Source organism: Vipera ursinii (genome assembly GCF_947247035.1).
Source record: "Vipera ursinii genome assembly, chromosome: 1".
NCBI classification, from domain to species: domain Eukaryota; kingdom Metazoa; phylum Chordata; class Lepidosauria; order Squamata; family Viperidae; genus Vipera; species Vipera ursinii.
This window is the reverse complement of record NC_139512.1, coordinates 325766116-325910294: the sequence shown is the minus strand read 5'-3', so window position 1 is coordinate 325910294 and position 144179 is coordinate 325766116. Positions and strand designations below refer to the sequence as shown.

The 144179-nt window shown below is 39.9% G+C and overlaps 1 protein-coding gene across 1 annotated transcript; it reads left to right on the top strand.

The window, feature by feature from the left end:
• Window positions 1–79065: 79065 nt before the first annotated feature.
• EFEMP1 (EGF containing fibulin extracellular matrix protein 1) lies at window positions 79066–143818 on the top strand. The gene is made up of 11 exons (XM_083349266.1): window positions 79066–79273; window positions 95642–95729; window positions 97369–97417; window positions 98750–98998; window positions 130215–130337; window positions 133636–133755; window positions 139718–139837; window positions 140436–140555; window positions 141425–141548; window positions 141638–141833; window positions 143311–143818. The coding sequence occupies exons 2-11, from the start codon at window positions 95649–95651 to the stop codon at window positions 143467–143469; spliced, it is 1341 nt and encodes a 446-aa protein (XP_083205392.1). The 5' UTR covers window positions 79066–79273; window positions 95642–95648; the 3' UTR covers window positions 143470–143818.
• Window positions 143819–144179: the final 361 nt, after the last annotated feature.

Here is a 144179-nt window from a genome sequence, read left to right as displayed (position 1 = left end):
GCAAGAAAGCTCGTAAAATAGGGTGAAACTCACTTAACAAAAGTCTCACTTAACAACAGAAATTTTGGCCTCAGTTGTGGTCATGAGCCAAGGACCACCTGTACAGTGTTTCCATTTCTCAAGGTTTTGTATATAGGTGTGAAAACAATAAATAACTCAGCTTGGAAGAATCACCATTGTCATTCTTGAAATTTAGGCTTTACATAAACATAAATGGACAATTTCCAGGAACTGAACTCTCTACTCTTATTAATACCTCAAAACATACTTTCCCCTTTTCAGCAGTTGCTGAATACACTGTTGCCTCATGTTCATTGTATGATCTATTTTTAGAACACATACATACATTTCATATGTACTACTGCCAAATCTCTTCCAGTTGATGTGAATCCTTTGATGAATACTGGGTGCGGATATCCAACTTGTTATGAATCTGACCAATAGTTATACAGTTGTATCATCTAGACCATATTTTATCATTTTATTAATGGGAATATCATGAGACTTCATCAAATGATTTGCTAAGGTCAGAATAAACTATGTCCATGACATTTTCCCCAAACTAATAAGCTAATAACTCTGTCAAAAAAAGAGATAAATTTACTTGTCATGACCAATTTAAAATAACCTATGTTCTTGTTAATTGTTTCATTCCTATCCAGTTACTCAGAAATAAGTAGTTTAAAATTCTGCTTGTGGATCTTACCTGGTATAGACTTTAAACTGTTAAGAAGTTTGTAATTTCTTGGTCAGTTTATAATTTCATTGACATGGTTTAACCTCTCCTTCTGAATCTTGAGTTTCCATTTCCTTCTGCATCTAATTGTGGGACAACAGAGACCAGTTGGGACTTAATTTCTTTTCTGAGAGAAAATACCTTAGAAGGAAAATGCAAATTAAGATGTTCTGCCTTCTCTCCAACACATTTATCAATTCACTCATTTCTCCTTGCAACAGATCTATAGGCTCTTTGCCTTTTCTTTTGTTTCTGATAGATCTCCCAAAAACCTATTGGTTCTTTGTTCTTTTGAGCATTTCTTCCAAGCTTCAGATCCCTCTGCACTTTCATCTGACATAATTTTCACAATTTTTAATGACTGCATTCTACCTTTATTTAGTTTCTCCTTCCATTCCCTAAACCATGTTCCTCTTTTTTTCTGGCATTTTAGAAAACTCTGTACATATCCAGATTGGTCTTTCCAGATGTCTTCCTTTTTTTTCCTAGTAGGAATTACATGCAGTTGTACTTTCAATATCACAGGATTTCTTATCCATCTTGGAGAATTTTCTTCCTCGAGATGTAAAACCCTTGGATCCAGCCTAACTTTTATTTGAGTTCATCTTAATCTATTGTTCTGAAATCCAATATTCAAGTCTGACTCTCCTCAATTCTTTATTCTGCTGATACTATGAAACTGAAAGACAAAATTAACATGGCCATATTCTCTCAGGGTTCCAGTAACTTCGCTTCTTTGACCAATGTCTCCCTATTGGTTAGAATTAGTTCCAGCAGAGCCTCTTGCTCCAATGCCTTTCCTAATAAATGTAAAACATTCCCAGCATTGTTTTTGCCAAAGCCATGTATTTTTCAGACAAAGCCCTATTTCCTGGAATCTGTATTTAGGAAATTATTACCTGTAATATTTTTCCCCATTTTTGTTATAGGGTTAGAAATTGGTGGTAAAACACATTCTGTGCAGATGCTTTGTGGATCAATTGAAGTTCTTTCTTATTAAAAGGACCCTAAGTTAGGTAAAATGACAGGTTTCTCTGCCTAAGCTCCTGAGAAGAAACTGTCAGTCAAGGGTGAGCTCCTTGGAGCTTGTTGAATAAATAGTCTGATATCCTGTTAGGATGGTACTTATGCTGGGTACACTGTGGGTCTTTTGCATGGTCTTTTACTTTAAGTCTGACAGTTAGAACAATGTGGAACAACCTGCCTCCAGAAGCTGTGAATGCTCCAACACTGGAAGCTTTTAAGAAGAGACTGGAAAGCCATTTGTCTGAAATGCTATAGGGTTTCCTGCCTGAGCAAGGGCTTGGACTAGATGACCTCCAACTTTGTTGTTGTTGTTGTTGTTGTTGTTGTTGTTGTTGTTGTTATGTCTCATATCTGGTGCATAATTTAAACCTATGAAGAAGACAGCAGTAGCTTTCTGGTACTAATGTGTATGTGGAGATAAATACATCTATATCCCACACCTATGAAAAGTTTGCATGGGTATCTATATGGTCTGGTAAACAAAAATCAAGATGGCAGTCATGACTAAGTATTCAAAGCTCTGCCTTTTTTTATGTGCAACACCCATAAGAAAAGGGTAAACGTTTGGTGGCGAATAAGACCATTTGTGTCAGCTCTCTACAATACCTCCTACACAAGGCAGTTCTGGATAAATGAATACAATGGGAAACAATGTGATAATAAGGGAGGAAGACACCATGGTGTGCATGAGTCTTAGGTGATGTTTCAAGTACACAAATGTTCCTAATTTAATTTTGAAATGTCGGAAGGGGGAGAATTGATTTTCCCTCTTCATTAAGAAAATTATGACCACACACTATAATAGTGTGGTCCCTCAAAATCGATAGGGTGCAAATGAAAATTTAAGTGAAAGATGATTCATTAACTACACTGTACTGATTAAAAACTAGCCACAGCTTAGGAATATGTACCTTATTGCAGCTTTTACATTTTTCTTGTTCTTCTGGTGTCGCAGAGGGCCATGGTTGAAACATTGATAATACTGGGGAAAGGGCTGAATTTTTTTCTTTACATTTTAAAGGGCTTTTGGAGGGTCGAAGTTCCAAAAGAAATACCTTTGAGCTCCAACGAGTTTTAACATACATATTTTCCATATTTTTTAATTAAAATTGGTAGTTTTGCGAGGTAATATCAGCACTTGTGCCACTGAATTGCAGCAGCATGATCAGGAAATCACTGGGGGGGCTAAAGTGCTCCATTTGCTCTCTGTATAGTGAGATATATTATCCTATGTTATATGAAGTATGATCCTCTGACACAAGATATCAATATGGCAACTGAAATACAATGATGGTTGAACATTATTCAGAAAATTCAGTTCCAAATACTATGGTTTTTCTCACTTTCTTGGATAGTCTAGTTTTCATAGTTGTGCCTCTGGATATAAACATACAAAAAGAAATATAAGATTATGCTCTGTAATCACAACACCCACAAATTATCTGGCAGCACAAAATATAGTTTAGGGAGTTTTATGGGGCTTCCCTGGTGTTGGTACTGAGGTTAGAGAATTTACTCCTAAGAAAAGTAATCTAACTTCTCCATTATTAATTTTTAAGAATCAGAGGATGTATTTCTTCCAAAGAGAGTTAGGATCTTTTATTAACTATTCATATGTTTACACAGAAATCTTATTATAGCAATTGCCCTGTTTCAATAGTCTAACATAATTACTAGCAGGTTTTGAATTTGTTCCAGCTGTACATTATTTATGATTCTGATTCCAGACTTCCCTTGCTGAACATTCCTTTGTAGACCTTAATTGGGTCAAACTGTGGGATGAAAATAAAATAATTTGCAAAATACCAGTGTAAACAATGTACAGTTATAACTGTCAGTTATAGATGCCGTAAAATGTCATCTCTCTGTGGGCATAAGAGGTTTGCTAGACTTTAATAAAGCCAATCTTCTTATTTAAGCAGAAATGGTTACTCTGAATTGTACTGTTTGATTGGGGGAGAGTGGGTAGTTTCTTAATCAAAGGTGGATTCACAAATGATCTGATCCACAAATAATATGATGAGTTGCCAAAAAGAACTAGTTAGTTATTCTCGACTTGGGAGATTATGTGTCCTTTCAACAGACTGAAAATCCAGAGTGCAATCTTATATTTTTTGTCTCAAGATATACGGTAATTCCCATCTGACTCATTCGGGCATATTTATGATGAAAGTTCTGATTAAATCAAATATGATAATACCTAAAGCTACTCCTGTGTCAACATACTGTCATGGTATAATAAAAATATGTTAAATTGCCTTGCAATGTCTCATATTCTTTCTTCTCAATGAGAGGCTTCTATGCTTCTATATTGTTTATAGTTGGAGGTAAGAAAGGTGCTACGGCTGATGTCTTCTCTTTTTTTTTATTAAAGAGTTTTACAAAAACAAGATTTTACAATATATCCCCAAATCCCCCCCCACCCCAAACCCGCCCACTTCCCCCCCACTTCCCAGAGCTAAATACAGGATTATAGTTACAATAATCATATTCTAAATAAAAATTATGCATAATATACAATTAACCAAATTCATAATGTGCTTTAACTCCCCTTTAACATAACTACATACAAAGTACCAATAACAATATCCCTCTAAAATCTACTCATAAGCTAAATGGAACTTTTTAGTCCCATATTTATTCTGAATATAATCTATCCATCTCCTCCAAACTGAAATATATCTTTCCTGTGAATGATCTTTCAAGTAAGCAGAAATCTTAGACATTTCTGCAAGATTCGAAACTTTAAACACCCATTCTTCTATAGTAGGCAAACTATCCTTCTTCCAATATTGTCCCACCAGTAACCGTGCTGCTGTTATCATATTCAACATCAAATTAGTTTCTTTAACATCACAATCTACAACAATACCCAATAAAAACAATTGCGGAGAAAACTTTATCTTTCTCTTAAAAATCTTTTGAATGTTCCACCAAATTTTAATCCAAAAAGCTTTTATATTTCTACAAGTCCACCACATATGAAAATAGGTGGCTTCTAAACTACCACATCTCCAACATTTAGACTGTAAATTAGGATACATGTTAGACAACTTCTTGGGATCCAGATGCCATCTATAAAACATTTTATAAAAATTTTCTCTTAAGTTTTGAGCCTGAGTAAATTTAACATTTCTGACCCAAATGTCTTCTGATGTCTTCTCTTGAAATGGTTTCTAGCACTCTAAAGCCTTCCTGTCTGCCCATACATCCCAGCTCGGAACAGGCCTATGAGAAGAATTTGCTCAGATCAAATATCTTCATTTACAATAAAATGACACAGTAAAAAGAGAAATATTTGCTCTTTTTCTTTCTGCTGGTCAGTAACTGATGAGTGGGAAACTAGAGATGATTGTAGAATAAAAACAAGGGCATTGATACTGGAAGGAGGGAAGGAAGAAGGTATTAATTTATTCTCCATAGCTTCTGGGAGCAGGATAAGAACTAACGGGGAGAAGCTTTACAGAGGGAGGTACAGACTCTGAATAAGGAGGAATTTTCCAGCTGTGAGAGCTAGTAAGCTGTCTGAATAGTCTATATTGGTGGATAGATACTGTACCACTGGAGGTTTTCAAACAGAGGTTAGACAGCTATTTGTCTGGGGTAGTCTGTGAATACTTGCACTGGGAAGGGGGTTGGACTAGATTTTCAAGGTCCCATCCAGGTCTATAAGTTTATGAAATTCTGTCTGTACAGAGATCAACATGTACATGAACTAAAATGTTGGGCTTGGTACATCCAATCTCTATTCTTCTTATTTCAAGCTATAAACTGTAAATTAACATATAAGGCTAACAAGCGCAAATTCACTTAGGGCTAATTTCTCAGTAAAGCTCTATGAAAAATTGGCTCAACAAAGAAAAAAATAAATCACAAATATAAATTTTGGTTTAATTGAACAGAATTAAAATTAAGTACAGTGAATGTAGTAAAGCAATCTTAATACAATATTGCTTTAATACATTATCTATTATGTAGATAATACTTGGCAATATTTTAATAATTTTCTCCTCTCTTAAAATCTTTCAACTCAAGTCAATGTTTGGAGACTCTAGAAGCTAAACTCAGGATGCTGGGCTGGGCACTTAAGAGCCAAGGACTGGATGTTGTGCATCTCTGCTATATGGATCTATGCACATAGGTTCATATAACATAATGATCCTTAAGTGTTTGAAGGTGGAACAGGACTGCCAAGAGGACAGAGACAGCAGGAATGTTTCCATCCACCATTTGTGCAACCACTTCTGAACCATGCAATTCAGAACATTTGTGCATGCCTATAACATATCCTTATCCTCAGTCGCCTTCTGTCAGCTTTGTCTAAAAGTACATTACATCCCCTTTACAGCCCAAGAAACTAGGGAGGGTCCCTTCCCTAAGCTGCCTGTCCTACCCACATTTTTGCTGTGGGTTATCTGACTGTTCTCTTGACTATGTCTCTTCTTCCTGTCTCTCAAGGTTATTGGCATGTACTATTACAACTTCCCATAGTGTAATTAGTAATTAGTAATTCTGTCTGTTTAGCATTATTCCACTAAATGCTGCATGAATCAGAATGTAAGAGTATTTTTATATTGTGTCTAATTTACATATCCAAAGATTCTGACCTTTAAATACAGCTCTGAAGAGAACTAGAGAATAAGAATGTGTGCAGGCATGTATGAATGAGAGAAATAGACAAGTGGTATGAAAATGAACAGCTACCTATGACTCCAGCAATAACCTTGAACACTCTAGGCTTTCTTTGTTCCATTATAAGCCTTCTATAACTCTCCATGGGCCTCCCTGGCAGCCATTGCTAACAAATCCAGAACAGCAGGATTGTGGGAGGAACAGGTGCTCTAGTTGGTCACTGCTGGGTCTCCTGCTGTGTAAAGAGCATAAATGGCACTGCTGCTGCTTCCCAAACAATCTTTAATCAAGTCACCTACTTGTTGAGATTTAATTGTTAGATTATCTTATGATTGTGGACCTGGTTTTAAATTCTAGGAATACTGTACACCTTCAACTAAGGTAGAAAGGCCACTAATTTTGCTAGTGTTACTCAAGGAGCTGTGTCATGTTTCCCACCCATCCAGGAATCAGTGGTGCATGTCAGTTTTCATATATTAATCTTTGGCAAAGCTTCTCCTGAGATGACACACTTTTAGTTGCAAAGGCAAGCTGAGTTGTTGAATAATCCTTCATTCCAAAAGAAACTCCTTACATAAGAAAAGGTATTGTGAATAGAAGACTCCACCCCCATGGAAGGCAAGTTAAAGTCCTCCTAGGTGATAAGCCTGGAAATTTCACCACCAACCCAGCCATGGAGTCAAGGACCTCAGGCAAAAATATTGCTAGAGTAGCAACAGTCCCAACCTATCCTTTCAGCCCAGCTTAATAATTATAGGAGCCATGGTGGTGCAATGCTTAGAATGCAGTATTGCAGGCTAACTCTACCTACAGCCAGGAGTTCAGTGCAGTTCTTGAGAGCAGCCAATATCCTGTCTTATATCATATCAAACCCGCTCATCATTATAGAGATGCTATAGCCCACCCTCATCCCATCAGAGACTTTTCTTCTGCCCTGCTCCAATTGGTCCATATCCAAGCCCACACACAACCTATCTTACTCATACAAACAACAACCAAATAGAGGACCCCTTAAGACCTGAATCACTTCTGCAAAGCAGTCAGTGTTACAAGCCAACCAGAGGACCTCCCTCTAACTCAATCTTTCATACAACACCTTCAACCAATTCCCTCTCACTGGTAGATATCCAGTCAGGCTCAACTCCAGAGCATCTTAATTCTTAAAAGGATTGGACTTAAAAGTCATACTCTTCATAATGTACAGTGATTTGCAGTGACTAAGAACAAAGGTAAAAATAAAGTATAGGGACCATTGGCAATCTAATTCTATTTAGCCACATATTCATAGGAGAATATTTTTATATTCATGGAGGTACATATTCCATATTTGGCTATTATAATCAATAGTGTAGGAGGGAGGACAAAGAAACATTATTTTTGTGCTTTGAGTCTGAAAGATGACTATAATTTGTAAATAATCTCAAATCAAAAATCTTGGGTGGAATTTGAGAGGGCTGTCTTCCTTTTTTTGAGTTGTTGGGGGAAATATGACTTTGTGACAAAATTGCTGGTCAAAATAGCATAGATCTGAATGCATTCCAAAAAACGTTTTCTATCCAAGTTGTCATGATCTCCTTACAAGGGCACATTGTGGCTGTAGTCTTGATTACTCTGTCTTTGTTCATATGAACATACAGAAAACATGTTGCAGCAGCCTGTCAGAACCATTAAAGACATTTTCCCTTCTTTTGTCCACTCTGGGATGAGCCAGAGCTGGGTTTGTCTATTCCCATTACAATCACACATGTGCCTTTAGGCATTTGCAGAGGCCCTTCCGTGTCTCATTCAGGGTAACTTGGCAACCTATTCTGCCCTAGGCTCAAAAACATTTCTCAGTGTTCACTTCTTCTGAGAGGTTCCTGCATTTTCTGAGAAGAAGAGCTATCAGATCACTTTATACAGTACTATGCATTAGAGATTATTTGCTTGAGTCAATAACCACAATGTAGAGTAAAAAGATATAGTCTGTTTGATTACCTTCTAATGATTTCTTGCACATATTCATGTAGTTTTCTTAGCAGTGATCCAGAAATGGTTTCTATTCCCATATTTCTAGGATTTTTAATTATCCTTTGTAGCCTAAGTCCTGGAATGATCTTCCATTTAAGTACTAAGCAGGCTGGATTTTGCATTGCTTTTTAAGATTGATCAAGCTTGACTAAGCGATGCCATTTAGCTAGACTAGCTATAATGGAGCAAGTAAATATGGCTGCACCTTACTACTGCAGTGGTAGCAAGTGGCAAGGGAAGAGACCTTTCCTATGGAAAAGTTGATATTTTGTCTTCTAAGGGAAGTCTCCCCATTTGTACCAATTGTTACAATTTGGGAAGTTTTCCTGATAATGACTGGGTTCTCATACCACACTGAGGTATTTATTTATTTTATTTTATTTTATTGCATTTATATACCGCCCTTTCCCTGAGGACTCAGGGTGGTTTACAGGGAGTTAAAAATCAACCATACAAAAGTTAAAACCCAATTTAAAAATATTAAATCAACCCTGTACTATTAAAAACCCCAATTAAAATGAATGTCTCCTCAGCCTGGCCCCGAGAGCTCAAAGAGCCAGGTCTTCAGGCCCCAGCGGAATGATCGGAGGTCGGGAGCAGTCCTCAGCTCCACCGGCAGCTGGTTCCAGAGGGCAGGCGCCCCCACTGAGAAGGCCCTATCCCTGGGTGTCACCCGCCGGCAATCTCTTACCGGCGGGACCCTGAGCAGACCCTCCCTGTGGGAGCGCACTGGGCGAAGGGCGTTTGATGCCGGCAGCAGGTGTTCCCTCAAATACCCCGGACCCAGGCCATGTAGGGCTTTATAGGTGATAACCAGCACCTTGAATTTCACCCGGAGGGCAACCGGAAGCCAATGCAGCTCACGGAGTAGAGGTGTTACATGGGAGTATCGGGAGACCCCCATTACAACTCGCGCGGCCGCATTCTGCACCAGTTGAAGCCTCCGAGTGGTCTTCAAGGGCAGCCCCATGTAGAGAGCGTTACAGTAGTCCAAACGGGAGGTCACAAGCGCATGAGTAACTGTGCGTAGGGCGTCTCGGTCCAGATAGGGACGCAACTGGCGCACCAGGCGAACCTGTGCAAAAGCCCCCCTGGTCATGGCTCCTATGTGATCTTCAAAATTGAGCCGTGAATCCAGGAGGACGCCCAAGTTGCGAGCCCTATCAACGGGGGGTAACACCTCACCCCCCATCGTTAGAGGTGGAATAACTTGGTTAACCCGAGATGCTGATATGCACAGCCACTCAGTCTTGGCGGGATTGAGACGAAGCCTGTTTCTCCCCATCCAGACCTGAACCGCCTCCAGGCAACGGGACATCACGGAGAGGGCATCACTGGGTTGGTTCGGGGTGGAAAGAAAAAGTTGGGTATCATCAGCGTACTGGTGATACCCCACCCTGAAGCCACGAATGATCTCGCCCAGCGGCTTCATATAGATGTTGAACAGGAGAGGCAAGAGAACCGACCCCTGAGGGACTCCACAAATGAGAGGCCTCGGGGCGGATCTCTGCCCTCCCGTCAACACCGACTGCGAGCGGCCCTGGAGGTAGGAGGAGAACCACCGAAAAACGGTGCCTCCCACTCCCAACCCCATGGTCGATGGTATCGAAAGCCGCTGAGAGATCTAATAGGACCAGGACAGAGGAGCAACCCCTGTCCCTTGCCCTCCAGAGATCATTCACCAGCGCGACCAATGCCGCCTCCATGCTGTGTCCGGGCCTGAAACCCGATTGGTACGGGTCCAGATAATCAGTTTCCTCCAGGAACATTGGGAGCTGATGCGCCACCAAACTCTCAACAACCTTCGCCAGAAAGCGAAGGTTGGAGACTGGATGATAGTTGTCTAAATCAGCCGGGTCCAAAGCAGGCTTCTTGAGAAGGGGTCTCACCACCGCCTCCTTCAAGGCGGCAGGGAAGACACCCTCCTTCAAAGAAGCAGTTATTACTGCATGGAACCAGCCTCGTGTTCCCTCCCGAGCCGCATAAGCTAGCCAGGAGGGGCACGGATCCAACAGGTGGTGGTGCTCAGTCTCCCCATGATCCTGTCCACATCATCAGGGGAAACAGGGTCGAACTCAGTCCAGATAACGTGCTCAAGACCGCCTGATTCCTCCACATCAGACTCTGCCCAGTCAGAGTCCAGGCCGGTCCGGATCCGAGCGATTTTGTCCGCCAGATGATGACTAAACTCCTCGGCTCGTCCCTGCAAGGGATCCTCTCTCACCTCCTGGTTAAGGAGGGAGCGAGTCACCCTAAACAGGGCGGCCGGGCGAATATCTGCGGACGCGATAAGGGCGGCAAAGTAGTTAGACTTCGCCGTCCTTATCGCCGCAAGATAAGGTAAAATATGGTTATTTGGTTTTATTTATTACACTTACATGGCACATTTTATAGAAGAACGCAAGGAAACATCAAGCTCTCTTTTCCTATTTTTCCCCACAACAGCAACTTTGAGGGGTCCTTGGTGCTCTCTGACCTCAGTTGTTGTTGTTTTTCTTTTGCAAAGATTTCATTAACCAAACTAGGTAACATCCTCAGTGCTAGTGAGGAGTGGAGTTTGCTCTCAGTTTATATTCTAGTGGCATTGCCCTGTCATTGTTGGTGGAGTAGCGGTCTTAGAGTTTCTTTAGTTGGGCTGTTTACTGTTGGCTTGTTTGATAGTTCTTTGGTTGGGGTATTTTTTTTACTTGTTTACTAAACTGTGAGAAAACTCCACTCCTTACTAGCACTTATGAAGTTACCCAGTTTGGGTAATGAAACATCTGCAGGAAAATAACCAAGCTCAGAGAATACCAAGGACCCCTCATTTCAACACTGAGCTACATATATTATCTTTTATTGGTAACAGCAACCTTGTCAGAGAAGTTGGATTAAGAGATTGACTAATCCAAAAACACTCCAGTGAACTTCCATGGCTGAGGAGACTAAACCAGAGTCTCCTGCTCTTACTGTAAAACTTTTACCACTACACAGTACTAGCTTGCTAAGTTCTGGCTTACTATAATGAGTGAACTCAGACAATGAGGTTTGTAAACCAACATTCATAATTTAGTGCAGGCTTGAACACTGTGAATTTACTAATCAAAATGGCTTTTATACACACTCTAAGACCCATTTTATGAGAAAAACACCCTGGACTCCCAATTCTGCCAATTAGAAGCAGGACACTATGCCATTTTTATGAAGAACTTTCAAGAATTGCTTTACTTGAATGTTGGAAATCATGTTTTCTTCTAAGATCATAAGAAACTGTGAAAAAAAGTTTCTTCTAGACTGTTTGTTTATTTGCGGGATTCAACAGTGGAAGCAGATAAGTCCTTCACTTTCAACCCTCCATTTTTACAAAGTTTGATATCTTCTAAAACTACTAATTAACTTTCAGGAAAAAAATGGAATCAGGTTCTTTGCATATTTTTGAAGAATTTAAGAAATTAAGATTAAAATTGGTATTCACTCTGTAGTGGTGAGAGTGGGAAAGAAGGAGGGAAGATGTTATTGAAAAAGAAATCATTCAAATAGCAAGATTCTTTTCTTTAAATATTATAAATATATTGATTGAATACATGTTAATATTTTTAAAATAAGATATTGGGAGAATTACTTTTACCTTACACTTGGTTATTCTAAGCGAAAAGCCAAAGAAATACTGCCTTTTTATCCCACTTTCTTTCCAGTATTTTGGGAGTCAGGCACTTATTCCTGCTTAGAGTCAATCATTGAACTCCCTCTTGCAATGCAATAAAGTAACTTTCATTCACTCCCTTCTGTTTAGCAGATTGCAGAGTAGAACAAGGGGCAGGGGAGGATCCCAAAGCTTTGACAGATGGTCCTGAGCGCTTGAGTCCTGCTGAGCCCAGCAGGGCCAAGGCTTTAACACGGTCAGAAGGAGTTCTGCTTATGAGGTGAATAAAAAATGTGGTCTGCCAGATTTTTTCATATAGAAAGCCTAGCATTGGACATGTCACTTCTGGGGTTTCTTCAGTGTGCAGGGAGAGCTTCAGAAATTTCCAAAAGCATTTTGGCTGCCCTACGCAGTGGGCAGAGGCTTCGCTGCCAGAGAAATAAGTAGGCAATTGAAATCAAGAAAGCAAGAGGACCTCCAGTGAACATAGAAATAATAAAGTTTTGCTCTTTGGTAAGCACCAGTGAGTGAAGACTACAGAGGATTCCATTTCAGCGAAAATCTACAAGTAGAATAGATGTTTGCTAGTTTTTCTTTTTCTTTTTTTTCTTTTTTGGGGATGGCCTTACCAAAAGCTAGCAAAAATTTGACTATAAAATGTCACTTAGGTGATTTTTTGCTGTTTACTTCTCAGCTGGAAACCTGCTGATATTTTTCCCCTTCTCTATAAGCCATGTCCCCCACCTGTTAATCCATGGGTATGTTTGAATCCAGGAGCATTACAAACAAATCTTTTCGGGTAAGCGTAACACTTTTTATTATCTGTTAATAATTGTTTGTTAACCACTGGCAATCATTTTTGTAAGTCGGTGCTGATTACAATCTGCCTGATAGTAAGAGCTGTTGGTCCCAGACAAGACAAAATGTGTGTTGTATTGGGTGTCCAACATATAGGAAACATATGGATTTGAACATATTAGTGATCCCAGCTGACTTAATGGGGCTGCCTGCAAATTTGAAGGGGTGTGTGTGTGCGTGCACACACATGTGCATGCACGCTGAACTGGTGGGGGAATGCTAAGAGCTGTCACTAGTCTCAGATTTATGTAACATATTGGACATTCACAAGATTCATCAAGGATTGCTATTAAAGACCAAATTTTGTTTTAATTTAACAATTTCTTTAATCTTATAATAATCATAAGAGTCAGACAATGCACACAATGAATTGCTAATTATGTAATGTTATATCCTGATAAAAAGTACTTTGATTACACTCTTAATTTTTGTTCAGCTTTATTGGTGTTTCTTTGCTTCTGTGTCTACAAGTTTAGTATAAAAGATGGCAAACTGCTTAACACAAAAGTTTAAATATAGTTTTAGTCGTGCTGACAACTGTGTCATTGAAAACAAAGAGAAAGACTAATTTAAACGTGACATATAATCCCACTGGTTTCAATGGGACCATTTTAAGTAATTAAATTCCAGTCAACAATTCACAGCTTGTTTTAATAATTTCAACAAATGTAGTATTTAAGGGAGATACAATCTAGCATACATTATGGAGGCATGGAGGCAATGGAGAAATAAACACATTCTTTCTTGAATATTTCTTATTCAAGAGAGCTTTAAAACAGAATCAAAATAAAACAGTAGCAATGTAATTACACCTTAGATTCCTTATTATAAAAAAACCAAATAAGAAAATTCAGTGTCTAAAGTGCAAGAAAGAATGAAATCCTGTTTCTAAAACTACTCAATTTGTCATTTATTGAAATGATTTTTTTTAAAAGTTAAATTTAAAAAAGCAGAATCATTCAAATCTATACCAAATGTAGAATCCTGTAACAATTATATGCTCCAGAGAGGCCATCTGGTGGCAGCAGAGCGAGTTTAAAGGGGGGGGACTCCTTTATGCCCTTTGAGGGGTGTCAAACTCGCAAGTCACGTGACGTGTCACGACGTATTGCGACTTTTTTCCATTGCCGGCAATGGGGTGGGCATGTTTTTGTCATGACGCATCCGGCCCATGGGCCGGCAGTTTCACACCCCTGCATCTCAGTTTTGTGATGAAACGTTCCTCTTGGAGGTAGCAAGCTGCAAGTTTAATTTCCAGCTTTGTCTGATGAAAAAAGTCCCTGGCAGCCAGAGAGAAAACTACTTTTTTTTTTTTTGAGATTCTGCTGAAGACTGGAAAAGCCCTGCCGCATCATTTCTGATTCTGCTGGAATGAGCGTGGTGTCTAATAGTTGCATTGTTACTGCTTGAAGTTTTATTTTTTTAAAAAAAATGCATAAACCTTTTTATAAAATGATTGAACTGGGATATTTTAATTAACACAGAGTAATCAGAAAGTCTTTTACTTGTTCTATCAAAAGCCAGAGGTATGGTTGGCAGAAAGGTAGGAAAAGTTCTTTGGATGGCTATTCCCTAGGGCAGCAAATTCAGAAACAGCCAAATTGTCAATGTTTGCTTATTCCTTTTTAAATGAAGCCCCCTTAGCCTTCTTCTTCTTTCCATGTCTATGTTAATGGATGCATCATTCCCACCCAGCAAACTGTTCATAGTGCAGAACAGGAGAGGGATCACCTGGTGTCCCATTCTCCATCTCTGTTCTGCTGCTACTATGTATATAGAAGGATTAAGGCTGAAATAATTAAAATCTGATCTCTTTGGGGATTCTCCATGCTAATTTCTTAGAGGTACTGAAAGGATACAAAGAACAGAATTACAGATTTGGAAGAGACCTTAGAGGCTGTTCAATTTCTTCTTAAGAACCTCCAGTAATGGAGCACCCACAACTTCTGGAGGCAAGTCATTCCATCGATTAATTGTTCTCACAGTCACGAAATTACTCTTTAATTCTAGGTTGATTCTCTCCTTGATTAGTTTCCATCTACCACCGCTACCACTTCCTTCTTTTTATTAAAATAGACTTACCCAGTTCCTGTAATTGTTCTTCCTAATCATCTTTGGTGCTGTTTTTTACATTCTTTCTAGAGTCTCAACATCTTTTTATATCTGAATCACATTTCATAAACCTTATCACATTCTCTTGCTTCCTCTCTACATCATATCTCAACTCCTTGATTCCTTAGCCCCATTTTCTCCAATCATGTAAAGAGATATGAAATATATATCCTTCCTTATCACTTTTCCCCCATTTCGGCCTGTTATCTTTGTTTGATGTTTGCTGATGTTTCATAAATATCAAGCTACTGTATATTATCTGCAAGCTAAGCTGAGTAGCCTGTAAGCTTGCTCTGAGCTGAATGTGGGAGCTGCTTGGGAGTCTAGTGTGTGCTAACCAAATTGGAAATTACATATTTTCCAACACTTGTGATATCTTGTTATTCCCTCCATCTTCCCTGTGTTCTCCCTACTCTGTTTTCTTTGTCTGACTCTTCAGCCTTTGTCACACATCACCCGGGTCTCTCTCTTGTCCTCCCTCCAAGCCTGTCCCTTTTTTGTCAAACTGCTTGTGTTTATGCTCCCCTGATCCCAAGTCTAGGGTTCAGCCTTCCTCCTCCTCCTCCTCTTCTGCCTCTCACTCTGCTGTATGATCAAGCTCCTTCCAGTTCAGAAAGCAAGTGTTCCTTGGCCATTATCCCCACATCTAGCCTTGTTGTGATTATTCTGACTAGTCCAACCATGGATGAGTAACAAATATGGCAGGAGGAAAGCAAAGGGGCGTATATGACTACAGAGCTCCCTAAGTGCCTTTGAGGCAGGCATGTTTTCTCTCAGCCCAACATACCTCAAAGGGTATCTATTGTGATAGGAAAATGACAGGAACCCCACCACCACCACCTCATCCCCATTCCCAGAAAGCCACCTTGAGCCATTGAGGAAAAGTCAGATTACAAATGCAAAATAAATAAACTTTTTCCCAGTGCACTTAATATGGCATGGCCAAGTTTCCAATGGGGCCTGGTTTTAGAAAATTCCCAGATAGTAGTTTTGCTTCTCCCTGACCTTAGTATTCCCTGAAGAGGATATCAAAATAGCTTTATCTTTCCATTTCTGGTTGTTGTTTTTTATTCAGACAGTTTTTAAGTGTAATGTTGCAGAAGTTACTAGTGGGTGTTCTTTATTTTTATTTTTTATGGGCTTTACATATACGTGCATTTTATCTTACATTTTAATGCAAAAGCCAGTTTGGCCATTATGTTGCACATGGGTTGAAAGGATTAATCGGTGATGTCACTATTGCCTGGCAGGGTGGATGCCCAGTTATAGAAGCTGGAGCAAAGGTTGAGAGCTCACCCTCTCTCATAGCAGAACTTGGATCTCAAACACAGGCTTGCTAACCTCCAAACCAGTGTCCATGAGAGCCACTGTGCTCCTTTGACCATTAGTTGTAAGAGAATGGTAGATCATAAAGGTCTAAGAACAAAAGTAATATATCCTTAAACACAAATAGACCACTCCGAGGTGTGAGGGACAACATCTTCTCTCTACCCTTTTCTCTTAATGGGTTATTCCACATGCACAAACTGAATTCCTTACACACAGCTTGGTCTTTCCTTGAAAGCAAAAGTTGATGGCAGGTGTTGTTTGGTTCAAAAGCAGATCTCTGAGGTTACAACTGTAGTGCTTGCTTTTCCATCGCTCCAAGTTACTTATTCATGGATGGCAAGGAGAAACGAAGCACTTCGCCTTTCCTTCAGGATCTAAAGAGTGGTTGCAGAGAAGACATCAAAAACAAAGGTGTCTTCCCTTTCATAGCCACAGGGCAGATCATAAGAGGACAAATTCAAATCACCGTTGAATCACCTTCTCCACGGTGCATTCATATTGCTGTGCCAATGAAAGGGGAATGGGAAATTTCATGGGAAAATGAATGAACACGGATATAATCAAAGCCACAAATCCATATCTCCAAATGCATTATGTATTAACATGTATCTTAGCATGACTTCATTTTCCTATTCTTCTACCACACAATTTACTTTCTCACATTCTTCTATCACTCCATTCAACCATACCTTCCCCCTTTTTTCTCTGTTCCTATTTTTCCTTTTCTCCGATAACTCAATGATCAGATTCACATATCATGCAGAAGAAAAGTTATTTTAAACTTGATTTGAAAATTAACAAAATTGATGAGTTCACACAATATTAAGCCATAAGCCATGGTTTAGAAACTGCAGTGGCTGATTCAAAGACACTATACCAAAATGAATGCAACATAGTAATCCAATTTGTTTAGCCATAATTTATTAACTAAATCACTATAAATCAGATTATGTCCATACATTGTGGTACAAAATTATAATGGCTGGATTCATCCAATACATAAAACCAAACCCCTCAAAAACCCTAACTCACCATTTAACCATATTTCACCTGCAAATCATGTCTGAATTCTTATCTTTCTTCCATTTTTGCTGCTCAGCTGGCCTGGATGATACATTAGAGAAGAAGAGTCAAGAGTATCTGCAGGTTATCATTAAAATAAGTCAAAATAGTGGCTGCAGCCCTGTGATCCAAACTCTGCCTATTTCTTACATGCATCCTGTGTGGAACACATATATAAATGTGTGAAGCTTTGACTGCATTGTTGCAACCATCTCCTTATTTTTATCACACCCTGTGAACATCTTTGAGCAAGGAAAAACTTGAACTAGGAGCACAGACAGAAATTTCTAGGAAACTGTGAAGATTTGATTCAAAGGTTATTTAGTCTTCAAATCAGAGTGCCAGATTGATTTGATGCCCTGAGTCAAATTGGGGGCTTTTGAATTGATTCACCAGTCTAATGAGTTTGTGTATATTATGCTCTTCGTATATTTTGTCAAATCATCTATTAAATCAGTTATTGAAACTGGCAATAATTTAAGTCAGATTTTTCATGGTTCCCATAACCCTAGAAAATAAACTCTTCCTACATTATTAACCCTGCATTGGGTTCCTTCCTGCTCAATAGGTGCCAGTCTTTGACACCAGCCTATCTTGTACATAGGCTTTAAAAAGAGTTGATGCAGTTTGGAATTAGGACAGTTTGGAATCACAGCACTGTCTGCTAATCATTGAAGCTTTTCTCTCTCTTTTTTTCAGGCTTCTATGCAGCTGGTTTAAGAAGTTGAATTAGGGTCACTGTAACTCTTAAAGCAGCTACGTCTTCTTTCAGATTCTCAGAGAAGCCTGAAAAAAAGACACCATCCTTCAATAAATCAAAGCCAAGATTGCCCAAGATTTGAAGCAGTTTTTCCAAATCATTGTCAAAGAATGGGCTTCCTGTTGCTCTGTCTTATATCCAGACAACATCAAATCCATGTAAAACCACAGTTGTACTGTTGCAGACCCTTATCAGTTATAGCTCTGGAATTGTAGAATCCATTCCCAAGATATCCTATATCTGTTCTCTGCTGGCTTTTTTTAAAAGATAGATGACAAGTCTGTAACTCAGTGGAATATATGAGAACCAAAGACCCTCATTATCATGTAGCTTGAAATACATTTTTGTTCTGGTAATCTTTCCTGTTTGTAGTTTAAGTTACAGAAAATCAGATGATAAATTTCAGTTGAAAAAGTAGTGGTGCATAAATATAAATATTGTAAATAATAACAGTCCTCATGGCTGGGAAAGACTTTTGTTTTATGATACTTTTAGTTTACTGCAACCTTAACCTTTGTTGTATACTCTAACACATCTGATTAATACCAGGTAGTAGAAGATTGCAATTGCAGTTCCAGGTTGTAGAAGGTTGATTTGGATAATAATGGTACATAAGAATATACATTAAGCAAACTATTCTTCATTTCAACTCCTCTTTCACTTGAGAACAGAAAGCAGATGCATGGAGCTATAAGAAACATTTATTTATTTATACTGCTCAGTTCCTTATTCCTCTCCATTTTATATTATTATATTAACAATATATCTATTTTTGAAGGAATAGATCAGTTTTCATTTTTTTAAGAAATACACAATTTCAATAAATAATGACCAATGAGATATATAGAACACTATAGTATACAAGGATATAAGAATTTTACACTCGATAAAGTAGAGCTTGTATATGAGACTTCACCAGTTCTTCTTTCTTTTTCTGAGCACAGATGAAACATATGAAAGGGCCACTTGCCTTTAGACTTTATAGAAAAATCTAAAGTTCACAGTGTCTGTAATTCAGATGAGAATAGAACAGGTTCTATTTGTAGATTTCTATAAAATTTAAATGTTTTTTTCTGAGTAGTTTAACTTTTGTAGCTTAACAAAAAAAATCTTGATTTTCATCCAATATTAAGCTACAGTTTTGTTCTACAGAAAAAGAGTTAGCTTTGTGGGCAGATTTGTGTACAAGTTACACAAATGATGGCTTTGCTTAATGGTATGAGAAAATTCTTACATTTTTTTTTACCTTCTTTGGGAAGCTCTGCCTGTCTCCCTGACCTGCTTTCAGACAATGCAGCTCTGGATTTAGTAAGAAACAATGAAGAATCCATAAATCTAAAGTTCATTGACCATTTTTAAAGTCTATAAATGAGTTTTCCTCAGATAGTGTGAAAGAGTCAATGAATTCCCCAAACTGGACAGTAGAAGGCGCTGTCTACTCATTTCAATGTTATATGAATTACCCTCCTATGCCTTTCTGTTAATAATAATCATATAACATAGTACATTTTCCACAACTATATTGTGTTCAAAGAAGATAATTTAAATTTAAAAAGTTGATTGTGACAAATAAAATTATATTACCATATACTAGCATCTGTTTTCACGCCATATACTTAATCGGGTTAGATAAATACTTCAATTTATTTGCACAACACACTATGCTTTCATAAGATTAACTTTGATTAGTTTTGTTTATGGCTTAGCATTTTCGGCCAATCCAGGTCATTTGATAAGTTTACGGTTCAAAGTATTGCATGAACCCAGAAAATAAGTTAATTCTGTAACTGAGTTAATTATATGATGTGGCTGCAGCCATCAGATTTCAGTATTTACATTTGAAACTTATCCAGCATTAGAATGAATGAACCAGTCCAATGGGAGCTAGGAATGCCCAGTGCATTACAGCTACTCTAAGATAGTAATTGGGTAATTCATATGAAGAGACCTAGCAGTAAAAGAGCTGAGCCACACCAAAGCAGCACAAAAGAGGACCAGGTTCTATCACTACCTACTGCAACCCTGAAGAAAGACCCAGCTAAAGTCTTTTTTTCCCCAGAAAAGACTGGTCCAGCTCTAAACAGGAGACTTGAGGAGGTAGCTTCCTCAGGTAATTGGTCTGGATGTTACAGCAGGACAGCAAATTGCTGTTTGTATTATTTCCTTTGTATTGCCAGGGAGAGAGAGAGGAAGAAGCAGTTGTGGGATTTTATGCTTCCAATGCCAAAATAAGGGGATCACCTAGTACCTTTTTTTTCAATGAGAAGAGGTAACTCCCATTTACTGCCATATCAAGTGGTAAAAAAAAACAAAAGACAAGAACACTGTTGCAAGCAAGGAACTTTAAACAGCTTTCCTCCCTCACCAAGGTTTGAGGATTGCAAATAGATCTAACCACTCAAAGATATGAATCTCTCCCAGCAATCCAGACAAGTATATTATGTCACAAGTACCCACATAACTGAAACATTATGTGTATGAGGGTGATGGTTCGTTCTCCGAGCTTGTTGGCTGGTTTTCAAACGTTTCATTACCAGACTAGGTAACATCTTCAGTGAAGTTTAGGGATCTAAGTCAGCCTACAAACCCCTCAGAACCCAAATCAACCCCACAGCCAAGCAGACACAGCACCGACTGTCAACCAACCCACACAAGCTCCCCCACCAGCAGTTCACCTCCCAATGACCCTGACATGATGTAACCTTCCCATCACAAGACTCACTGGTGACTCACATCTGACCCATCACAAGACCCTCACTTGACACACCTGAAGCCCTTATAAATAGAACAGCACTGACACAGACATCCCCTGAACTCCCCTGAAGATGTTACCTAGCCCGGTAATGAAAAGTTTGGAAACCAACCCACAAGCTGGGAGAATGAACTTTCACCCTCATCCTGCACCCGAGCTACAAATATTCGCCACTATTGCAAACATTCTATGAAATCAGTAACTGAAACTCATGATCTTATTCACAGTCCAAAAAAGGCACAAATTTTTGAACATGTAAGCATATAGCTAACATAAACAATTATAACATGAGTCAATTACTTCCTTGTAATTCAGAATAACCAAAAATGTAATCACTAAGGATCTAAACTAAGTAACAACAAAGCTGGTCAGTTCTAACCTTAACAGATGATTAGATAGGTGGGTTTTGCCTATGCCCAACCCTGTTTCCATCCTTACCAAATTTCATATCCTGAGCCATCAAAAATTATGTTTGTCCTTCTGGTAGCTCCTCCAGATCTCTCTTTAAAAGGAAAGGTTTCCTGCCAGACAATTACCAGTATGGGACTTCAGGGTCTTCATTGATCTTTCTCAATGGAAGTAACAAGAATTTATGACTGACTCAAAAGTTAGTTCCCTGTCTTTTAAAGAGCTTACCTCTGAAGTAGGATCACAGTCTACTATGTCTACAAGTTTCATAGGTTTCATGGTAAGCATTAATATGGAATCTTTTGTATCCTGTATATATCACATTCAGAGCTTCCTTTATTAGATGCTTTAGTAAAGATAATGTTTCATTTCATCTAGTATTCACCCTGAGTGATCGATAAGGCAAGCTATCCATTCGAGAAAGAAATATAAATAAATAGCATCCAACAAATTTATGAATAGAAACTTTGTTGTTATTATTGTTATTATATAATTTCTTCTGGAAAGTACTCAGAAAATGCTGGTAATGTAGGATCAATTCTAACTTTAACCTAAAGCTTACGAATTGTCCAAAATTCTGCCTTAATATCTATGTGGTTCCAAGCAAAACTAGGTTTTTTTGCAAATTAAATGTGGCAAAGCGAAATAATTCTAATTTTGTCACTTATTTTGAGAATTCCACTGTTATAAAAATACTGGTAATAATGATAGTGATTATTAGGACTATGATGTGAACTTAAGCAAATGTTTTTTGTTCAAGGCTCTCCTTGTAGAAAGGAAAAGAAATAACAGTAATAAACAATTTAAGTTTAATAATTGAAGGCTGTGTGCAAGAAGACTTGCATCTCTGCAAGCAATGCTTAATGGCTCTTCTGATGCCAGCCTTGTAAATCTTCCAGTAGGCACAGGGGCAGGTAGCAGTGGAAGCGCATAAGAAGAAGTAGCCTCAAAAAAAGCACCAAGGAAAGGAAGTGGAGCAGCCACCAGCATCGCCAGCATCACCTCCCCAAAATGATTCTGGAACTCACATCAGGTCCTAAGGAGATTTTTTTAAAAAAATAATAATCTGTCTTTAAAGTGGAGAGCAATGTATTTGAAACTTGGCAACTTTAAGATATGTGGACTTTAATTCCCAGAATGCTGGCTGGGGAATTCTGGGAGCTGAAGTCCATACATTTTAAAGTTGTTACATTTTAAAAACTCTGATGCAAAGTCTTACAAATGTACTTTTAAAGATGGGGGAATTTGACTGTTCATCCCAGCATTTGCCCAAGAGTGAAAAATAACTGAAAAATAAAAGGCGAACCCTGTAATTTGGAAATTACTATCTTTAGGATGGCAATGCTACTCTTGTCATCTTATTGGTGCCAATAGATCATGATAAGTTTACTTTTTCTAGCTTTACTGCATCTTTTCAGTTCTCAGTTTGCTCTTTTGTTTTGGGTTTCCATATTATTGATGTTAGAAGTTTTTTAAATGAAATTGCAGTATGCATAGGCACAGCTGGAAAGTATAAATTTTTTTTTAAATGTCCCTTGAAGTGATTTGCAATAGTTATGACCATGAAACATAAAAGTTCCACTGTTTGAAAATGTGGATATGATGGGAACAAAAGTGACGCCCAGGCTTTCTTATCATGAAGTAGCCTAGTCTTCTTCTGCATTGCTTTTTGTTGAATTGTGACCAATACTTTCAAAATAGATTCCAACTATGGGCTGCAGCTGTCTCCTCCGTGATATATAGTAAGAATTACTTAATCAGTTTGGAAAAAAAGAAAATGTTTTTGTCCCCAATTTGTTGCAACATCTGAAAAGACTGCAAGGTTATGACCCCTCTCTGAGAACAGCCTCCCACCACCTGCAAATACCCCAGGAAAAGCAGTGGAACAATCGGAACACGTGCTGAATAACTGTTGCCAAAGCAACGGTTATGGTTCACCCCAAGGTGGTCTTCAGCTCCACCACAGCTTTGTCAGAAAGGAACACGAGCCAGCTGTTACCAAATAACCGTTATGGAAAACACTGTGACATAATGGTTGTGAGTTCACAAAGAGACCCCACTCCACCCGATTTCCCCCAATACGAAAAAGGTCTATTATCACCTAAGCATCATGTAAAAACTCTTTTGTGTGTCATGCACAATAATAAACAATCCATTTAATAGAACGAACTCTGATTTACCATGAGTTATTAAGGCCTCCCCTAGAGCTATTTTCATTGGTGTACAAATTATAAAAGTATGTGTTTCTGCAGTCAGTAATGTTGGAGAGGGGGCCACTTCATCTCCATGACTGTCCTCTCTGGAAACTGGATGGCAGGAGAGAGATCACTTCCCAACTGTTCCTGAGCTCTGCACATTCAACTGATAGTAGGGGTCACTTAGACATTTGCACAGAGAAAGTGCATCTGTAGAAAACCTCTCCTGCATTTGATGAATATGTATTGGTAGAGTAGAACTGAAGCTACTGATCCTGCCTCCCAGCAACACAGTAGATCAGGAGTTTCAGTATTGTATATATTGTTTTTGAAAATTGAAATATAATAATAGAGCCTTGGTGGAGGAGTGGGCTAATGCCTCCTTAAGTAACACCTGCTGCCTGCAATTAGTGCAGGTTCGCATCCCACCAGGCTCAAGGTTGACTCAGCCTTCCATCCTTCCGAGGTAGGTAAAATGAGGACCCAGATTGTTGGGGGCAATTAAGCTGACTTTGTAATAATGCCGCTTGAGGTGTGTGTGAAAGCCCTAATAAGCAGGCATATACATAGAATGAAGGCTACTGCTAAGTTTGTAAGCCGCCCTGAGTCTTCGGAGAAGGGCGGGATATAAATGGAATTAAAATAAAAAAATAAAATAAATGAAGAACACTGAGATGCCGGGAGAAGTCAGTTTATTTGGTTTACAATGAATATGTTATAAAAACATCTCTCAGACTAGAAACCAGTCCCAGATTGAGAAATCTCTGCAGGCAAATGTGATGTCATGATTGCGGTTTCACAGTTACCAGTAGAGGTTCTGCAATCTGGAAGGCTATAACACTGGTTGCGGAAGCTGCCTATGGAAATTCTTACTTATTTCTGTGGAAACTTCAAGGATGGCATTGTTAACTTCCTGCTGACTCTAGGAAAGAGTCCAGAGTTTTCCATACCTTCCTGGCTATCTCAACCTGAGGAACTTCCCTTCCCCAGACTTCAAGGTTGTCATCAATAGCATCCCTTACCTTTCCCTCTTTCCCAATTTTGTAGAGGAAGAATACAGATTGCACTAAAGAAGTGGGGCAGTCAAAACCTAGAGGTAACTTTGGTCAAGTGAAAGTTGGCAAAAAGGTTGCTAGATCGTATACTTTAAATTTCCTTTAAATTTCTGGGAGTCTACCTCTGTGAAGATCTGACCTGGAAAGTTAACACAACCCAGGTGGCTAGAAAGGCCCAACAGAGGCTTCACTTTCTTAGGATCTTGCGGAAGAACAGGGTAGAACAACAGCTAATGACCCTCTTTTACCGGTCTACCATAGAGAGCATCCTCTCGTATGGTATTGTGGTTTGGTATGCTGGTCTGACAGCCGCGGATAGGAAAGTATTACAGAGGGTAGTGAGCACAGCACAAGACATTATGGGCTGTTCCCTGACACCACTGGATGACATCGCCAGGGCTCGTTGCCTTGGAAGAGTGAGGAAGATTCTCAGGGATGACTCACACCCTGGACGGTATCTCTTTACTCTCCTACCATCCGGTAGGAGATATAGGAATATAGCCAGCCGTACCAACAGGCTGAAAAATAGCTTTAATCCGTGGGCTGTTAGGCTTTTAAATGGGACATAATCTCTGTGAACTTATGCAGAATTGACTTGGGAGGCCGGTGTATGATGTAGTTGGTTCACATGGTGTGGTAGGATGGAGGGTTTGTTGTCACTGTGTGTTGAGGGAAGAGAGCACGGGGGGAGGCTCAGCTAATCTCAATGTACACATGTTGTACTTTGACAATAAAGGTTTATTTATTTTATTTACTGATTGCAAGCAGCTGAATCATGCTTTTCAGGTATCATATTACTCCATGTTAATTTGGAGGAGGTTTTTTCCAGAATGGGATTTTCATCATTAATAATTAGCTGATGTGAATGGCAAAATGCATAGGACAGTCTAGGAGCACATGCCACACTTACAGGCTGTGTGCACGTAGAATTGCCAGGTTTTGAAAAGAGGTTAAGGCTAGACTTGTGCAAAGCCCTTTAAAGAAGTGTTTATCCAAGTGAGTTAGCTTCAGCAATGATTGTATGGTTCCTTCATAGAATGATTGGCCAACAGGTAATGGAAATTTGTCCAAAAAAAAAGGTAGCTCCAATGATTTTGGAAACAAGGGCTGGGAAGGACTTTTTATTTGATTTTCAAAGGAAGTTTCTAGCACACAAGTGTGCAGGAGTGTCGCAAAGTATGTATTTTTAAAAAGCCAAAGTGGTAGCTACAAAAGTCAAAGCTCTGCCCATTTTTGTCCAGGTAGCTCTTGATTTACAACCACAATTGGGACTGTTTGGTTCTAATTGACGAGGACTCAGAGTGGTTTAACAATGAACGAGTTTATTGAATACACAAAGTCAACTGTCAACTGTCAAATGTTGCAACCCTTTTATAGAGAAAGCCTTTGAACTGTAACCAATCAATGGAGACTCTTTTCCCGCTCCTAGGTTGTGGCGTCCAATGAATGCACCTTAATTTCCCGCTCTGAACCTTGCTAAGCTGCAATGTGTTTGCAATCTCTTACTTGCCATGTTAATAACTATTTACATACACAACACCCCTTACCCCCCAGTTGATGTTATTTCTTTACAAAATCCTTTAGGTATTTTGGTGGCCTATGTATTCTAGAAGGGTATCTGTTACTTTGGCTGCTAGGGACCCCTCTTCCTGGTTGACTGCTTGGCAGCTTGTCACTGCTGGGCCTGGGCTCTGGGTTGCTGGCTACAGATGTGCTGTCTTGTGTATTAGTTTGTGTTTGTAATTCAGTGGTCACTGGCCTACTCCGCAGGGGTATTTCCCATTCAATTTGACTGAATTGTTGTTGTTGGGTACGAGGGAATGAGTCATTTTGCCCCTCCTCTACGCCACTCTCTGGCCTGTTGTTATCTGTACTGTTTCCCCCTACTATGCTTTGGTCCCCCTCAACTGGCACACAACCACTAGATCTTTTCCTCAGCTGGTCTACGTGTCTTTTACAGATCCTGTTCCCTTCCCCCTCAATAGTGTACGACAGGGGACCTAAGATTTCAGTCACCACCCCTGGAATCCATTTGTCCCCTTGGGCATAGTTTCTGGCCCAGATCAAATCCCCCACTTTAAATGTTCTGTTAGGAATGTCTAATTCAATGTTTGTTTGCAGTCTGTCAGGGTGCAATCTGTCCAATTTGGTGGATAATCTCCTGCCCCACCTCATTTCAGCTGGACTTTTCCCTGTAGCAGAACATGGGGTCGTGTGCTGAGCCAACAAGAACTCTGCCAGTCTCTGATGCCAGTCACCTCGAATAATTCTTTTTAAAGCGTCCTTCGTGGTCCTCACATTTCTTTCAGCCAATCCGTTGGTGGAGGGGTGGAAGGGTGCTGAAGTCTTGTGCTTAATCGAGTTGGCCTTGAGGAAATCCTGAAATTCAATAGATGTGAATTGTGGCCCATTATCAGACACAATTAAATCCGGCAACCCGTGAGTGGCAAAGAGGCCCCTTAATGCCTGTATGGTTCTGCCTGAAGTTACTGAACTGACCGGTACTACCTCTAGCCATCTAGAGTAGCTGTCAACCACTACTAGGAACGTTAACCCTTGGAAGGGTCCAGCAAAGTCGATATGAATCCTGGACCAAGGATTCCTAGCTTGTTCCCATTTATGTGTGCGGATATGTTGTTGTTCAGGCCTGGAACGTTGGCACAGATGGCAATTGGCAACACATTCCTCAATGTCGTTGTCCAGTCCTGGCCACCACAAGTGACTCCTAGCCAACGCCTTCATCCTTACTATTCCAGGATGTCCCTCATGCAATTCTAGTAGAATAGCTGATTTGTGGATTCCTGGAATAACTACACGAGTTCCCCAGAGTAAGCATCCCAAATGAACTGACAGTTCATCTTTCCTTCTGAAATATGGACTGTATATTTCGTCTGGTTTGGTGTTAGGCCAACCGCTCATGACCCAGGCCATTACTCTCCTTAAGGTGAGGTCCTTATTGGTTGCCTCAGCAATGTCTTTTGCAGTTAAGGGCAAATCAGGAATGTCCTGTAGGGACATTATTTGTCCCACTGGGGCAGGGTCCTCCTCTGTTGTGCTTAGGGGCAATCTGCTAAGAGCGTCTGCATGACCCATGTCCTTACCTGGTCTGTATTGGAGGGAAAATGAGTATGCTGAGAGGAAAATGGACCACCTCAGCATCCTGGGTGACATAATTTGGGGAGTCTGTTTATCTGTGGTAAACAGTCCCAGCAAGGGTTTGTGGTCCGTTAGTATAGTAAAGTTCCTACCATACAGGTAGTCGTGGAACTTTTTAACTCCTGCCACTATGGCTAATGCCTCCCTGTCTATTTGCGCATAGTTCCGCTCTGCCTTGGTTAGTGTGCGGGAGTAGTATGCAATGGGTCTTTGTATTCCTTGGTTGTCTAAGTGGCTGATCACAGCCCCTACGCCATATGGCGAAGCATCGCACGCCAGGTAGATTGGTTTGTTTTCTATAAAGTGGGTTACAGTTGAATTACTGGAAAGGATGTCTTTTAAAGTTTGGAAACTCGCTTTGTGCTTGTTCTGCCATTGCCAAGGGGTCTTCTTATCTAAGAGTCTGTGTAAGGGTTCTGCAATGGCAGCCTTATGTGGCACAAACGTGTGGTAAAAATTTACCAAGCCAAGGAAGGCCTGTAGTTCCGCCTTGTTCCTTGGTTCTGGGGCCCCTTTGATTGCTTTAATTTTTTCAGGGGTAGGGTGGATTCCACTTTTGTCAATCCTGAACCCCAAAAAATCAGTGGATTTAACCCCTATGCTACACTTTTCCTTCTTTAGTTTCAATCCAGCCTTCCTAAATCTACCCAGTACCTGTTCCAGCCGCTCTACTAACATTCCTTCATCCCTTCCAGCTATTAGGACATCATCGAAGTAAGGGCATACTCCAGGTATGCCCTTTAAGGTCCTCTCCATCACTTCTTGGAAGATGCCTGGAGCTGCTGCAATTCCAAATTGCAGTCTGTGAACTCGGAACGCCCCCTTGTGGGTAACGATCGTCTGTGCCTCTGCAGCCTCTTTAGAAACAGTCAACTGTAAGTACGCATGCGCCAAGTCTAGCTTGGCGAAAATGGCGGCGTCCTGGATCGTGGCGAGGACCTGCTTCACCGTCGGGACCGGGTAAGCATGCTTTTTCATTCCAATGTTGAGGGTGGCTTTGTAGTCAGCGCAGATTCTCACATCCCCATTGGGTTTGAGGGGTGTGACAATCGGCGTTTCCCACAAACCGCCCTCAACAGGTTCTAATACTCCTTGGCCTACAAGCCGGTCGAGCTCGGCCTCGATTTTTCCCTTTAAGGCGAAAGGTACCCTTCGGGCCTTAAGCCTGATTGGTTTTACTGAGGGGTCTAGGTTGAAGTTAATGGGGGGCCCTTTGTACTTGCCCAGTGATCCATCGAATACGTCTGCAAATTCATTGCAGACGGATTCGAGGGTCTTATTTTTAATCACTGAATTTATTCCCCCAATCCAAATTCCCAGGGCAGGGAACCAATTAAGTCCGATTAAGCTAGTCCTATTCCCCTCTGTAACTATTAGATCTAAGACCCCCTTGAACCCCTTAAATTTTACACTAAGGCTGGTCTTCCCTTTTACTTTTATTGGACTTTTTTGAAAGTCCGATAATTGAATATTTGTTGGACTAAGTGGAATTCTTTTTCCACTTATTTGTTCAATTCTCTCAAGGGTTTCAGTGGAAATTATCGACACTGAAGCCCCTGAGTCGATTTCCATTCTGCAAGGGACCCCTTGCAGAAGGACTGTGATTTTTAATTTTCCATCCGGAAAATTGTGACCACTTCCCGGCCTTCTCCTATTGATATGCGCCACCTCCCCTCGAATTGGAATTTTAACCCGGTTTTTAGGGGTCTCCTTGCCACTAGCATTAGGGGTTACCTTACCTTCAGGCCACACATCGACTTCGTTCAGACGGTTGTCGCGAGCGCGGTTTCTGCAGATGGCCTGGATGTGGCCGGTCTTGCCGCATGCCCTGCACTTGGCGGTACGGAATCGGCAGGATGCGCGGGGATGGTTGCCGCCGCAGCTGCCGCATCGGTTCTGGCTATCGTTGTCGCGCGGTCTGGTTGCGGTGTCCCGCCACGGTCGTTGTGCCCCGGTCGGTTGTCTTTGCGGAGTTGCGGGTTGTTGACGGCGGCCAGGTTCGGGCCCCTCACTTCTGGGTTGTCTAGGTGCCATCTTTCCAAATCGCCTGGAGACTTCGGCGATCTCTTCCTCCCACTGCTGGTCCACCTCCCCGCAGTCCACATAGCCCGCTTGGTTGATCTCGGGCGCTGCTGCCATGCTACTGCGGGGGGGGGGTCGCGATACCCGGTTGACTCGTAAGTTAGAAGTTCGTCGAGCACTTCCTGCAAATCGCCGGTGGGTTTGGCGATTATTCTGTTTTGTAGTTGTTCATCACGCAAGCCCAGTACTACTCTGTCCCGAATTCTTATTTCTAAATTATCGTATTTACATCGTACTGCGGCTTCCCTGACGGCAGTGACAAATTTTTGTATGGACTCTCCCGGTCTCTGATTCCTCTTTTCGAAGATGCGCCGCCAAAAGAGTTCGGACCTTCGGGGTGTAAAGTGGACCTTTAATTTAGCGAGGAGGTCGGCATAAGGCACGCTAGAGACTGGTTGCGGTTGACACAGTCCGACAGCGACTCTGTAGACCGGTGTGCCGCAGATCGTCAATAATGCCGCCGCTTTTTTACGGTCATCTGTGATTCCGTTCACTAACAGGAACCCTTCGACTTGACCGATGTATTCTTCCCAATCTTCGGGGAAGTTTGGGTCGAATTCCTTCAATGACCCTATTTGCGCCATTCGGAGAATTTTTTTCTTATTCTGCCGCGGCCGCTCGGTTGACTGTGACTCGCTCTGAATTTGCCGCCTTTCGCGACAATTCCGCCAATTCTCTGGTCTTCTGTCAATCCCACCTTCGTCGCCAGTTGTTTGGTTCTAATTGACGAGGACTCAGAGTGGTTTAACAATGAACGAGTTTATTGAATACACAAAGTCAACTGTCAACTGTCAAATGTTGCAACCCTTTTATAGAGAAAGCCTTTGAACTGTAACCAATCAATGGAGACTCTTTTCCCGCTCCTAGGTTGTGGCGTCCAATGAATGCACCTTAATTTCCCGCTCTGAACCTTGCTAAGCTGCAATGTGTTTGCAATCTCTTACTTGCCATGTTAATAACTATTTACATACACAACAGGGACCACAATTTCCAGTATTAATCGAGACGGTTGCTAAGTGAGTTGTGCACAATTATATGACCTTTTTTGCCATGGTTTTTAAGCATGCAGTTTGCCTTGAAAGAGGCGGTGGTAAGGCCCCTCCTTAAGAAACCTGCATTGGACACAGCTATTTTAAACAACTTCCGTCCTGTCTCCAACCTTCGCTTTCTTTCAAAGGTCGTTGAGAGCGTGGTGGCACGGCAGCTCCCTTTGGTTCTGGAGGAAACTGAGTATCTGGATCCATACCAATCGGGTTTCAGGCCCAGGTATAGCACGGAGACAGCATTGGTTGCGCTGGTGAATGATCTCTGGTGGGCCCAAGATAGGGGTTATTCCTCTGTCCTAGTCCTATTAGATCTCTCAGCGGCTTTCGATACCATCGACCACGGTATCTTGCTGCATCGTCTTGAGGGGTTGGGAGTGGGAGGCACCGTTCTGCGGTGGTTCTCCTCCTACCTCTCGGGCTGTTTGCAGACGGTGTTGGCAGGGGGGCAGATGTCAACCCCTAGGCCCCTTAGTTGTGGGGTGCCTCAGGGGTCGGTACTCTCGCCTCTCCTGTTCAACATCTATATGAAGCCGCTGGGAGAGATCATCCATGGCTTCGGGGTGAGGTATCATCAATATGCTAATGATACCCAGCTTTTCATCTCCACCCTGAACCAACCCAGTGATGCCCTCGATGTGATGTCCCGTTGCCTGGAAGCGGTACAGATTTGGATGGGAAAGAACAGGCTCCGGCTCAACCCGGCCAAGACTGAGTGGCTTTACGTACCGGCATCTCATTTAGTCCAAGAGGTTCCATCTTTGGTTATAGGAGGAGAGATGTTACCTCCCGTTGATAGAGCACGCAATCTAGGCGTCCTCCTGGATTCACAACTCAGTTTTGAAGATCATATTGGAGTCGTGGATAGGGGGGCATTTGCCCAGATTCGCCTAGTACGCCAGTTACGCCGCTTTCTGGACCAAGATGCCCTACGCACAGTCACCCACGCACTCGTTACCTCCCGTATAGATTACTGCAATGCTCTCTACATGGGGCTGCCCTTAAAGACCACCCGGAGGCTTCAGCTGGTGCAGAGTGCGGCTGCACGGGTAGTGATGGGAGCACCCCGATACTCCCATATTGCACCCCTCCTGCGTGAGCTGCATTGGTTACCGGTTGCCCTCCGGGTGAGATTTAAGGTGCTGGTACTTACCTTTAAAGCCCTACATTTATTTATTTTATTTATTTATTTTAATCCCATTTATATCCCACCCTTCTCCAAAGACTCAGGGCGGCTTACAATTTAAGCACAAATCAAATGTGCTTAGGCTCGGGATACTTGCAGGACCATCTGCTGCCGGGAACGAATTCCCATCGCCCAGTACGCTCACACAGAGAAGGCCTCCTCAGGGTACCGTCGGCCAGACAATGTCGGCTGGTGACCCCCAGGGGGAGGGCCTTCTCTGTGGGAGCGCCAGCCCTGTGGAACCAGCTCCACCATGAGCTTCGGATGGCCCAAGATCTCCAGTCCTTTCGCCGCGGCCTCAAAACACTCCTTTTCCACCTGGCTGACCTGGACTGACAGGGATTTTAATTATGTTTTTAATTTTTTAACTCTAATTTTTAATTTATTTTAATTTTAATTTTAATTTATTGTACAGAGGCCTTTAATTTTATCTTAACTTCTGTATTTATTGTATGTTATTGTTGTTAGCCGCCCTGAGTCCTTCGGGAGATAGGGCGGCATATAAGTCCCAATAATAAATAAAATAAATAAATAAATGAATGAATCCTGAAATTATTAAATGAATCCAGATTCCCCCCTTGACTTTGCTTGTCAGAAGCTAGCTGGGAAAGCCACAAATGGCAATTATATGACTAGGATACTTGCAACCATTGTAAATGCATGCCAGTTGACAGCAGCCAAATTTCAATCACCTTACAAGAGTCATAAGTGCGAGGAATAGGTGTAAGTCACTTTTTCAGTGCCACTGTAATTTCAAACAATCACTAAACAAATGGTTGTAAGTTGAGTATTATCTATATGCATTGCAATCATGCAAATATCCCTGCAGGAGGGTAAATGTAACTGTTGCGTGAAACACCTTAACACAGCAGTGGTCCTAGTATCACCCACTGTGCCCAGCTGCCTACCCCACAATGTTGGGGAAAGGCACAGATGCTTTCTGAGGTTGCAGCAGGTGCTACGTTTGTCCCTCTGCACCTCCAAATCATCTTCTAGTGATCAAATCTGAACTCCTGCCCAGACCTGCTGGATACAATCTTTGATTAGTAAAATCATTCTGGTGTTGAATCCTCAGTACCGTACTATGTTAATTTAGGCTACATTTCTGAGCCAACCTGTGCTAAAATAAGCATATCTTTATTGGTTAGGAAAAGGATAAAAAAATGGGGCCATCCACACTTCAGCAAGCAATTTGTAGATATGTGAATACTAGCTTCCTGCAGCAATTTCTCTATAATGTATAATTTTGTTCTGTTAATGAGGGCATTACATTCACACAAATGTTTCTTCCAATTGTGAACAAAAATGGTTGTATTGAGTGAGGAACAAAACGTGGCTTGGTTAACTTTGATCATCTGTTGTGAACCCAGCTATTTTGCCTTGAACAGACTAGGATCAAGGAAACCATGTTTTAATAGATGAAGCAAATGCTATTTCTTCTTTATTTCTCTGTTTTGTTTTGCTGACTTCGTTACTGTAGTTGCCTTCATTCTCTAGGGCTGTTAAGTCCTAAAAAAAAAACACCATCCCAAACTGGCTTAAAGGCTTAAATAGGAGGATTCAGTTCTGTTGATTTTGTCACATAAAACTGAAATATCCAAATGAATTACAAACATTTGGCACTAAGCTGTAAATAAAAATCCCTCATATTACTCAGGGTTGCTAAAAAGGCATAACTGTCTTTGGCAATGTGCAGCATATTGATGTAGTAAAGCTAAGGATGTGGAACCAAAAAAATAATCCTATTTTTATGTTCCTTGCCCCCCAGGTTGAAGTTCAGGGGAACAGCTGGAGATATTTGTTCACGCCAGCTCTGGTGCTGGAACACAGCTGTGGCTTGTCCAGCATTTAAACTCCTTCCATTAAACTCTTGTAGCCTTCAAGCAACACATATTTTCTGCCAGAGATTACCTAACAGTAGGATTCAAGAAGACATTTTGAAAGCTGTTATCAAATCTTAAAATCTAATAATGCAATAAAAAGATAGAGTTGCATGTTACCATGCTATTTGCATATCTGAGGAAGTGAACTCCCTTTTGCTGGATATAATCAAATGGAAGCTGGATGAACATCTGTTGAGGGTGCTGTAATTTGCACAGAGCAGGGTTGGATTTGATCATCTAAATGTCCCCTTCCAGCTTGATGATTCTATCTAGCCAGCACTGACTTTAATTTGACAAAGCCCTCAGCAAAGGGCCTTCTGGAGGCCACATCATTTAACTGCTTGAGGGCAAGGAGGGAACTCTAGTAAAGTGTTAATGCAAGACCTATGTAGAAATGTCAGGCCTTTATAGGAACTCATTATGTTTTTCTTTAAACCATGGACTAGGTTTTACTATAGGAGTGAATGTTTATTTTATATTGTAGACTGCTCCAAAAGCACCATCAGTCCTAACTATGCCCTGGGCTGATTCGATTCAAGAGGACCATTAGCAAAGCCTTCTGATGGCCTACTCAACTGTAACTCTATTCTAATGGATATGAATAACAGAATAACAGAGTTGGAAGGGACCTTGGTGGTCTTCTAGTGCAACCCCCTGCCCAAGTAGGAGATCCTATACCACTCCAGACACATGGCTGTCCAGTCTCTTCTTAAAAGCCTCCAGGAATGGAGCACTCACAACTTTTGAAGTGAAGAAACAGGTGTCTCTTAAATCAATTTCCCAGAGGGCCCTGTAACTGTACTATATCAGAACCACTGGGGACAATTAAAATGATAGCTGAGCACCAGGAAAAGAAGGATTTCAAGGAAGACTCAGGATAAGTATCTATAATGAGACTTACTAGGGTGTTGGAGCTTCATAGCTGTACGAACAGGTCACATGCCAGCGTGAACCAATTTAGTTTTCTCTGTATGTCAACATTTACTTTTTAAAATGTGTATGTGTTTGATGCATAAAGAAGAAGCTGAAATTTTGCCTGATCTGATATTTGCATTTAGGCTGAGATGAAGCTCTTCATCCCTCAGCTGCCAACTTGATAATAGCCCACTTTAATTTGCCCTTTAGATCCCAATAGGAGCTGCTATGAACTAAGTAGACCCCTGTTAACAGAGACTATTCCCTCTCTAATTAGCCACACCCAGAGCCTATTGTATTCGGCTAATATGATACCCCAGGGTAGTAGTAGTAATAGTAATAATGATAACAACAACAACAACAACAACAACAACAACAAAGTTGGAAGGTACCTTGGAGGTCATCTAGTCCAACTCCCTGTTTAGGCAGGAACGAAACCCTATGCCATTTCAGACAAATGGTTCTCCAGTCTCTTTTTTAAAAACTTCCAGTACATACTGGTACATACTGGTACATAAATACATACTGACTTTGAATCAACATATCGTATAGCATATTTAGTTTCTCTATAACTTTCCAAACAAAAACAAAAGATTGCAGGTGTTTGAATGGATTCTGCTATTAAAATGGTGTTCGAGCTGCCAGAACAGAGAGCACTACTATAAGATATACACTAATAAATGATTGTACTGCAAGCATTTGGAAGTGGGGATAGAGATTTGGCTTTTCTGAACCAATGCCAAATTGCCTTTGTTCACTTTGCTTCTTGTTTTTCCCTCATCTTTGCTCTGTTCCTTTTGCTCCTTGGACTTTAGCCCACCCACCCATCTTACACAATATAATAGCAATTTGGGATTAATTACAGTGAAATGTAACAGGAAATGCAGCTATTGTCCCTTTTCCATTTGTGTAAACCTTTTCCAATATCTCTAGTTCAATATTTTGCTCAATGTTGCATTTCATTGCATTCCTTATTACCCAAGACGAACTAAATATGCCATTAGAGAGGAACAAGTTATTCTTTTAGCAGCTTTAATGCTCCATATATGCCAAGTATAACTGGAAGTAAGTTTCAGCACTGCAAAGGGAGATGTTTGACATTCACAACAACCTCTGCTTTCCATCTTCACAATTTCTTTTCTTCTTTTTCATGAAATGCTGTTCGTATTCATATCAGATGTTCTGAACACTAAAATTGGCTGTTCTAAGCCCAGCAAGAATGATTTCACCTCTCAGTGTGAGGTTTAAAGATTTAAAAGATCCAGGATAGTGGATGTGTTCACATATAGCATCTTAAAGCTTTGTTTAGTTTTATGAGAATAAGCATCTGGGAACATTGGCTTCTCCTGCCCTTGATGGATTGACAGAGTTTCGCTGAACAATTTAGAAGCTTTAGCTTCTGTTTTAGAGTAACTATGTCATTCATATCTGACCAAACTGTGTTTTTTTTTTCTTTAAAAAAAAGGGTGCCTGAAAATTAAATCAGCTTCAAGCAACAATTAGCTGATTTGTTCCAATGAACAGAGTAATAATAACAATAATAATAATAGTAATAATAATAGTAACAATAATAATAATAATAGTTGTTGTTGTTGTTAGCTGCGAAGTCATGTCCGACCCATCGCGACCCTATGGACAACGTTCCTCCAGGCCTTCCTGTCCTCTACCATCTTCTGGAGTCCATTTAAGCTCACGCCTACTGCTTCAGTGCCTCTTTGAAATCCTGCCTGTACTTCTGGTAGTTCTCAATCCACATACTGCTGATAATAATAATAGTAATTATAGTAATAATAGAGTTGGAAGGTACCTTGGAGGTCATCGAGTCCAACCCCCTGCTATTACCATTTCAGACAAATGGTTGTCCAGTTTCTTCTTAAAAACTTCCAGTGTTTGAGCATTAACCACTTATGGGGGCAGGTTGTTTCATTGGTTAATTGTTCTAACTATCAGGAAATTTCTCCTTAGTTCTAGGTTACTTCTCTCCTTGATTAGTTTCTATCCATTGCTTCTTGTCCTGCTTTCAGGTGCTTTGGAGAATAGCTTGACTCCCTCTTCTTTGTGGCAGCCCCTGAGATATTGGAACACTGCTATCATGTCACCCCTCACCCTTCTCTTCATTAAACTAGACATACCCAATTCCAGCAACCGTTCCCTATATGTTTTAGCCTCCAGTCCCCTGATCATCTTTGTTGCTCTTCTCTGTACTCTTTCTAGAGTACAGCCAGTATTACTGGCTAAGTACAGTTTTGTAACTAAATATTAAACTACATTTACTCTAAAATGAGACCAGAGGAAAAGTGGGAAGATCCTAATGTCATCGCTTAGAGAACATCCCACAAAACAAAACAAAACAAATCATTTAGAGGTCCTCATTAAAGATAGGCCAGAGATCCTTCCAAAATCTTCATGTGCCTTTCTTGCCATATTTTGTCATTCTGAATCACCCTAACTTTGTTCAATTATTTAAGAAGATAAATGGGCAAGCATGAAGAGGAGGCTTTCATGCTCACTTGTGTCCAGTTTTTCTAGTTCTTATCCTTCTCCTATTTGGGCCATTTTGCACCGAGTGTAGAAATCTATTGCATGAACTCATCCTACTTTAATAAAGTTTAATATATTCGCATTCTGCTATTTTACACATTTCCCCTCCAGATCTTGTCACTCAAGGAAGAGATGGAACAAGTACATGTGTGATCTTGTACAGGTTGCCCACTTTATACCTTATATTTTAATGTATAAATAAGCCTCTTATCTTGTTGCTAAGACTGAACTGGTGCCATTAATAATAATCCATTGCCCCAATTTAAAAATTATTTTAAATTTCATAATTTGTTTCATTTCCTTCCATCCGCAAAACAAATATGCATTGATAAAACACTGCAAAGCTTTGATTTGATATAGAGTTGAATCAAAATTCTTTTATCAAGCCGTCCATAATGTGCTAGACAAAAGAACTTTCATGAAAATGTATGTAAATGCATTTGCAATGAGCCTTGTTTTTTTTGATTACTTTCAATTGAATTACATGCACCTTACATGCAAAAATTAATTTAATTTTGTTTCCACCTGGCTTCTTTTACCGATGGGCATGCTTTTAATATGGTTTTTATGTTTTTATTCTTTTAACTGTACATCCAGGATCACTCTGAGAGTGGGATGGGCAGTAGCTAAATTTGAAAAATAAATACTGTTAGAAGCAGTCAAATCTATACATGCAGATAACTATTTTATTGTATTCTACCTACAATATACGTATCTCACCAGACTGCTTGCCATCCTTTGAGAAGATATAGATAAGGTTCCATGGAACTCTGTGTGTATGTGTGTGTGTGTGTGTGTGTGTGTGTGTGTGTGTGTGTGTGTGTGAATCCTGTATATCTTGCAGCTGCACAATGATTTAAGGCTAATTCCCCACTTGAGTCCTGCTCCCTATCTGACTGGGTGTTTCCCAACAGTACATAGCGTATAGTGGTAATATCTAGAAGGAGGGATATAAAAATAAACTGAAAGCTGTGAATTTAATATTGAGCAATTCATTGGCAAATTCAATATCATAAACAAAACTATTATAAAGTTATAGGGAACATATGTTTTAGGCATGAATACTTTTATATTCCCTCTTCTGCCAAAGTAGTTTATTTTGTTTATTTTGTGCAATCCCCATCACCCCAAGGCTCGGTGGATTACTTTAGACAAATCCTTTTTTCCAAAGCATAACCTATATATAAAAGATTGTTGCATATAAAATTGAAGGTCAGGATGTTATCAGTTGTCCTAGAACTCTTTAAAGGAAGAATAAGATCAAAATGTAGTGATATAATCGCACTGATTTGACCTGATCTCATCCAAAGTCCCTTCAGGATGTCATATTAAATGCATTTCAGGGAAAAGGAAAGGCATATAGCACTGGCCCTCAAGCAATATAAATCCAATCCTAGGTCTTCCATAGATGGCTGTGAATTGGTTTAATCTCAGCTGGCAACTGTGAGCAGTTAATAAATCCTCTCACAGTGGTATCTGGGATTATGCTAAACACAGCAATTTCCGTGCTTTTATGGATCAATGCACCTGCCAAAATCACAGCGCCAAAGAGAGTCTCTTGCATGAAAACTGCTTCTTACAAAAATGCACACAATTTAATCACTGACCTTACTATTGCACATTATAAAGCTTTCTGTATAAACATGGCAGCTACCACAGATAATAATTCATTCCATTCTTACGACATATTGGAAGTGTATTTGGTCAACTCAGCTAGTATATACATAGCAGTTTGTGTTGTCCAAAGAATCCCTCAGAGAACAGAGATATTCACTCCACAGAGAACAGAGCATGATTGGGTTCTCATACAATACTCAGCCATAAAGTAGTTTATTTGCTTTCAGTTTAGCAAGTTTGTGAATCCATCCACAGTAATGTAGCAATGGGCATGAACTAGACTACTATGGCTTGCTCAACAAACCATGAAATAAAATTTTGATTTATGATTGGTGCATCCAGTCCATCTTATAAATTGCTTGCTGGCTGAGTTGGAAAACTGAAACAACTTTTGTATATGTTTGTGAAAGCCAGTTCCATTGGAGGCTCATGTGTTTTATGAATGTGTGTGAGTATTTCTGAAACAGGGAATTTAAGCTGAGGAAGGATTGGGGAAATAGGTTTGGTGTATTTATAGGAAAAGGCAAACAAAATGGAGGCTGTCTACAGAAAAAGGCAAAACCTAGAACCTGGCTAATTATATTATATCAAGAAATCAGTCCATGCACCAGGGAAGAAAGGCAGAAAGAAATGGCCTCTGATTAGCAAAACTTTTATATATACAGATTCTTCAACAAATTTCTATTTCAAATATTCATCTCATATCATTCCACTTCAAACACAGGCCCTGGAGAAAATTTTGTATCTTGTTATTAGAAATTTATTAAATCCCCTTACATAACCCCCAATGAAATCAATAGACTTTTTAATAGTTTTGCACAGAAACTTAATCTGCTACATTTAGTAAATTACTAAATATCATGTAAATTTTCTTCTCTCCTAGGTATTTGCTGTGTTGTACTAGGGAAGAGGTTCCAATCCAAGCTAATATTGTAACAACATACATTATTCCTAAAAGGAATAGTCACTACAAAGTAGCCTGTAAGTCTAGATCACAATGAAAATTTAATGTTTTAATATATTCTTCAAGGGATGGAGGACAAATTGATAGAATTGAGCCACACATTTTCCAGTTGAAAGGGAGATTTATACAGAAAAATCTGTGAAATTGTTTGGGGATGTTTCCACTATGTTTTAAAAAATTATGGATTCTTGGGAATGGGAGAAATTATCATTATCGTTCTATGTCATAGGCAAGGAATATAAAAGTGTGTTTTGAAAAAGCCAGAGATATGCTTTGGAGGTGTACATTCTTATCATTTGTAGCCATCTTCTCCCATTTTATCTAGCAATGTTTCAAACAATCATTTTATGCTGGAAAATGGCAGAAAACATCACAAATCACAGTGACATGAGCTTGGGACACTGAAACTGATCATAAATGCAAGCTAGTTGCAAGTGCCCAAAATACAATCATGGGAGGATGTGCTGCAGTCTTATCTTCAAGGACAGGTTATAAGTCACTTTTTTGAAGTTCCTTGTAAAGTCAGTGGTAGTACTCAATAGTAGTAACTGTGAGAGGGATCTTGGAGTTTAGTAGACAATCACTGAAATCTGAGCCAGCAGGGTGCTGCAATTGCCAAAAAAGCCAATGCAGTCTTGGCTGCATTAACAGATGGATAGAATCAAGATTACCTGAAGTGTTAGTAACACTTTATAGACCACACTTGGAATATTGCATCCAGTTTTGGTCACAACACTATAAAAAAGATGTTGAGACTCTAGAAAGAGCAACAAAGATATTAGGGGACTGGAGGCTAAAACGTAGGAAGGGTTGCAGGAATTGAGTATGTCTAGTTTAATGAAAATAAGTACTAGAAGTAACATGATAGCAGTGTTCCAATATTTGAGGGGCTGCCACAAAGAAGAGGGATCAACCTATTTTCCAAAGCACCTGAAGGCAGGACAAGAAGCAATGGATGGAAACTAATCAAGGAGAGAAGTAACCTAGAACTAAAAAGAAATTTCCTGACAGAACAAATTAATCAATGGAAAGACACTGGAGATTTTTTAACAAGAGATTGGACAATCATCTACCTCAATCATCGCTACTCTTGAAATGAATAATATTTTTTTAAAAAAAATAAGCTTCAAAATGTATTTTGGTAACTTACATGTCCACAACCATGCCATTTTCTTGACCTGATAGGGAAGTGAATTGCAATTTCTTGCTTCCATGATATTTTATTCCATTTCCTGGTCTAATCCACCACCCTGGATTTCCCAGATGATTCCCCAGTCAATGTCAAATTAAGGCCAATCCTAATTCATCGCCATATCAGTCAAAGATGGCCAGGTGCTGCTATCCAGATGAACTTTAAAAAAAATTCATCAGAAAATAACAAATCTAAATAAATACCCAATTAGAGTAATAACCCCAATTAGAATAATAAACATGCTTTCTTCAAGAATAATAAGACAGCATTTATCACTGGATTTATTTTTACATGATAATGCACAGGATTGCATTATAAGGGCTTGTGTTAAAATTGTTCTTGAAATTCATTTTAAAGTCACACCAAAAAAGCAACTTTTAATCTGCAGTCAGCCTTCTGAGAATATTCTAGAATTTGCCCTTTGAATCAGAATCTGTCCTTTGAATCAGGCCTTACCTGAGTTTTGTTAACCTGAGTAAATCTAAAATAGAGTCCCTCAACTCCTGAATACATGGATAATATGGAAGCTATTTATTTATCAAATTTCTAGGCTGCTCTTCCTTCTTTTATGATATTGCCTTCTTCTTGGATATTTTGGATCAGCCCTGACTTCTTTTTTGCTATTTCCAATTCGGAACACTTCCTAGACTCTCTTATCCAAATGCTAATAAAGGTCAATAGTCCTTTCAGATTCACCCAAGACTGATTAACTGTGCTATTAGGTAATTGGCCTGGGTGATGTAGCCTTGATCTCCTTTATCAGAAAAAAATCAGTGAAGTACAATATCGAAAAAAATATCCATAGATGTTCCACTACTTTTATATAGATTTTCTTAACAGACCTCATCTGCCACAATTCGATAAGGTCTGATATTCAGGATAGCTAAGAATTAGCCATGGAGATGTAAGGGCATTTAAGTAGTTCAGCTGAATTTTTAAGTCAAATGGTCACTACACTGTTTTAAAATTTATAGTACAGATGTAACTACTGTAGTTGCTGCAGTTGGGATCTGAAAATTATCTGCTCACACCCAGGGAATTATTTTTTTCAAATAACTGAAAATGGCATGAAAGAGATGTTAGATTTTTTTTTCATATTATGTATCTGTTTATTTTTGCAAGTAGAATACTGTAGTATTACTATATTTCTTCAGCTTTCCTTCAGCCAAAGAAGAAGCTTTTTTTTGTTGTTGAAATGTGTAATATTACTTTCTTCTAACAAAGAGTCTTTGGGGGTGGTCTGTCTTTCATGAGAGGAATTTCTATCCCTATTCCTTCAAAAGATTTCCAGGTATTAGCCAGCTGATGCAGCAATATTCTGAATTTCTAGATTTCTGAAGAAAACCCAAAACAAGTCAGCATGCCAATTACTGTTGTACTTATCAGAAGATTTTTAAAAAAGGTAGAGATATTACAAAAGCATTCTGCTTCCTGTAGAAGGTTTTGAGGAGACTTGGCAAATGGATAGGCTTGTGATCTAAAAAAAAGTCTCACTATTTTTGGTGGTGCATATGTAGGTGGTGTTCACCACATGTTTTATTAGATCAGGCAAAGAATTAACAGCTGAATTCCCATAAGCTTGGTTAGTAGTAACATTCTGAAGTTGTTTTCTGGATTAATGTTCAATTCTAGCTTGTTTAATTCAGTTTGTGGTATATATTATTGTAGGAAAATAAGCTTCTTCTGTAACCAGATTAAATGTGGTGCATGAACATAATAATCACATCCTACACTCATTCCAGAAATATTTCCATCCCTTTTTTCCTATATTATCTCAAAACCCTGTAAATTAAGTTTTACCTGTTGCAATAAATATGATCATTTTTGCTCTCTGACTACAAAAATCCAGACAAACACTCTTTGGCTGCAAAGAGGTACAAAAAACATTTTTGCTTCCCTTTGCCAATAGTACCTTGTTGTAAGTCAGAAAAAAATATCTTTGATCTAAACCTCTCACACACGGTCTTTCCATCTCTCTCTCTGTCACACTTCAAGCATTCCTAGAATTTGCAAACACACCCTGCAGATATGGACATCATTTCCTGTCTTACGGTAACTACAATTGAAAGCAGCTAAACATTTGCTGACTAATATGCCCCAGTTCATTTATTCCACCCACATACACACATTCAGTGAGAACTCAACAAAGCTGCTAGAAATCTTTAGCCAGGCAGATTGTTCCAAGAACAAAATTAAGTTACTGCATTGTTTTAGAAAGGGGATGATCTTATGTTTTGGCATGCATTTTTGCAGGCAGTAGACTGGGAAAGTAATGAGTATTAGACATATGTATGTGTCCCTCTCTTTTCCCAAAAAAGTTCAATCATTCTCATGAGAACTCAAACAATCAAATTTTCCTAGTAAATTCATGTAAAACTCATCACCTTGTTTAATCTTAATCACTGACCTCTTAGAACTCAAAATATATCTGGGACATGAAGAGAAGACAGAATAACAGAATAACAGAGTTGGAAGGACCTCGGAGATCTTCTAGTACAACCCCCAGCCCAACAGGAAAACTTGTATCATTTTAAACAAATGGTTGTCTGATATCTTCTTTAAAACCTCCTGTGTTGGAGCACCCTCAGCTTCTGCAGGCAAGACATTCCATTGATTCATTGTTCTTTTTGTCAGAAAATTTCTCCCTAGTTCTAGGTTGCTTCTCTCCTTGATTAGTTTCCATCCATTGCTTCTTGTCCTGCCTTCTGGTGCTTTGGAGAATAGCTTGACCCCCCCCTTCTTTATGGCAGCCCCTTAAATATTGGAAAATTGCTGCCATGTCACCCGTAGTTCTTCTTTTCATTAAAAGGCAATGAAGATAATGGTGGGAGGAGTATTGTCACTACATGTTTCAGTATCCTGAGCAGGAATGTCATTCCAATATTCTACCAAAAACCTACAATCCCAGCTGCCACTTTGCCAACATCCCTTTTCTTTCTCCTGTCCCATATTCATTTTAAGGGAAATGGTAAGAACAAAAACATCCAGTGAAATTTAGATTATTTTACTATGCATTTACCTACTAGCTTATTTCAATTGTTCTGCTCCACATCCATTTATACATTAATAAATGCATTAACTATATATCACATGTTGATGTATACCAATAAATTGTAAGAATATCTAGGGCACAACAGAACACTGAGGTACAGTCCACTTAAAATAGCAATAACAAAATAAATACCAATTTTACAGAAATTTAATCTTGTCCTGAAATATTGGAATAATTTCAATCTTCTCTATCACCATTTACACTTTTGGAGGTAGAGGCAAAATGTCCTTCTCAAGTTTTGTTGCTTACAGGAAGTTTGGATAATATTTCACTGTTGTGCATTAGGGCTCTAATAGTGCTAAAGGAAGCAGTTACAATCTTCTCATAGCACCACTGGAATACAGCATTACAGGCTAATTCTGCTGACTGCCAGCAGTTCGATTCTCACCAACTCAAAATTGACTCAGCCTTCCATCCTTTCGAGGTCAATAAAATGAGGACCCATGGCAATATGCTGACTCTATAAACAGCTTAAAGAGGGCTGTAAAGCACTATGAAGCAATATATAAATCTAAGTGCTATTGCTATTGCTATTGCATATGTATAAATTAACAGTTACAGTATAGTTCATTTGTTGTTAACTGAACTGAAATCTTTGAGAAGAGAATTTTATGTGGTGTCCCCCCTTGTCATCTACTGAAAATTCTCTACTTATATATACTCCAATTCTCTACTTATAATTAATGTGAAGAATTTCAGGAGGACATTTTCACTCACTTAATGGCCTGGTACATCAACCAGGCCCTGTATATGTCCCAAGAATTGTGTTTTTAAAAAGTGAAGACTTCTTTTCATTTTTCAACAGGGGGAGGGGGAAAATAAATGCAGGGCATACACATAAATACATCTCACCAATAGTTGGTGCCAAACTTTTCAAAATGGAAACCAATCCTCATCATTCTTTTCACAATCAATAATCAGAAAACAAAAACAACAGAAAATATGCAGTACAGTTATTTCAAAATACAAATACCTGTACTGAGTTGCTGAGTTTTTGATGTCGCAGATACTGCATCAGGAACTGATTGGATAATAATCAGGCACCATCAGCTCTTAATGCATTGCCTTCAGCATCTAAACTAGCTTCAGTGAAATGCTTATATTGATCAATTTATACATACTTTTTTTAAGTTTATGCAACCAACTTCAAAATCAATCAATCCAGGGACCTAATAGTATAGTCTTCATTACCAGAAAATGATAAAAAATCTAAATATTTTTGCATGTCTTTGTCCCATTGTAAGAAAAACACTGATAAAATGGAGCATTCATAGAAGAATATATTGTTGTGTATTGGGTTATTATTAAGCTTGTCTGTGATCTTGTATTATTAATCATTATCTTAGACTGCCTGAATATATTATCACTCTTGCTCTGCTTCCCAAAGTTCTTTTTTGAAGTTTCAGTAAAGCAAGAAATAGAAAAACTTACTCCTGAATCTTGTGTTGTTTATTTGATTAGTAGAAAAGACACTGATGAAAAGAGATAACAAATGACCAAAAGCAATTAGAAAAATAAAGGAATGAAGTTAATAGGGATCTTAAGATACTAAGAATATGAATACGTTTGATGGTGTCCAGATGCCTGACATTATATAAAAGAATCATGAATATTTGTTGAGCCAGAATTCTAAAAAAGGGTATCTGTTTTATTTAGCTTTATGGGTGTCTTTGATCATCAACTACAGTACTACTGTCAATCTTTAGTCCACAAAAAAAGTTTCTGCTTACAGCCACTGATTGAGTGTTTTATTTCTTGGAGGGAGAGGAGAGAACAAATATAGAATTGGAAAGGACATACAATGGTGGACATGCATATGGAATACCTCTATAGTGCCTGAAAAATCCATATCAGGGAGGGAATCCCTTTGACTCTGTGGCTTCTTTTACAGAGAGCTTTCCCATCATAGCTGAAATCATTCAAAGAAGCACTAGGAGAAACCTCAACACAAGCTCAATTCTGTACAACAATCATGTACAGAAAATATCTATTAATGGACTACCAACAGCCCCAAGATAAACTTATGCTTCACAATGGTTGAATTATGTAAGGCTCAAGAATCATCATATTGACCAAGCTGACAGGTGAATATTGACAAACTATATACTGTATTAGACATGTAGGAACAGTAAGGATGAAAGTTGAATTTAGTGGCTGGCAATACGCCACATAACTGAACAAGCTACAATAGATGGCTCAGCTTGTCAACATATTCCTGAAAATATCAAAAGAAACGCTGCTTCACCCATGAGAATAGCCTTTCTTGTTATATCAAATTATTGATGTAGACTTAACAGGAACACTTATGGATGCGGTATTTTTTGTTATAGTGGGTATCTATGTTCAAAGATGCCAGAAGTGTTTCCAAAGATTCCAATAATAGCCATGCATACCATGAACACATTGCAAGTGTTATAAATGTTACAAGTACATACTACACACACACACAGAAAGAGAGAGAGAGACAGACAGAGACAGACAGAGAGACAGACAGACAGACAGACAGACAGACAGAACATGAGAGCACCAGATTACCCGAATATTAATGGATTTGTTGAAAGTTTGCTTCAAAATGTAAAGAATGCTTTGCAAATAATATCTAGAGAAAATATGACACTGAGTCAAAAACTTGCAGATTTTCTGTTTTCATATTGCAATGCAATGTGCACAACAACAAACCAAATGCCAATGATGTTGTTTTTAGATTGTACCTGAATATCATGGTTAAATTTTCTCAAACCTATTATGGCAAATGGCTGAAACAACTTGGATTATCTTTCACACTGAAGCATCTTACTGTTCCACTGGGAAATTATTCTAATAAAAAACTATACAAGAAAGTTTGAGTGGATGATCAGAATGATAAAAAAAGAACTGGATCTTTTTTTTAAATGTAGGGATTACCCCTGGCAACACTGAAGACCACACCTTTATCAACTAAAGAAAAGACAGGTACCAATAGACATTGCAAATGATATGATTGGATATTCAGCTGTAATTTGTGAATTGGCCCACTGGGAGGGGGCTTTGAGGAAGTAAGGAGCAGAATAGGTACCTTAAGTCTTGCAAATAGACACTTTGCTCCTTAAAACTTTCCTTAAACATGAAAAACTACTAGACTTTATTGAAGAGAATATTTGAGGGGGAAAATAGTTCTGCAAAGTTTATTGCTTTTGTTTTGCCTTCAAAGCCACCTAGATTCTCTGCAATGAAAATAAAAAATGAAACAAGAAAGCCCTATGCACACCAGGGATACATGGTGAATTTGGTAATTGCATAGTAATATTAACTCTACAGTGCATTGATTTGAATAAATGTTCATCTGTCCCAGGAAAAGAAAAGTTGAGATGTTAAGGTATATTATGAAAGGCTAGAAGCAGCATCAGCACATCAGCTTTAGGATACATTGATAATGATCTTTCCATTTGCTACTCCTGCTTTATATGTCACCAGGCCTTCACAGGTAAGCCAAAAGAGAGGTATAACCAATGGGAGAAACTGCTCAGTAACATTTTTGTGCTTCTTTTCTCAGAAGAACTGTTTCCTTTGTGCGATTTAGAAAAGCAGAATAGAGGCAACCTGGAAGCCATACCACATCACAGTTGGCCTCTTTACACATTACCCATTGGGCAATGCTTGCCCGCAACTACATATTCCAATCACAGTGTGAAATAAGTTACACCCAAGAAAATGTGTGCTTGGGATGCCCCGTCAGAGCTGGTTGCTGATGAGTAACTAGCATGAAAGCCTGAAGACCTCCCTGGTTCTGCTGAAACTGTGTTCCATTTAGTTCTGGGTGGCTCAGTGTTGGAGCAGATTTACAGCTCTGTCTTCTACCTCTTAAATCCAGCCCTTTGGGGAAATGCAGTTTGTTGCCTAAACCAGAGCTACTTTAAAATGCATTGCTAAATGCTGACTCACATGGACCAGTCTGAATGTACTGTCCCTCAAGAGTTTTGCTTCTCATAATGTTTCCCGTATGGCTGAAGATAAAACCCAGAATATCTCCCCTCCAAGTGAATGAGTGTCTTTAAAACCAAATGGCTATTGGCTTGAAGAACCTTATCATAATATAAAACTTCCACTTTCAGAGGTACTCTATCCACAAGAGAGTATTTGCCTCTCAACCCTGCTTTGGGGCTCTTAAGAGCCATATGATTGTTGACTGCTGGAATTTATGTGCTAGATTAGCTGAATTGTTGCTGTCCCCTAGCTAACAGAGCTTTTTATGGACTCTACGTCAACTCTGAAAATGAGCGTGGCTGCAGCCATTTTCCCTACTCATTTTCGGTTGACACATAGCATGGAAGGAGGGGGGGTTAACTAGGTGCTTTGCTAGACTAAACAGACATGCTGATACTTTGTATCAATAAACATGTTCTTTGAGGCACTTGCAAGCCTCAGAGTTCTGCTTTATTTGTCTCTGTCTGTCGGAACCATGACATTAAACCAAGTCTCCTAAAAACTTCGTTTTTTGTGGTGCTGGGCCCCGACCACCTACCCACTCACTTTTGGGAGAGTGGTAAAGACTCGGTGAAGACTCGAGATGGAGGAGAAAGTTGAAACCATTGCTAACGACAATGGGACTCAGGCTGTTGGAGCGCAGGCTGGCTCTCCAGCCATTGAGGAGGCATCACTGCAGGGGCTCGGCCGAAAACCAGGTTGATCCAACCTGGGAAACTGGTACCACAGAAAGGAACCACAGCCTTAGCAGACCTCTTCCAAGTTGAGGCTGCCCCTCAGCACAGAAGCATACCTGTAACCTCTAGAGAGGAGCTCCTATTGCTACCTTCCCAGGGTTCTTTGTCTGTGGACAGCAAGAAAGAAAGGGCTCAATGGGATGGGACTACTCTGGAGAGTGGAGATTTCAGTCAGCAGTCCACAGCCCCTCACTTGAACAGCTGAAGGAGAAGTGCAGCCGGCTGGAGGTAAAAGATACAATTCCTGTTGCCCAGGAGGTGGGTGCCATGGGGAGAAATGAGAAAAACTACCCATCTCTCCCTCCCCCTTGCTGGAGTTCCAGACCAACCACCGGAGCCCATGCTGCTTCACACACCCCAACCAGCTGCGATACCGAGCCTTGTATACCAGCCAAGCCTGTTTCCACAGCCTCAGGATGCCAGTCCTGGAGCCCAGCCAAGAGAAGTCCAGAGAGTAGTTTGACCACATCCCCAGGACCAGCAAGCCGCCCAAGCACAGCAACAGGCACAGCTGGCCCCGCCGAGATACAAACTGCCTCCCATCAATCCCACCTTCAATAGGGATCCTGAGAAGTTGACCTTCTTCCTAAACCAGGTATAGGCTTATTTGGATCGCTACACTTATGCCTACCTGGATGGGGCTATGAGGGTGAATGCAGTAGCGGCAAACTTAGAGGGGGGAGCGACTGACTGGGTGACCAACTTCCATAATGAGGGGGCTCCTGAATTGCATGACATTAATCTATTCATGGATCAACTAAGGGGTCAGTTTGAAGATGAGTGCTGAGTCCTGATGTTAGAGGCAAAGAGGTCGTCCAGCAAAGGAGTATGTCCATGAATTCAGAAGAGTTGCTAACTAGCTGGGGCAGTGGCCTGAACAGTCACTGGTCAATTACTTCAAACAAGGGCTAGATTGCGACTTGCTTCAAGCCTGCATCCTTTGAGGTTTTCCTAATCTATTACATGATTGTTACCACATGGCAGTGGTGCTAGACATCAAACTGGACCACCAAAGCACCACCAAACACAAGCCGCCACATGTCCAAGAGAAACACCTCTATGGCCAACATCCCCAAGCCTCTGCAGCCACCAGCGTCTCCCAAGCACCAGCCAGGGCTCCCATCAAGTGCTACTGATGAGGTCAGATGGGTCTTTGTGCTGTAGAGTGCCCTGCTCCTCACCCTCAACACAGGAACATGCCAGTTGCTGCCACAAAACCATGAAGAGCTCCCAGAGGAGGAAGAGAAAAACAACAACTGGGCACATCAAGGCCAGGGCGTTGAAGCCTCCCCTCCCACCGAGCTCAAAGCCAAGCTCCAAGCTGAGCTGCAGCAGATACGACAGTGATGAGGAAGGCAAGGAGGACCCCATGATGAGTCATCGCATTCCCCCTTTTGCCATTCCTGCCAGACTGATAGTGCCCAAAACCGGGGCTCACATGAATCTGAGCATCCTAATAGTCTCGGGGTGCTCTCAGTACTTAATTAATTTACCCACTGAAACTGGGCATCCTAGCCAAGCTATTGCCTCATCCCTTGGGGTTTGAGCAGGCCGACGGGTCGCTCATCAGAGGTGCCCCTGCCATGAACCTAACCGAACCTGTAAGTTTAGAAATGGGTCAGCATTGGGAAATCATTCATTTTGTGGTGGTTCCAAAGATGACTGAAGCAGCAATTCTGGGGCATCCTCACATCTGGTGGGAGGAGGAAATGTGCAAATTAAGACTGGGGAAAGGACCCTTCCCACCTGATATTGACGATAAAACAAATTCACTGGCCATCTGAAAACTCATGGGGAGTCCCGTGAAACCCCAAAGACTGTAGCCAAAAAGCTGCCAGGGATTCAACTTGTCCCTGCTGCATACCAAGATTTGACAGAAGCCTTTAGTGAGAAGGAATGTGACATCCTCCCCCACACTGGGCTACAGACTGTGCTATTGAAATTCTGCCCAGTGCCAAGCTCCCCAAACCAAGGATGTACTCTATGACACCCAAAGAGATGAAAGAGCTAAGAGAGTACATTGATAAAAACTTAGCTAGGGGTTTCATTTAGCCAGCCAAATCACCCGTGGCCACTCCCATACTTTTCAAGGAAAAGAAAAATGGCTCTATTAGATTATGCATCGATTTCAGGTTTCTCAATGCTGTCAGTATGGAAAATATGTACCCCCTTCCCCGATGAAGGACATGTTAGCCCACCTGGCTAAAGAGAAAATTTTTACCAAGCTGGATTTAAAAGAAGCTTATTATCAGATCCAGATTAGGGAAAGGGATGAATGGAAAACAGCGTTTAATTGCCCTTTGGGGAGCTTCCAATTTAAAATGATGCCTTTTGGACTGCAAGGGACCCCTGCTGTATTTATGCAATTGATAAATCAAGTGCTCCATAATCATTTATTCAAGGGGGTTTTGGTTTATCTTGATGACATCCTTAGCTACACTAAAACCATGGATGAATACATCAAAATAATCCATGAGGTATTAAGGAAACTGTTGAAAGCCAAACTGTATGCAAAACTGTCAAAGTGTGAATTTCACCAGACACACCTTGACTATCTGGGATATTGGATTTCAAATGAGGGGATAGAAATGGACCCTGCCAAAGTCAAAGCAGTTCTAGAATGGCAAGCCCCATGCACCCACAAACAGCTTCAAAGTTTTCTGGGGTTTGCCAACTTATTTCTTCTTTCACAGAGATAGCCATGCCCATTGCTGATTTACTCAAAACAGGCAAAAGGGGGTAAAAAATCCTGACCTTGTTAGCCATTGCAATGGACATTAGAGTGCCAGGCACCATTTGAAAAATTAAAGAGACTCTTTGCAGCTGAACCAGTCCTTAAACACCCTGATGCTGGACAATTCATCATTCAAGTTTATGCAAGTGATGTGGCCATGGGTGCCATTCTTTTACAAAAAATCACAGAGGAGAGTTACAACCTTGTGCTTACACTTCTCGGAAATTAACTGAGACCGAAAGGAGGTGGGTAGTTTAAGAGAAAGAGGCTTTTGCAGTTCATTGGGCTTTGCTGACTTGGTGTCATTTCTTGGAGGGGGGGGAAATACCTTTTGAGGTATGGACTGATCACAAGAATTTGGAAGCTGTCAAGACTCCCCACAAATTATCCCCCGAGCAAGATTGGTGGGTTGAATACTTCAACCGTTTTAATTGCACTTTAAAATATTTTTCTGGAGGCAAGAACTTTTTGGCTGATGCCTTGTCTAGAATGCCCCAGTTCAAGAGCAACTGAGAGGAAGTAATTGACTCCATTATTCCTCTGCTGCAATCTGCTTCCCAAATAACAATCAGATCACACACAGAGAGAACCCCTGCTGGTCCTGACGATTGATCGCTAAAGGAATTGAAGGAGAAGTTAGAAACTGATGCCTGGTTTAAAGATAACAATTCTATATTGACTTTAAGGGGTGGGGATTAGCTTGGAAAGGGTCTATGTTATACCTCCCAGAAGCCCTCAGACTCCAGGTGTTGCAACAGAGTCATGACACTAAGCAAGTGGTCACTTTGGATTTTTAAAAACATTGCATCTAGTGCGCAGGCAGTTCTGGTGGCTGAGAATGAACAAGGACATTGAGAGTTGTGTAAAAAGTTGTGCCATTTGTGCTACCATGAAGAAACATCCCAGAAAAGCACCAGGTTTATTGCATTAAGTGACCGACCCCTGTCAGCCTTGGGAGGAGATAGCCATGGATTTTATAGTAAAATTACCTGAGAGCAAGGGAAACACTTTGATATGGACAATGGTTGATCTATTTTCCAAACAGGTGCACTTCATCACTTGCTCAGGACTTCCCTCTGCCCAAAAGCTAACCAAACTGTTTTTGAAGCACATATATCAACTCCATGGTGCCCCCAAGAGGATTATTTATGACAGAGGGATCCAGTTTACTGCAAAGTTCTTGAGGGAGTTTGTTAAACTGATTGGGTCCTCCCAGGGGCTTTTATCTGCTTTTCATCCGAATACTAATGGAACTTATTTATTTATTTATTTATTTATTTTATTTTATTTAGATTTATATACCGCCCTTTCCCGAAGGACTCAGGGCGGTTTACAGGGCATTTAAAAAACAGTCAATACAAACGTTAAAACAAATTAAAAGAGATTAAATAGAACCCTGAGAAAATTAAAACCCAGTTAAAATTAAAATTAAAAATATTCTCAGCCTGGGCCAGAGAGCTCGAACAGCCAGGTCTTCAGGTCCTGGCGGAAAGAACAGAGGGTGGGGGCAGTCCTAAGCTCCACAGGCAGCTGGTTCCACAGGGCAGGCACACCCACTGAGAAGGCCCTACCCCTGGGTGTTACCCGCCGGCAGTCTTTAACCGGCGGCACCCTGAGGAGACCCTCCCTGTGGGAGCGCACTGGACGAAGGGAACTTGATGCTGGCAGCAGGTGTTCCCTCAAATATCCCGGGCCCTCGCCATTTAGGGCTTTATAGGTTATCACCAGCACCTTGAATCTCACCCGAAGGGCAACCGGAAGCCAATGCAGCTCATGGAGTAGAGGTGTTACATGGGAGTATCGGGAGACCCCCATCACGACTCACGCGGCCGCATTCTGCACCAGTTGAAGCCTCCGGGTGGTCCTCAAGGGCAGCCCCATGTAGAGAGCATTGCAGTAGTCTAAACGGGAGGTCACGAGCGCATGAGTGACTGTGCGTAGGGCATCTCGGTCCAGGTGGGGTCGCAACTGGTGCACCAGGCGAACCTGGGCAAAAGCCCCCCTGGTCACAGCTCCTATATGGTCTTCAAAAGTGAGCTGCGAATCCAGGAGGATGCCCAAGTTGCGAGCCCTATCAACGGGGGGTAACACCTCACCCCCCCATCGTTAGAGATGGAATAGTCTGGTTGACCCGAGATGCCGGTATGCACAGCCACTCAGTCTTGGCAGGATTGAGACGAAGCCTGTTTCTCCCCATCCAGACCCGGACCGCTTCCAGGCAACGGGACATCACGGCGAGGGCATCGCTGGGTTGGTTTGGGGTGGAGAAAAAAAGTTGGGTATCATCAGCGTACTGATGATACCACCCCAAAACCACGAATGATCTCGCCCAGCGGCTTCATATAGATGTTGAACAGGAGGGGCGAGAGAACTGACCCCTGAGGAACTCCACAAACAAGAGGCCTCGGGGCGGACCTCTGCCCTCCCGTCAACACCGACTGCGAGCGGCCCAGGAGATAGGAGGAGAACCACCGCAAAACAGTGCCTCCCACTCCCAACCCCCTGAGACACCACAGTAGGATACCATGGTCGATGGTATCGAAAGCCGCTGAGAGGTCTAATAGGACTAGGACAGAGGAACAACCCCTGTCCCGAGCCCGCCAGAGATCATTCACCAGCACGACCAATGCCGTCTCCGTGCTGTGCCCAGGCCTGAAACCCGATTGGTACGGGTCCATATAATCAGTTTCTGCTGAGAAAGCCAACTCAATGGTGGAACAGTAACTCAGATGTTATATAAATTACCAGTAGTCTAATTGGGCTGACCTTTTATTTATTTATTTATTTATTTTTGGGACTTATATGCCGCCCTATCTCTCAAAGGACTCAGGGCGGCTAACAACAATAAAAAACAACAATACAAAAATTAAAAAAGAATTAAATAACAGCCCCAAAATAAATTAACTACACAGTTAAAAATTAAAACATATTTAAAAACCCATCATCAATCCAGGTCAGCCTGATGGAAGAAAAAAGTTTTAAGGTCGCGGTGAAAGGACCGGAGGTCCGGGGCCATCTGAAGCTCAAGGGGAAGTTGGTTCCAAAGGGCTGGTGCTCCCACAGAGAAGGCCCTCCCCTGGGGGTCGCCAGCCGACATTGTCTGGCCGACGGCACGGTGAGGAGGCCCTCTCTGTGTGAGCGCACTGGGCGATGGGAAGTCGTCCCCGGTAGCAGACGGTCCTGCAAATATCCCGGGCCTAAGCCATGTAGGGCTTTACTTTTTGTACAGGTAGCCTACAATAATACTGTGCACAGTAGCACTGGTCTCACCCCATTCAAAATAGTGATGGGTCAAGATTTTGTGCCCATGCCTGAGTTCCCACAGGAGCCTCCTACTTTCCAGACTTTGGACCAATGGGTGACATCTTTCCAGGGGGCTTTGGTGAATGTGAAGAAGGCTACCAAGGTTTACAAGGAGCAAGCAGACAAACGACATTCCCCTCAAAAACCTTTTTATGTTGGACAATTAGTTTATCTTTCAACTAAATATCTATGGTTAAAGTTGCCCAGCAAAAAGTTGGGTCCAGAATTCCTTGGCTCCCCATTATCATAATCATAAACCCTGTGATGGTGGAGTTAAAACTTCCACAACTGTTGGGGAGAGTTCACCAGATGTTTCATTGCAGTCTTTTGAAACTGGTGTCAGAATCCACTTTAAGACCTATTCCAAAAGAGCCACCTGGTCCAATGATGGTAGAGAATATGTTTTATGAGATAAAACATATTCCCAATTCTAGGCTGTGTAAAGGAAAGTTACAATATCTTGTCCACTGGAAAGGTTACCCCCTTTCAGAGGCTACATGGGTGAAATGTACAGATGTGAAGGCAGGTAGATTGATAAGAAAGTTTTATGATAAATACCCTCACAAGCCTCAAGGGGATACCTAATATGGTTTTTGTTTCCCCTGCAGGAGACTCTTTCTTTCTGAAAAGGAGCCGACTGTCAACTTTGAAAATGAGTGTCGCTACAGCCATTTTCCCTACTCATTTTCAGTTGACACATAGCATGGAGGGAGAGGGGTTTATCAGATGCTTTGCTAGATTAAACAGATTTTCTCCTGTGGGAACCAAGGTCATTGGCTGCTCCCAGGACTGCAGGCTGGGCGTTTCATGAAAACCCCACCAAGAAGATATATTGGGGAACATAGTAGCTTGCATAGCTTTAGGGGTGGGATTTCTTAACTTTGTATTGGGGATTGTTATGTGTCTATTCAGACTTGGTTTCACTTTTGATGTGCTGATACTCTGTATTGATAAACATGTTCTTTGAGGAACTTGCAAGTCTCGGAGTTCTGCTTTATTTGTCTCTGTTGGAACCATGACACTTTGTAGAGGCAGAATTGAATGTTTGCCATTATTCCATGATACGATAAAAAAAATAAAGAGTTTAGTCAATAGGTAAATCATGTAATGCTGACCAAATCTCACTTTTCATTTTAAAAAGAGAAACCCTCTTTTAAATCTCATAACAACCTAAAAAAATATATCTGATGAATGGCCATAGCTGGTGAGGCACAATCCCTGCCACTTCCTGCCTTGTTCTCTAGATTATATTGACTATAATAAAGATGATAGAACATTGGACCTCACTGGAAAAATTGGTTTGTCTTGTTTTGTTTTTCGAATAAGAAAACTCATAATGTTTTCTCTATGAGATAAATGGGTACAGGTTAGTTTCTTACTTAGCTGGGATTCACACTTCGTGAAAATATTTTCGTATGAAGTATGAATCCATCCACCATAGTGTATGATATTTACGCAGCCAAATGTGATTTCTTTCATAAAACATGGTTTAACCATTCATAGCTTAATGTGATGTGTGACCTCTGTCAAAAGATTTACATCAATTTTGGATTATATGCTTCTTTCCTTCCAATGTTACCAATATAAAGATGTGGATTAAAAGAATTTTGATGCAGTCATATAGACATTAGCATCCACATTCCACCTTTAATAGTGGCAACTGGAGAATGGCAGAAGTTAACAAAACATACCATAAATAAAGGAACACAAAAGGAAAATAGCTTTTAATTGTGTAGTGCTCTACATAGAATTAAAAAAAATAAAAAGAAATACAATGGAAAATCTCAAATACATTGGCTAATTTCAGGAATGACATTGTTGGTTACTTCAAAATCCTGAATTTGCCTCAGTTAAAGAAAACTTAATCAGGGCTTTTCTTCTGAATGCCATTGCTGTTTTACTCTTTTCAAAAGTCCTCTTAAAGATAAAGGTTTACCCTGTCCAGTCATGTCCAACTTTCACCAAACAAAGGACTAATGTGTTGTGCTGCTTGTTAGGTTGCCAAAGAACGTCATTCACATGGTGCTGAGGCAGCATCAGAAGATCTGAGGAAAATCCTGGTTGGGTGAATTGGGCAGAGAAAAATCCTGTAGACCTTTTTCATGTTAAAAGAAGAAAATACCAATGGAACCAGACATATCTGGACATATTTAAAACCTGACTTTCTTAGAAGAAATACAAAATTATTTTGCATTAATCTTCAAAACAAGAGTACCAATAAAGGAGAATATTTGTAGCTCAAGGTTGAGTTACCCTCTGGGTGCGATTCAAGGTGCTGGTAATAACCTTTAAAGCCCTACATGGCTTAGGCCCGGGGTACTTGCGAGACCACCTGCTGCCATTATCAACCTCCCATCACCCGGTTTGCTCCCACAGAGTCGGCCTCCTCAGGGTGCCATCGGCCAGGCAATGCCATCTGGTGACCCCCAGGGGGAGAGCCTTCTCTGTGGGCATGCCGACCCTCTGGAATGAACTGCCTCCGGAGCTGCGGACGGCCCCTGACCTTCGGTCCTTCCACCATGACCTGAAGACTTGGTTATTCCAACAAGCAGGTTTGGACTGACTATGTTTTTTTAAATTTGGCTTTTATTGAGTTAAATTGTCATGTATCTATTACATTTATTGTTTAATTCTTTTTTAAATTTTGTATTCCATGTTTCTTAAATTTTTTTGTTGTGAGCTGCCCTGAGTCCTTAGGGCAGACATGTCAAACACAAGGCCCGGGGGCCGGATCCGGCCCGCAAAGTGGTTTCATGTGGCCCGCGAAGCCATCCTGGAAACAGTGAGGGAATGTCCCCCACTGCCTTGGCCCTGTCCCAGAGACCCTCCTTCTGCCAGAGACCCTCAGATCTGTCCCACTGCTGCCCAGGCCCCCATAGGCACCCGGATGCGAGCGATGTAGAGCTGGCCATGCCCACCCAGTAGGCCATACGCATTCTAACCACACCCACCCAGTAGGCCACGCCCACCCTGGCCATACACACCCGGCCCCCTGAGGGCAACCGCAATGCTGATGCGGCCCTCAATGAAATTGAGTTTGACACCCCTGCCTTAGGGAGAAGGGCGGCATATAAATTCAATAAATCTAATCTAATCTAATCTAATCTAATCTAAATGAGAGGTCCTTGGTGCTCTCTGAGCTTGTTTTCTTGCAGACATTTCAATACCCAGCCTAACTAAAGAACCTCTAAGACCACCAACAACAACACTGAGAAGGCAAACCACAAGAATATTAACTGAGAGTAAACTCCACTCCTTAGTAGCATGGATGATCTTACCTAGTTTGTGTAATGAAACTTTGGCAATGTTTCATTACCCAAACAACCAAGCTCAGAGAGCAACAAGGACCCCTCAAACAAGAGTGATGGGGACAAGATTTATGAATAGAATACAATAAAAGGAAAACTAACCTTGCAGTTGTGTCAATGAAGCTTTGTTTACAAACAGGGCTTGAGTGAAAAGATTATTTCCTGTTATCCCTCATTCTATTAATTATCTAACTTATTAACTTAATTTGGCATAAGTGGAACTTGCCTCTGAGTAAATAAAGCTCTTATACTAAAGCACCTACTAGACAGTAAGCTCCACTAAACACTATAGGCTTATTTCTAAGTACTGTTCTACCATAAATCTGATAATCTGTTCTCTAGATTATATCTAAGAACTTGTTCATGTTAACACAATGGGGGATACCTTTCATAATTCACTAAAACAATATTAATCAATTAAACTTAAAGCAAGCAGGTCTGGTTTACAAGTATACCTTCCCCAAATCAGCTCATAACACAACAAAGGAGGCATTAATTCTCCTTATTGTTGTTGTTGTTTTGAAGGAGCAAAAACATAAGGAAATTGTTATTCATCTCTAATGATGACAAAGTTGACTTTTAGCATTATTCACATTAGTTCCAGTTTTCATAACCCAAGGGACTATCCTTCTCACTCCTTCCAGAAAATTCCACCCATTCACTAATTACAAACAAGAGATAACGATTGCCAGCAATAAATTAATGAAGAAGATATATCACTGCCAATTGACTTTACTACTAAGTTAATGGGAAAAATATGTATAAAAAGAGCCACCCAAAAGAGATGGATGGTTCCTATGCTCAGAGGAATATTATTTCAGAAGATACATTTATGACATTAACATACAATTAGCTTAATCTAATTATAAAAAGAGAGATGGTTGATATAGGTGAAACTCAACACTTGCAAAAAATTGTATTGTTGCATTCTCTGGTTTTCTGAGGGAAATGTAAGTGCAAAACCTACATAGATTCTTTCCTGACACAAAGTTTAAATGAGTGCAGAATGTAGTATTCTGAAGTTCTCAGAATACCAAATTTCTAGTTTTTACTGTTTGAAAGATGGGCTTAAAATTGAAAATATATGAGTTCCTGTAAGCACTAACACTGCCATTAATCTTTTTTTTTTTCCTTCTGTCATACCAATACCTCATTTTATAAAATAAAGCCATGGTATGACATCACATTTAATGTTTCCCTCCCCTCTAAAAGTGATGGCCAGTGAATTGCAACCAGAACAAAGAAAGATTGAATATTATATTCATGTGTCAGAAATATAAAACCTTACAGAGAAAATTCATAAGGCGTATAGGGGGATGTATAACAGGGTCAGAAAGACAAAAGAACTACATGTTTTGCAATACAGAGATGTGGGGACCTTGGCACATTAATAACTTATTTTTCTCTTCAGTATAATTAGCCAAGGCAGCAGAATACAATCAAATTAAGGAATTATGGACATTCATATTTTCATATCTCAATATATTTGGATATGATCATTTAGAGCAGTAGTTCTCAAGGTGTGGTACTTGGATCCTGAGGCCCCCAAGGTCCTTTCATAAGATCCATGAGGTGAAATCTATTTTCATAATAATACTAAGATGTTATTTACCTTTTGTATTCTTATTCTCAAGTAACTAAACAATAAATGTCAGAAATTAACTCAATTTCTTCTTAATATTTCTACTGTACTCTTATTAGCAATCTTCATTTTTATCTGCTATAATCTCTATAACCTCATTATCTTCTAATAAATTGTTAATTGAAATTCCCAGATCATGCATGGGTAAAAGATCCATTCAAAGTGCAAGATAGACCAATGAATTTAATTCAATGGAGTATAGTTATTTGAAAAGACTGTTAAAATACTCTTTTTCAACTAGTTATCTGTGTGAGGCCAGATTTTCTTTATATACTTCAACCAAAACAACAGATTGCAACAGATTGAATGCAGAAACAGATATAAGGGTCCAGCTGTCTTCTATTAAGACAGACATTAAAGAGATTTGCAGAATTGTAAAACAATGCCACTCTTCTCACTAATTTTGTTGATTTTGGAAAATACCATTCTTTTCATTAAAAATATGTGATTTGTGTTAACAAGTAATGTGTTTATTACCATTACTTTTAAATGAATGAATTAATAAGTATTTTAAACATTTCTCAGTTTTAATTTCTAATTTAGTAAATATTGATGGCTATAGCCCTATAAACAAAAACTGCTCAGGGTCCTCAATAATTTTTAAGAATGTCAAAGAATCTTGGGGCCAACATGTTTAAGAACTAGTGATTTAGTGTATGTCGCAATAGGTAGAGCCATTTCTTATAAACAAGGTTTACTGATGATTCATTTATATGTTTCCAGTGACCCAGTGTTCCTCAGAATGCTGATATGCACATTATGCTCCCGTTTAGAACGACAGCAAGTCATAATTTCTTCCATTACAGTTTCTACAAGAATGTTAATGTGTTCACCTTTTGATTCTTAATTGCCCTTTTTTAGCTACAGTTTGTCAATTAGCAGTCAAGTTCAGTACTGGAAAGAATGCTCAAGGATACTTATAGGAAACAAGCCCATCAGCTACCATTGGTCTTTACAATTAAATGGAATCTTTGTGTTTAGTAATAATAACCTTTCAATACCAGTTGCTAGAGAAAACTATCACCTTCAGCTTCTGCATCTAGGCTTCCCAAAGTCATTTTGGTTGCTATCACTGGAACTTGGTGGAGCCTTGGTGGAGCAGTGGGCTAATGCCTCCTTAAGTAACACCAGCTGCCTGCAATTAGTGCAGGTTCGCATCCCACCAGGCTCAAGGTTGACTCAGCCTTCCATCCTTCCGAGGTAGGTAAAATGAGGACCCAGATTGTTGGGGGCAATTAAGCTGACTTTGTAATAATGCCGCTTGGGGTGTGTGTGAAAGCCCTAATAAGCAGGCATATACATAGAATGAAGGCTACTGCTAAGCTTGTAAGCCGCCCTGAGTCTTCGGAGAAGGGCGGGATATAAATGTAATAAAAATAAATAAATAAATAATAAACTAAGATTATTAATTTTAAAGGATGTGGTCCACTTAGCTCTTATGACCAAGTGCATGGAGACACATTTGCACAGGTGTATCAAAGCACACACTAAGGACATATGACAAGAGAAAAGGGAAAGTTACACTATAGTCAATGAAGTACTCCTTCACGCTTGCAGAAAAAAAAATAGATTGACTCAAGACTGCAGACTTCAATGCATTTTCCTATAATCAATGTGGTAGAGTTGAATAGCCCTTATGTATGAACATATAAACATAAGATTGTTCCATTAACCTTTAAACCTTTGGGATTGATTTCAGTGAAACCTAATTTCAGGTAAGCATTTGAAATACATTTGACTTCAGACAAGTCAGATATTCTAAAACTGATGGTTCTTATCTCCTATTTCAGTTTGATTCAATCTTCCATTTTCTAATTTATTTCTTTGTTTTGTTGCTTATTTAAGCGTGCACATTTTTTTCTCCTAAGGATTCTCTTTGTTGATTTTGAGCAGCATCAACCAACCCCACCCCCTCAGCTTGTCATCATAAAGCCCCACCAACAATTCTGCTCCTCCCAAACAAATTCCCTTTTGCTTTGCTCTGAGGGATCCTGAAATATTTGTTATTCCCAGAACCTGAAACTTAAGACAAATTGCTGAACTCAACAACTTGTTGCCTTGCCAGTTTGGGAAGGATCCAGATTCGTCTTTCCCTGAATTACTTAGCATACCAAACCTCCTGCTTAAGCAAACTCGGCAGGAGAAAAAAAAAAGAGCATTTAACTCAATACACACATGCCCTGGCATAGCTTCAGGCAGCATAAATATAAAAGATATTTCAAGGTATGCAGTTACTGGGTTTAAATGTTTAGGGCTTTCACAAGGCCCTGAAGACATGTCATTGTGCTTGAGGACCTGGATATGTACATAGCCTATGAAATGGTTATGATGATTTCTCTGTTGTTTGTTGAGGGTTTTTTTTTAACTTCAGTTACCCATTATGTATTATTTTTTATTGTTAAAGGTTATTTTAACCTGCATTTACCTTTACCCTTTTTTAATCTGCCCAGAGTGATGAAGCTGAGGTGGGTGGACCATATAAATTAAAAATAAAGAAAGAAAGGAGTAGAGTTTCCTGCTGCCTACTTTAAAAGAACCAACTCAGGGAATCTGTAAGAATTTCAACTTTTACAGAATAGCCAAGTTCAAGACCACAGGGATACTTAATCAATCAATAACAAAAACAGTGTTATACACCTCGCCTGTATCTACCAAATGAAGTCCCTCTTATATTTACAAATCTAGGCACTGTGATGGCTTTCTTATATTAAATGGCACGACATCTGCAGTCATATCCACGAATCTTCAGGCTGCCCAACAGTACTGGTAAGCATGGAGCAACAATTGTTTTTGCATCAAGTTTGGGTTTAAATGCAATTTGGTGATTACTTAGGAATTACTGTGGTCTCCAATCATGTCAATCACAAGTTCTTACATCTGTAGCACAGCTGATCAATGTATTAACTCTAAATGTTCTGAGAATCAATCTCTCCAATTTAATAAAGAATCCAATTCTTTCTTTCATCTTATCCTCTAACACTCTATCCATTTCTTCTTGTCCTGCCTTCAGGTGCTTTGGGAAATAAATTGACACACACACACCCTCTTCTTTCCGGCAGCCCCTTAGATATTGGAACGCTGCTATCATGTCATCCCTAGTCTTCTTCCATAAGCTTGATATAAGAGTTTAAAAATATTAACATGGGAATCCTGCTATACATATATAAAATTTTGAAAATGTTATTTTATATCATCTTTTCCTATAAGTTAACTGGGATTTTAACATTAACATTTTAACATTAACTTGAAAGAAATTTTTGAAACATTTATATCTACAAATAAAGATAATATAATTATTCTCCTATACCTAAAAGGATTTGAACACCAAGCAAAGGTCCAATTGTTACAGCTTTCCATAGATACATTAGAGCCTTGTATATGATAATGACTCCGTTTAACTGAATAACTTGCAATTTACCAAACTCTTACCCAAAGCAGTCATTACTGGTATTAATCACTAAAAGAGCTATATTTAAAAACATTGATTTCTTTCTTTAATTAATCCAAGTATAAAAATAGAAAAATCCTGGTGCATTAAATCAAAGCATATTCTTTGTTTTGAACATTTTCATAGTAGAAATACTACTGATATTACTTTCTTGTTGTTTCAGTTAGGAGGACAATAAATGAATGGATTTTAATAGGCCCACAATACTTAATGGATACAGTATAATTAATCAAACAGTGGATCACCATTTTTAAAGGATTATTAATTATATAATAATAATAATAATAATAATAATAATAATAATAATAATAATAATAATAATAATAATAATAATAATTTTATTTGTATACCACCCTTCTCCCGAAGGACTCAGGGCGGTGAACAGGGCAGTATATGTTAAAAGACAAAATACAAAAATTAAAAAAGATTAAACAAAATGCCCACAATTCTTACAATAAGTTAAAACACATTAAAATAAGTTAAAACACATTAATAAAACCCAACCCCATCCCATCAGGCCAGGCCAGCTTGTTCGAAGAGGTAAGTCTTTAGATCGCGCCGGAAGGAGCGGAGGTCGGGCGCCATCCGGAGCTCAACCGGAAGATGGTTCCATAAATCCGGCGCGCCCACAGAGAACGCCCTCCCCCTGGGGGCCACCAGTCGACATTCTTTGACCGGTGGCACCCTGAGGAGGCCCTCTCTGTGGGAGCGAACTGGGCGGAGGGAGGTTGATGCCGGCCGCAGGTGCTCCCTAAGGTATTCCGGACCCATGCCATGTAGGGCTTTGTATGTCATTACCAACACCTTTGTACTGTGTCTTTCTTTTCCCAGTACAAATTTTGAAGACATATTCATCAAAGTTACTAGACCTTGAGTTGTGTGTGTGAGAGAGTGTGTGTGTGTGAGAGAGAGAGAGAGAGAGCTTTGGAGGGAGGAAGAGAAACACTGAAGAACTGTGTCTCCCACTCCCAACCCCTTCTGCTGGCCCAGAAGGACACTACTCTTTATGAATCATCAGGCGAATATGGCCAATGTAGTATAGTTATATTTCACAACTGAGAACAGGCAGAAATATAAATGCATTTGTATCAGCAACTCCTCTACACAACATATTAGTCTGTCAGGAAGAAAACCAGACCAGCCTGGAACTCCCTACTTTACCTACTCACAATAATCTATATTGTACTGGACTAAGAATTCCATAAACTTCCTGTTCATTGCCAAGGAATAGGTGCTGTAAAGAGGTTGCCTTGTCCCTTCTGGGGACAAGGAGGTGGGTAGTTTAAGAGAAAGAGGCTTTTGCAGTTCATTGGGCTTTGCTGACTTGGCATTATTTCTTGGAGGGGGGGAAATACCTTTTGAGGTATGGACTGATCACAAGAATTTGGAAGCTGTCAAGACCCCCCACAAATTATCCCCCAAGCAAGTTTGGTGGGTTGAATACTTCAACTGTTTTAATTTCACTTTAAAATATTTTTCTGGAGGCAAGAACTTTTTGGCTAATGCCTTGTCTAGAATGCCCCAGTTCAAGAGCAACTGAGAGGAAGTAATTAACTCCATTATTCCATAAACTTCCTGTTCATTGCCAAGAAATAGGTGCTGTAAAGAGGTTGCCTTGTCCCTTCTGGGCTGCAACATATATAGGTTACAGCCCCTTGATGGCTCACCATTACACTGACTCATTTTCTGGAAACAGCCAACTTACCTAGGTCTTATATAGCAGCTTAATATGTACTCCTTAAGGTGACTTCAGGGTATAAATCAGATCCTTAAAAGGCAGAGGAACAGGCCAGACTTATTTCCAATCATTTGGAATCATATAACTAAAAATCAAAAATAGTGGTGGTACATTCAGGACAAGTGCATCTGAGATTCCTTTCATCTCAGCATGTCTGGCTTAGTTCAGTGCAACACTTGTTTTGCAGCTGTCTTTTGCAGCACTCTTTTCAAACTGGGAAACTGTCCTATCTGTACAGAAATCACTAGTCTACAAGGACAGATTATTTATCTAGGGTCTGTAATCTGTGCTCTTCAGGCAGAAATTAGGTGTTCAGTTCAGTCCTCCTACTCTACTGAGCCTCCGCGCTATCAGCCCCCTCTACCACGAAGTTCCTGCAGGAGAAGGGCAGTGTGGACAACCGTGGGATCTGGCAGGGTGAGAGCTGTGAACCATAAACCCAAAGCTTTCACTGTGTCCCTGCATAACAAATACAGTGCCCTTACTGAGCTTAATAGGAACATTAAGGGAACAGGTCAAGGTAATTGTGATGATAACTCAAATAAGCAGGGGACCATGGTCTGAGATGAACTTTTTTTTGACAGGGAGAAGTGCGAATCAGGTATTATACATCAGTCATGCAAGAAGAGAAAGGTACCCAAAAAGAGAAGCCACCTTCTGGTTGGTGATTCAATTATAAGGGATGAAAATTTAGGAAAGGTTTCAAAAGAGGTCATGTGTCTTCCAGGTGCTACTGCCACTAGGGACAAGAAGTGTATTTTCAAAGTAGTCAACAATGCCAGCAATGATTGTGATGTGGATGCTATTGTACATCTTGGCACTAACGATCTGTCCCAAAAGGATGTACTCTGTGTGGAGAATGATTTCCAGAGCTTAGGGCAGGAACTCAGCAGAATAGGCTGTAGGCTCACATTTTCAGAGGTCGTACCAGTGCATAAGGAGCAAAATGGAAAAGGCCAGCGTATAGCAGAATTTAATATGTGGCTAAAGGAGTGGTGTAAAGGAGAAGGTTTTGGTTATATTAGTCATGATGTCTGTAGCTGGTCCAATGAAAAAAATGTACAAAAGAGGTGGTCTGCTTCCATCCAATAAAGGGACTGAGTTACTTGGCAATAAATTCATAGCTTTTCTGGAGGAATATTTAAACTAAACAATGGGGACAGTGAGTTAATTGATACAGAACATCACTGTCCCCGGCAATCTAGGAAAATAGAGGAACTCAGGCACCACACAAGTTATGTAGCAAGTAAACACAGGGTCAGTCATAAAGGACTCAAATGTCTATACACCAATGTGCAGAGTATGAACAGTAAGCAGGGTGAACTAGAAATTCAGGTAAATGAGGGCGGATATGATATTGTTGCCATTACAGAAACATGGTGGGATGAAACCCACAAACGGAACACACAGCTAGAGGGATTTAAATTATTTAAAAGAAACAGACTAAACAAAAGAGGAGGTAGAGTTGCTCTATATATAAGAAATAACTTTATCTCTACAGAAATAGAGCACAACAATGATGAAAACTGTAAACTTGAATGCATTTGGGTCAATATAAAAGGGGGGGAAATGACATTGCCATAGGTGTATACTATAGGCCGCCCAACCAAGCAAAGGAAATAGATGAACTTTTTGCTAGTCAGCTAACTAACGTATGTAGGAAGCACATCACAATAGTAATGGGGGACTTTAATTATCCTGATATCAACTGGGAGACAAACTCTGCACCAAGTGGAAGATCAAACAGATTCCTGATAAACCTAGCAGACAACTTTCTCTCCCAAAAAGTAGAGAAGGGAACTAGGGGATCAGCCATATTGGATTTAATTCTCACTAACAGAGATGAAATGATAGAAGGTGTCGAAGCCACAGGAACCTTGGGGGGGAAAGTGATCATGCAATATTGGAATTCAACATTCTGGAAGCACAAGCAATAGAACACAGTCAAACTAGAGTCTTGGACTTTAAAAGAGCTAATTTCAATAAACTTTATTTATTTATTAATTTATTATTAATTTTATTTGTATACCGCCCTTCTCCCGAAGGACTCAGGGCGGTGAACAGGGCAATACATGTTAAAAGACAAAAATACAAAAATTAAAACAGATTAAACAAAGTGCCCAAAACTATAACAATAGGTTAAAATACATTAAACAGTAATAAAACCCGACCCCATCCCATCAGGCCAGGCCAGCTTGTTCGAAGAGGTAAGTCTTTAGATCGCGCCGGAAGGAGCGGAGGTCGGGCGCCATCCGGAGCTCAACCAGAAGATGGTTCCATAAATCCGGCGCGCCCACAGAGAATGCCCTCCCCCTGGGGGCCACCAGTCGGCATTCTTTGACCGGTGGCACCCTGAGGAGGCCCTCTCTGTGGGAGAGTACTGGGCGGAGGGAAGTTGATGCCGGCCGCAGGTGCTCCCTAAGGTATTCCGGACCCATGCCAAGTAGGGCTTTGTAGGTCATTACCAGCACCTTGAATCTCACCTGGAAGACAACTGGAAGCCAATGCAGCTCGCGGAGCAGAGGTGTAACATGGGAGTATCGGGAAACTCCCGACACAACTCTCGCGCCTGCATTCTGTACCAGTTGGAGCCTCCGAGTGGTCCTCAAGGGCAGCCCCATGTAGAGAGCATTGCAGTAGTCCAAACGAGAGGTCACGAGTGGGCCGCAACTGGTGCACCAGGCGAGAGACCTTGGGAAGAATTCCATGGATGAGAATCCTAAAGGGGAAAACAATTCAAGAAGCTTGGGAAATTTTGAAAAGTGAGATAATAAAGGCCCAGTCTAGCACAATACCAACAAAGAAGAAGAATAACAGCTCTCAAAAGAAACCAGCATGGCTGCATAAAGAACTCTCTGATAAATTGAAAGATAAAAAGGACAAGTATAAGAAGTGGAAAGAGGGCACATAACTAAGGCAGAATATCAGCAAATAGCCTGTGCCTGCAAAGATGAAGTGAGGGAAGCTAAAGCTCAAAATGAACTAAGGCTTGCGACCAAAGTCAAAAATAACCAAAAAAAGCTTCTTTCAACATATAAAAAAACAAGAAAAAAGTTAAGGAAATGATTGGTCCATTAGTGGGTGAAAGTGGCAAGAAGGTGACAAGCAACAGGGAGAAAGCAGAACTATTTAACTCATTTTTTGCATCTGTCTTTACACAAAGGGGAAAAACAGTCCAACCTAATAAAAACAGTGCCATAAAAAACAGAATAGAAACGCAAGTTAAGATAGGCAAGAAAATGGTAAGTGAGCACCTGTCCAGCCTAGATGAGTTCAGATCACCAGGACCAGATGGATTATACCCCAAGGTTCTCAAGGAACTGGCAGACGTGATCTCAGAACCATTGAACTATATTCTTCAAAGATCCTTGAGCACTGGGGAACTACCAGAGGACTGGAAGAGAGCTGATGTAGTTCCTATCTTTAAAAAAGGGAAGAAAATAGATCCAGGAAACTACAGACCTATCAGCCTGACCTCAATACCTGGGAAGATTCTGGAAAAGATAATCAACCAACAAATCAGCGAACACCTTGATGCAAACAAAGTCATCACTAAAAGCCAACATGGCTCTGTCAAAAACAGATCATGCCAGACAAATCCATCACCACCAGATGGATTCATAGCTGGCTGACAGGCCGTACTCAGTGTGGGGTCCTCAATGGAACTGCATCTATGTGGAAGGAAGTGTGTAGTGGGGTGCCCCAGGGCTCTGTTCTGGGCCCAGTGCTCTTCAACATCTTCATCAATGATTTGGAGGAGGGGATAGATGGGGAACTCATCAAATTTGCAGACGACACCAAGCTGGCAGGAATAGCCAATACTCCAGAAGATAGGCTTAAGATACAGGAGGATCTGGACAGACTCGAACACTGGGCGCTATCTAACAAAATGAAATTCAATGGTGAAAAAAGTAAGGTTCTACACTTAGGCAGGAAAAATCAAATGCATAGGTATAGTATAGGTGGTATCTTGCTCAATAGTAGTAACTGTGAGAGGGATCTCGGAGTCTTAGTAGACAATCACTTCAATATAAGCCAGCAGTGTGCTGCAGCTGCCAAAAAAGCCAACACAGTGCTAGGCTGCATTAACAGAGGGATAGAATCAAGATCACGTGAAGTACTAATACCACTTTACAATGCCTTGGTAAGGCCACACTTGGAATAATGCATCCAGTTTTGGACACCACGATGTAAAAAAGATGTTGAGACTCTAGAAAGAGTACAGAGAAGAGCAACAAAGATGATTGGGGGACTGGAGGCTAAAACATATAAGGAATGATTGCTGGAATAGGGTATGTCTAGTTTAATGAAGAGAAGGATGAGGGGTGACATGATAGCAGTGTTCCAATATCTCAGGGGCTGCCACAAAGAAGAGGGAGTCAAGCTATTCTCCAAAGCGCCCGAAGGCAGGACAAGAAGCAACGGATGGAAACTAATCAAGGAGAGAAGCAACCTAGAACTAAAGAGAAATTTCCTGACAATTAAAACAATTAACCAGTGGAACAACCTGCCTCCAGAAGTGGTGAATGCTGCAACACTGGAAGTTTTTAAGAAGAGACTGGACAGCCATTTGTATGAAAAGATATAGGGTTTCCTGGCTGAGCAGGGAGTTGGACTAGATGACCTCCAAGGTCCCTTCCAAATTATTATTATTATTATTATTATTATTATTATTATTATTATTATTATTATTATTATTATTATTATTATTATTATTTGACATCCATAAATAAAGTTTAAAGGCCAGGTTATAATTTATATTTGCTTCCTTTCTTTCAGGTTGATTGAGAATCGCACTGCCTTTCTAGAATGACAGCATACAAACAAGAAATAAAACAATTTGTGCATAATACTTGAATACTCTGAAGAAAATTTAGAGTTCAGGATAAGTTTTGCCCTTGATTTTTCATGCAAGTTATAAATAGTGATTATTATTAACAATAAACATCTTTTCATTTGAAAAAACTTACATTCCATACATAGTAATTTTAATAGACTGAATGTTAAAATAGAATACAGAACAGAATAATAACTTTATTGTCACTTTGAATGTACACTAATCAGCAAACATTAAAATTAAATTTCATTGCATACAGCTCTCAAAGGGTCACCACCTAGGGTTTAATTTGTTTTCAATATCTGTATTTGTGCATTCTGTTATTTATGTCACTGTTCACCGCCCTGAGTCCTTAGGGAGAAGGGCGGTATACAAATCAAATAAATAAAATAAATAAATAATAAATAAATAAATATGACAAAAATAAATAAATACAGAATTATGTCTGTACCCACAAATATTATATGGCACAGAGAAACAACACAATCTAGTTCAGATTATGTTTACATGTGCATGGCGAAAAAACCAAATCTTTTGGCAAATTTCATGTTTCACTCTTCTTGACATCTTCATAATTCCAAAGCCTGCTCAGTTGCCAGTGCAGCTTGTTCAATAAAAGATAATGGGACCATGCTGTTTTTCACAGCTTTTGATTCAATCAATTTCAATATAACAAAATTCACTATGGATTTGAGAAATTATCCCTTTGTGTCTGTATATATTTAACTCCTGTGCAGAACTTGACTAATGCTCTTGTAAAGATCTGTACATTAAATTCTTTTCACAAACATCAGAAATTTCTCTCAGATCATTAATAAACAGAAAGGCAACTTGCTAGCAGCATTCTGAGTTAAACTTTAAATCTTAAGCCAATCTCAAATACATGAGTTGTGCCCTGACATTTGCTCACAGAAGTAGATTTATAGGGTGAGGCCTCCCCACATGCTCATATATCTCACTCTTACATTTATGAGCAAAGTTCAATAAATATGTACTTGGATAGTTGAGGCCCCAGATTTTGAGAAGCTGGAAAAATCACTTCTGCCACTGAATATTCTTGCCAGATCACTCACTGGTTCATAGCCCTGCCAAGCACTACAGATAACAGATGCTGATGAAGGACTGGAACCTGGAAACAAAAGTGAAAAATGTTACGCATTTATACAAGTTTGCAACTTGAGAATAGAACTGACAATGCATGGATTATGTAGCCATGATCACATATGGAGGACTTTATTTGCTGCCTCAGACTTTCATCTATAAAGAATAAAGCCTGCACAAAACTTATACAACTGGTTTCTTTATCTGGCTTCTGTGTTTTGTAACATTTTCAAAAATGTGGATGGTATCTATACATGTATGCAGGCAACATGTAACCATATGCTCCTTATTTCTACATTTGGCCATTTCCAGTATCAGGAAAAATCCAGATTGTTTTGGGACTCTTAGTTGGGATCATATTCAAGCTGATTATCCAGCTTCCTGATTTCATTCACAGCATCACCAATCATTAAGATAGAAAACAGTATTGAAGGTACTTAGTTCCAAAGATACATGTTGCAGTGCCGTCCACCACAACCATAGAAATAGAATAGTACAGTCAGGTTCTACAACTGAATTCCAGTTTGAATCAGAAGATTCAGAGCAGCCATGGAGTGGGGTTATATATCAGGAGTATATTGTTCTAGAATATGTTGGAAGTAAGCCATCTAGCAAGAGTGATTTTTGTTGCAAGCTAAGCTTGCTTACTGTATGGCCTTTTATGCTTATTGGTCTCTGCTCCAATAAGCTTATAATCCAAAATAAGGTTCAGTAACCTGGTTGGTGCACTGTGATAAATTATAGTCTTGTAAACAAAACATAGTTGCTTGTATTCACACACTATAATCCAAAACCAATCAAATTGTCCTTTTTGGGTCCAGACAGATAGTTCATCCCCTAACAAGAATAGACCAATCATAATTGGGGTACTGACATAACAAATACTAAGTCAATGGCTGGATTTCTACAATATACTCAATATAGACAAACTATTCACCCAGTGTAGCCTCTAATATAAGCCAAATGTTCTAAGAAGCTCAGTGGGAAACAAAATAACCAAAACTGGTTATGATTTCCTTCTTCTAACCTGTTTTTCCTCTTTCTTTTTTACTGGTTTTTTCTCTCAGTATGTTATTGCTACTGTACTGCAAAAAGTTCCACATATATTTGTTGAAAAATCAATCTCTGCTAAAGAGTTATTTTAATGATAAATATTCAAAGACGAAATAGTAAAAAAGAAATAGAAAAAAAGGAAATTTTAAAATGGTTTTAGTTTATTTTTGGATACATTAGTGCATCATGTACAGTGATTTATATTAAAGCTTGTTGTCTTGTCGAGGATTGTTATGTTGTTTTGAACTCCCTATCTAATTTCAAGTAGCCCCAGAATCTGTGTTTGTATTATTTGCCACAGAATTAGAATACAACTTGTTTAAGAGTATTACATATGATTGAAAGCAGGCATGCAAAAACACAACCAAAGGATAGGCTGTTATGGCCAGTTGACTAAAATGTTATGCAAGTATTACATAAAAATATGCACAGTAATATGCAAACTTGTCTTGTTTTTTGAATGTGAGATCCAGTAGCCCTGTACAGTTCGAAGTCCTCCATGGTCCTCCAGTGAAAACCCGTCCAATCCAAATGTGATTGGAAGATAAAGAATCATAAAATGGTATGCAAAGAGCTGAAGTATTCCATTAACAGGTAATACTTGGAACAGCAGATGAAGCAGACATGTAAGGCTCATCCCACATCCCTCTAACTTCAGCACAAAGATGCTTTACTATGTTACCTCACTGATGGATGGTTGATGATCCAGTCAAGCTGGCATCTGCCTAGCTGTCATCGGCCACTTCAAGCTATATGGGTATATCCTTCCCCTCCAGTTGCTCAGCAATACCCTCCATGGTCATTTTGATTTGGGCATGGAGATAGGATGCTAGTTGTGGCTGAGGAGGGTAGTGGGTGGAAAAGAAGAAGCTTTGAAAGAATTCGTATAGGAAACTACAGGTTCACTGGGAGCTCCTCCTGATCTTCTCTCATTTCAACTCAACCCATCTTTCCCTGAATCCAGATTCCAACTAGGTTAGCCACAGTCTCTTCCTTTTCTAGCAAGGATATTTCTTCCATGGACGCTGTTTCCTTCAGCACCTATCACCATCAACATCTTGATCAGCATCTGCTGATGAACTTCATTTATGAATCCTGCCAGAATTAGTGGGGGGGTTCCTTTATTTCTGTTGCTTTTTCTTCCCAGAGATTTATTTTAAACATCGGTTTAGCACTATTTCAGAATAGAATGAATGGCTAAACCAGCTATTCCAGCCTCCATCAAAACCAACCCAGGAGCGATTGGTAGATGTTTTCCTTGCTTGTTGATGACAATTAATGAGATGGCAACTGACCCCAGGAGAGTCCACCAATAGCTTTCTTTAACTTGTCCAGCACAAGCCCTACTTTCTGGATTTGTTCAGTAATGTGGGCAATACAGTGTATGCTGGCTCAATGTTTTGCCTACTGTAACAAGGCATAGAAAAAAGCACTTTAACATAGGTGTGAGGAAGATCTTAGAGTTCAGCAAATCACAGACACCTACTATGTTCTAATGTGTTTCTATTCAAATGATATAATGCAATATATCTGTCAATCAATAAATTGCACGTGGAAATATAAATCATGTCTCACTGGTGCATTTTTTATCTTTTAGCAAGTGTAGGACTGTAAGATTCTCTGGGGAATTTCAGCAAGATTAAAATAAGAACTCCAATACATATTTACATTCATTCATATATTTGTACATTGAACAGAATTTATCAATGTATGCTGGCTAAAATGGGGAATCCAATTTCTTATCCTTCAGCCTATCCCATCAAAGTTTTTGCCTATTGCTTATCTCCACACCAGGAAAAACTGATGCTGGTACATTTAAGCTACTTAAATACTGTATATGACACAAAGAAACACCCTATCAAATGTGGTAATAATAAGACATCTTGTGCAAAGTGTCCTGAGTCTTTTGTGTTGCACAGCAGATGAAATTCCAGCCTGATGACTATCTTATATTATAAAAAGGCTATGAAGACTGATATATGATATATATCATTGTAAAACAAAATTTTAAAAAATCTTATATTCAGTGCCAAGTACATACTAAACAAGTACTGTAGGTGCTATTAAACACTAGTAGAATAAATATCTATGCCACAGTAAATACACTGTGCAAAAATAATTCTTTTTTCTTACTTGAATGATTCCGTCGAATACATATTTATTCAATACTACATTATTTCCAGGCATGTGTGCCACTGTGCTGCATCTTTAAAAAACCTGACACTAGAAGACATGAGATCCATTCTGCTACAGTTAAAGCCCACTATTTTCAAAGCTATAAATGTAATCTTATGTTTAAATCTCTTATTGAGGACCACTCAAAATAGAAGCACTAAAATTGTCCCCTTTTAACCCATCCTGTTTTCTGCTGTACTTAGCTGGTTACTTTCTATATATTTCATATTACTTCTAATGTATTCTACATTACATTTTAAAGTATACTCAGTGATTTTCCATAAGTACTGCTGATGATACAACAGAGCAAAGATGGAAAGATTTTTCCTACATTGACTCAGTGTAGTCATAAATCATAAATGAACAAAATGTACAAAAATTTAAGACAGGCAGAAACAACATTTGTGCTCAAAAGCTGCAGTTTCCTTCTTTTTTAATGGTCTCTGAAAACTACATTGCTGATGATACAGTGACATTGCTATATAGGCTGAACTGACATTTTGAAGATTGGGGATTCTGGAGAGATTTCATTACAGATATTTTTAACCATATGCAGGGGGCAAAAGGACACTATGGAAAACTGGTATTTTACTCCAGGATTTTAGCAGTACACAACACGGCATGCAGGTTTCTCAGAATGAGACTGAAGCTGTGGGCAGCTTACACATCATGGGTTGGCCTTTCTGCTTTAAAAAAACATCAATTTGTGAATGTTTCATTTTTTTGAGAGTTTTGATTCTGTTGTTTTTCTAAATGTCTTAAAAATAAATTTAAAATGAATGTTCCTCAGATTATCAAATTTAAAAGCAGAATAACAATCCTGTTGGAGTTAACAGACTTAATTTAGGCCTTTCTACACACTCTCCATTGGCAACACTGAAAAGCGATATCTGCAGAAAGGAGGCAAGGAATAAAAAGTCAAGATAACAGCCTTTTTTAAAAAATCCCTCCTGTAGACATTCCTGCTCCCAAGTCCTCAGAACTGCACATCACACACCATCCTCATCCTTATTGCCCACAAGACAACACAGTTATACAAAGTCAACACAAATGCGAATTTCCCTGTTGGCTTTAAGTGGAGTGACTATAGGAGTTTCCCACTCCCCACCATCAACAGGCTGTAACATGCCCTGTTCTACCAGCTTATCAATTTCAGAATCAATTTTATGTTTTAAGGCAAAAGGGACCCTACGAGGCTTAACCCTGATTGGAACGACGTTGGGATCAAGCTTAAATGAGATAGGTGGGCCTGTGTATGTTCCAAGAGTTGAATCAAAAACATCTGCGTATTCCTCACACACTGACTGACCTAAGGCATCAAACCAATCGAATCCAATGAGACTCGTTCTCTGGCCCCCTACTACTATTACATCCAGGCGCCCCAAAAACCCTTTAAACTTTACCAACAAGGTGGCTTCTCCCTTAACTTTAATGTGAGTGCTTTGAAAATCCGTTAAGATTATATCTGAGGGTCTTAGTTTGGCCCAATTGTTACTGTGCCTACACACAAAGTCAAAAGTGTCTTGAGAAATGATTGAGACTGCAGAGCCAGAGTCCAATTCCATCTTACATGGAACTCCTTGTAGCTCTACCATGAGCTTAAATTTGGGTTTGAGGGGGCATCAAGCCCCAGTGTGGCATACGCTTCTACGGCTTCTGAAAAATCCCACACTAACTGGACCCTGGGCCCCAGTACCTCTCCTAGTTGGTTCTTCCGACTGGTGTTTGGGTGGCCGGCCTCTCTGGCGGGCTCTGCAAACCACCGCGATGTGGCCTGTCCTTCCACAAGCTCTACATGTGGCTGAACGAAATCTGCAGTTGGCGCGAAAATGGTTGCCGCCACACCCCTTACATCTTGGTAAGAGAACTGCCTTGTAATTGTCCTCTTGCGGCTGGCCGTTGCGGTGTGGCGCATTGGGTTGCTTTTGTAGTTGGTTGATTTCATGTTCTTCTTCCTCAGAGAGTTCTTCGGTGCATTTGGCATCCTCACGATGGATCATTTCTTCGAACTTTGTTGGTTTGGTAGGCTGTACAGCTTGAATGGTGCCCCCGGCAGCTTTGTCAGCCATCACCTCATCTTGTGCTTCAGAAAACATTAATTTTGGCCTAGCAAATAGTCTCTGCTGAAGCGTTCTGTCCTGTAGGCCGCAGACAAGCCGGTCTCGTAGTCGCTCTTCTAAATTTGAAAATTTGCATAGGCGTGTGTGGCCTGCTTAGGCCCGGTATGAACTCCAATACTAACTCCCCGGGAAGCTGCACTCTTTGGTTGAACTTGAACCGCCAAGCCATTTCAGACATCTTGGGCTGGAAGTGCCCAGTTAGCTTCTTTTTGAGATCTGCGAAGGAGACCGCTTTGATTGGTGTTGGCGCAAAAAGGTTCTCGGCTAAATCAAAGGTAGCTGGGCCGCACATGCAGAGTAGCATTGCGGCCTTCAGTATTTCTTCCGCAATCTGATTGGCTCTGAGGTAGTTTTCTACTTGCGATAAATATGATGGCCATTCCTCCAGGTGTTTCACATTGAATTCTCTCAGTTTGCTAACCTTTGGCATTCTCTCTTGCTGGTTCCTGCGTTCTTCTGGATCCTGCTTCAGGCTCAGGGAATGAGTCCACTGAGCACGAGGTTGCTAGCGTAGCTTGCTAGCCAACCTTGAGAGGGGGGGGAAATGCCTCTTCCCTCCAGCGTGTGCTGCCTTTCCCTCATAGACTTCAGCTCTTTATCTGGTGAAGCAGGATCCCACCTTCGTCACCACTGTTAAATAGCGGGTTCTTTGGTGCAGGAATGAAGACGCAGAACAGAGTACAGGATAACTCATTGTTTATTTCGTGCTGGAACTGTACTGGGAAAATGTCTGCAACTAGCCGCAATATATAGTCTAGCCCCTAGGCGGCAGCCAATAGGTTTGAATCAACCATTGCCGCCTGGAGATAGCCAATTGCAGCACAGGAGACTTGTAGTCTGGGTTGCTGGAGAGCTGTTAGCTGCTCCAGCAACCCACGTGGTGTTTCACAAGAGCCCAGTACATAACAACAGGGATTGGGGACCTCTGTGCTAAGCAATCGTGGAGAAAGGGCAGCAAAATTCCACTGCCCTTGGACTTCTGGAGGGAACCAGAAAGGGAGGAAAGTGGGAAATATGTCATTCTTGCTTTCCAAAGTCAATGGGTTGGGCTGATGCTCATGCTGGCTCCTGAAATGCCAACCAGTAAGAAGGCAAAGGAGCTCTGAATTTCTATTTTTTTTTAAAGAAAATTTTATTGTTTTACATTTAAATATTTGAAAAGCAACGTGGCAGCTGAGTTGGTCAATAATTTAATAACGTACAAATATCTTTAGTACAGATATCAAACTATTGTATTAAATGTTTCCTCTCTTTTCCCCTTAGTATTTACTGTCTCATATTTAAATTAATACAATTCTTATTAATCAATTAAATAAAAAATAACTTTCTTACATTTATCAATAATTTTTAGTTTATAGATATCCTAGCTGTTTTAACATTCAATCTTTTTAGACAATCAATGTCCTGGTTAATTTTTCCCAATTTTTAGTTTCCCATTAATATTTATATTTAACGTTTGATATTTATAATTTCCAAGTTTTAAATAACCCCTATTCCCTTTGTCACAATTCATCACAAGATCTAATGTTCAGGATACATGTGTTATCTATTTGAATTCTCATCATCTTACATCAACTAATTAGTAATACAATATAATATTCTTATTTTCTGGTACTTTCTAGCAAAACTGTAGGAGCTGTGGATTTCTCAACACCACTAGCCAGCATCTGAATTTGCAAGATCCAGTTAATCTAACAGTCCTGATTAATGGCTCTTGGCAAGGCGGACAAGCCACAAAATGATGTGCTGCTGTTCCAGGTGCCAATCAGCCTTGCTTATTCAGTTTTGTTCTCACAGCACTTTTTTCTGATCCCATTTGCAATTTATTTTTACTAATGTTTTTTTCATTCTTGCAAAGCTTGGTGCTCCCCCAAGCCCATCATTGTTTTTCTTGTTTTGCAGATGTTTGAGCAGAAGAGTACTTGAGCTTTCCTCTGAACTCTGGAATTTTAGGGGAAAATAAACTCATATTCTATTAATTGCAGGTGGATTGCATCAACAGTAATTAAGATGGTGGTGGTGATAGAACTTCTCCGCAAATAAGTAAAATACAGGTAGCCCTCAACTTACAACAGTTTCCTTAGTGACCATTCAAAACAGCACTGAAAAAAGTGACTTATGACCATTTTTCACACTTATGGCCGTTGCAGCATCCCCATGGTCACGTGATTTACATTCAGATGCTTGACCTGACTCTCATTTATGACAGTTGCAGTGTCCCAGGGTCATGTGATCACCTTTTGCAACCTTCTGACAAGCAAAATCAATGGGGAAACCAGATTCATTTAACAACCATTTTACTAATTTAACAGCTGCAGTGTTTCACTTAGCACATGCGGAAAGCAAAGTCATCAAATGGGGCAAAACTCATTTAACAACTTTCTCACTGAGGAATATAAATTTTGGTCTCCATTGTGGTCGTAAGTCGAGGATTATCTTTCTTTATGTGAAAGTCTGATTGAGAGAGATTAAAGATCAGGAATGCCGTTCCTTCTTGTAAAAAAACAAAATCTGCACACAGCAAGCGTGCAAATATTAAAGCATGATTTCGTTCCTTCGCAAAGCTCAGGCCAGCGAGATATCATTTTACCGCTACCAAGGATAAAAGTCACCAAATTCTCCTCAGAGAGGGTTAACTCAGAAGAAGATCGCTAGGGGGCGTTAAACGGATGCTGACGGTAGCCGAAACTTTTAAAGTCGGTCCAAAACATCCAGAGGGAGGGGAAGCGCGGGCGAGGGGGGGGGCGCTTTCCCCGCCGTGACTCGAGGAGCCGGGCGAAGGCACGGGGTTAACCTGCAACTGCGCCTCTCCGGGAGGGAGTTGCTGCCGCTTGCTCTCCCCAGCCGCCTCCCTTGGCAGCTCTGCCTGCACGGGAAGGGAATCCCCTCCCCACCTCGCCGCACGCCCGTTGTTGGAGCGACGCAGGTAAGACGCTCCCGGGTTCTCACTTCCTCACCGACCTTTGCGGTTAAACGCGGTGGGAGAAGGAGGCAAGCGCCAACGTCGCGTGGTGCGCTGCGGTGCGATGTTTTACCTCTCGCACGGGCTGCTCCCCGCTCGTGCGGACGCGTGGGAGGATCTTTCAGGAGGTCGCATCGCGGGAGTGGTTGGCCCGCGTGCGGGTTTGATTTTTATTTTTTTATTTTTTTCGGGTGTGCGTGGAATGGGTTCGAAGGAATTGTATTAATGAATTGCTGGTTTTCGTGCAGGGAGAATAAAGGAAATTTAGGACCATCCAGGAAAAGTAAATACAGAGGATGCAGATTTAGAGGGGAAAAAAGTATGCCTTTTTAATCGTGAGGTGCAAAGCTGCTGATGCTCCCTGAATCGATTGCAAAACTAAGCAAGTCCACTGAAGTGAATCCCATTGAAATTAGCAAATCTTCCTTTCTGACCCAGCATGGGCAGTCTAGAAGCAGGTTTCTGGGATACAGAAGATGGGACAGGATACAGAAGATTGGTTGTTTATGTGTCAGTTCCTTGGGTGTTCTGACCCCACATATCTACAGAATAGGTAAAATCATGAATTACATTTCAGGAGTCGAGGACAGATTTGCCACCTTATTCTGAGCTCATCCATTTATGCTGCCAGAGACAAGTGGTCCAGTTGAGCCAAGTATTGGCTATTTTGAGCCTGGCAGCGGTTCTCCGAGTTCTTGGGAGAATTCTTGCCTGGCTTTGTTATTTGAGATCCTCTTAAAGGGAGATTTAGTCAAGGAGGTTGCCTTAGATCAGGCTGCTGGAGTACCTCCTCTGATGGCAGACAGGAGATTTGCACATCACTTGGTGCTTTTAACTGAAGAGGTCACAACTCGAAGATATATGGCCGGCCTGCAAATATTTCTAGGGCAGTCCTGCTTACACAGTCTGGTTTGGTCTGGCCAATGATCACAGAAGGAGACTACTAAGGAACACAATTTTCTGCTATTCTGAATTCCTTCACTGGAAAAAACTAGGAAGTAAAAATAAATAAACACAAGCAGAATTAAACTCTCAAGACCCTTGATTACCACTAGCCCTCCTCCTAGTCACCTAATAGGCAAGCAAGAGGGAACCAGAGAGAGGCAGTTGGACAGTTCTTTTTAGATAATAAAATTGGTTGGTTGGTTGGTTTTGATGCCTTTCAACCAGGCTTGATCCCTGGCTACTGCTTGAGCAAAGTCCCTGAAGTTTTCTTAGCAAGGATTTCAGAAGTGGTTTGCCAATGTCTCTTTCCTAGGGCAGAGAGAGGGAGAAAGAGAGAGAGAGACTGGCCCAAGGTGACTGGCTTCTTGCTTAGAACTTCTATAATTCCAGTTTCTAGCCTGGTTCTTTAGCTATTTAACTACTTCATAAAGACAAAACTCATCAGAAGGAGACTAAGCCCTGTGAGACAAGCCCAGAATTTCTTTGCAATTCATTCATGGAATTTCTGATGGAAGGGAAAAAACAATCCCATAACAGCTGTTGTTTGCAAAGATCCTGGAAGGGTCCTATTGATCAGAATGGGATGTGCATATTTCCTACATAGGTCTCCTCACAATTCTTTTCATCCCCCCCCCTCATGATTTCTCTTTTATTCTTTTAATTTAAAATTGGACAAGAGGTTTTTAACCCAGTGGTGTCTTTCAAACTGCCAGTATGCAAAATAAATATGTAATATTGGTCAGTTTGTATGGCCTGTATAGATTGCTGTTCAGATAATGGACTACTTAGATACTTTAAGCTTTAGAGAATTCATCTGCAAGGCTGTCTGTCAGCTATTCCACTCCCAGATTCTTGGGAGTTAATAGAACTTTGGCTTTTCCATGTAGCAATCTAAGAACAGAAGCCACACAGGCTTTCCTGTATACGACAGAAAAGAGGCCTGGGTAAGACATTATATTAGAAACAGGAGATGCCTGAGCTGACACATGTGATACAGTAAATTGGTCTGAGAGATTTGATAGAATTGAATTGAGTTTGAAATTAAAAGAACAGCCAGTGAACTGAGCTTTATGCAACTTGATTTTGCTGGACATGTGTAGATCCTTCTGTTGTCATTTGCTAATGTTTTGTAGATCTCACAATTAACAGAATAACAATGTTGGAAGGGACCTTGCTCTGGTAGGAAACCCTACCATTTCAGACAAATGGTTGTCCAGTTTCTTCTTAAAAAGTTCCACTGTTTGAGCATTCACCACTTCTGGAGGCAGGTTGTTTCATTGGTTAATTGTTCTAACTATCAGGAAATTTCTTCTTAGTTCTAGGTTGCTTCTCTCCTTGATTAGTTCCATCCATTGCTTCTTGTCCTGCTTTCAGGTGCTTTGGACAATAGCTTGATTCCCTCTTCTTTGTGGCACCCCCTGAGATATTGGAACACTGCTATCATGTCAGCCCTAGTCCTTCTCTTCATTAAACTAGACATACCCAATTCCAGCAATCATTCCCTATATGTTTTAGCCTCCAGTCTCCTAATCATCTTTGTTGCTCTTCTCTGTACTCTTTCTAGAGTCTCAACATCTTTTTTATAGTTCTAGGTTGCTTCTCTCTTTGATTAGTTTACATCCATTTCTTCTTGTCCTGCCTTCAGATGCTTTGGAGAATAGATCCCTCTTTTTTGTGGCAACCCCCTTAGATATTGGAACATTGCTTCTCTGTCTCCTCCTAGTCCTTCTTTTCATTAAATTAGACATACCCAATTCCAGCAATTGTTCTTTATATGTTTTAGCTTCCAGTCCCCTAAATAAGGTAAGTGACATGGGAACACCTCTCTGAACACTAGCAGAGGTCAAAGTGGATATGTTAGCTAGATCATTTTTATATCCAGGAGCACCCTTCCTTTTCCTACCCCTACATGGGGCAGCAAGTCTTTACAAAAAGGGCAAGGGAATTTTGGAGGAGGAAAACAGATTTTCAGGATTTGGGGCACTGGTCTTAGTTTACTTGAAGTCCAAACACATTTGTTTCTTTGAGGGAACCGTTGTGGGAACAGGCAGTGCATAACATTTCTAGATGAATAAGGTAGATCTGGAGAACTCCAAGGAGGGGGGAAATAGGGACTATATGAGCATACATAGTATGTTCTTCCTTGCTTTTTGATAATGAAGCAGACTGTAGTAAGATTTGGTGATGAATTTCCTACCCATTTTTTGCCTATTAATATGTAGCTGTTCATCAATGAAGGCTGCATTTGTGAAATAGACATTGACACTCAAAATATCTGAATCATAATCTCTAAGTCAATATTTTTCAAAGGGAGTTGCTTATATCATAGTTGCATTCCCTTCATTAATGAGATAATGATAAAGCTGGCCGGGATTCAGTCTTCCCTCAAAGGTCACAAGTGAAGTCAGGTAGAATTGCAATTGCCATTTTAATACAGTTATTACCATATTATGCAATTAAGTTGATAAGAGAGAAAGAAGTAGCCTTCTTCAATCTGACTCCTTTTCCTCAAATTCCCATCTCGCATAGCTAATATCTCTGCTGAGTAGCAGTTGTTTTGTAATTCCAATAGAGAAATATTGCCATATTATATCAGCAATTGATAATTTAAGGAAATGTCCAAATTCTAGTTTTCTCTTGTCCATTAGAGCCATTTCACACATTCCACCAGGTTTTATTTGCTATCCAATGAACTTAGGTTACAGTGTCTGTCAGCTCTTTGAGGTAGACAGAGTCAAAGCAGGAGTTTCTGGAATGTTGTATAGGACAGAATAGAATTTGGAAAGCCTGTCAAAGTTTCTCTGCATCCCGTTTTATACTAAACAAAATGAGGGTGAGATAGTTGTATTTCTTATTGCCAAGGAAAGATCCTTCACAACCCCATTGTCAAGTGTAAGGCATCTGAAACAGGTTCTATGCCCCCAATGCTGGGGCCCATCTTTAAAAATTTACCTGGGACTACTAGCTGCCATTTTAATTCCCTGCCATTCCTGCATAAAGATGCTATGGTGGGGGCCTTAAGGGAAATTCAGAGCATTACTACTTCCTACCCCACCCCACCCCCCAGCTATCGGCTGGTATATCAAACATGAAAAATAAAGGAAGTAAAGTTCTCCTACATAATTCTCAAGTATTATTGGGGGTTCTGGCTGCACCAACAAAAAAATTAGTTGGCCTCCAGCAAGCTTTCTAGGCCAGAAGTTTAAGAGGGAAAGTTCATAAGGAGCTTCCGAATCCACTGCAGTTTGGAGAAACCTGGAGAAGAATTTCAAAACACAAAAAATCAAAAATAAATGTCCCTCTCTTACCATAAATCAGAATGTAACAAAGAAATATTGTAAGGAGGAAAGGGAAAGGAGAAGAGAGAACCCATCTGAGGGTTGGGCAACTCCTGTTCTTTAGAAGCAACTGCTGTCTTGTGTACATCCAGTAGTGGGAGGTATATACTGTACCATCCCAAGTTTAGGAGAATTTCTGTCAATCTCTGGAGAACCTGAAGATATGGCAAGAAATATAAACAGTGATTCTTAATCAAGAGTCTCTTCTTGAATAAAGCAACAGCAATACGCCAAAATGGCAATTCTTCTGTTAGCATATGGTTTGCTACAATTAAGCAGTTTATCTTTTCTTTTCTAGTAAGAAAAATTCTTTGTGGTCATGTTTAACCATGTCAGGATTATATGATGGTTTCCTCCACTCCTTGTGTATTATATCTGTAAGCAGAAAACAAAATACATTTCTTCTTTCCCTTTCCCTAAGTCTGCCTCCAATAGGCTCAGTAGAGAATAATAATAATAATAATAATAATAATAATAATAATAATAATAATAATAATAATAATAATAATAATAATAATAATAATATACAAAAAACTGCGCTACTCGGAACACCTTACATTTTCAGGAGATACCTGGTTGATATCTGGGATGCTGGCAGCAACCCTTGTCAACCATTAATGCCAGTCAATTTGAGTGTTCAGTTGATTGAGTTTCATGTTTTATGAATAAAAGAAGAAGAAGAAGAAGAAGAAGAAGAAGAAGAAGAAGAAGAAGAAGAAGAAGAAGAAGAAGAAGAAGAAGAAGAAGATGATGATGGAAGGGACTTTGGAGGTCATCTAGTCCAACCCCCTGCTCAGGCAGGAAACTCTATAGCATTTCATACAAATGGCTGTCCAGTCTCTTCTTAAAAACTTCCAGTGTTGCAACATTCACCACTTCTGGAGGCAGGTTGTTCCACTGGTTAACTGTCAGGAAGTTTCTCCTTAGTTCTAGGTTGCTTCTCTCCTTGACTAGTTTCCATCCATTGCTTCCTGTCCTGCTTTCAGGTGCTTTGGAGAATAGCCTGACTCCCTCTTCTTTGTGGCAGCCCCTGAGTTATTGGAACACTGCTATCATGTCACCCCTCATCCTTCTCTTCATTAAACTACACATACCCAATTCCAGCAACCGTTCCCTATATGTTCTAGCCTCCAGTCCCCCAATCATCTTTGTTGCTCTTCTCTGTACTCTTTCTAGAGTCTCAACATCTTTTTTACATTGTGGTGACCAAAACTGGATGCAGTATTCCAGGTGTGGCCTTACCAAGGCATTGTAAAGTGGTATTAGTACTTCACGTGATCTCGATTCTATCCCTCTGTTAATTCAGCCTAGCACTGTGTTGGCTTTTTTGGCAGCTGCAGCACACTACTGGCTCATATTGAAGTGATTGTCCACTAGGACTCCAAGATCCCTCTCACAAGATCTTTTAATCAAGACCTTGGATTAATGTTCTTCAAGACCAGAAGAAAATATATATATATTATTATTATGATTGATTACACAATCAGCTTGGTGTTTAGACTGGATCTGGCATTTTTATCCACCCATCAAGTCCTTCCCAAGGACCTGGAACAAGCAGATGCTGTTGTTTAAAGGGGTTAAAAGTAACATTGCAGGAGCTAAGCTATTTCAAATAAAGCTCCCTTTTGTAATTGACTGGTTGTGATTTTGTCAATGCCGATGGTGTTCAAGTGGTGCTCCAGATATTTTAGGAATAAAGCCAAGACACCTATTGCTATTGATAGTACCTTTGTTTTCTTTTGCCACAGTCATTCTACTTCTATTTCTAGGTCTTTGCATTCTATAATTTTCTCCAGTTCTCTCTCCAAGTACTGCAACATCACTATCCAAACTTTTTTGTCTTTCTTATCAACAGTTATTAAATCTGGAGTGTTGTATGGCAGATGCCTGTCTTTTGGAATTCTAAATTCCCAGAGCATTTTAGCTTCTTCATTTTTTGTTACTTTCTCTATTTTATGGTTCCACCAGTTCTTGCAAAGGATATTTCTTGCAGATCTGCACCATTGTTGCTACTTTGTTGTGCCATTATTATTTGTGTTCAATCTGTGCAATCTTCCTACAGCAACTAACTAGGTCAGGGGTAGGCAACCTTGGCTCTTTTATGACTCGTGGACTTCAACTCCCAGAATTCCTGAGCCAGCATGGCTGGCTCAGGAATTCTGGGAGTTGAAGTCCACGAGTCATAAAAGAGCCAAGGTTGCCTACCCCTGAACTAGGTGATCCACAATTTCTTCAATTTCTTTGCTGTCTCAAGTCTGGCTTTATATGCATTTATTCTTAAGTTTCTTCTTGGCAGCTTGGCAATTTCTTCAATTTTCCTGTTTTTAGCTATCGCCAAGTCTTATTGTTATCTGTTTTGCCTGCTATTGTTTTCTGTATTGGCCATATATTACTTTGCCTTGCCATGTCTCATTTCTATTCTTCATTTGGTCTTTCTTATAGGCCAGTCTGCTCTCTCCACTACTCAGTAAGTGGTATACTACTTTCAGTGCATCTTCTTCACTTTCCTTGAGATATTCTTCCAATGCTCTTTTTTCTTCTTACCAACTGCCTGGTTGGTGTACTTGCAACATTCTATGTTTGCCTATTTTCCTTGGTATGTAGCATCTGTCAGCATGAGGAAGGACATGATTTATTGCCTTTATTTTTCTATTTTAGTTATACTTAAATCCAATCCACTATTCCAGCTGTGTATTTAATGACTGGAAATGCCTAGCTATTAATTGCCTTGATGATATTTTCTCCACCATGCAATCACTGAGTGCCTGCAGAAAGATACCAAAAAACAAACCTTTTTTAGCCCTTGTGTAGTAGCTCTAGTCCAGACATGTCAAACTCGCGATGTCATGTGACGTTGCGCAATGTATCAGGATGGTTTTGCCATTGCTGGCAATGGGGTGGGCGCAGCTTCCACATGACGCGTCCGGCCACCCCTGCTCTAGTCCATTTCCCCCCCCCCCTCTCTCTCTCTCTCTCTCTCACACACACACACACACACATTCAAATCTCATTCATGTACTGTATGTTTTGTTTTACACATCTTTCATTATAATGATCCACACATGGTCTATATCTGTAAGCAACACTTTCATAATGTTATAAGTATCAACTTTTGAGTTTATTGAGTAATTGAAGACCATAAGTTTAACCTTCCACCATTGGAGAATAAGTCTCATTGCAGTAAGAGGCTGAAGCTTTGCAACCAGCTTCCTATTTCTAGTGGTGTCATTGGCTCATGGCATAATTTCCTTTATTGGATCCCCTCCTTCACAAATGCCATCTTCTGATATCTATACCTTCATTTGGAACTGAATGAAATGAGAAATTTCTCACAATGCTTCTGGTGCACTATTTTTTAAGATCATTGTAAGAAATTAAAATGGAAACTTTCTGAAAGTACACAACAATAATGCTAGACATATCCTCATATGAATACTAAATAGGGAGATTATTACAGACTTACATTTGTAAAGTTGCTGCAGTTTTTATCTACTGCTACACTCGGGTGATCATATTTATTAGGAATTATGTAGGAAGCATACCACAGTAGCAAAGGGAGGCTTCAACTATCCAGATATCAACTGGGAGTCAAATTCTATTCTATTCTATTCTATTCTATTCTATTCTATTCTATTCTATTCTATTCTATTCTATTCTATTCTACAGCAAGCGGGAGATCAAACAGATTCCTAACCAACCTAGCTGACAACTTTGTCATCCAAAAGGTGGAGGAGGGAACTAGATGCAAAGATATACTAATAGAGAAGAAGTGATAGAGGGAGTTGAAGTTGCTGGAACCTTGGGTGAAAGTGACCAAGTCATACTGGAATTTAATATAATGCAAACACTAGCAATAGAAAACAATCCAGCCAGTGTCTTAAACTTCAAAAGAGCTAACTTTAACAAACTCAGAGAGAACCTAGGAAAGATCCCATGAATGAAAATCCTAAAGGGGAAAACAACTCAAGAAGCATGGGAAACTGAAAAATGTGATCATAAAAGCCCATACCAATACAATATCACTGAAAAAGAAAAACAAGAAATTCAAGAAGAAACCAGCATGGCTGCACAAAGATCTCTCTGACAAACTGAAAGACAAAAAGGACAAATACAAAAAAATGGAAAGAGGGATACATAACTAAGGCCAATTATCAGCAGACAGCCAAAACATGCAAAGATGAAGTCAGGATAGCAAAGGCTCAGAACAAACAAAGACTTGCAACAGAAATCAAGGATAATAAAAAAAAGTTTCTTCCAACATATTAACAACAAGAAAAAAGTCAAGGAAACTGTAGGCCCACTAAAGAAAGAAGATGGCAAGGAAATAACAGGCAACAGGGAGAAAGCATAGTTTCTTAACTCCTTTGCATCAGTCTTCACACAAAAAGCAACTATAGCCCAGCATACCAAAAAAAATCACTGTAAAAGACAAACTAGAAATAAAAATTAAAATAAGCAAGAAAATTGTAAGAGAACACCTTGATGAATATAAATCACTGGGACCCAACAGACTATATCCCAGAGTTCCGAAGGAGCTGGCAGATGTTATCTCAGAACCATTGCACCATATCTTTCACAAATCCTGGAGCACCGGGGAAGTACCTGAGGATTGGAAAAGGGCTGATGTGGTTCCCATCTTCAAGAAAGGGGAAAAAACAGACCCAGGAAACTACAGACCAATCAGCTTAACATCAATACCTGGGAAGATCCTAAAAAAGATAATCTAAAAACAGATCTGCGAACAACTAGAAACAAAGTTATAATTAGTAGCTAGCATGGGTTTGTTAAAAATAGATCATGCCAAACCAATCTTATTTCATTCTTTGATAAAGTGACTAAACTAGTAGACCGGTGAAATGCTGTGGACATAGTATACTTAGACTTCAGTAAAGCATTTAATAGAGTAGACACAACCTACTCCTTGGTAAGCTAGAAAAGGGTGGAATAGACAACATCACCACCAGATGGATCTGTAGCTGTCTGGCAAACCATATTCAACAAGTCCTCAATAGCACTACATCCTCATGGAGATGTAAGCAGTGGGGTACCACAAGGTTCCGTCTTAGGCCCAGTACTCTTCAGTATCTTCATAAATGACTTAGATGAAGGAATTGAAGGGGAACCCATCAAATTTGTGGATGACACCAAACTGGCAAGAGTAGCCAACACTCCAGAAGACAAATTCAGAATCCAAAAAGATCTTGACAAACTTGAACAATGGGCCTCTCCAACAAAATGAGTTTTGTTTTACATTTAGGCAGGAAAAATCAAAGGTAAAAGTACAGATTAGGCAAAACCTGGCATAAAAGCAGTAACTGTGAGAGGGACCTTGGAATCCTACTGGACGATCAATTGACTATGAGCCAGCAGTGTGCAGTAGCAGCCAAAAAAGATAATACAGTCCTGGGTTGTATAAACAGAGGCATAGAATCAAGAACATGCGAAGTATTAGTACCACTTTATACAACCCTAGTAAGACCACACCTGGAATTCTGCAGCCAGTTTTGGTCACCCTATCACAAAAAAGATGTTGAGAGTTTGGGAAAAATTCAGAGAAGAGCAATTAAGATGATCAAAGGCCTGGAGACTAAAACATATGAAGAACGGCTGCAGGACTTGGATCTAAAGAAAAGAAGAAATAGACATGATAGCAGTATTCGTATTTGAGGGGCTGCCACAAAGAAGAGAGGGGTCACATTACTCACCAAAACACCAGAGGGCAGGACAAGAAACAATGGCTGGAAACTGATCAAAGGGAGAAGCAACCTGGAATTAAGAAGAAACTTCCTGACAGTGAGGACAGTTAACCAGTTGAATAGCTTGCCCCCAGAAATCGTGGGTGCTCCATCACTGGAGATTTTCAAGAAGTAGCTGGACAGTCACTTGTCTGAGATGGTATAGGTTCTGCTGCTTGAGCAGGGGGCTGGACTAGAAGACCTCCAAGGTCCTATCCAGTTCTATTCTATTCTATTCATATTGAGGATCAAAATTCTTAAGTTTTGAAGTTCTTGGCAAGTTTTACAAACCTTCCTAATTGTATTGTCATTTTGATTTTACAGAATAGTAATTCTAAAATAGAGGTTGCATACATTGCAAGTCAATAATATCAGGAAGAAAAGATTAATTATGAAAAGGCATCACAGTTCAAAACATTGTCATCAAATTTATCAGGAAATGCTTTTAAATATAACAGAATAATCCTTACTTTAAAGCCAGTTAATCTGCTGTCGTGTGATAACTTAACTCCACTTAACAAATTCACACAAGGATTGCAACAAGATAATAGGACCAACCAAGCAAGGGAATGAAATGCAGTGCCCTTTTGCTTAGCTATTCCAGTATGGCTGCTTTATTTCCATTTCCTTTGTTGCAATATGAACTTACAGGAAGCAACCTGCCATGTTGCTAATGATGAAGGTGAAGAGATGGCCTCTTTTGTAAGTTACTCCATTGCCAGTATAATACCTAACAATGCAATCTGGTGCAGCTATGGATTTTCCTACTCATTTTTGGGCTACAGCTGTGTATTACTATTAACATAGACCTATTCCCCTAGGTTTTTTTATTTTTGTTAACTTTGGCTAGACAACAAAGAGTGCTTTTTGATATCTTTTCTCTTTTGAACATTTTGTCTGCTTTTATTTTTGACACAATGTAAAAAGTAAGATTCCAGTTTTCGCCCATAGCAGTTACAAAAGAAACTTGTAGGGCAGTGTTTCTCATCCATAGTAACTTGTGGAAGTGCGGACACTAAATCCCAAAATTCCCCATCCAGCAAGCCCACCCATTTTAAAATCATTAAGATTGAGAAATACTGAGGTAGGTAATGAGGTGAGATGGAAGGCAGTGTTCTAAACTAACACTCCTTCAGTTGGAAAATTAAGTTACAAATATTGCCAGAAGTAGATCACAAGGGAAACTCTAACCTTGCTTGGAGAATAAAAGATGCTGAATAGAATCCACTAAGTACAACACAATTGTTTAAATGTTTTTGCTTCAGTTAAAATTTGGAGCAAGGGGGATAAATGTTCTGTAAGTGCTTTTTTTTTTTTAGCTAGATGACTTTCCCCATTTGTGAATGTTTTGGTTGGCAATCATTTGTGTGCTGCTCAGTGTTGGACTGTGATTGATGCTTTCCTAGGTTGTATTCAAAGGTTGTCCATAGGGAGATGATAAAAATATCAAGATGGTGCCTGCGGGGGGGGACCCTTTTTATGTACAGGGAGGGTTTCAACTCCATCTTGTTTTTATTCCGTTCTGCAAAAAGATGCTCCTAAATCAGGGGTGTCAAACTCAATTTCATTGAGGGCCGCATCAGCATTGCGGTTGCCCTCAGGAGGCCGGGTGGGTGTGGCCAGGGTGGACGTGGCCTACTGGGTGGGCATGGCTAGAGTGTGTATGGCCTACTGGGTGGGCCTGGCCAGCTCTACATCGTTATGGGGGCCTGGGCAGCAGTGGGACAGATCTGAGGGTCTCTGGCAGAAGGAGGGTCTCTGGGCCAAGGCCAAGGCAGTGGGGGCCGTTCCCTCACTGTTTCCAGGATGGCTTCACAGGCCACATGAAACCACTTTGCGGGCCTGATCCGGCCCCCAGGTCTTGTGTTTGACATGTCTGCCCTAAATGATACTAACTCTGTTTCTACCCATCACCTCTGAAAGAGCCATAGAACAAATAAGTTTTTTTACCCACTTCTTCTCCCTGATTCTCACTTCTCACTTAACAATTAAAGGTCTCCACTTAAATATTTCCTACAGTTTTGCTTGCATATGGGAGCCAATAAGTAAGAAACAGAACAGAATTTTGCCAGAGTGCCTGTTGCTATTTACAAACAATTTTTTGGCAGTGTCTCAACTTGGATAGTAGAAAGTGGATGAAGTGCACCATGAGAACTGACCTTGGGATGAAAAAGCTGTTTCATGAAATCACAAAGTAAATCTCTGAGGCCTGAAATGACACCACCTCCCAATCCTGGGCTGTTGCCTGTTCCTGTAACAGGACCAAAACATCTGTATATAGCAAACAGTTAATATTTGAGTCATTTAGAAACAGCCTTGTTGCAACATTTGCCAGAATGATCGATGATATATAAATGGGGGGAAAGCAAGAGGGTGGATCCCCCCCTTAGTTTTACACATCCTTCTTTTTAAAAACCCTTAGTTTTGTTTCCAATTCTATTTTACATCTGAAGAGTTAGTATGGAGATGTGATTATGAGATCATATGTTTTTTAATCCAATTCCATAGCAATTCAGAAGTTCAGGCTTTAATTCCAGATGGTGTCAAATACTTTGAAGCTCATGAACAGAAAAAAAAAATGTTTTTCACAAAGTTTTATTTATATGTGTTGCTTGAAATCTCCCTCCCTTCTTCTTTTTTCAGAGAGAAAAGAGGTTTGGTGCACTTCGTATGGTTCATTCAAACCAGTGCACACTTTGAAGGGATGCACTCATGCAGAGTAGCTCTGCCAGCCCTGCCACCTTGCATCCTGCTAACCAAGTTTTTAGAAACTAAAGGAAGGGAAGACATGTTTTCATTGCTTTATCTTTTTGTCAATGTTTCTCAATCTCAGCAACTTAGAAGATCTGTGGACTACAACTCCCAGAATTTCACAGCCAGCATATTTGCAGGAGAATTCTGGGAGTTGAAGTCCAAACATCTTCAAATTACTGTGATTTACATGCTAATAGCCCCTTACCTGCTAGTTGTTTCATGTATAGTTATACTAGACACTTGGTCAAATAAATCTTTCTTCATTTAAGGGATATTCACACTGCAGTAGTACTTTCCTACTAAGAAGTTAGTCTTGCTTGGTTATTTTTGCTTGGATCAATGGCTTTTACTGTCAGAAAATCAAGTATGGAGTCACTGCCTGTCATTTTAATCCACAAAATGATACAGTCAGTACAGAGTAAGAACCAGATGTAGAAACTACTATTGTTAGTGTATATCCAGATCACTTTCTTAATATTTTAATCAGCTTTTCTATATTCACATCAAGACAGTTTAAAATAATTACAACTAGGTTGATTGTGACAAAAGCAGTCAGTACTGTATATTGGTAGAGTTACGTGAAATGACGTTTGTTGATACAAAAAGCAGTCCCTGCACCTGTGAGGAAGCACTAGGATAAGAAGAAGAAAACTGGATACTCATAGAAATGATAAAAAAAAATCCGATATAGCCTTGCTGTTTCCTGGGAATGAGAGAAAATGAGATTGATGGCAGGAAAGCCAGTATTGTATCACCCTGCCAAGGGAAGCGTGTGAATTTTTTAACTGAGTTGGAAGGATGGCTTGTCAGTGGAAATGTCTAATGGCTCTTCCGCACAACATACTGAAATTGACTCAAAGAGTAAAGTCAGTGTGACCTGTAAACTGACCAAAGCCAGGGCGATGAGGGATAGAAGGTATTATTAATTATATATTTATTTGAAAACATTAAGGTGGTGCCCACAACCTTGCAATTGAAACCCTTTTATCTTGACTTTTTTTCCCTGCCATGCATGCACCATGGAACTTCAGTCCTCTTTGGCAATGCCAGTAAGGAGTGGGGGACTTTACTTAGTTGTTATGTGCTAAAGCCCCAATGCCAGCTGGGTGATGTTGATTTAAGATATGTGTTTCCTGTGTCCCTTTTCTTATGTAAGTCACTTTACTTATTCTTGACTCTCAACTTTCAATTGTATCTTCAACTGTGAAGACACAGACAAATTATCTAACAAAATTCAAAGATGGGATTTGAGTAAATGGAGATCCTGAGTTTTTGAAGCTATTAGTCCTCACAAATATAGAGTTTTTTCCCCTGACTAGATCTTCGTTTAAGCACTTCCACACTGCAGTCCTATTCATATCTACTGGGAAGTAAGTCCCAATGTGATCAGTGGAACGGTATTTTATTTTCATTATTGCATTATTTTATTACTTTATTACTTTACATTTAGGTACTCAAGGTCCTAGTTTTTCTGCAGCCACAACCTTGTGACCTACTTTGGACTGGCCCACAGTCACCAGTTGACCCACTGTGGATTAAATTAAAACCCAGAGAGTTTTCTTAACAGTACTGAAAGTTTTTGGCCAACAAAATATTAAATGATTGATTTCATTTTTGTTCTTTGGATTGTTGTTCTGTGTTTTCTTATATTTGGTATTTAATTACAGCAGTTATACTACCACATTTAGAATGACTCCAGGTGTTTAATTTGTTTCCATAAAAGTTAAAAAAAATAAACTGTTTTAAATGTCTGCATTTCACAAAAGGGCTTTGTGGTTACATAAATAGTGTTGCTTTAAATAAGATATTGGGCACAATCTGTTTTGTTTTATTATAATGCTTATATTTTTATTTCCAACTCTGGAAATATACTAATACCAACTTTCTTTAGGGCTATATGCCTCAGAACCCTTCCCCATAATTTATCCCCACAGCTCTGCTCTATCCTCTGTCTTGGGGGGACGTTTCATAAAATCTTCCAATATTTGTGTAACAGAATAACAGCTATTCTGAAATAGCGCTAAACCGATGTTTAAAATAAATCTCTGGGAAGACAAGCAACAGAAATAAAGGGGAAAAAACCCACTATTTCTGGCAGGATTCATAAATGAAGTTCATCAGATAATAATAATAATAATAATAATAATAATAATAATAATAATAATAATAATAATAATAATAAAAAAATCTACTGACAGTCCAAATTGCCGACTTCGCAACAACAAAGTTGAAACTGTTTCACATTTAATATGTGAGTGCAGCAAAATCACGCAAACTAATTACAAAGCTAGACATGACTGAGTTGCTAAACTAATCCACTGGGCATTGTGTAAAAAATATGACTTGCCTGTGTCCGAAAAGTCATGGGAACATAGGGTGGAAAAAGTTGTTGAGAATGAGAGGGTGAAGATCTTGTGGATACAGACAGATCACCATTTGGAACACAACATGCCAGATATCGCAGTCATAGAGAACCGAAGCATACAGTTGATTGATATCGCTGTACCAGGAGATGCCAGAGTCGAAGAAAAAGAACTGGAAAAAATTATGAAATACCGCGGCCTGGCCATTGAAACTGTGCGATTATGGATGAAACGTGTAACAGTGATACCCATTGTCATCGGGGCACTGGGAATTATGTCCAAAAACTTTGCAAAATACATCAAGAAATTGCAGCTTCCTGCAATAACTCCAGCAAAGCTACAAAAAACTGCGCTACTTGGAACATCTTACATTTTAAGGAGACACCTGGTTGATACCTAGGATGCTGGCAGCAACCGATGTCAACCATTAGTGCCAGTCAATTTGAGTGTTTAGTTGACTGAGTTTCATGTTTTGTGAAATAAAGTTTTATAATAAAAATTGAAAGGGACCTTGGAGGTCATCTAGTGCAACCTCTTGCTCTGGCAGGAAACACTATATCATTTCAGAGAAATGGCTGTCCAGTCTCTTCTTAAGAACTTCCAATGTTAGAGCATTCACAACTTCTGGAGGCAAGTTGTTCTACTGATTAATTGTTCTAACTGTCAGGAAGTTTCTCCTTAGTTCTAGGTTGCTTCTCTCCTTGATTAGTTTCCATCCGTTGCTTCTTGTCCTGCCTTCAGGCACTTTGGAGAATAGCCTGACTCCCTCTTCTTTGTGGCAGCCCTTGAGATATTGGAACACTGCTATCATGTCACCCCTCACCCTTCTCTTCATTAAACTACACATACCCAATTCCAGCAACCGTTCCTGTTAAATTCAGAAGGGTGCTTTCAGCCATGCTCTTCTTCTAGTGGTAAAACCTTGCCTGGGGAAATTGCACGATTGAATGGATTTTTTGTTCTGATAATTAGCTGCATGTAGAAAGTTAGAATCTTTCTCCTGGAACCTTGTTTTTCATCTAGGTAAAGGGGAATTATTTTACACAGCAATCTCAAATGCTACAGCCTAACTGTTTTATTGAATAGTAGGGTACTTTTAGCTAAAAGCAACAGGGAAAGTATGGAGATACCTTCAGATATATGTTTGTGTGAGTATATACCAAGCATTTTTTAAAAATGGATGTTATTTATTTTTAGATTCATCATGATCATCTTTGCTATCTTTACTGCTCTGATCCTTGCTACAGGACACTCACAAGAAGCAGATGAAACTATCACATATACGGTAAAGATGATATTTTAAAGGGAGAGAAGAAGAGAGACAAAAATATAGTATGTTAGAGAGTTTTCAAAAATACTATTTTTTATTCATTCAGAGAATCTGCAATTTCCAGTGAGATGATTTGGAAAGCCTTGCCAACAAATAACCCTGTATCTAAACCAGAAATCTCACTTTTACTAGACAATCATTATTTCAGTAGCCAATTAGATCCAAACATAATTCAGAATGCTGGTTTCAACTTTAAGTGTCCTAGATGCAATATATCTTAGAGCAGATTCCTTATGTCCTCCAAAAATTTGGACTGCAGCTCCAACTTATCAAAGGATAACGGACTGCAATCTAGCTAATGGCACAGATATGTAGAAAGTTGTTTTAAGGAAATACCCTTTTAAAGCATTTGTTTTATAGAGCACAAAGTAAATTTTGTGTAAATCCTGTGATGAAATATAAATCAATGAATACCAAACCCAACGCAGGTAGTCCAAGAAAAGTTTGTTAGAAGTTCTGACAGGTACTTAAAAATATGCTTATTCTTCTAAGCCAATTTTCCAAATCTACTGTTATCTTAGTGTATGGATTATAATTCTCATTAGTTTTATGACTTGATAATTATGAGATACTTCCTAAAGATACAAGATTCCTTACTACTATGGCAATTTGGGAAGTTGTCATCCAACACTTCAGGAGGATGCCAGGTTGGAGAAGTATGTTCAAATGTAATGTACAGGTAGTCCTTGACTTACAACAGTTCATTTAGTGACCATTCAAAGTTACAACGGCACTGAAAAAGTGACTTATGACTGTTTTTCACACTTAACAACAGTTGCAGCCTCACCATGGTCAGGTGATCAAAATTCAGATGCTTGGCAACTGGTTCATATTTATGATGGTTGCCGTGTCCTGCAGTCATGTGACCAACTTTTGCAACCTTCTGACAAGCAAAGTCAATGGGGAAGCCAGATTCTTAAAACACCAGATTATTAACTTAACAGCTGCAATGATTCACTTAACAACTTTGGCAAGAAAAGTTGTAAAATGGATCAAAATTCATTAACCAATGTTTTACTTAGCAACATAAATTTTCGGTTCATTTGTGGTAATAACTTGAGGACTACCCGTAGTCTCTGTGGCATCTTTAAAATGGAGAGCGCAGAAATTGAAACCTTGGACTTCTGCCATTGAAATCTGGGAGGCTGGTCTAGGATAAGAGCTGATACTAAATTTACATGGTTCTGACTGAGGTAGGAGGTTTAAGCAAGAAATAAAATATTGTAAAAAATGATTAAAATACTGAACTACCTGGGAAATAATTATGTAGTGTATTAAGGATAGATTAAGCTTTGATTCTTCAGATAAATTAATTAAAGAGTCTTCTAAGTATTAGCAACAAAATTGCAGCAAGATCATGCAGCAGCCTAGATGATATAGAGATTCGTGGGGTATAAAAAGATTGAATGCAGAACTCTACAGGGATAATGTTTGATAATTGCTGTGAAAAAATTCTTTCAAAATCTGGAGCCACTCGTATGAAGCAGTAATATATAGTTGTGATGAATGAAATATGCCTATTCATCAATCATTTTGTGGCTTTACACCACTGCATTTAATCTATTTTTCTGGATTTTGTTTATTTTCTATGCAGCAATGCACAGATGGTTATGAATGGGACCCCATCATGCAGCGATGCAAAGGTACATTATACTATATTAAGGTGTGCATTAATATTTTCATATCTGTCAGAAGCACTTAGAAGCCAGATCTTGCATAATAAAATTTCCTCCATACTTTTCCCAGTGGAAGCTGTTTATGGAGAAGGCAGTAGTTGTCCCAATTGTCTGTGTTTTGGGTCACCTCCTGATCCTTTTTTTTTTTGATCCAATGACAATGATCCACATGGGTTGTTCTTTTTGGATCATACAAGTTTACAATTTTATAAAATGCACACACATGGCTGAATAGTTCATCGGTCCTGTCATATTTGATATGAATGATTTATTTAAACAATTTATATGGCTGCCCACCTCATGAAAGCAGCTTGTTAGCTAAGGGAGAATTGAAAACATTAAAAGAAAATATAATAAAACAAAAACAGAAGCGCATTACATACAGCACAACCAAGACTATGCTACAAATATATTCCAAATCATTGCAAAACAGGCTTATATGGTAGAAACCAGGTTTTCAAGGTTTTATGAAAGACTGTCAGGGTCAGGATCATCTTACTCTCAGAGCATATGGTGTTCCAAGGGGAAAGCACTTGATAGAGATCATCTGTTTCTTGGATCCCACAAGGTGACTTTGTCTCATAGAAGGGATCAAAAGCATATCCATCTTGCCAGATATAGTGGGACAGAGACAAAAGGACACGGGGTTCTGCCGATAACCAGACCTGTACCATGTATAGCTTTAGAGATCTGCATTGCATCCAGAAGCTTATAAGGAGACAGTATTACATGAGCCACCTCTGATCCATGCCAAGAGAAGGCTGATTAAAGTCACTCAATACCATCAGTCTTGGACTACATTGCTTCAACAAGGAAGCTACTATGTGGCAGGGAGGCTGGTATAGTAACAGAATCCGATCCTTCAGGATGAATGCTAATTAGAAAATGTGTTCCAGGATTCCATCTCTCCTTCCTTCTTTCATTTAAAAAATAATTAAATAAATCTACTCCTCTTTTCCAGAGTAGTGTTCATCTTCCAATATACTCTAGTTACAAAATCAAATATATATTTTAATAGTGCACTCAAAATCAGAATGCATTGCCTGTCTACTGTATTACAGTATAGGTAGGGTTTGTTATACTACCTATTTAAAACTATAGACACATTTCTAAAAGAGAACATGAACTTGTCATCTGATGCTTAGTTTTATAGTTGTTCATTCATCACTCCACTTTTTATACTAACTATTGATAATTTCCTGAAAACTTACTGTTTATTTGAGATTATTATTCATAACAAATAACATAGAGCTCACTCTGTGTAATAGTTCCTTTTCTTCTTGTCTTTACTAATCACAGATATTGATGAGTGTGAAATTGTGCATGAAGCATGTAAAGGTGGAATGAAATGTGTTAATCACTTTGGAGGATACCTCTGTCTGCCCAGATCAGCCCAGATCATTGTCAATAATGGCCAAGAAGAAACAGTATCAGACACTGGTAGCAGAAATGGTAATCCCATCATCCGTCGGACACCTCCAGATCAGGTACCATCTCGGATACAGTGTGCAGCTGGGTACGAGGCAAACGATCACAATGTGTGCCAAGGTAAGGAAGCTGTTTCATAGCTCTGCGAAATAAAACTAGAGCAATAATAAATGTGGCCATAGTGTATAATGAATTTAGGGGATAAAAATGAATGTTGGATGACATTAATCAGAAGTGATATAAAGAAAAATGGTATAATTAGTATTGCAGTATGTGACTGAATCAAAACCCTGCATTTTAATACTGCAGCTGAAGACACTATATACTAAGGCATTCCAAAATCTAGAACCCAGGTTAACAGCCTCATTGATGAATAGTCTGGCACCTAGAAGATAGATGGTACTGATCAAAGTACCTCCTCTGTGTTACAGAAAAAGAAAAGATGGTATGGGAAAAGTAGAGGATTTCAAATACTAAAAGAACCATGGTGGTGTAGTGGTTAGAATGCAGTATTGTACCTGACTCTGCCCACTGCTAGGAGTTCAGTTCTGACTGGTTCAAGGTTGACTCAGCCTTTCATCCTTCCAAGATTGATAAAATGAGAATCCAGATTGTTGGAAGCAAAATGCTGATTCTGCAAACCACTTAGAAAGGGCTATAAACTACTATGAAGCATTATATAAATTTCAGTGCTATTGCTTTTGCTAAAAAGCTGAATTATCCAATAAAATTATTGAATAGTGCAGTCAATATGGAATTAGTTTCCACAATGATGACTACAGATTCAGATAATTTTAAAAGCAGATTGCAAAAATTCACAAGGAAGGAGTGTATCTGCTGCTATCAGCCAAACTAGCCAAAAGGAAACTGCAAGGCCAGACTCTATAATATTAGCCAGAAGATGGAACAAAGGGTGGTGAAGGGAGGTTGTTTTGGCTTCCTCCATTTATGGGCTTTCTGAAGGTATTAGGCACAATCCCCTGGGAATTTCTCACTGCAGATCCATAGAAACTTCTTCTGGGCAACCTCTGTGTGGGTAAGCATGAAGATTAAAAATGAAAAACCATAAATCAGACAATACATTTTAAAAACAGTTAATTATTGATCTATAATATATTGTATATAACACTCTCTATCTTAGCATAACAGCTACATACAGAAACATAGCTCATTCACCTTAATATGTATCAATGATGGACAATCCACTGCATACAAACTGCATGCAACCCGAATGTATTTTTATTAAAAATTTCTGAGAAACAACTTCTTTTTCTTTTCCATCAGAAAGTATCTACTAATAAGTATATAGAATAGAAAATATCTATTAATATAATGTCTGTTATATACTATATAGATCTCTAGGGGTCTAAATAGGCTGCCCTAATCTGGAGGTGTGGATATAGAATTCATGCTTGCAAATATATGATCTATCATTAACTTTTGCCCTATTTCTGAATGAAAAGTTTAGAAATAATTTAGAGACAAATATGCTGTTTAGATTAAGCAATCAGAGGATAAGAAACTTAATTAGCTCAAATTAAAAAGTAAAAGATTGTTTTAATGGAATTTGAAATTATTCACATGATTTTTGTTTATGTTAGAATTAAATATTTAAACTGAACAACGGGGACAGTGAGTTAATTGATATAGAACATTCCTGTCCCTGGCAATCTAAAAATAATAGGGTTATCAGTGCATGAAACATAGATGTGTATACAGATAAAAATATCAACCTTACTGTCAAACAAAATCAAGCTTTTAATAGTGAGTACCACACCAAGGGCACTAATCAAACAGGTGGTAAGGAAATAATGGAACTCAGGCAACACACAGGTTATATAGAAAGTAAACACAGGGTCAGTCATAAAGGACTCAAAATGTCTATACAGCAATACACTGAATATGAGCAATAAACAGGGTGAATTAGAAATTCAGATAAACGAGGGCAGATATGATATTGCCATTACAGAAACTTGGTGGGATGAAACCCACAAAAGGAACATGTAGCTAGAGGGATTTAAATTATTTGAAAGAAAGACCAAATAAAAGAAAAGGTGGGGTTGCTCTCTATATAAGAAATAAGTACATATCTACAGAAATAAAACACAACAATGATGAAAACTATTTTGAATGCATTTGTGTCAATATAAAAGGGGGGGGAAATGACATTGCCATAGGTGTACACTATAGACCAGAGGTCCTCAACCTTTTGGGCACCAGGGACCGGTTCTATGGAGAAAGGTATTTCCGTGGACTAGAGGGTGTGTGGCTTTGTGTGCTGCCTGCATCTCACAGATAGGACTTTGCTTGTTTGTGCAGACTGGTTGCTGGCATGCCGCAGCCTGGTACTGGTCCATGGACTGGGGGTTGGGGACCCCTGCTATAGGCCACCCAACCAAATAGAGGAAATAGATTAACTTTTTGCTACTCAGTTAACTAAGGTATGTAGGAAGCACGTCACCATAATAATGGGGGACTTTAATTATCCTGACATCAACTTGGAGACAATCTCTGCACCAAATGGAAAATCAAACAGATTCCTGACAAACCTAGCAGACAACTTTGTTTCCCAAAAGGTAGAGAAGAGAACTAGGGGATTAGCCATATTGGACCTAATTCTCACTAACAGAGATGAAATGGTAGAAGTTGTTGAAGCTACAAGAACCTTGGGGGGGAATGATTATGCAATATTGGAATTCAACATTATGCAAGCACAAGCAATAGAACATTGTCAAACTAGAGTCTTGGATTTTCAGTAAACTTAGAGAGAGCTTACGAAGGATTCCATGGATGAGAATCTTACAGGGGAAAACAACTCAAGAAGCTTGGGAAATTTTGAAAAGTGAGATTATAAAAACCCAATCTAGCACAATACAATAACAATAATAGCATTGGAATGGACATTTGAAGTCTTCTAATCCAACCCCCTGCTCAGGCAGTAAACCCTATATCATTTCAGTCAAATGGTTGTCCAGTCTCTTCTTGGAACACTGCTATCGTGTCACCCCTAATCCTTCTCTTCATTAAATAAGACACACCCAATTCCAGCAACCATTCTTTATATGATTTAGCCTCCAGTCCCCTAATCATCTCTGTTGCTCTTCTCTGGACTCTTTCTAGAGTCTCAACATCTTTTTTTACATCGTGGTGACCAAAACTGGATGCACTATTCCAAGTGTGGCCTTACCAAGGTGTTATAAAGTGGTATTAACACTTCACGTGATCTTGATTCTATCCCTCTGTTAATGCAGACTAGCACTGGGTTGGCTTTTTTGGCAGCTACAGCACACTGCTGGGCTCATATTTAAGTGATTGTCCACTAGGACTCCAAGATGCCTCTCACAGTTACTACTATTGTACCACCTATACCAGGGGTGTCAAACTCACATTTCATTGAGGGCCGCATCAGCATTGCGGTTGCCCTCAAGGGGCCGGGTGGGTATGGCCAGGGTGGGCATGCCCTACTGGGTGGGCATGGCTAGACTGTGTATGGCCTACTGGGTGGGCGTGGCCAGCTCTACATCGTTGGCTTCAAGGGTGCCTATGGGGGCCTGGGCAGGAGTGGGACAGATCTGAGGGTCTCTGGCAGGAGGAGGGTCTCTGGGCCAGGGCCAAGGCAGTGGGGCCGTTACCTCACTGTTTCCAGGATGGCTTCGCGGGCCACATGAAACCACTTTACGGGCCGGATCCGGCCCCCAGGCCTTGTGTTTGACATGTCTGACCTATACTGTACCTGTGCATTTGGTTTTTCTATACCAGAGAAGAAGAAAAATAACAGCTCTCAAAAGAAACCAGCATGGCTGCATAAAGAACTCTCTAAGAAATTGAAAGCAAAAAGGACAAGTATAAAAAGTGGAAAGAGGAGCACATAACTAGCAAATAGCCCAAGCCAGCAAAAATGAAGTGAGGAAAGCTAAGGCTCAAAATGAACTAAGACTTGCGACAAAAGTCATAAATAACAAAAAAGCTTCTTTCAACATGTAAGAAACAAGAAAAAATTAAGGAAATGATTGGTCCATTAGTGGGAGAAAGTGGCAAGAAGGTGACAAGCAATAGGGAGAAAGCAGAACTATTTAACTTGTTTTTGCATCCGTCTTTACGCAAAAGAAAAAAACAGTCCAACCTATCAAAAACAGAACCATAAAAAAATAGATTAGAAACACAAGTTAAAATAAGCAAATATTCATTCTCCCCATTCTTTCTTTTTAAACTGTTTGGCTTTTCTTTTTTTTCTCTCTCCCCATTTTCCTTCCCCATTTTCTTTTCCATTTCTAAACCAGTTAATCCTTACAATATAATAGTAGCAAATCCTCAGTAATAGTAATAGATCCTTACTATGTTACCCCTTCATGGATTACTGCCTTGTCATGGTGAAGGGGATTGTGTAATTCAATGAAGCTATGAGCTATGCCATGCAGGGCCACCTAAGACGGACAGGTCATAGCAGAGAGTGGGTGAATTTAATTCAGATGACTATCAGGTATACTACTGCAGGCAAGAATCCCTCAGAAGAAATGGACTAGCCTTCATAGTGAATAAAAAAGTAGGAAAAGCTATACTGGGATACAATCCCCAAAATGACAGAATGATCTCAGTTTGAATCCAAGGCAAACCATTCAATATCACAGTAGTCCAAGTCTATGCCCCAACCACAGGTGCTGAAGAGGATGAAATTGACCAGTTCTATGAAGCCCTACAGCACCTTATAGAACTAACACCAAAAAATGATGTCCTTATCATCATGGGGTATTGGAATGCTAAAGTAGGAAGCCAAAAGATAACCGGAATAACAGGAAAGTTTGGCCTTGGAGTACAAAATGAAGCAGGGCACAGGTTGACAGAATTTTGTCAAGAGAATACAATGGTCATAGCAAACACTCTTTTTCAACAACCCAAGAGACAGCTGTACACATGGACATCACCAGACGGTCAACACAGAAATCAGATTGACTATGTGCTGTGCAGCCAAAGATGGAAAAGCTCTATACAGTCAGTAAAAACAAGACCATGAGCTGACTGTGGCTCAGACCATGAGCTTCTCGTTGCAAAATTTAGGCTTAAACTGAAGAAAGTAGGGAAAAGCACTAGGCCACTCAGGTATGAACTAAATCATATCCCTGATGTATATACAGTAGAGGTGACAAATAGATTTAAGGAATTAGATCTGATACACAAAGTTCCTGAAGAACTATGGACAGAGGTTCGCAAAATTGTACAAGAGGTAGCAATTAAAACCATCCCAAAGAAAAAAAATGCAAGAAAGCAAAATGGCTGTCTGAGGAAGCTTTGCAAATAGCTGAGGAAAGGAGGAAAGTGAAAGGCAAGGGAGAAAAAGAAAGATACACCCAATTGAATGCAGAATTCCAGAGAATAGCTAGAAGAGATAAGAATGCCTTCTTAAATGAACAGTGCAAAGAAATAGAAGAAAACAATAGAATAGGGAGGACCAGAGATCTCTTCAAGAAAATTGGAGAGATGAAGGGAACATTTAATGCAAAAATGGGCATGATAAAGGACCAAAATGGCAGGGACCTAACAGAGGCAGAAGAGATTAAGAAGAGGTAGCAAAATTACACAGAAGAACTATACAAGAATGAGCTTAACGTCCCTGATGAGGTGGTCACCAGGATGAGGTGGTCACTGACCTCAAGCCAGACATCCTAGAATGTGAAGTGAAGTGGGCCTTAGGAAAGCTGAGCAACAACAAAGCTAGTGGAGGTGACAGTATTCCAGCTGAGCTATTCAAAATCTTAAAAGACGATGCAGTAAAAGTTCTACACTCAATTTGCCAGCAAATTTGGAAAACTCAACAATGGCCACAGGATTGGAAAAGATCACTTTACATTCCAATTCCAAAGAAAGGCAATGCCAAAGAATGTTCAAACTATCGCACCATTGCACTCATTTCACATGCTAGTAAAGTTATGCTTAAAATCCTACAAGCTAGACTCCAGCAGTATGTGGATCGAGAACTACCAGAAGTACAGGCAGGATTTTGAAGAGGCAGAGGAACTAGAGATCAAATTGCCAACATACACTGGATCATGAAGAAAGCTAGGGAATTCCAGAAAAACATCTACTTTTGCTTTATTGATTATGCTAAAGCATTTGATTGTGTGGATCACAACAAACTGTGGCAAGTTCTTAAAAAGATGGGTGTACCAGACCATCTTATTTGTCTCTTGAGAAACCTATATGCGGGTCAAGAAGCAACAGTGAGAACTGGACACAGAACCACTGATTGTTTCAAAATTGGGAAAGGAGTACGGCAAGGCTTTATACTGTCGCCCTGCCTATTTAACTCATATACAGAACACATCATGAGAAAGGCAGAGCTAGACGAATCAAAAGTTGGAATTAAGATTGCCGGGAGAAATATCAACAACCTAAGATATGCAGATGATATGACTCTAATGGCAGAAAGTGAAGAGGAACTAAAAAGCCTCTTGTTACGGGTGAAGGAGAGTGCAAAAGTTGGCTTAAAACTTAACATTAAGAAAACCAAGATCATGGCATCCGGCCCTCTCAATTCCTGGCAAATAGATGGGGAAGAAATGGAGGTAGTGACAGATTATATTTTCCTGGGTTCCAAGATCACTGCAGACTGGGACTGCAGCCAAGAAATTAAAAGGCACTTGCTCCTGGGGAGGAAAGTCATGGCAAATCTAGACAGCACACTAAAAAGCAGAGACATCACCCCGCCAACAAAAGTGCGTATAGTCAAGGCTATAGTTTTCCCAGTTGCAATGTATGGCTGTGAAAGTTGGACCATAAGAAAGGCTGAGTGCCAAAGAATTGAGGCCTTTGAACTATGGTGCTGGAAAAGACTCCTGCGAGTCCCTTGGACTGCAAGGCGATCAAACCGGTCAGTCCTAGAGGAGATCAACCCTGACTGCTCTTTAGAAGGCCAGATCCTGAAGCTAAAACTCAAATACTTTGGCCACCTAATGAGAAGGAAGGACTCACTGGAGAAGAGCCTAATGCTGGGAAAGATTGAGGGCAAGAGAAGAAGGGGACGACAGAGAATGAGGTGGCTGGATGGAGTCACTGTAGCAGTAGGCATGAGCTTAAATGGACTCCAGAAGATGATAGAGGACAGGAAGGCCTGGAGGAACGTTGTCCATGTGGTCGCGATGGGTCAGACACGACTTCGCAGCTAACACCAACAACTATGATAATTAATTAATAGTACTACTGTAATGAATAATTAATAACTAGCAATTAATCCTTACTCTCTGCAACAAGCAAAGGCTAAAAAAGTCAGAAGTGGAGAATTGGAACATAGAGAGATGGAACCAATATTTGACACCTTAGGGAAGGAGGCTGGCTGATGGAAGCAGCATAGAAATAATGTTACGAGCTGGGGATTAGAGGCAGTTAGTTCCTTAATTCATAGTATATCCCAAAAAGATGTTATTGGCTGGAATCTGAGCAATGACAATCAAATTAAGATCAACCTCTATGGATCACCTCTATGGCAATATTTACTTTGGATATTCATAGGTCACACAGGCCTACCGCATATTATGTTTTCATTTAACTGTGTATAGTAGTTGTATTGGTTTTAAGATGAGTTAATGCACTCAGTTTGGGCCTGAAAAATCATATTTGAAGGTAAAAGCTTGAGATTTGTGGGGTGTTAACTGCAACTTATTTTAGCGTAAGGAATCTCTCTAAAAATTTTATTTTCTGCTTTTAATTCAGAAAAGTGCAGATTAATTTGAAAATGACTTTTTGTAAATGAGGTTGACACTGTAAATAAGGATACAGGGAAACAAACTACAGCAATTTAAGACAGCTTGTTTATATTGCACTAGATAACCACTATTTAATAGAATTAGATGGAGAGCTATTGAGTTTTGTTTTTCTCAGTTAAAGCCAAAGAATGAAAATGGAACAGCCTGAGATTTGGATGGGTTTGCTGACGTGTGCTTGGTTCCCCTTTGGCTTTTCTTCAACAAGTGTTTGTGAATCAAAAATGAAATTTGGCTTCAGGTCTTTTCTTTCACAAAATGATACACACTGAGGGAACAGATGTTGCACTATTTATACTAACAATAAAATGGGAAACAGCCTCCAGAGTTTCCAACAATGTTGCAAGCCTTATTCCTAATTGTGCAACCAAAGAAAAATTACTAATATCCTGGGAATTTTTGAAAGAAAAGTGATAAAAATAGATTTTTGTGCTTCATGCACTAATGAATGTTATTCATTGGCTACCTTTTTAAAACGATGGCAAGTTTTAACCTTGTTTCACATGCACAGATATGAACAAAAGGTTAGTGCCAAAGCACAGTAGCAGAATAGGGTTACTAATACCAGAGGTCAGAGTACATGGTCCAAATTCAATCCAAGAATCTCCATTTAAAAGTTTAGGAAATGGGAATGTCTGTCCTCTGAGCCTCTAGCATTGCTTGTTACTGGAGTAGATAAATGGACAGATAATTAATAAATTGTCTGATTTGGTAAAAAAAAACAGGATTTCATGTTCCACCTACATGAAAAAGGTCCAGAGAATATCAGAAAGTAGGTCTGGAAGAGTTTGCCTTCCATAATAAGTGAACTCCAGATGATTGAATGAATATCAGTAATTTAAACACAGGACAAGTAAGTACTTATTCAAGTAACATGCACTTGAATGCTGTGTTTCTCTCCCAAAAGATGTAGAAATGATGACGGCTTTCACTTACATGTTTACTTACAAGACAGTTTACTAAATTAAATATTTACCACAAATATTTCAGTGACATTTCTTGAAAGTAAAAACATGCATAGGATTTGGGTGTAACCTTATGCTCATTTACCTAAGAGGTAGCTCCATAAGAATGAATGAATGAACAAACAAACGAATGAACACATACATGAATAAATGAATGAATGAATGAATGAATGAATGAATGAATGAATGAATGAATGAATGAAATTTTGGTAAAACTGAAAGAAAGGGAAAGGATGTAATAGATGTGAAATAAGTTATTCTGAGTTAGTAAGTAAACTTGATGAATACAGTATATGCAGAAGAGTAAAGATGCAATTATAAATAAAAGGGCTAAAGCATATATCACAAAAACTATGAATTGGTATCACCTAATTTGTTGTAGGTACATATGAAAATAAATATGAAGGTTGGTGATAGTTGCATGCTATATTCTAGCAAATGGTAATAACAGAAAAATCAGTTGCCAAGTGCCAAGATCAGAATCGTGTGATTGCAAGGATTCTGGGACAGCAGGAACTGCAAGGACCTGGGTAACCACCATTCATTCAGCACCATCATAACTTCGAAAAATCACTGAACAAATGGCTGTAGATTGAAGTCTATCTGTAGAAAAGATGGATGTGTTTTCCTTATGGAGGGACTGTATACTAGAATGAACTAAGTTACAAATAAAGGCAAGAAAACAGCAATTAATTGAATTTGGGGACACTTTTAGATTGTTGATAAAAATGGGGAAAACTAATAAATAGCTTACATTGAAGTATATGTGGTTATGTAGAAAGAACAAATCAGGATCAAAGTTGTTCTTTCTGAAAGTTAAGAGCATGATGAAAATAAAATATGCATGGACAACATATAAATAACAGGCTAAATTTTGTTAAAAAACCATACAAGAAGCAAAACAGTAAGAAACGTTGAAGTTACAGAAGTCCTTGAAAGCTTCACTAATTGTTCATGTAAGTGCTACAAACACATATGACTTTTGTTACGGCTACAAACATAAATGACGTTTTTAAGTTACAAAAGATCAGACTTGGATGGAAAATACTAGTAATGTAGAAAACACTGGAATCATTGTACAAAAAAGAGACAACAATTATAAACACTTATGGAACCAAGTCATAAAATTATGTTTTAACGAATGGTTGGAAATCTTTTTTGATGCAGACAATATCTATCAAAGTTCAAATGTTAAAATCCTAAAAGCATTCCGTTATTCCATATATCTCTTTCAAAGACTTGTTTGCAACTGATGTATGGTCTAGTAATTAGAATGTATAAACAAAAAATTATTGTGTACATATTTGAGAAAGGTATAGTAAGGAAGCTTTCTATATCCTGAAGAGTTATACTTTACTTTATCCAGTGTAGGGTATGTGAAATAAAAATACAAAAGGGATTTGCAAATTATAGAGTGATTGGGCAGCTTGATCTATATGTGGTAATTATAAAATATCTTCTATATTAATTAACATTTTTGTGCTTTATTTTTCTCACGTTGTTGCTCTCAAACTTTAGTAAAAGAGCATTCTCTTGTTGTAAATCTAGTGGGACTATTTCCACTTTTTGTTGTGTATAATTAGATACTATTGTGCATAATACCAAAACTCAAAAAAGACACCATGGAAAGCAAGTTGAGCTAGCCATTTATTTTTATAAATTACAATGATCCAATAATACAGCAACTTTGAGCAATTGGAAGGCTTTTCTCCTCACAACAAAAGCTCTAAAGAAGTAGTGAATTGAGCAGTGCTAAAAAAACATAATTAAATTAAGGTGTAGTCATTCCAGGATATTCCATTTGGTTTTTCACTGACTATGATCAGGCTGTGTTGAACTGCCCCGAGTACTGTGTTATGGTTTTTTTGTTTGTTTGCTTTTGTACTTTGGCACAGCTTATTGATTCCCCGAGCCTGCCCATGTTTCTTCATATATAAGAAGGGCACTTTTTTGGATACATGAAATATGAAACAGTGACATGGTAACAAAACATACTTACCTTACTTTACATAATATCTTACTTTGTTTTTGATCTAAGGGCTCCTGCTGTTTTACTGTTTTGTGCCCAACCTATGATTGTTATTACAATATGGACAGCTATATCAATATTTTAAATATAAATAAATAAAACTAAAGAACCGCCTGAATACTGCAATCCAGCCACATAGTGTGTAAATTATTGTGATGAAGGTCACACAATCTGGTGAACTTTGAAATCTAAAAGGTCTGTTTTAAATCTTTGAATTCTAAAATAGATTTTCAGGTAAGGTTTATGAAATTGTTTGAAAACTTACATAAAGATTAAACTAGATGGCCATTCTATTTTTAGATATTCTATGCATGAATTACAACAAGCATAAATTTGGATGCCTCCTCTAAGATATTCTCACTGGGACAGGGCGGTGTTCCTAGGAGGGATGATCTTTACCTCAGCTTTATCTGAAATAAAATAATTTGGCAGATAAATAATAAAAGAATTAAAAATAGTTCATTAAAAATACCAAGGAAAACAATAGCCACACTTAAAAGCGAATCAGTGATGGCTGTGAGGTATGTCTTCGTATATATGTCCAGTTGTTTTCTGGAAGAAGCTAATGTAGAGACCACTTGTTCCATAACTGGGACACCAAATGGAAGAAGGGTGTACTTTTGACCACATTTCTGTAAATCCACTTGGACTTTCTGACTAATTGTCTATAAATTGCATGACATTGGGAGAAGCAATTTGGCTTTCAAGACTGTTTGTGTGTGTACCTTTGAGTCAGTGTTGATCTCTTGTCATTCCTTGGACTGGTCCCTCCAAGATTTTCAGAAATGGTTTGCCCTTGCCTTCTTCTTCATAGGGCTGAGACAGAGGGCTAAGAACACAAAGCTGATTTCATGTCTAAGGTAAGACTAGAACCTGTGGTCTCCTGGTTTCTTGTTGTTGTTGTTAGCTGCGAAGTCGTGTCCGACTCATCGCGACCCTATGGACAACGTTCCTCCAGGCCTTCCTGTCTTCCACCATCTTCTGGAGTCCATTTAAGCTCACGCCTACTGCTTCAGTGACTCCATCCAGCCACCTCATTCTCTGTCGTCCCCTTCTTCTATTGCCCTCGATCTTTCCCAGCATTAGGCTCTTCTCCAGTGAGTCCTTCCTTCTCATTAGGTGGCCAAAGTATTTGAGTTTTAGCTTCAGGATCTCCTCTAGGACTGACCGGTTTGATCGCCTTGCAGTCCAAGGGACTCGCAGGAGTCTTCTCCAGCACCACAGTTCAAAGGCCTCAATTCTTTGGCGCTCAGCCTTTCTTATGGTCCAACTTTCACAGCCATACATTGCAACTGGGAAGACCATAGCCTTGACTATACGCACCTTTGTTGACAGGGTGATGTCTCTGCTTTTTAGTGTGCTGCCTAGATTTGCCATGGCTTTCCTTCCCAGGAGCAAGCGTCTTTTAATTTCTTGGCTACAGTCCCCATCTGCAGTGATCTTGGAGCCCAGGAAAACAAAATCTGTCACTACCTCCATTTCTTCCCCATCTATTTGCCAGGAATTGAGAGGGCCAGATGCCATGATCTTGGTTTTCTTAATGTTAAGTTTCAACCCAAGTTTTGCACTCTCCTTCTTCACCCGCAACAGGAGGCTCTTTAGTTCTTCTTCACTTTCTGCCATTAGAGTGGTATCATCTGCGTATCTTAGGTTGTTGATATTTCTTCCGGCAATCTTAATTCCAACTTTTGATTCATCTAGCCCTGCCTTTCTCATGATGTGCTCTGCATATAAGTTAAATAGGCAGGGCGACAGTATACAGCCTTGCCGGACTCCTTTCCCAATTTTGAACCAATCAGTAGTTCCGTGTCCAGTTCTCACTGTTGCTTCTTGACCCGCATATAGGTTTCTCAAGAGACAAATAAGATGGTCTGGTACTCCCATCTCTTTAAGAACTTGCCACAGTTTGTTATGATCCACACAATCAAAGGCTTTAGCATAGTCAATGAAGCAGAAGTAGATGTTTTTCTGGAACTCCCTAGCTTTCTCCATGATCCAGCGTATGTTGGCAATTTGATCTCTAGTTCCTCTGCCTCTTCGAAATCCTGCCTGTACTTCTGGTAGTTCTCGATCCACATACTGCTGAAGTCTAGCTTGTAGAATTTTAAGCATGACTTTACTAGCATGAGAAATGAGTGCAATGGTGCAATAGTTTGAACATTCTTTGGCACTGCCTTTCTTTGGAATTGGAATGTAAACTGATCTTTTCCAATCCTGTGGCCACTGTTGAGTTTTCCAAATTTGCTGGCAAATTGAGTGTAGCACTTTTACTGCATCGTTTTTTAAGATTTTGAATAGCTCAGCTGGAATATTGTCACCTCCACTAGCTTTGTTGTTGCTCAGCTTTTCTAAGGCCCACTTCACTTCACATTCTAGGATGTCTGGCTCGAGGTCAGTGACCACCTCATTGTGATTATCTGGGACGTTAAGCTCATTCTTGTATAGTTCTTCTGTGTAATTTTGCCACCTCTTCTTAATCTCTTCTGCCTCTGTTAGGTCCCTGCCATTTTGGTCCTTTATCATGCCCATTTTTGCATTAAACGTTCCCTTCATCTCTCCAATTTTCTTGAAAAGATCTCTGGTCCTCCCTATTCTATTGTTTTCTTCTATTTCTTTGCACTGTTCATTTAAGAAGGCATTCTTATCTCTTCTAGCTATTCTCTGGAATTCTGCATTCAATTGGGCATATCTATGTTTTTCTCCCTTGCCTTTCACTTTCCTCCTTTCCTCAGCTATTTGCAAAGCTTCCTCAGACAGCCATTTTGCTTTCTTGCATTTCTTTTTCTTTGGGATGGTTTTGGTTGCTACCTGTTGTACAATGTCGCGAACCTCTGTCCATAGTTCTTCAGGCACTCTGTCTATCAGATCTAATTCCTTAAATCTATTTGTCACCTCTACTGTATATTCAACAGGGATATGATTTAATTCATACCTGAGTGGCCTAGTGCTTTTCCCTACTTTCTCCTGGTTTCTACCTGATGCCTTAACCACTACTCTAAAGTGGCCCTCTTTCAAGACTAATAGAAGCACACTAAAGAAAAGAGGTCCTACTACTAACTTTGGGATATTAACCAATAAAGGTGAAAGATCTCTTGTGAACTGCATTGTGCAGCACACAATTGGACAGTGTGGAGTGCTGGTGATCTGCCAGTCCCAATCAGTACACATGAATAGGAATTGAAGCTGGAGAAAATTGAAGATGCTGAAAAATAATGGGGTTTCTTTAGGTAAAGATGCCTATTGTGGGAAAAATACATCTGACTCTGTATGTAGCATGGTTATTAAATTATTTTCCACAATGTGAATCTCTTGTATACTAAATCAGACAGTCCAGGTCAGATGCTTATAAACCTCAGGTGTTAAGACAGTTTCTTTCCCCCATATTAGTATTGAAGTATTGGTAAATATATATATTAGGAAATCAACCTGGAATAGCTTGTATGCAATGTATGCATAGGGGCCTTTTATTGAGCTATTCCTCTTATGCTCACTTCAATGTAGATTTTAATAATAAACAGGAGCAGTTCTGCAAGCATCATATTAATTATTATGTTGCAAAAATATTGAACCACAACTCTTTGATTATGGCATGAAGCGTCGGAAACGGGGCCTAGAGAGCTGCTGGAGGTCTAGCCGATCCGAACCCGACCGGTTGCGGTTAAGAACCTATATTAGGTCTTATCTCGCAGCGATGAGGGTGGCGAGGTGTAATTACTTCTCCACCCTCATCGCGTCCGCAGATAATCGCCCGGCCGCATTGTTTAGGGTGACTCGCTCACTTCTTAATCAGGAGGTGAGGGAGGATCCCTTGCAAGGTCGTGCCGAGGAATTTAGTCAACATCTGTCGGATAAAATCGCTCGGATTCGGACCGGTTTGGACTCCAGCTGGGCAGAGTCAGGCGATCAGGACACGGGCGGTCTTGTCAATGTTATCTGGGAAGAGTTTGATTCTGTGACCCCTGATGAAGTGGACAGGATTATGGGGAGGCTGAGCTCCTCCACATGTTTGTTGGACCCGTGCCCTTCCTGGCTGGTTTATGCAGCTAGGGAGAGGACACGAGGCTGGCTCCAGGCAGTTATATCTGCTTCTCTGAGTGAGGGTTATTTCCCCACCGTCTTGAAGGAGGCGGTGGTGAGACCTCTCCTCAAGAAGCCTGCCCTGGACCCAGCTGTTTTGAACAACTTTCGTCCAGTCTCCAACCTTCGCTTTCTTGCGAAGGTTGTTGAGAGTGTGGTGGCGCATCAGCTCCCTCTAGTCCTGGATGAAGCGGATTATCTGGACCCCTACCAATCGGGTTTCAGGCCCGGGTACAGCACGGAGACGGCATTGGTCGCTCTGGTGAATGATCTCTGGAGGTCGCGGGATAGGGGATATTCCTCTGTCCTAGTCCTATTAGACCTCTCAGCGGCTTTCGATACCATCGACCATGGTATCTTGCTGCGGCGTCTCAGGGGATTGGGAGTGGGAGGCACAGTTCTTCAGTGGTTCTCCTCCTATCTCCTGGGACGCTCGCAGTCGGTGTTGGCAGGGGGGCAGAGATCGGCCCCTAGGTCTCTCGTTTGTGGAGTTCCTCAGGGGTCGGTTCTCTCGCCTCTCCTGTTCAACATCTACATGAAACCGCTGGGTGAGATCATTCGTGGTTTTGGAGTTGGGTATCATCAGTATGCCGATGATACCCAACTTTTCTTTTCGACCCCAAACCACCCCAGTGATGCCCTCGCCGTGATGTCCCGTTGCCTGGAGGCGGTTCGGGTCTGGATGGGGAGGAACAGACTTCAACTCAACCCTGACAAGACTGAGTGGCTGTGCATTCCGGCATCCCGGGACATTCAAAATGTTCCATCTCTTTCTATGGGGGGTGAGCTCTTACCCCCCGTGGATAGGGCTCGCAACTTGGGAGTCCTCCTAGATTCACGGCTTACCCTGGAAGATCATATAGTGGCCGTGACTAGGGGGGCTTTCGCCCAGGTTCGCCTGGTGCGCCAGTTGCGGCCCTATCTGAACCGGGACGCCCTGTGTACGGTCACTCATGCGCTCGTGACCTCTCGCCTTGACTACTGTAATGCTCTCTACATGGGGCTTCCCTTGAAGACCACTCGGAGGCTCCAACTGGTACAGAATGCGGCCGCGAGAGTTGTCTTGGGAGTTTCCCGGTACTCCCATGTTACACCTTTGCTCCGCGAGCTGCATTGGTTACCAGTTGTCTTTCGGGTGAGGTTCAAGGTGTTGGTTACGATCTTTAAGTCCCTACATGGCATGGGTCCGGGATACCTCAGGGACCACCTGCTGCCGGCATCGATTCCCCTCCGCCCTGTGCGTTCCCACAGAGAGGGCCTCCTCAGGGTGCCGCCAGTCAGGGAATGCCGACTGGTGGCCCCCAGGGGGAGGGCCTTCTCTGTGGGCGCCCCGGCATTATGGAATCAACTGCCGGTGGAGCTCCGGATGGCACCAGACCTCCGAACTTTCCGTCGGGGCCTGAAGACCCACCTGTTTGAAATAGCTGGTCTGGCCTGATGGGGGATTATGGGTTTTTAATTGTTTTTTAAATTTGTATTACTGTTTTAATTGGGCATGGGTTTAATCTTTTTTTAATTTTTGTATTGTCTTTTTTATATATGCCCTGTGAACCGCCCTGAGTCCCTACCAAGGAGAAGGGCGGTATATAAATCAAATAAACTATAAACTATAAACTATAAACTATATTTGTTAAATAATTCTCAAAAGACCCTTCTAGGATTGATCGACTTATAGTTTTATTTTTCTGGTGCTCAAAGCTGTCCTTTCATACCACTTTGGATCTGCTTTGCACAATAGTGGTGAATTTCTCTTTGCTTTTATTGGCGACCAGTTTATTCTTCCATTTCACCCAGTTAATAAAATTACAGAACTAACATCTAAAGCAGACATGTCAAACACAAGGCCCGGGGGCCGGATCCGGCCCACGAAGTGGTTTCATGCGGCCCGCGAAGCCATCCTGGAAACAGTGAGGGAATGGCCCTCACTGCCTTGGCCCTGGCCCAGAGACCCTCCTCCTGCCAGAGACCCCCAGATCTGTCCCACTCCTGCCCAGGCCCCCATAGGCACCCTTGATGCGAACCATGTAGAGCTGGCCACGCCCACCCAGTAGGCCATACACACTCTAGCCATGCCCACCCAGTAGGCCACGCCCACCCTGGCCATACCCACCCGGCCCCCTGAGGGCAACCGCAATGCTGATCCGTCCCTCAATGAAATTGAGTTTGACACCCCTGATCTAAAGTATATGTTTATCACTTGCGTTATTTCAACCAAAGCTTCTTGGTAGGGTTCACCAAGTAGTAGAAGTAGTATCAGATACAAAGTCAGCTGTGAGATGATTTTATTTATTTAAGTATTCTAACTGAAATTTTCACTGATAGGTCCATCTTCAGGGACTTTGTGTGAGGCTATAATATTATGCTTATTTCATGGAGGAATAAGTGCCTTTAAAACTTTATCTAAAAGACAGTTCTGTTAAATTCAATGGAGCTACCTCTTACATAAATGAGTATAGGATTACAGCCAAATCCTATGCATGTTTTTACTTTCAAGAAATGTCACTGAAGTGTTTGTGGTAAATATTTAATTTAGTAGAACTGTCTTCTAAGTAAACATCTAAGTGAAAGCAGCGGTCACTTCTACATCTTTTGGGAAAGAAACACAGTATTTAACTGCATGTTACCTGAAGAAGTACTTGCTTGTCCTGTGTTTAAATCACTGAATCATTTTCTGTCTATAGAAAACAGAAAAAAAAAGATCTAACCCAATCATTCACAACTCTCTATTAAAATAACTTCTTTTAAAAAAATCCTTAAGGGTTAAACATTTTAACATTTATCTATACATTTAAGAAGTCAAAATATATCATTACCTTACTTTAGAAAAATGATGAAAAAATTAATAAATGGCTTCCAAGTTCTTTGAACTTTAACTTAATAATCCCAACCTGCATGGTTGGTGGTGTTTTGAGGAATGGGGTTCTTTCCCATTAGGGAGTCTTTGCCAGTCTCCTTCAGATCTTATTAATTTGAGTTAAACTTTGTAAATTAACCATGCTTATGCAGATATTTATCCTTTAAATAATGGCTATTGCTCACTTTCATATAAGCTTTTCCAACAAAAATGCTTCCCCCTCCCCCATTTCCCTGAAAAAATAAAACATCACTGTGGGGAATGAATCAGTAAACAGATCAGTGCTACAGGCAGGTAAGCTCTCAGTTGTAGCCTGGGCTATCTCCAGTAAAAGACTGGTAAAGCATAAGTATTTTACATAATTGTTTTAAGAATTGATGTGCTAATGTAGTGCGGTGGCCCCTATCTCCATTTATGAACCCCAAAGTATCAACAGACTACCACTGCCAAAAATCAGTGTTGTCCTTTTTGGGAGAGAAACAAACCTGCAATAAATATGGGCTGAATTTAGTTACAATAAATAAAGAAAATCTCCTCCCAGGAGAAGGCTGTTATTGAGGCATAATGTCGGAAGTTCATGCTAGGTCTAAATTCCTTTAATACATCTCATGCGAACCTACCTTGTTAATATCCTGACATGTTCTGAAATGCTCCCTATTTTTGCACACTGTTCAGATTGTCGGCTTACGACATGAATAAACCTTGACTACATTCCTTATCCAATCAAGGACATACCTACCTCTGTGCTAGAGGATCATATGGACATCTTTGAGGGGGGAAAATCACTCTGGCTTATTCCTGGCTGAGCTCTTCAAAGGCATATTTTAAAGCTGGAACAGCATCAGGAATCTACTTATTTACTCAGGGAGTTGTAGAGAAAGGAACCTGCTGCCAAGAGATAGCATGATGGCAGATGGAAAACAATATCCTGGTTCAGATAAGTCGCCCTCTTTTGATAGCTGGCACTGAACTCAGCTTGAACTTGAACTGCATTTGCAGCCTGTAAACTACAAGCCCCAGAAGAGCCAGGTTTTTTTTTTCTTCAGAAAGGAAAGTTGGGGATAAAATTAACTTAAGTGGGTGGACAAAACTATTGGTTCAGTGTGGGAGCACCTGTGCCAGAGCTCCAGGTAAAAAGGACCTTTTGGATGGCAATGAGCGGAAAGACCAAAAGGTCCCTGGAAAAATTGCTGCCAGATTTGGGGACATGGGCTTAAGGGACAGAGGGCTAAAAGGAAGGTAACTTCCTATATAACTTTCTAGTTTACTCAGCTAGCCCAGTAAGAGGTTTTAATCTCAGCTATATCTCTCAGTAGTAAATTCTCCCCTTTCCTCTCTATTCTACCATGAATCACTAGTCACTAAGGCAGACAGCCTCTGAGTCACAGCTCTTAACATTAGTACTTTTGGCACATTCATATTACAGGTTTAAACAAGCACAGCTTTATTACCTCGTCTCGGGGAATTCAAAGAATTTTATTTCATGGGATAAGAAAACAAGGATTTCTGAGGGCAAATTCTCTGCACCAATTCTCTGGATTCTTTGGGGAAAGCTGGAGCAACAAAGGAAATCAAAGGATAACTCTAAAATATGTTTGTGTTGTAGATGGAGATATAATATAAGTGGCCTTAGCCAGGTACATGAAACCTGTAGCCAAACAGAGACAAGTTTCTCCATCACTTCAGTTCTTGGTGTAGAAAGTTTTTGCTGGCTTAATACTGAGTGGAAAGATAGTATCTGTAATTGGCAGCAGGAATAAACTTGAGAAGCAAGTCTTAAGAGCCACAACCAAGACGATGGTCAGATAAAAAAGAGTTGAGTCCCAGGCGAAAATGCAATTTTAGAAAATGTCTCAGGCTTGATCTCTCTAGTTCAGGGGCAATCTTGGCAACTTTAAGACCTGTGGACTTCAACTTCCAGAATTCCCCAGCCAAGCTTTTAAAAATACAGATAATTAGAGAGCCAGTTTAGTCTAAGGGTTAAGACCAAAAAAAGCAGGAGACCGTGACTTCTACTCATTCTCTCTCATCCCAACCCACCTCGCAGGGTTGTAGACATGAGATTTTCTATTCCTTTTAAAGAAAGAAAGCAGCTTCATCTCCAATACTACATAATTACTTGATTTATGATTGGCTTATCTCTTGATTTCTTTTTACAATTTTTGAGGTGATGAACCAGAAAATTAATTTGGTTATTTTATTTTATTTCAGTGTCCTTCTGCTTTTTTGTTTCAAAAAAACATTTTTGAAACTGCAGAAAATGGTAATGAAGAGAATACATGGAACAGTTCCATAATAATTCTGCAAAATGTGCCAGAGAAGGAAAAACACTTTTTATCTGTAATTATATTTTTGAATATCCTCCAAAATACATTGGTCATCATGGGTGGGTTATTGCTGTTCATGCATTACATTAGTTTCATGTTGCTTGATATGGAACGGGAATATTTTTAAAGAAGTAACTTAGAAAAGATCTCCACAGTTGGTACAATCTGTTAAAATCTAATTACTACCTTGATAAGTAATGTCAAAATACTGACTAGAACACGTTTGGTAAATGTATCAATCAGTTCAATCAGAATAGAGCTGGAAATAACTTTGGTTCTTCATATGTTTTTGTCTCCAGGCCCTAAATCATCTTAATTGCTCCTCTTTGCATTTTTTCCAAAGTAATGTGGTGACCAAAACTGGATGCAGTATTCCAGGTGTGGTCTTACTAAAGCTTTATAAAGCGGTACTAATACTTCACGTGATTTTGATTCTATGCCTCTGTTTATATAACCAAGGATTGTATTAGCTTTTTTGGCTGTTGCCGCACACTGCTGACTCATGTTTAAGTAATTGTCCACTAGGACTCCAAGGTCCCTCTCACAATTACTGTTTTTGAGGCAGGTATCAAATTCATTTCTTTTATTAAATGCAGGTCACACTTTATAATTTGCAATATTGTGTCTTTTGAAATGATGGCAACAGTCTTCCCAATATGCTGTCCAGCAAGTACGTTAGGATTACAATTCCCAGAATTCACAATATCATGCAAAAAGGTACCCAACAACTTAAATAGTTGAATCCCAGTAAGTGTAATAAAAACATTTAGAGCTGTGGTGGTGGAATATGGAAATACTCATTTATACTGTTGTAGCCAGTCTCACTCATGGAATGGGGGTGAAATAAGGGGAATCATGGGGACAAGATGGAAATCCATGTTATCAGAGCATGATTGTACCATGATTCATGTTGGTGACCTATGCTTCAATAAAGCTTGCTTTGAATGCCATTGTTAAAATATTAGATCTTGGGTAACGAGATCTTGGATTTTTCCAACCCTACAACCAGCAACCAAGAGTAACAAGTTCCTAACACATGCTTGGATAGCTAGGACACAATGCTCTGTAACCACGGACCTTAGATTGTCAAAAGTTTAACAGAACATCAAGACAGCTTGTGGCTTGTTACATAAAGGGGGCTGTTCTAAAGGAACAATTGCACTGAAGTCTAAAGGGCTGGTGGGAACCATGCTGGAATGCCAAGCATGGCTATGATTATCTAGTTGTAGGAAGTGAAGTGCTGAGATTAGAATGTTACATAAGAAAACAAATGAGCTGAATGAGTCAGGGGTTTGGGGAAGAATGAGTCACAGTCGGATGGAACCAAGCCAGGCATGCAAGTGGAGAACGGAGGGATCAAAATTAAAAGAGAGTTCCTAAGTGCTTTGCCTAGGAGCCACTTCCAATGAAACCTGGAATGTACTAGTCAGTCAGGTTTGTTTTTAGGTTTTAGAGAGAACCCAGTGGTCACAGGCAAGGAGGGGAAGCTGCAGCAGATGCCTTGAAAGAACAGTTTGCTTCAGGAAAGGGTTGTTTGGGACCTCAAAGCAGCTCACCCAGCATTTTAGCACAGAACAACAAGCCTTCTGCCAAAGTCAGCATCAGAAGGGACAAAACGGTATAAATAACTTCTCAAAGAAGCACTGGGTACATTTTTTGGCAAATGCAAAGAAATCACTGGCAATTAATGAACCTGACGGGAATGAGGACAATGAAATGCAAATTGATCTGTATTCAGCAGGAGGGAGGGGCAATAGACTCCCTTTCCCCCCCCCCCATACACACATACCTTTTATATTCCTTTTGGCTATCTCCTAAATCTTAGCATATAACAAAGCAATTTCAAGAGTACTTTTGAAACCCGTTCTTCATGGGTATAAAAAAAAGTTTGCTAAAGTTTGTGTGGTGGATGTATCTTAAGTCTTGGATTGTTACAATAAAATATTCATCTTGCACTCAGTTATAAGATTTTGCAGTGGGTGGTGAAATCTATAATAGCACCAAATGACCCTAAAGTCAAAGGGCTAAGCAGTTAAATATCTCTGGCTTGCATTAGCTGAGTGTTAAAATTTTATAAAGGTATTAAGAAACTTGCCAATGCAAAGATATAAGAAAAGAATTAGAAAATGTAGAGCTATAAAGAAGGAGAAATAAAAGGGAGACGTGCTGAGAAAAATAGAAGTTAGGAAGAGAAGATGCAGAGGTGCTCTATGAATGAGATGGGCAGCATAAAAATGTAATAAAAGATGCAAGATGGCAAGAAAAGACAAAGAGAACAGCATAGGGAGAGAGAAAAAATAGGGAGGTGGGAGTGGGGTTAGGTACTTCCTGAGCTCATGTTATTGTCTGTTTGATTATTGAGGCCATTTACTTTTATTCTGCTCCAGAATATGTACTGAAAATTATCGCGGAACTGATATTTCCTATTTTAGGTAAAGGTAAAGGTTCCCTCGCACATGCGTGCTAGTTGTTTCCGACTCTAGGGGCCGGTGCTCATCTCCGTTTCAAAGCCGAAGAGCCAGCGTTTGTCCGAGGACGTCTCCGTGGTCATGTGGCCGGCATGACTAGACGCCAAAGACGCACGGAACGCTGTTACCTTCCCACCATAGTGGTCCCTATTTTTCTACTTGCATTTTTACGTGCTTTCGAACTGCTAGGTTGGCAGAAGCTGGGACGAGTAACAGGCGCTCACTCTGTTACGCGGCACTCGGGATTCGACCCACCAAACTGCCGACCTTCTGATCGACAAGCTCAGCGTCCTAACCCACTGAGCCACCGCCTCCCTATTTTAGATCTGTATAAATGGCTATAGCTCTGCATAATTAGTTGATGGTTCATTTTCCCACTAGGAAGAATTCTTCCTTGTCTATGTTCCTGCTCAAGCCAGCCATTATTTTTTACTCCATCCTCTCCATTCTGAGTTTCAGCAACTTTATTTATCTCTCTCCTCAACCCATAGCATCCATCAATCAAGGTTAAAACCACTGGAGAAAATATATGGCTGCCCAAACACTATTTTTCATCTTCAGGGTCTTTTAAATGCAAGAAGAGGAATGAGCACCTTGTGTAGAAGAAGCTTCTGTACATAGCAACTGATTGAGCGGGGAGGATATCACCAAACAAATGTATACAATATGTACTGAAAAATGTCAAACAAAGATTAGTAACGTATTTATTTTTATTTGATGTGGGGAGAGGATCTTGTTTGTTTGTTTGTTTCTCCAGAACACTTCTTGTATCCAGTTTTGGTCTACTTAGCATTGGTTCTGATTTGTACCATTTTTACCATTAGCCCATGTGGAAAAAATATTTCTTAGCTGTCACTAAAATTCTAGACTAGGAATTGTAGAATCAATTTTACCTTGGCCACATCACTTGATTAAGAAGTCAGTTCTTAGATAACCAAATAGATTAACATTTGTTTGCCTTACAAACATATTGTAAGAATTTTTGATACAATGGATTTATATCTTATCTTTACACTTAAAGCAGCTAACAGTAATACTCCCATGTTACACCTTTGCTCCACAAGCTGCATTGGCTGCCAGTTGTCTTCCGAGTGAGGTTCAAGGTTTTGGTAATGGTTTTTAAAGCCCTACATGGCATGGGTCTGGAGTACCTCAGGGACCACCTGCAGCGGGTGTCAACTTCCCTCCGCCCTGTGCGTTCCCACAGAGAGGGCCTCCTCAGGGTGCCACCGGTCATAGAATGTCGGCTGGTGGCCCCCAGGGGGAGGGCCTTCTCTGTGGGTGCCCCGGCTTTATGGAATCAGCTGCCGGTTGAGCTCCGGATGGCACCTGACCTTCGCTCCTTCCGACGCGACTTGAAGACCTACCTGTTTGAACAGGCCGGCCTGGCCTGATGGGGGATGCGTTGGGGTTTTTATTGGGGATTTTTTACATTTTTTTACTGTTTTTAGTTTGGGCTTGTATTTAATTCTCTTTTTAATTTTTGTAATTGTATTTTTATATATGCCCTGTTCACCGCCCTGAGTCCTTCGGGAGAAGGGCGGTATACAAATATAATAAACTTATAAACTTAAACTTATAATAAGAGTAAAATAAAGAAAGACAATTAATAAATGGATCCAGCAACCTGCAGATCTATCAGCCTGACATCAATACCTGAGAAGATTCTGGAAAATATAATCAAGCAAGGAATGTGAGAATACCTAGAGGCAAACAAAGTCATAACTAGTAGTCAACATGTTTGTCAAAAACAGATCATGCCAGACAAATCTTATTGCATTCTTTGATAAAGTGGTAAAATTAGTGGACCAGCAAAATGCTGTGGATATAATTTACTTGGATTTCTGTAAAGCATTTGATAAAGTAGACCAAAGCCTACTTGATAAGATAGAAAATTAAAACATTAATAACATATAGATACCACCCATAAAATTGAACAATTAAATCAGTTTTTATGAATTAAAACCTGCCTGAATTAAAAGAAGTTTGCCTCACAGGAGAAAGAAAAACAGTGATGGAAATAAACTAGCCTCCCTTCCCCCAAAATTCCACATCATTTGTTTCTCTTTTCTTTCTGAACATTTGAGATTTTCTGTGTAGCAGTACTGGCATGATATCTTCTCTAAGAAAGACTTGTAATGTTGTAATATGCTCTTCCCTCAATGGCTCCCATAATACATGAAATGAATAGTTTCATCTGAATGACGATTAGGCAAGAGATAAATACACCATGTTAGTTTTTAACCCATATGTCACATAAAACAGTTGTAGAAACTTGCGACTATTTCACTGAAATTCAGCAAAACACAAAACTCATAATTTTAAATCATATTTTTAATAGGAGAGATGAGCTTGCTTATTTGTACCCAAATCCTAAAATCTGGATTTCACTTTGGGGACAGTCAAAGTCCTGTCATTCGCTGAAGTTGAAAAAGGGGAAGATTTTTTCCTGGTCTGAAATCAGCTTCTCTTAAACTGCTGCAGCTTGTAAAACACTAGCAGTGCTCCTGATGCTCTTTTGCTCCCTCTTAGTGTCTTTTCATTACAGCTTGCTGATTGTAACATACAGACACAGACACTTTGCACTTCGTTCCTCATAACCCTGCTCCCTTTATGCGTGCGTGTTTTCAAGTCAAGTCCTGGACAATTTTGGGAAGCGGTCTGCCATTGCCTTCTTGGCTCATGGATCTAGTCTGAAGCCTTAACCACTAGGTCAGACTGGCTCTCAGTTGAAATCTACCTTCCTGGAAACCATCCATGTTAGGAAACACAGAACCCCTTTGGTTAGTTTCTTTTATCTCATTTCGGAAGGCTATTTAAACACCATTCTTGTGAGGCCTCTTTCTGAGAGTTAATATTATTCGTACCACTATGAATGGTGTCGATATCCCATTTTTACTGTCAGATTGTTTTTTTCTGAATTTATGAGTTTTGAAAGCATTTTGACTGAACAGTACAGCAAATACTTCACAAGACAATGCAATGCAATAAACATCATCTGCTTTGAGAAATTGTTTTGAGATTGAATGTGATTTATGGAAAATAGAAATATTCATGGTTATGAATAAGTGCTTTCAACAGATCATTTTAAAGGGGATGGAGGAAAGGAGGGCCAAGCCTTACCCTGCCATAAACTGCTGGCAGGCATCTTCCTCTCTCTTTCTAATGTTGTTTCTCCATCCTTTTATTTCTTCTTTCTCCCTTTTGTAGTGCTTTCTCCATTTGGATCTCTCTGCCAAAGCTGAGCAGAGGGGGAACATGTGCAGCTGTCGCTTAGAAACAAATGCATTGTGTGAAGTTTTTATTCTTTTATATTTGCAAAAACAGATGATTCAGAAGGACAGGGTGGTGTGAAGCAGAAAGAAGTTTAAACAGAAATAAGTTTGTGTGTGAGAAGGAGAGAGGGTGACAGAAAGAGGAAGGCCTCTTCAGTAACCTTTCTCCTTTTCTCATGTCAACTCACTGGTGATTCTTACCTGTTTTACTCTCACGAACACACAGATTCCATTAACTTTACTTGCAGTGGAACAAGGTACTAGACATCTGTGAATTATACAAACTTACTGTAGGCTGCATATGAGAAATCACTACTATGGTGTTATTAATGTTCTACATAAAAAACATTTGTGTTACTTGAAAAAAGCATAATAGCAGGAAATAGGCTAAACTAAAATTTTAATAAGAGCTAATTTGGGGTAGTGGTTAAGGGACCAGGCTTAACACCAGGAGATTGTGAGTTCTAATGGCAGAAAGTGAAGGAACCTGCCCCACTTTACATCGGGGGGAGGGGGACTGTGCGGAGAGAGTTTCCTTCTTTAAATTTCTGGGAGTCTACCTCTGTGAAGATCTGACCTGGAAAGTTAACACAACCCAGGTGGCCAGAAAGGCCCAACAGAGGCTTCACTTTCTTAGGGTCTTGCGGAAGAACAAGGTAGAACAACGGCTAATGACCCTCTTTTACCGGTCTACTATAGAGAGCGTCCTCTCGTATTGTATTGTGGTTTGGTATGCTGGTCTGACAGCCGCGGATAGGAAAGTATTGCAGAGGGTGGTGAGCACAGCACAAGACATTGTGGGCTGTCCCCTGACACCACTGGATAACATCGCCAGGGCTCGCTGCCTTGGAAAAGTGAGGAAAATTCTCAGGGATGACTCACACCCTGGACGGTACCTCTTTACTCTCCTACCATCGGGTAGGAGATACAGGAGTATAGCCAGCCGTACCAACAGGCTGAAAAACAGCTTTTATCCATGGACTGTTAGGCTTTTGAATGGGAAATAGTTTTATAAACTTTATGCATGATTGATTTGCAAGGCCGGTGTGTTGTGCAATTAGCTCACATGGTGTAATAAGATGGAGGGTTTGTGTCACTATGAGTTGGGGGTGGGGGCACGAAGGGAGGCTCAGCCAATCTCAATGTATACATGGTTGTACTTTGACAATAAAGGTTCATTCATTCATTCTAGTCCCACCTTAGATATACACTCAGTTTGGTGCCCTTGAGTCAGTCATTGCTCTCAGTCCTAGGAGAAGGGCAATAGCGTACCATTTCCAAAAATATGCCAGAAAAACTGCAGGAAGCACAGCCACCCCAGTGAGCCCAGCCACCTCAGCAGCACAATACAAAGAGACTTCTTGGCGTATCGTGGCTCTGGAGCTGCATGAAGCCCCTGAATCACAGTGCAATGCAGATCCCTTCGCAGTGCAGAGCCCAGCCCAAGAACACAGCACAAAGGGATTTCTTGATGCACTGCAGCTCTGGGACTGCAAGAAAACCTCTGAGCCACAGCACAACATTAATTCCTTTGTAATACAAAGTCCAGCTCAGTCCAGCCCAGCCCAGCAATGTGCTGCAAAATTGCAGTTGCCACAGGAAGCTACAGCCACTCCAGCCTAGTTCCCAGTCAGTCACTTCTCACAACATTGCACTCCTAGGTTCCTACCACCCTTTGCTTTGCTGCCCCAGCTGACCTTTGCCATCTTCTTGCTCAGGCTACTAATGGCCTTGAAGGCCATCTTTCTCAGCTCTTGCGAGGAAACCACTGTGTGTGATGTGCTAAAGTCTTATATGACTATCAGCTGCTTCATAAAGGGGCAAACCAGGCATGCTTAGTCAACACTGGGAGCAGAAATACAGAAAAACATCAGCTAGGGCAGCAGGAGCCATGGAGTGCTAGGGGTCAAAGGAGCATAGATGGGGGGGATAGGTGGATGGGGGGAGTTGAAGTACCTCTACAATCATAAGTGTAGGTGGGCTGCCAAGTGCCTGAATTTTGATCATGTGACTTGGGGGGCACTGCAACAGCTGTAACTTTGGAGTCCAGTCATAAGTCCCTTCTTTTTACACTGCCATAAATTTGAATGGTTGCTGAACAAATGGTCATAAGATGACGACTACCTCTACATGCATGTGCAGGTGCACTAATATGTACTACACAGGATTTTTTCCCCAAAATGCAAGCCTTGTTCCCCCAACCATATTCATACATGCAAACATACTAACTATATAGTGCTTGCTTGTAAGATACATTCTCCCCCCTTCTCTCTCACTGTTTATCTCACACTCAACCCACCTGAGATATGGCAGGCATTTTGCAAGTTAATAAAAATTCTGCATTCCCCCATCTGTCATCCTTGTATATTTTTTTTAAGCAGTACACCAGCTTTTAAGAACTGATAACAGCTATCAGTTCAAAGACCAAGGCAGGTCGGAAGAAAATTTATATCGAGCTGTCAGTTAGAAAGGAAGCATGTTGGAAAATATTTGGGTATTTGAAGTGAGAACTGGAGGGGGAGCAAGTTTAAAGAATAAGGTCAAAACAGTTCAATTTGTGATTTGAGTCTTATGGTCAACATTGTTTTCATTTTGCATGAGAAAGAATCCATTTTTTCTTTTCCATGGCTCCACCCGGAATCTGCCACTGGTCCCCAGTTCCTGAACAAATACAAAGAGTTCAACTGGGATTTGTAAACTAGTTTTAAGGAATTTGTTTATTCAGCTTAGAAACTTCCAGTTGGTGTTGAATGTCAGAAGGAAGTCATGTCATAGTACTGCATCAGATTATAGGAGGCATAAAACTGGGAAATCATCTACAACCCACTACAGAGATACAGTGTGCTATAAGGGAAAAGAGGAGAAAAACATTTTAATTTATTAAAGTGATACCACTGCAAAGGGGAGGATGAACCTCCAAAATACTTCAGTAATCCAAAAGACCTGTGCCTAGACTTTCAGGGAATAGTTATGGGCTTTTTAAACAAGTTTTATTGATTTTTTAATATTTACATATACATGTATTTGTGAAGCAATATGGTGGTTGGGTAGTCAAAGTAACAAATAACAAGTTGTTTGTAAATAGTTCAGGTTGTATCAACAAGGATTCCCTCTCTGATTCCCTTAGTTATCACATAGTCAAAATAATCAAGTTAATACATTTCTAGTTGTGACCTAGTCAATTAACAGAATTTTCAATATATTTTCACTAAATACATATCAATATCCTGTTTTTAAGTTTTATCTAATTGCAATAAGATACTCTAGAGTATATAATATAGAAAAGAAAGCTTAATTTTTGGGTAACCCACAATTCCCTATTTCAATAAAGAATAATTCTCTTGTCTACAAAACTTACATTGTTCATTATAAAACATTCTTACTGTATGTTTTACCAGTAAAGTCTAGTTTTCATCTTAACAAATCACCAATTATTAGAAAACTATTTTTTGTCTTAACCATTCAACAATTATTACATTACTATTTTTTTATAAAATTCTAGATTCTATAGTATAGTTCAAAATTACCTTCTAGAAGCTTAATTTTGTTTTCTTAGTCCATCAAAAGAGATTTTTAAAGCTCTGTCCTTACAAATCCCAAAAAAGAGACAAGTCTAATTTTTCAAATCTAACTCTCGCCTTCCTTTTGTGCCAATCAAGCTTCCATCTTAGTGCCTTAAAATTCTTCAATGTGTCTCCCTTTCTTCCTCCACCTATTTGAATCTGAGGAGACCACCCAAGTGACAATTTTGCAAAGCAGGTGTCCCCTTTATAGTCATTAAAATATTGCTTTAATATCTCAGTTTTTGATGTTTGATGAAATATAATTGTCATTAATTCACTCTGGTCTTTTTCTTCTTCCATTTCCATCTTGGTTAGGTAGAAAGTAGTAGCTGATGTTGTTATCGTTTGATTAGCTGAATCCTCAACATACTGTATTTGAAGGCCTTTGATATCTTTGCTCTTAATGTTGCTTTCTTTGGGTATTGTTATTTTTTGAGTTGTAAGTTTTGTAATTGAAGTAAGAGTTTGGACTTCAAGGTTCTCTGTAGGCTGCATTTGTTACTCTTTGAAGTCTCCTATTTTGATGTTAGTTTCCACTTCTATTTGTTCTTGGATTGTCAGTTCATCATTTAAGGTCAAAGTTTGATTTGGTGGCTTTAAGTTGTCAGGTTTATCATGCAGTTTGGCTTTAATTTGCTCAGTTTTGTCCATTTCCATAACAGCCTTCAAACATAGATCTGCCTTGGAGAAGAATAAAAGCAAGGATGCCGCTATACCTCCTTTACCTAAAAATCTGAGGACTATAAATGTTGTTAGTTGAGACATCATGTCCGACCCATTGTGACCCCTTGGACAACATACCTCGAGGCCTTCCTGTCCTCTACCATCTTCTGGAGTCCATTTAAGCTCACACCTACTTCTTCAGTGACTCCATCCAGCCACCTCATTCTCTGTCATCCCCTTCTTCTATTGCCCTTAATCTTTCCCAGCATTAGGCTCTTCTCCAGTGACTCCTTCCTTCTCATTAGGTGGCCAAAGTATTTGAGTTTCAGCTTCAGGATCTGACCTTCTAAAGAGCAGTCAGGGTTGATCTTTTCTAGGACTGACCAGATTGAACACCTTGAAGTCCAAGGGACTAGCAGGAGTCTTCTCCAGCACCAGAGTTCAAAGGCCTCAATTCTTTGGCGCTCAGCCTTTCTTATGGTCCAACTTTCACAGCCATACATTGCAACTGGGAAAACTATAGCCTTGAATACATGCACTTTTGTTGGCAGGGTGATGTCTCTGCTTTTTAGTGTGCTGTCTAGATTTGCCATGGCTTTCCTCCCCAGGAGCAAGTGTCTTTTAATTTCTTGGCTACAGTCCCCGTCTGCAGTGATCTTGGAGCCCAGGAAAATAAAATCTGTCACTACCTCCATTTCTTCCCCATATATTTGCCAGGAATTGAGAGAGCCGGATGCCATGATCTTGGTTTTCTTAATGTTAAGTTTCAAGCCAACTTTTGCACTCTCCTTCTTCATCCGCAACAAGAGGCTCTTTAGTTCCTCTTCACTTTCTGCCATTAGAGTGGTATCATCTATAAACATAGTCCTCAGATTTAGAGAAAGTAAACCACCTCTGTCAAATGAGATCCAGAATCCTACTTTCCTTGACTAGTGTGTTCTGAATAAAATTGCCTGGACTGTTTGTTTCATTGAGACAGATTTATTACTTCAGGTAGATTTTATATACACCATTTTGTTTTATGTGAGCCTTCTTGGCTACCTTGAATCACCAGTAATTGGCAGGTAAGTTGGCAAGTTATTGCCCCAAGAAATCTTTGTAGAAATCTCTGCCTATATCATAAGTTTTTGAAAAATGATGAAAAACTGAAGCTGAGAAAGACTACAAAAGAACTGGCAATGCCATGGATGCCAAAATAAGCTGAGGGATGATTTATTCAGGACGACAGTTATGATTCTCTTCCACTAATGTTGGAATCAGACCTTGATTTTAACATCTTCATATTCTGAAGAGAAATACAAACATTATGATGACCTTTCCAAAGTTCATAATATGTCATTTTCTTTCCTTGTTTTTAAAAGATGTTGATGAATGTACCACTGGTGCCCACACCTGTAGGTCAGATCAGGTCTGTGTCAACTTAAGGGGATCATTCACCTGCCAGTGTCGAACTGGGTATCAAAAGCGAGGAGACCAGTGCTTTGGTAAGTACCACATTGCAAAATGTCTTTTGTGGGGTTTGTGGAGTTTATGTATTTTGCTTTTATGGAATGTTACTATTACCTGCCTAGATTATTTATTTATTTTATTAGATTTATTAGATTTATCATGTACTAGACAACCCTTGCCCTATTGGGTCATTCTTTCAGATACATTTCTTTATATAAACAGAAACAGAATGAATGTAGGTGAGCAAAACAGCAGTGAGAATGGGAGCAGCTTTCTGTTGGCTTCCCCATTGAATTTCCTTATGGGAAGCTGGTAAAAGCATTGGAAATCCTCCCTCCCTCCTTCCCTCTCTCCAATTCCTGCTGGCCTCTCTATTTACTTTGCTTCTGGAAGGTTGCAGAGGATAAAGCAGCAGCAAGTTGCAAGTCCAAGACCAACAGGAAGGTAAGTACCTGCTGTTTAGTGGAGGAAATAGTGAGGAGGCACAGGACAGGAACATTACATAGACATGTACAAGAAGTATCATGCGGATTGGGAATGGTGCATGGATTGTGCAAGAGATGTTGCCTAGATCAGGGACAGTAGGTGGGTGGGCAATGTGTGTCAGGAAGGGAACATGAGAGGTGTCACATGGGTCAGCTAGGCCAGGGCACTGAGGGGCGAGGTGGGTTGAGAAGAATGCCTGAGGGTCGTGGGGATATGTAAGAGGGGCCACATGGGTCAGGGAGGGCATGCAGGGGGTGACACAAGTCAGGATGGTTGCCTGGGAGGTGTATGAAAATGCTGCTGCACAGGTTAGGCCTGTCACAGAAAGGCTGCATGAGTTGGGGAGGGTGTGCTGGGCAGGTGTTGCAAGTTGAGGAGGTTGTGCAGATCAGAAAGGGTGCATAGGAATGTGCAAGAGGCACCACACAGGTCAGGGAGAATTCATGGAGGTGCAGCATGGGGTGAGAACAGCGCTCAGAGGTGCATGAGGAGTGCCACGTGGGTTGGAGAAAGCATGCAGAAGGTGTAGCGTGGATCAAGAAGGGTGCATGGAGGGGCTCAAGAAGTGCTGCTTGAGTCAGGGAAAGCTTGCAGGGGTCGCGCAGGTCTGGGAGATTGCATGGGACTATGGAAGAGGTGCTGCATACTTGTGGGGGCAGCTGGGGCTGGGAAGGATGCACAGGGATTCTTTCTTCCCTGTTCCTTCCTTCCATTCTTCTTTTCCTTCCTTCCTTCCTTCCTCCCTCCTTCACTTCCCTCCCAAACTGGTTGGTAAGTGGCTGTTGCTGGGTGGGGGAGGGAGCGAGGGAGTGCATGAGGGGAAATGGAAATGTCACAGAATATTGAAGATGAGGATCGTGTGACTGCAGCAGCCTGGCCAGGCTGAAGCAGCAGCAGCCCAGCAACACTGAAGTGGTCACAATTTTCCCAAATTTTATTTCCTTGGGAGTAACAGGTCCCAAAGTTCTGTACGCTATCCCACTTGAGGACTATTTGTTAACAAGGTTTTGCCCCATGATGCTGCATTTCACCCAGTTAAAAGTTACAGACATAGGAGTTTTAGTAGTATATAGTATAGGTGACCAAATATAAGTTTTTTCCAATGAAATAAATAAATAAATGGACACACATGTGGAAATGACAGGTTTGCTCTTACTCATCATCTGCTGCCAGCAGTGGAGTTGCATTGATGAGGATAACGAAAGTTGTAGTTACCGCACGTGAAGGATAGATAGCTTTGAAAATCTACTACAAGGTTTAAGATGGAGAGCTTGTAAGAGGACTGTGCATTAAAACATTTGAAAGAAATCAGTTCAGCATGCACCTATGTTCAAATAATTAAAGCAGTCACGTGGTCTCTACAAGTTTATGCCTGCAGATAAGGGGGTAGCTGACAAATGACGGACTTTGCAAATAGCAGGCACAGCCGCTTTAACAATTCAAAAATAGGTGCTTTATATGCTGTCTCAGGCACTATAAAGCACAATGTCAAATATTTTGCCCAGCATCTCTCTGGCCTCCTTGATGTTTGGGGATAATTTTAATTTGGGGTTTAAAATCCTATGATTTTTCCATTCAATATCTCAACAATGAATTTCAAGGGAATCCAGTCAGAGCTCAGACAGTGACTTTTGACTGAGATTTACAGAATGATCCAAAATCTAGCCCTAAAGGGCTGCTATATATAGGAAGGCCTCCTAGTGGGAAATTCCTCGTTACCCTCTCTGTCCAGCACTACCGCTCTGCTGTTCCATATCAGTCCTTGGCTTTTTTTTAAGGAGTACAGATAGTCTTCGACTTAGGAGCACAATTGAGGCCAAAATTTCTATTGCTACAATAAGTGAGACATTTGCTAAGTGAGTTTTGCCCTGTTTTATGACCTTTCTTGCTACAGCTGTTAAGTGAATCCCTGCAGTTGTTAAGTTAGTAACATGGTTATTAAACAAATCTGGCTTCCCCCTTGACTTTGCTTGTCAGAAGATTGCAAAAGGTGATCACATAACACCAGGACATTGCAATCGTCATAAATATGAGTCAGTTGCCAAGCATCTGGATTTGGATCACATGACCATGAGGATGCTGCAGTGGTCTTAAGGGTGACAAATGGTCATAAATCACTTTTTTCAGTGCCGTTGTAAGTTTGAACAGACACTAAATAGCAATAGCACTTAGACTTATACACCACTTCATAGTGCTTTACAGCCCTCTCTAAGTGGTTTACAGAGTCAGCCTATTGCCCCCAACAATCTAGGTCAGAGGTGTCAAACTGCCGGCCTGTGGGCCAGATGTGTTATGGCGAAACCATGGCTACCCCATTGCCGGCAATGGGGAAAAAAGTGGCGATATGTTGCGACACATCACGTGACGTTGCAAGTTTGACACCTCTGATCTAAGTCCTCATTTTACCCACCTCGGAAGGATGGAAGGCTGAGTCAACCTTGAGCCGGTGAGAATCGAACTGCTGGCAGTCAGCAGTACTGCATTCTAACCACTGCGTCACCACGGCTCCTTTGTTATAAGTTGTGAGTCTGTTGTAAGTTGAGGATTACCTGTATATGGAAATTAGTTTCCACTAAGAATGACAAATGTATTCTTAAAATTAATTATGGTGTTGCACATTGATATTTTTCTTTGCAGTATGCTACTTTTCTATTAAATTTTGGTTTCATGAAAAATACATTAAAAACACTGATGGGCACCAAAGGGGATGTTTGCAGGTATTGCTACTCGACAGCTCCATGTGTACAACATTCCTATGATATTAAGATTATATGTGGCAGTTCATTTTTTTTGTAATGTCATTTTTGGAATTATTTTTAAAATACTTCTGTTCTAACGGCAACATAGACATTGATGAATGCACGTTCCCTTCCTTTTGCCATCATCGGTGTGTGAACAGTCCTGGTTCCTACCACTGCCATTGCAATGCTGGCTTTCAGTTAACACCTGACAACCGCACATGTGCCGGTAAGCACACTTCAGGACATTTTTGTAGAAACTGTCATGTTTAAATTTAGAAATATGTGCTTACTATCATATTTTCTGGTTACATAAATGCAAGATGCATGGAATTCAATGAAGATAGCCATTTATGTGGTATGTAAAATGACCTTCAAGAAATGTCACTTCAAGAAATGCATTCATCAACATACTTTTTGCATGTGATTCCATTGTTGTTCTTTTATAGAGTAATAATAAAAAATAAAAAATATTCTACATCAATAGTAGTGATTTATATTTAATTTAGTCTTTTCATTAGTGTGGACTATTAAATTTATATTTATTTTAAAATATTGCTCTGACCCTGCCTTTGTGTGTATGATGCATTTCTTATTTCAGTTTCAAATATCTTTCATTTAAGGATATCTTAATTGATTTTGTTATGAATTTTTAGGGAACTAATTGAAGAGTAGTTATAGATGTATAAAAGTAATTGCTAAAATCTTCCCCCCATATCTTCACCCAAAGTAGAGTTCCCAGAGTTCATAGAATTCTTTCTGGAAAAGCTAACCAAAGATGTCCAATATTGGGAGGCCAATGGGTACATTTGAAATGTTGAAAGTCTGTTGAGTTGCATTTAAAGAAATGTGGGGATGGCTTTCCTCTTCCGAAAAAGGCAAACACGGGGGAGGGTGCTTGTATAATTACCTCCTGCATCTTAGTCTAGCAGTTGTCTCAGCTCGTCCCAGTCTTAAACTGCCCTTTTTTTCTAACAATGGGTGACTTTAGAGTATAACTATAGGATACTAAGATACTTAGGAAGCTCCAAGTCACATTGTATGAGGGTCAAACATTGGGAATATTTTGGATTGGGTATAATGGATATAGAGAGCCAGATTGATATAGTGGTTAAAGCATCTGACTAGAAACCAGGAGACTCTGAATTCTAGTCCTGCCTTATGCACAAAGCCAGCTGGGTTGCCTTGGGCAAGTCATTTTCTTTGAGCCCCTGGAAGGAAGCAATAGCAAACCACTTCTGAAAAACCTTGCCAAGAAAACTGTAAGAACTTGTCCAGGCAGTCTCCAAGAGTTGGTCGTGATTGAATGGAAGAAATAATGGATATAATGATATATAACATGGATGTTTGCATATGAATAAAAACAATATTTCTGTAGAAAGGAGTCTGCTTTCTTTAGATCTGAATAAGGTATGTTGTTTTAGAAAAGGTTTTTTCCATCCCAGTTCCATTCAGATGCTTGGATTTCAAGTCCGAACCTGTTCTAAAATGCAATTATTGGAATTGAAATTGTAGGGAATGACTCCAGAGACTTTCATAGAAATATAGTGCTCATCTAAATATTTAATGTTAAAACTTATAGTTTTTTGGGGGGGAAACTTCTGTTCATTTAAGTAGATGTAACTTTCTAGTCTCGCTTTGATTAAATGTTGCATCTTTAATGAAAGTTGAATAAGAATAAAAGGATGGGTTTTGATACATTAAATGTTAAGTTTGAGAGTTCTGTGCTAAGAAATTTGATGTGACTGAATAATTTGGTTTTGTCGAATGATTGGTTGTATTATCAATGGTGATTTCTAAACAGACTTACTAATCCTGCGATAGAACCACTCTGTGGTGTGCAAAATGTTCCATGTTCATTCCTGGGATCTCCACTTAACAGGTTAGGATATGATGGAAGGAAGGCTACCCATTCTCTGCAAAGCCACCAGCCATCTGAACAGGCAGCTATTGGCTGTTAACCTAGTATAATTAAGTTTTTTGTGCATTAGAGCAGAGGTCCCTAACCCCCAGGCCACAACCCACTACCGGGTTGTGACCTATTTGAACCAGACTACACGAGCGATTTCTGCTCAAGCGCCCCCCACTCGTGTGAGTGGAGCTTTGCGCACTAGTCAAGTTCCCTTTGCTCATGCACAAGCTCCATTCACATGGAGCTGTGTGCGTGTGCACGTGTGCCTATCATTCACATCCCCCCCCCACGCGCTAGGCCAGGCCACCAAGGTGGAAAGGTTGGGGACCACTGTCATTCCCAAGTACATCAAATTAAAATTCTTGATCTACATAATGAATAACTGTTTATGATTCACATTTTAAATCATTAATATGCTATTCTTTATCTCTTATTAACTTCTGGAAGGTTTCCGTTCATCATTATTATGTTGGTAATTTTGCAGTATTGATTTTAATTGGTTTTATTTTTAATTTTTTTGTCTTAACCAAACAGGTCAAATCTTCTAATGAATATTCTGTTAAGAAACAGATTTATTACTGCATTCTTATGGTTTTGAAATTATATGGTTATTTGGCAAAAGCCCAGAGACAGCAGGTGCTTAATTTTTATTAGATTCTTCTTCACTATCCAAGAATATGTCTAGACTACAAATCCAAATGTTTTAAACACTTAAAACCACATTACAGCGTAGTCACCACTCTTAAAATAGCAATTACATTAATTAGTTTGATTAACATTTTTATTTGACTTTATTGAGATGACAATTAAAAAAAAACCAAATGACAGCTGAAAGTTAAAAAAAAGTGATCGGGACCAATTTCTAACCTCAGAGTTCACAATAATCTTAGTAAATCTCAGGAAATGAGACAGGATTATATGGATTTTTGAGTTCTCAATTTTGTACCTATGCCATATCTCATAGAAAACTTTGAGTAAAATTGGGGAAGATGTTATCCAGTATTCTGGAGGCTTCCATTTAGCAGAAGACTCGCATTTTATTTTTCATGAAAACATTTAGAATGCTATAGCCCTACAAATGCTCATTTCAAAACATTTTTGGAAGTAGAAGCTATAGTATTTGCACTTCCTTCTTCTTAAAATCTGCCTTAAAGGTAAAGGTAAAGGTTCCCCCGCACATGCGTGCTAGTCGTTTCCGACTCTAGGGGCCGGTGCTCATCTCTGTTTCATAGCCGAAGAGCCAGCGCTTGTCCGAGGACGTCTCCATGGTCATGTGGCCGGCATGACTAGCATGGAACGCTGTTACCTTCCCACCGTAGTGGTCCCTATTTTTCTACTTGCATTTTTACATGCTTTTGAACTGCTAGGTGGGCAGAAGCTGGGACGAGTAACAGGCACTCACTCTGCTACGCGGCACTCGGGATTCGACCCGCCAAACTGCCAACCTTCCGATCGACAAGTTCAGCGTCCTAACCCACTGAGCCACCGCGTCCCTAAAATCTGCCTTACCTTAGCTCAAATATAGAAGTGGAATAGAATAATAGAATTGGAAGGAACCTTGGGGGTCTTCTAGTCCAACCTGTGCTCAAGCATTATGCCATTTCAGACAAGTGGCTGTCCGATCTGGCTTTGGTTAGGTTTTTGTCATAAACTCAGGGTTCTCCTTGGCAAGCTAGACTGAAGCAGATAAATATAAGGATACAAAAACTTAACTGTAGAAAAATTAAGAAGCCACCACATATGAATACCAATGATTGATGTGTCACTTATTTATTGAGGTTGTATGTACAAATCATAGTAACACAAATAGTATGCAAAATGCAATTTTTAAAAAAGCAGTAAAATATTTATGGTTGTGCTGGTATATATAAAATAGCCATAGTAAATAATGAAGATTAAAAAACTAATCCTAGCAATTAAATGCACCAGAGCATTCTGATTAATTTAATGTTATTAAATACTATGTACATGATGTTCCTTTAGTATTAGTATAATAACACTTCAGCAGCACTTCAGTAGCTACATACAAGATGCCATTAGGCTCTCAAGGGCTCTCTGGAACAGCTCAACCACTTTCTGGAGAGCACCACGCTTGAAACTAACCTGTATTTTAAGTAGGTTGATCCATAACAAATGAATAAAAAGCAACATTAACTAGCTTCTTGAAAATGTGAGTTTGCTAAGACATTTTCCCATTAAGATTGCATTGAAAAGATTGATTCTGGTTGGAGAAGACAACCTTGAAGGTACTTTGCTAAGGCCTTATAGGGGAAAATCAGCACTTTGAATTGCACTTAACAGCCTGTTGGCCCCCAATGCAGAGCAATTAATACCTCCCATCAAGCACACTTTTCCATTTGAATCAGTTATAGCTTATAGTGGTCTTCAAGTTCATATTGCAGTAATCTAAGCCTGTGATGATGTGGGCTTGAGTTATTATAGGTCTTCATGCTCCAGAAAGGGGTATAACCAGAGCTTAGCAAACACCTTCCAGACCACAACTCCCAACTGCCTATCTGGCAGTAATTGCAAGTCCAGAAAGACCCCCAAGTCACAGACCTACTTCCTCTTATTAAAGCCTCTTCCTCAAGAAACACCACCAAAACTAATTAAGAACTTGATTAGACAAAAGACCTCATTTTGCTTGGGTTCAACTTCAGTCTGTATCATTCCATCTAGTTCCCTCCAACCTCCTGACATTGGGACAGATCGCCAGGTCAGCCAAAATAGAGACTTTTGTGCTTTTATGCTTTCAGTGATGATGCCCAGTAGCTACCTAGGCAAGTTTCCTGCAGTTTTCTTGGCAATATTTCAGAAGTTATTGGTCATTGTCTTCTATCTGAGGCTGAAAGAGTGACTGGCCCAAAGCCACTCAGGGATTTGTGCTTAAGGCAGAACTAGAACTCATGGCATCCTAGCTTCTAGCCTTTTGCCTTAACCACTACACCAATACCCAATCCACAATATGACCTCCCACAATAGCTTCATGTAGATATTAAACAATAGGGAGATGACCAAATCCTGCTATATCACACAAGAGAGAAGCCATGTGACTGTCCTTTTCTCCTCTACCACCTCTTAGTGAAAGAACAGAAGAAAGAACAGAACCATTGCAAATCATTGCCTCCAACCCCGTGCTGGTAAATGGTAAAAATGATACAGTAGTCAATAATATCAATGCCACTGAAATAGAAGGAATAGGACAAGAACATTACCTGCATCTAAATCCCAACAAAGATTGATCCTTAGGGTAGCCAGCACTTATTTCCACTCCATGATGAGTCCTGATCTAACTTAAAAGTATCTAGCTAAATCTCTTCTACCACAGGGGTCTTCAAACTCGGCCCTTTTATGACTCATGGACTTCAACTCCCAGAATTCCTCAGCCAGGCACACTGGCTGAGGAATTCTGGAATTTGAAGTCCATGAGTCATAAAAGGGCCGAGTTTGAAGACCCCTGTTCTACCATGATGCTTTGTAGACTATGTTCCCACCACCCTTTCAATAACTTTTCCCCAAAAGGTAATGTTGGAAACTGGTTTTAAATTATTCAAATTGGCTGCATCCAGTGAGGGCTCCTAAAGGGAGGGACATGTCACAGCTTTCATCAGGCTACAAGCACCCATCATGTTCCCTCTGTTTCCTATAGGATCCAAATTAGGCACAGATATAATCATGGATGGCAGTGGGCATGCTAGATAGTGTCTTAGCCATTTTATCAGAACCTACAGGCGAAAAGGTGTCCCAGCTAATTCCACAGATGATTTATCTCAGTCTTTGTAGAGAGTAAAGAAAAGCATTTTCCTCTCCTCCAACCACAGGGTAGACCTGAATGTGGACTTGTATCCATGTTCAGTCAGGTTTGGGTTTTGTGTTCCTCCATCATTGCTTTAGGTATCATATTTGGTGCTTCACCTCCAAGAAACCGAAGAGAATTGGGGTGCAGTGAAAAACCACTGATGTACATGAACGAGCCCTGGTTATTTCCTGTTACCAGTAGCTGCTATTCAGATCCATAAAGCACCTGGATCAACTTTACCTCTAATTATATAAGCCACTATTTGTTTGCATAAAATACCCATTCATTTTAATTTGGGGAAGGAAGCAAAACTAAGCAGAAAAAATGGTCCACACTTGGTAGGCTGGGGTTTCATTCCCTGTCCATATAAATTGATTCACAGTGAACAAGCATGTATTGTATACAAAGAATCTGGTGAGTATGCTCCAAACTGGTTCAAGAAAAGATCAAAATGCCACATTTGTTTTCTTTTCTTCTTAGACATAAATGAGTGTGAGACCGGCAACCCCTGTGCTCAACTGTGCTACAATATAGTTGGTTCTTTCTTATGCCAGTGCAATCAAGGCTTCGAGTTAAGCCCAGACAGAATCAGCTGTGATGGTGAGTAGTAGTTGTTTAGCTTGTTGATGTTCTCAGACAACAGGGACAGGAAGGAATCTTTTGAATAGAACATGTTCACTGTTAGTAATGTTCAAAGAAAACATATTGCAGGTTCATTTTTTCACCTTCCTAATCAGAAGCTTTAATGCCTTCTTTAGTGTGTTCATCACTAATATCTCTTATTACACAAAAGCAAAAAAGACCACTTCTGCACCTTGATTTTCCCACTAACATTGTGCTGGGCTCCCACAATATTATTTGTCAAAAATAGAGAATCCAGACCAATATATTAGGCTCACATTCTCTGGCAAACTTTTGCAATTAAAAAAGGCATTTTAGAAGGCTGATTCTTTCACTAAAATCTTGCTCTTTGAAAGCTCTTTTTGATTTCTACTTGGTAGTAGTGATTCTATTCCTATTCATGCACCTCATTCTTGTAGGCAGATGCAATTTCCCTCCAGAAGCTGTCAGAAAGTAGGAAGGAAGGAAGAAACATTTGTATTTTGCAGCCTAAGTAACTAAGATAATAGGCAAGGAACAATGTAAAAGCAGATGCTGAACCTTCAAAACTGGGTTAGAAAATGCCTCTGTTTTGCAGATGTTGATGAATGTAGAGCTTCTAACTTTCTGTGCCAATATCAATGTGTCAATGAGCCAGGAAAATTCTCCTGTGCATGTCCAGATGGATACCAGTTGGTCAGAGGAAGAAACTGTCAAGGTAAGTTCCCATATCTGCAAAAGTAATGATAATATTAACACTATTTTTTTAAAAAAATCAAATCATACAAATGACAAATCCTTGCTTGACACAAGATGTTCTCTTTGTAATATAATACAGTAAAACTTATCTAAGAGATGCATAGCAGGTTTAAACCAGGCCTGGCAAAACTGTGCAACCAATATAGACCACTGATCTCCTACAGCATATAACATATTGAAAAACTCATTTGTTTTTTTTTTATCTAAGAGTGCAAAAATCTTGAATGGAAATGAGCAAGGAGAAATCAAGTACGAGTATTTAGCTGAGAATCCCACTTAAGAGTAGATAAAAATATAGATGATAGAGATATAGATATAGATGTAAGTAAGAATAACCATGTGGGGCCCTGCATATCTAGATAGACTACAGTAAGTGAAGAATGGGGCAGCCTTTAGATCTCTGAGGTCTGTTTTCTTTTTTATATGTACTTTCATGATCCACTTACAGAAGCTACAATATGTGCAAAAGAGGGGCTAAGTAGATAGTTTGCAGACTGCAACAAATAATTAAGTTTAATTATTAAGTTATTTTGCAGATTCAAATATGCTTTTCAAAAAGCAACTGGACTTTCTTGGTATTTTTCCTTGAAAAGAACTCCCTTTTCATCCAAGAATCTTCTTCACTTCTGACAAAATGGGGAATCAAAAGGAAAGGAAAAAAAAAACAAGAAAGTCCAGTTGCCTTTTGAAAAGCACGTTTGAGACAACTGTGACCTGGATGATTGAGAATTTCCATAGACATTTGCTGATTTAAGTTTATGAATAACTCCAGTCTCAAAGAATGCAAATAGCAGAATTGTAGAACTTTTTACCTTTTTGCTAATATAGATATAAATGAATGTGAAACACGCAATGAATGTCGAGAAGATGAGATGTGTTCTAATTATCATGGTGGCTATCGCTGTTACCCAAGAAATCCTTGTCAGGAGCCTTACGTGCTTGCATCTGAAAAGTAAGTGAAGCTATCAACAGAGTTCCAAACTGAACACCAGTTTCCAATGGACTGAGTATGTTTTTCAGTCACTGTGCTTTCTTTTACAGTCGTTGTATTTGTCCAGTATCTAATCATCTTTGTCGGGACCTGCCATACTCCATTGTTCACAAATATATGAGCATCCATTCAGAGAGGACTGTGCCATCTGATATCTTCCAAATCCAGGCAACCACGATTATCCCCAATACAATTAACACCTTCCGGATTAAATCTGGAAATGACAATGGAGACTTCTTTCTTAGAGTAAGTATTCCAAATGCTTTTCTGAAGCTTCTTAGATGCTGAAGATGGAACTCAGCATACCAAATTAAAGAGGTTAGAATCAGCAACTTCATTATGAAGAACGCTTTTGTCCCATTGTGTCATCTGATCACTGCTAAAGACATAATTCATATTTTATCTTCTTTTTTTTTTTTACACAAAATAAGTCCATTACAGGGGTCTTCAAACTTGGCCCTTTTATGACTTGTGGACTTCAACTCCCAGAATTCCTCAGCCAGCGTGCCTGGCTGAGGAATTCTGGGAATTGAAGTCCACAAGTCATAAAAGGGCCACGTTTGAAGACCCCTGCTCTATTATCAGATCCCAGAAATCAAGAAAAACACACGATGATTCTTTAAAGCAGATTTCTCTATTGCTCCACACTTATAGACAAAATCTTGCCAAACTGAAACAGACTGCCACCTATATCAAGCATATTCTCTGGGAGATGTTAGGGAGGGGCTGTTTTCACCTCCTTCAGTCACAGAAACGGAGTTGCCTCTTACTCCTCTGGAATGCTCTCCCTCCCTCCTGGGAATCTTTAAGTCCTTACATGGCATGGGTCCGGGTTACCTCGGGGACCACCTGCTGCCGGCATCAACTCCCCTCCGCCCTGTGCGTTCCCACAGAGAGGGCCTCCTCAGGGTGCCGCCAGTCAGGGAATGCTGACTGGTGGCCCCCAGGGGGAGGGCCTTCTCTGTGGGCGCTCCGGCATTATGGAACCAACTGCCGGTGGAGCTCCGGACGGCATCAGACCTCCGAACTTTCCGTCGTGGCCTGAAGACCCACCTATTTGAAATAGCTGGTCTGGCCTGACGGGGGATTATGGGTTTTAATTTGTTGTTTTAGATTTGTATTACTGTTTTTAACTGGGCATGGGTTTTATCTTTTTTAATTTTTGTATTGTCTTTTTTATATATGCCCTGTGAACCGCCCTGAGTCCCTACCAAGGAGAAGGGCGGTATATAAATTAAATAAAACTTGAAACTTGAAACTTGAATTCAGACTACATTCCATCACATCTGTTGGGCTCACCCAGAGTTTCCCAGCAAACTTCCATGGCTGAGGGAGAATTTGAACCTGCCTTTGGTGGCCCTAGGTTTAACACTTTAACCATTACAATACACTGGATATATCTCTGTGTGTAAATACTCATATAGGAGTATATACTCTCTGACAATGATTTGGAAGAAATGCTTCAAATCTCATGCAAACCTAACACATCTCTTATTAATTAAGAAATTATTTTTAGAGTCATTAAAATGACCTAAAGCAGTAGGGTTTTTTTTTTGCAGGGTCACATTGATTGCTTTAATTAATAGAGGAGAAAAAGTTGCACTCACACTTGTGTGAGGTCTGAAATATATTTTCTAAATCATTATCACATAGGCATACATCCTGGGAAATTATTTGTGGGTGCCTTGGCTGTACATGTACATGTTTTCCTTCTTTCTTTCAGCAAACAAGCTCCGTGAGTGCAATGCTTGTGTTGGTAAAGCCATTAACAGGTCCACGGGAATATATCATCGACCTAGAGTTGTTGACGGTCAACAACATGAACTACCGGTCAAGTTCAGTGCTGAGGTTAACACTTATTGTGGGACCTTACTCTTTTTAGTCACTGAAATGAAGTAATTTGCTAGCACCCAGAGCAACCAAAGAAGCTTTCTTTTGAATGAAGCACTTATGATTTTATTTATAATTTTACTTTTTTTTAAGAAAAAAACTTTATTAAGGAAATCAGTATCCCAAAGATGCTTTTTTCACCAGGCAACTGGACTTCCTTGTTTTTCTTAGAAGACATTTCGCTTCTCATCCAAGAAGCTTCTTCAGCTCTGACTGGATGGCGGGGAATGGAAAGATTTATACTCCTTGCAGACAGCTGGTCATTTGCATTCTTTTAGAGAGTTCTTAGTGCTACCTGGAGGCTTGTCTGCGTCTTCAGGGTCACCTGAGTAGTGCAAATGTGTGTGGAGCCTTCTTGGAACTGTTGAAAGGACTGGAACTTCCAAGAAGGCTCCACACCCATTTGCACTACTCAGGTGACCCTGAGGACACAGACAAACCTCCAAGTGGCTCAATGACTCTCTAAAAGAATGCAAATGACCAGCTGTCTCCAAGGAATATAAATCCTTCCACTCCCCACCATCCAGTCAGAGCTAAAGAAGCTTCTTGGATGACAAGAGAAACATCTTCAAACAAGAAAGTCCAGTTGCCTCATGAAAAAGCAACTTTGGGATAACTATGACCTGGATGACTGAGAATCTCTATAGACAAGGAAATCAGTAGTTGTAATCATGCTATTACATAATATAACCCGGATGTTGT

Bases quoted from the DNA above. Each gene is read 5' to 3' on its own strand.
- EFEMP1 (XM_083349266.1), top strand. From the start codon at position 95,649: ATGATCATCTTTGCTATCTTTACTGCTCTGATCCTTGCTACAGGACAC. The intron at 95,730-97,368 runs GTAAAGATGATA...TTTTCTATGCAG, and splicing joins ATGAAACTATCACATATACG to CAATGCACAGATGGTTATGA. The intron at 98,999-130,214 runs GTAAGGAAGCTG...TGTTTTTAAAAG, and splicing joins CGATCACAATGTGTGCCAAG to ATGTTGATGAATGTACCACT.